The following is a 144179-nucleotide window of genomic DNA, read 5'->3' as shown; positions in this document are numbered from 1 at the left end:
TTATACCGAATTTTCAAATATCTTGTCCAAGCCTTAAAAAAAATCGGGTTGGGTTCGGGTTGCTCGGATTGAGCCCGCCCAAGTGGCACCCTTAGTGTGGGTTGGGTTTTTACTTTTTAAATTTTTGACTATTAGTTTGGGACTAAAAAGTCTCGTTTGGGATATGTTTTTTGACTTTTTTAACTTTTGTGAGAGAAAAAATGAAATAATTATGAGTTAGATATGATATTTTAACTTGTTTGATTAAAATAATCTATTTATCTTATATGACTATTTTAACCTAAATAAACATCCCAAACGGGACTTAAGTCTAAGTCGAACACTCATGTAAATGTATGATAAAAATTTTGATAAAAGTTTGACTTCACTAACATCACCGAATCACATGGACTAATAGTCTCTCTCCAACATTCACATCATCTCTCTCTTTCTCTCTCCAAACAGGAAAATTATTTAATAATTCTTGAATCTCAAGTCTATCATCAATTACTTGGTTCTCTTATCCCAATATAAATCATGAGTCCCTACCCCTCTCTATCAATCCAAACCTTATAGAGCACCGCGTGTCCATACTCCGAAAATATTGAATAATCACCCCTCCAAACTGTATGTATCTATATATATATGCATGTGTAAGGTAAGGATAAAAAAGATAGCAGGGAGCAATACGTTTCTGGCTGTCCCACATTGCTCCATTTTCTCTCTCTTTAAATGGCTTTGTGGGTTAGTAGCAGTTTTGAACAACTAGCAATTGTGATGATTGTTCTTGTTCTTGTTCATCATCATCTAGCAAATGGAAATGCAAATGAACATATAGAGAACAGGGTAAGTAGGTGTGACTTGTTACAGGGGAGTTGGGTGAAAGACATATCGAACCCTCCTCAATACAACGCAACCACATGTCCTTTCATCGAGAAAGAGTTCAACTGCCAGAACAATGGCCGCCTTGATCACAACTACCTCTATTATAGCTGGCACCCCATTTCCTTTACCAAGGTACCCATCCCCATCCATCCTCATTTCTTCTATCATCCTTTTTTCTTAGTGGGACTTACGTGTAGGTCCTAATAGGTGAATTTATTGTGCAATAAGTCTAATGATAATTAATGATATTTTTCATCAAACACTATTAAAATGCATCACTAATTATTAATTGTTAGTGACAGTTTGAAAATTGTCACAAAAATATCATTAATTATAGATTTTAGCGATAGTTTAAAAAAATAGTCACAAAAACATGTCACTGATTTTTAACTTTCAACGATAGTTTGAAAAATTCGTCACAGAAAAACGTCACTAATTGTAAGTTTTAGAGACAATTTATAAAACCGTGACAAAAAAAGTCACTAATTATTAATTTTTAGCAACATGCAAAAAATCGTCACAAAAAATTTATTAAGATTTATTTTCAATAGGACTTAATAAGAATTAAGTCTAACTATTATGAGCTATTGATAGTTTACCCTTTTTCTTCTTTACACATTATTATTATTATTATTTAAATATATATATATATATATATATATATATTAGCTATGGATACAATTGTTGTATGTTCATAATTTTACATTTAAATTTTTTGATAGTTTGATGAAGGAGAAATATTAGTTTAAGGATTTATTGGATGTGAAAGCTATTTTTAAAATAATGAAATGTGACACCATTCGCATCAAATAAAATATACGATTTATGTAATATTATTGGCTTTTTGGCTTTCGAAGGTTACTATAGTAATTGTGAGCGTGCCAGCAAGGATCAATCAGTCCTTACAGAAAATTAATTGCCAACCAATTATCAGACGATTGTGTTTTAGTTCTTTCAGCCACAATGAAGAGGACTTTTACTGGTGGCTTTGTTTAGGAGAATTAAGCAAATAACGATCAAATGAAGAACAATTGTAGCATTTCATTAAGTAAAAATGAAAGACTTACAATGATCCAATTCAGCCTCGTAGAGGTTTACAGCAACAAGCTACTTGAAAACTATTCCTATGAATGAAATGCAGTGCAGAAATTTGAAGTACAGAAATGTAAAGAACAAGAAATTGTAAAAACTAGAAGGAAAATAAAGTAGAATAAAACTGATTTTTTGGATTTGAGTCTGGGGGTCCTTTCTGGGGCCTTCTCTGCTATTTATACTTCTCAATGGCAACCGTCGAAATACATTTCTAACCATCGAACCATCCCTCCATGATCGCTGATCATGTTGCCTTATAGTTAGCTCCACTATGCCTTATCTGCAGTTAGGCTTCCCTCCTGATTTTGAATTTAAATATGAGTAACCGTTGAAGCCACGTCATTTTGCATCTCTTTGCTGATCCAATGTTACGCCGATCCACAATAACCAATACTAACTGCCACGTGTGTGATTACGATTGAAGATTTGAATTGTCTTCCCGTATTGCCCTCATCTTGCCACGTGTCGAACTGTGATTGGCTTATACAAAATATGTAGCCAACATTACCCCCCGCACTAATATACCTAATACTTGGTGATATTAGTGGATCAAGGTATTTTACCCACGTCTTAGAACGTGCATGGGCTTTGCATTTTTCAAAAATGCAACCGTCATTCATCAATGAAACATTTGCATTAAATTCTCTTCTAACCCTTGAACATTCCCACTAACTCAGTGTTTGAAAAGACCAATACATCTTTTATGGCCAAGCCAATCTTTTCTTACATTGATCAAGCATACGAAGAGTTATTTGATGATGTTGTTCGTCCTCGAAAGAACCTCATGCATTGATTAGCCGCCTTTATCCACCTTCATTTATACAAGTAATGGAAGCTTTCGCAAATCACCGACCTTCGAACCAAGAACCTATTGCTTACGATTCTTTGGAACACAAATTTACAATCATGGATATCGGAAGCTCTTCTTCTGCAACATAGCCTTCCGCATGGGATGAAGCTGCCGCTTCTTCTTCTTCTACGACCTTTGGTTGGGAAACTTGGCCTACCTCTGTTCAACCTAAGATGAGGGAACGCATTTATCACCGATTCCCAGAATTCGATGACCCTCTTGAAATCCCTCATACCAAACGCAGTTCTGTAGTATACCCATATGTTCCCATTGACTGTATACGCAGTCTTGAGGACAATCTGCTTTTAGCATGGTATACTTTTATCCTACCATCTCTGATGGTTCGAAGCGTTCAACGTCCTGCTGAAGCTTTAGGGATCAGTCCTGCACTTTTAGCCAAAAAAGCAAAACTTTATACCTCTGATTGGCTAGAATGTGTGGCCAGACCTAAATTCCGAGATTCGATTAGGGAACCTTCGACTACTCCTCTACTGTCTTCCAATCCAAATTGGATTGATGAATTGAAGCTTACTCTCTCTGAGGGCCAACACTTCACTCTTTATCAGGCCCCAGTGCCTCCAACTCCTTATCAGCAGTTTAGGGCTCATACCTTGCTTGCTGCCTTTTCCTATTTATCCTTTGAAGTCCTTCGAGATGATATTTCCCATAAAAACTTTATATGGGCTTGTGACATCATGTCTCGAAGTCATCTTCTCAACCCCGTGGCCCAAATAGAGCTTTATACCCTTTTAGACAACTCTCTCTCCTGCTCAACTGGCACTTCCAAGCTTCTATAACTAGTGAAGTTCTGGATGAAGCCTTCTCTGCTCGAATTCAGGTTCAGTATGTGGCAGAGAACCTCCTTGATGAATATGAGGCGTTCAGAAGCCAGGATTCTAATCATGGCGAGGATGTTGCAATGCATGAAGAAGAGGAGATGGACCCCACAGATAAAGCTCTAAAACAAATAGAATTCGAAATGAAAGCCCAACAACTCACTTCTCAATTAAGGGCTTATCAATTAGATAAACCAAACTTAGACAAGATAGAAGATAGAGTAAGAAAATAGTATTTATTTATTGAATTTTGTTGGACTAAATTTCATGACCTTGTAACTCTGTCCATTCCATATTTCTACGAAATCGAGAATGTAATCAAATGAATCCCAGTGTAAATAAAACTGAGCTTTTCGAATTTCATTTGTTAGATTTTGATTTACCAGTCCAATTGTAAACTGTATGATTGATGTGTTTCAACTCCATCCCAACTCAAATTCTTCCAAAATGTGAAATCTTCTCTTTTGAGAATGCAATTTTTGCCTTACATACCGACTCTAGGACTAACATAATTCTTCATCCATCAGCTTCGAATTAACCAACTTTACCCTTCGAAACTTGATTCGATCATATTCAGTTCCCCAACATATGGTTAAGTAATTTCAAATCAACTAATTTTGTTTCAAACAAATAGTCTATATTTTCCAAAATATGGAAACCTCTTTTAAGGATTGTACTGTTTTATTCTAAAAATGTGATTTCTTCTGTATACTACCAAACCAGCTATTGGTTTGAAACTTAGAACAAACAATTTCCAACCGTAAAGTATTTCAAATTTTGCTTCAAAGTACTTTACTCTCATTAAGAAACCTAAAACAGGTCTTTAATCCTTTTGAAGTAAACAAATACCTAAGCATTTTTGCACCGTTAGGCATGGAATGTGCTTCGAAGCCGGCTTCCTGCTTTCAAAGCCGTTTCGCATTTGATTTTGGCGCCAAATATTTTATTTCGAAGTTGACATCAATATTTGAGATGTGTTTCCCTCCATAACTATCAATACTAAGGGAAACTTTTCGCATTTAGTACTTTTTATGAATTCCGCCTACATAAAACAATTGGATATATTTTTCAGGCACAACGGTTTTAAAACCCTTTTTATTTTATGCTCTGAATCTAATCGTTTGTCTAACACACAAACCTTTCATTTCTACTGACCCTCTCTTTCTTGCTGCTCGTTACTGTAGACGCGCCCTTGGGCTTCATTGCTACAGTTTGGACTCAAATGTCACGGTTCTTAATCTGATCTCACAATGTGCAATATGAGATTGATAAATCACCAAAGAGTCCAAATCTGGCAAATCGTTTTGGAAAACTGATTTTTGTAAAGAAGTGCCAAACATGGACTGCTTTGCAAGATACAGAGTCGCCACCTAAATATTTTATTTTGAAAAATTTAGGAAACCATGACTCGTTCCTAAGGCCACGTGTCCGTCATCACCAAAGTTGCCTCGGCTCGGGAACTTGGGTACGATTGGAGAAGGTCATCTATGAGCACCCCCGCTCGCTCGATCAAAGATCGGCCTGTACTAAGCATGATATCTTGTTTTGAAAACACATGCGTTCTTATTCCGGTTAATTAGCTAGAATTACTATGTGATGCGCACAACACACAAGTATAGACTAGGTCGCCTAATTTTGAACAAAGCATTGCATATCCGTTTGTTTGGAAATGGTTTGAAGTTTGCTACTCGCAAATAGGTTAAAACATGGATTTCAATGAATTATTCCAATTCAAGCAATCCAACATCTACCCACTGGCACTCAGGCAGTTATATCACACAAGCAATTAGCCTCGTGGCAAGCATGCTGACATGGCAACATTAACATACATGCAATATGCTAAAGCATAAACACTCACAATGTACTCCGAGCCAAAATAGAGAACTAGTTAGAAATCAATGCATGACCCTAGTTCATGTTAAGATGGCTAATGCAACACATGCAAAATGCAACTAGAAATAGGCTCGGCTATTCTAAGATGGCATATGAGATGCGACAATTCAATACATGTATTCAACTTGGAATTGAAATACAATGCAGTTAGTATGATGCGCCGAGCCTGGTGCATGCAATACAGATGAATGATGCAAACATGGATAGCATAAGGATGCTAATTGAAATATGACCTAGAACTAACCATCAAAAGCAGGTAAGTAAAAGGGAGAAAGACGTGGGGTTAGAAGACATTCACACACGCACGCACACTTATTACACAATTGTGCCCTCTCGATGGAGGGTCCGAAAGAATAATACAAATCATCTAATTAATTAACTAACAAGCTAATTAATTATTACACAACCCTTAACTAACTAAACAAATTAATTAAGCTATGAAAACAGTAAAATAGCCTCGGGAAGAGGGACGAATGCATGCTCGGTCGGCTTCGCTCGGAAATCCATCGCCATGCTTTATACAGCCTCTATTTGCACTGCTCTGTTCCTCTGAAGACTGCACAAGTCTCTGTGATGCTCCAGAACCATTTCATAGTCATGCTGAGAGGCCATCGGCCAAAAGATAGGACCATCGGCCATGGGAAATTGGTCATCGACCAAATAAAAGGCTCTCGACCTAATGTTTGTTGCCGATTGGCACTGAATGTGGTCGATCGACCATCTCTTCCTGTGAAAAGCTCCTGTTGCTGCAGTAGAGGACAAACAGAGCATGGCAATACATTTACAAGACAATGTCTACACAACTACACCCCTTATCATGTTTAAGAGTCAAAGGTGTGCAGTTCTCGACCCTTGGACCACCAATCATGCATTTCAATGCATGATGGCCAAAGAAGCCAAGTGTGCAATTCAATATCAAATGAAATGTACAAAACACATAAGGGGCCCCAACCTCTATCATGCTTGATCAAGAGGCAAGGGAATGCACACACAATGCAATGCAACCTAAGCATGCAAACAAGAATGCAAGCAACTCAAGCATGATACAAATCTAATGCAACATGAGCATGCAAGCATACAATACGCAATAGGCATACAACCTAAGTATGCAAACATGCATAGCATGCAACAATATGCAAAATGAAACAAGCATGCAACAACCTGGTAAGATGGACTTAAACCAAAATGGGCTGCTCTCAAACATGCCCAAATCAGTGGCCAAAGTGCTAAGAAATGATGGACAAAAACACATACAAATATGTACATGTGATGGCTTATCACTTAGACATAAGAGGGCAAATTTTAAGAGCACTTAAAAGTGGACAAATATGGACATGTAACATATATTTTAAGCTCTAAAATCATGCATGGAAAGATGCCAAACCAGCCAAACAAAACAAGCAAATCATGCAAGAAGGCTCAAGGCTTAAGGCTAGCCAAGGGGTTCAAACCAAGGCTATGTGAAACAAGCCCCAAAGGGCCAAGGGGACCTAAAACAGTCCTAAAGCATGCCAAAGTAAGCCTAAAACATGCAAGGAATGAGGCCAAAACATGCTAGGACAAAGGGCGAAAAGCATGAGGCATGCAAGGCTACAAAAGAGGTGCTGCACTACACCTGTCAAAACTAAACATGGCATGACTTAAGCAATGAAAAAAGAGTTATGGCATGTTAAAATGAGCCCAAAAACCCACTTAGATGGCATCCCAAAGACCTAAGCATGGGAGCATACACAATGATCCATTCAAGAGGCATGAAACATCAACTCTTTAAAGCATTAAAGGAGTCATAAGTGCAAGTATATGAGCATACTATATGGACTGAAATAACATAACAAGTGATTCCAAATCACTGAAATGGCCCAAGTAAAGCGTGCTAGTAACTTGGACACTCAAAGCTAACAAGCTAGATTGCATGGTAGCTATACAAAGCATGGCATATATGACCAAAACAACTCAAATTAGAGCTTAAGAATGTCACAACAGGGCTAAAAGCTTCATGGAGTCGAGCCAAAATCATGCTAGAAACATGGCTTAAAGCATGAAGCATGTTGAGGCAATTTCATGGAAATGCACTACAAGTGCATGAGGCATGCAAAGTCTAACCAAACCAAACCTAAACAGAGGTATGACATGGTAAAACAAGACCAAAAACATGCTGAAATGGACACAACATAGGCTAGAAAGACATGCTCAAACATGAAGCATATAAAGCTAGTGTGTGTGTAGACGCGTCCGTGGGCCTCATGCTACAGTTCGGACTCGATTTGTGTCATGGTTCTTAATCTGAACCAAAGAGTCCAAATCTGGTAAATCGTTTTGAGAAAACAGATTTTTAGAAAAAGAAGTGCCAAACATGGACTGCTTTGCCAAATACAGAGTCGCCACCTAAATATTTTATTTTGGGAAATTTAGGAAACCCTGACTCGTTGCCTTAGGCCACGTGTCCGTCATCACCAAAGTTGCCTCGGCTTGGGAACTTGGGTACGATTGGGGAAGGTCACTTCGTGAGCACCCCCGCTCGCCCGATCAAAGATCGGCCTCTACTAACCATGATATCTATTTTTGAAGACATTGTGTGTTCTTATTCTGGCTATTAGCCTAGATTTACTATGTGATGCGCACAGCATACAAGTATAGACTATGTGATGGCAGCACTCACACGCATGCAAGGATGCTAAAGCATAAAGCTTACCGAGTACTCCAAGCCAAAACAGATATTACATTAGAAATTATGCATGATCCTAGGTATACAGAAATGCCTAATGCAACACATGCAAAATGCAACTATAGCAGGCTCGGCTATTCTACGATGGCATATGAAATGCTACAACTATCATGTATTCAATTTGGAATTGAAATACAAATGCAGTTAGTAGGATGAGCCGAGCCCGGTGCATGCAAAACAGATGAATGAATGCAAACATGCTGTCATACTGTATGCTAATTGAAACATGCCCTAATCTAACCATCATAAGCGGGTAAATAAAAGGGAGAAAGACGTGGGGTTGGAAGACATACAACACACTCACGCACACTTATTACAGTTGTGCCCTCGCACAGAGGGTCCGAATAAATATACAGTCCCAAATAAATAATTACAGTCCCGAATAAAAGAATAGTACAGTCCAAATATTACAGTCCAAATAATATACAAATTCCTAATTAATTAATGAATTAACTAAGAAAGCTGTAAAACTGGCGTGCAAGCCAGGGACTGCCTTGCTTCTGACGAATGATGTATGTTAGGCTGCTTTGCGCGGAAATCCACCGGGATGCCCCAATTAGCCTCTGTTTAGCAGTTATTCTTGGAAAGCGTGTCGAGCTCCGAAAAGTTGCTGATTCTTCATTTTGCTGCAACAGAGAGCAGGAAAGGGGCATAACAATGTATTTTCATAAATATATGCATGCCTCGATCCTCGTGCCACCAATCACGCATATCGAGGCGTGATGGCTGAGGAGTCGAATTGCACAATTCAATATAGGATGAATGCACATGAAAACACAACAAGACCTAACTCCATCATGGATGATCCAGAGTGTCGGTGACTGGGGAATTGAGACACGTTCCGTCACTCGGGGTACGAAATGTGCCTCGTTTCCTGTGCCCGGGCTAACTCCTATCCCGAACACGATGCAGTATGCATGACATGTATGAAATGCAACTAAGATACAATCCTAACATGCACAATGCTACGGAATGACATACACGCTACACGAGGTAATACACAACCGAGCATGCACAATGCTATGGATGAAATGGCATCCGCAATGCAATAATGGGCTTACACCAACATGAGAGAGCCTCAGCCACACTCACATAGGAGGCCATCAGATGAAAACAAGACACCTCGAAATGCGTGCACGCGTGCACGCAAACCGAGAACCGACCCTCAGGCACCAAAATGCCACTCTAATGAGACATGGCAAAGACGTGGAATATGACATGCAAATATGCAAAAATCAGTAGCAAAATTAGGGGGAAAACAGCCCCGAAACAAGGCGAAATGACACCCGATGCATGGAATTTCTCCCGAAATGCGAAATTAGATACATGAAATGGCTTACAGCTATACAAAGCATGCATAATTAGCACATGGAATGAAAAGACAGAAGCAAGGCAGCCCCAAAATAAGCACTTTTACAGTTCAAAGCATGGCCAAACAGCAAACAGAGATAGGGCAAAACTAGCATGTAAAAATGGCCCTAAATGCGAGATAAAGAAGCAACTCACAGTTGTTGTCTCAAACAGATTAGGGCCCTTCAACAAAGTTGAAGAGGGGCCGAAAACATGATCTTTTTCAGTTCTAAAAATAGCCCAAAAACAAACACAGGTATGGCTGCACTCTTATGCAAGAAATGGGCCAAAAGATGGCCAAAGAAGGAAGTGGTAGATGAAAAGCCCAAACAGAAAAAGACACTTCTACAATACTGAAGAGGGACCAAAAATAATGCACTTTACAGTTGATGGCCGGACCCAAAACAGTATACAAATATGTCTAAAATGCTATTCAAAAATAGGGGCCAAAAGAGAGACATAACATGAAGTGTATAAAAGATGCTTCAAACCATGAAAGGCCCTTAATGAAACATGAATAATGGGCCAAAATAAGACTATTTCCAGTTCTGTAAATCGTCCAAAAACAGAAGCACAATGGGCTGCCAAAGAATGCAAAAATGGGGACCAAAAGAGAGATATAACACAAGGTGTATAAAATATGCCTGAAAACATGAAAGACCCTCAATGAAACATGAAGAGGAGGAAAAAATAAGACTCTTTTCAGTTCTGAAAATCGTCCAAAAATGGAAGCACAATGGGCTAATGAATCATGCAAAAATGGGGATTAAAGGAGAGATATAACACAAAGTATATAAAATATGCCTCAAACCATGAAAGACCCTCAATTAAATATGAATAGAAGGCCAAAATAAGACTATTCTCAGTTATGAAAATCGTCCAAAAATGGAAGAACAATAGGCTAATGAATCATGCAAAAATGGGGACCAAAGATGGATATAAAGACAAGTGGTACATGGAGGTCCCAAACAGTGATGAGCCCTTCTTAAATGTTGAAGAGGGGCTCAAAATAATCCTACTTACAGTTTACATCATACTCCAAAACAGATCACACACAAGCTAAAAATATCATGCAAGAAAATGACATTCTAGAGGGATAATGAAGCAAGTGCAAGATGGGGGGCTCAAACAGTGTTGAGCCCTTAAACAAAAGTGAAAAAGAGCTCAAAAGAAGGCCACTTTCAGTTAGGGCCGGAGCTCAAAACAGCAAGCATGTATGGCTTACAAATGATACAAGGAATGGACCAAAAAAAAGGAAATGAAACTCACCCTTGAAGACAAGTCTTTAGCAACTCTTGGCTTGGGTTTGTAGCACCCTTAGGCCTTGGAGAACACCTTCAAACTTCTGGAATGGAGGATGGAAGGGTGGGGGTTGGTGGTGTAGAAGAAATGGTGGTAGAACTTAGGAAGTTTTTTGCTTGAAAGAGATAGATGGAGGGAGATTTTTGTATGCAAGCTTGAAGATAATTTTTTCTAACCCCTAAGACCAATGCTGCCTGCTGGTTATATGGACCAAAGAGAGGGAGAAAAGGTGGGGAAAAGGTGGGGGAAAAGGAGGCAAGTTTTCCCCCAAAAAATATCCCCCGGATACAGATGTTTTTGGGGGAAAACAACTATACAGCTGTAAAGTGCACAGTGTAAGGATTATGGCCGGCCACTTTTTGGAGTTACAGGTGGCCGGCCGGCCACCCTCCCTAGCCGGCCGGCTAGGGGTCAAAAAGGTCAAGTTGATTTTCTGGCCGGCCACCACAGATTGCTGTCCTCCTAGGTGTCCTCAACACAACCCTGTGGTTCAAAATTGGCAACTACAAAATAGGAGAGAGAATGAGCCATTTTTAGGAGGGGGTCAAAAGGGTCAGGTGGAATTACTGGCCGGCCACCAACTTTTAGGGTCCTCCCATGTGTGTACATCACAAATATGTGGTTAAAAGTTCAAGAAAGTGGCCCAAGGGTGTTCAACATTGGCTCGGAAGTAAAGAAAATCGGGCGTCGGAGGGCGCCGGAGGAATAAAAATGGTTACTGCAACAATTGCTGGCCTCCCACCCTTCTACGGCCTTCTTGGTGATGAAACAGAGGTACCTGCCAAAAATGAACGAAAACTGATGCAAAACGAATGCTCGGGGGCCAGAACACGCAGTTCGAGGCCCCGAAAACTGCCTGTTAAACACCGAAAGTGGCATTCGGCCACGAAGTGGGTCTCTGAGACCTCAGTGTCACTCAAAAGGGAGTAAATAAGAAGTATGCCAAAAATCAGAGCAAACGGAGATGGTTAGGCGGTCCCGAACCGAGGCACACGGCCAACAGTCCCGAAAAACCGGAAACCGGGCTCCGAAATGGGCAAAATGGCCTACAGCCACAAAATGTAGCCTACGACCACTGAGAGATGGTCTACAGGACCTCTCCCTCCCCTCAGGAAAAGAAACAGAGAAAATCGAGTCTAGTTCACAAACCGAGGCAAGGCACCGAAGAGGGTTCGGAAGTCCGGAGGCAGGGCGCACGGCCGCGACTCTGAGACTTCTGAATGAGCACATTATGCAACATCACCAAGTGCTCAATCGGTGACATCTGAGTCTTAAGGTCGGTCAAAAATGGGGTGTCTACAGTTGCCCCTCTTTGACAGAACTCGGAAGTCATAAGTGACGGGAGTGAATGTCAAAGCCCAGAGACAACCCATTTTTGACAAGGCCGAAGACTTAGACAAACGTACAAGATAAACAGAGATGTGCCCGCAGGCATGCCCGCAGGCAAGGGGGCAAAATGCAAAGCGATATGCACAGAGCCGGAAGTAACTCAATGATCATGCAAATGCAGCAAGCTGTAATGAAGCAAGTATTCGCAAATAGATGCAATAGTTTTAAGCAAGAATGCAAAGCAACAACTACAGTTCATGCAGTTAAGAATGCGGAGGATTATTCAATCCCCGCCACGTCTCACGCGGAGAAGATACGATACCTGTGCGATTCATCTGGTCGCGCCAGCCTCAAATGAACCGTACATACAATATCGTGCCTGCAAAAGAGAGAAATTCAACAAGCATAATATGCTACCAACATATATTCAATGTGATTCCGAAAGTTTGACACACGCAGTGTCGGCGAGTGAATGCATCGCGATACGAGAAAGAAACGTGCGTGACAACGCATGCTCAAGCATAGAGGTATGGCAATATCAAGAAATGTGCATAATAATGCAAGTATGCTCATGAGAATGCAAGTTATGTGCATGGTAGTGCAAAACGAGCATAAAGCAAGGTGCCCGTTTGTTACAAAATGACGAGCAAGGAAACGCGTGTTTCGGCGAAGGTGACTCGATCACGGCCTCCAATCCACTTCCTGGAAAGGCTACAACACATTCAAAAAGGATACATCTTGATTTTGATGAATGATGATGAGACACATGTCAAAACTTGAAGCTGAAGTTCCGGCGGAGCAATTTTGCGACAGAAAATGCGCTTTCCTTGAACTTTTTCAGGTCCCGGGAACTCCAATCTTCCTCAAATTTTGCAGAGAGCTAGGTGAACATGTGAGGAACATGGCCAGCTAGTTTGATGGAGGGTAGGAGGTGGCCGGCCAGTTTTCCAAAAAGAGAATGGCTGGCCGGCCGGCCACTTGCCCAAATCCGAGGACAATTTGGTCTTTTCACCTCCTTTTCTTCATGCTCTCTCACCTAAACACTTTGAGCCTATAAATGCAGCCACGAGATCTTCTCTTGCTTCCTACACCATTTTCTCCCCCAGATCTGAGCTCCATACGCGTTTTCCAACGCCCTACGCAAGTTGTTTTCGCGAAAATATTCAGTTTCAAGCACTTTGAAGCGATTAAATTTCGGTTTCGGGGCTTCTTTTCTCATTTTCGCCACTTGAGGTGAGTTTGTCTCAACATTTGGAAGATTTTCTCGGGAGTTGACTTTTGTTGACTTTTTCCAATTTTGGCTCATTTTCGCTCATTTTTGCTCCTTTTGCAGATTTTCTGAAAATGGCGGGTAATTCTCCTCATGGTGGAGGTTTTCCGGGTGCCGGGGACGATTTTGATCCCATGACTTTGCCCCCGAGGGTTCGACCTTTTATTCCCGGGAGGTACGCTCCGCCAGCACATGTCCTTCCCCGTGCCGTTTTTCGTTATTTCACTGATTTTGATGAGCGAGCACCTGGGGATCTACTTCTCCGAGAGCCAGAGCATCACCTCTCCTACGAGGCGCGAGAGGTATTTACTTCATTTTCTGCATTTTTCGTGCATTTCGTGCCTTTGCCATGCTTGAACATACAGTTTAGCCTATGACATAGTACTTTGTTTGCATCCTGAACATGTAGCTTAAACACTTGAATTTCTGAACACTCGGCTCATTAATTGATTGTGAACGCACGGTGTACATTAGTCAAAAAGTGGACACATGGCTCAAACACTGATTTGTCGAACACACAACCCGAAATTGAAGGTGAACACACAGCACACACTGATTGAAAGTTGAACACGCAGCCCAAACTTTAATTTTTCTGAAATCTGAACACGCAGCCCAAATTTTATTTGTGAACACGCAGCCCACATTGATTAAGAGTAGAACACGCAGCCCAAACTCTGATTTTCTGAACACGCAGCCCAGATTTGATTGTGAACACGCAACCCACATTGATTAAGAGTAGAACACACAGCCCAAACTCTGATTTTCTGAACACGCAGCCCAGATTAAATTGTGAACACGCAGCCCACATTGATTGAAAGTTGAACACGCAGCCCAAACTTTAATTTTCTGAAATCTGAACACGCAGCCCAAATTTTAGGTGAACACTCAGCCCACATTGATTGAAAGTTGAACACGCAGCCCAAACTTTAATTTTCTGAAATCTGAACACGCAGCCCAAATTTTAGGTGAACACGCAGCCCACATTGATTGAAAGTTGAACACGCAGCCCAAACTTTAATTTTCTGAAATCTGAACACGCAACCCAAATTTTAGGTGAACACGCAGCCCACATTGATGGAAAGTTAAACACGCAGCCCAAACTTTAATTTTCTGAAATCTGAACAGGCAGCCCAAATTTTAGGTGAACACGCAGCCCACATTGATTGAAAGTTGAACACGCAGCCCAAACTTTAATTTTCTGAACACACAACCCAGATTAAATTGTGAATACGCAGCCCGTTAATTTCATCGGCACACAGCTCATTCATTTCATTGGGCACGCAGCTCATTCATTTTATTGGCACACAGCTCATTCATTTCATTGGCACACAGCTCATTCATTTCATTGGCACACAGCCCATTCATTTCATACTGACACATGTATTCATTCTGAATGCAGGTTGGTTCTCGCGGTGTACGGGGATACGGCTCCACCGCCGCGAGGGATTGGTATGTTGAGCTCCCGGAGGGTGTCCGTGGTTTAGTAGACTTGGCAGGGTTTGGGGCCTTCTGCATTGGATTATCACGTTGTCCTGCCAGGAGGACACTGATGGCGGCATTGGTGGAGAGATGGTGGGACACCACCAACTCCTTTCATTTCTCTGCCACTGGGGACATGACTATGACCCCTTTGGATTTTGCTGTGTTGACCGGCCTGGACATAGGAGGTTGGTCCATTCCCTATGACGAGGACATGGGCGAGTGGGAGGCCGCTTGGATATATCTACTGGGGGCTCGCCCGCCTGTTGACAGGGCTTCTGGGAGAGTCCGATACACTTGGTTCTCTTCCCACTTCCGGCGGGCGGAGATGGAGCCCGAGACTCTTGAGGAGACAGAGCAGTATGCCCGTGGTTTCCTTATGTTCCTCTTCGGGACTACTCTTTTTGCCGATAGAGGGAATACGGTTGGGCTATATCTGTTGAGCGCTCTGGTTGACCTATCACAGGTCAGTCGATACGACTGGAGTGGCACCGGCCTGGCTACCCTTTACTGTTATATGAGCACGACCTCCCGCAGGCAGGGAGATTTACTCGGCGGTTATTGGAGAGCCTGGGAGGTACTTTCTGTCCTCTTGATTTACATTTCTGCTCCTCATTACTTGTACATTGCACACACAGCGCACTTTATAGTCTCTATTTTGCCCTCAGCACTTTGTATTTACATTCTGCACTGCTTTTCTCAGTTATGGATCTACGCATATTTTCCGATGTTTGCCCCAGAGTTGGAGGTGGCAGGGCCCCTCATGACTCCATATTCACTGGTATTCGAGGGCCCGCACCGGCTGAGACCCCGAGAGACTCTCATTTATCTGCGACAGTATTCTGACACTGTGCGACCGTCAGAGGTATTTCAAAACTCTCAGTCCCTTCTATTTTCATCTTTGATTTGCTCCACATATTCCCGATTTCTGATTGACTTATGCATTTGTTATCCGCAGATTACATGGCAGCCTTGGGCGCCCTTGGGTGGTGGTCTCCAATTTCAGTATGCCGGAGGATCGGGCACCTCCCAGTACAGGGTCCTGCTCGAAGGACCGGTTGGCAGGGCATGGTTTCTGGGGGAGCGCTTTCTGTGTCAGGTATGGGGGTACGATTCCCAGGATCCTCCCGCAGTGCCCCCAGTCAGTATGCGGACCGCTGATAGGCTCTCTTCCCAGGAGGTAGTCGGTGCGATGCTGGGTAGTGATGCTTTACTACATCTCGAGGAGGGGGACTATGCCACTTACCGTCATACATATCTGATGCCTCCATTGACAGGAGTTCACACACCGATGACGAGGTCTGTTGGTACGTCATCCTCGAGGCAGGCCCGGGCTCGGGCTGCAGGCGCCCCTTCCACTAGTAGGGCTGGTACATCGCGAGGTGGGGGTAGATCGGTTCCCCCGATTCCTCCGACTTATCCTCATACTGGATGGCCGGATATGCCGACTGAGCTGATGGGGTGGCAGTATGGGGCTATCTCTCCGACTCCGATCCCGCTAGAGCCCCCGATGCCCGGTGATCGATACGCCATTGATCCTGACTCACCACTGGTATGCCCCATTGTTTTTCATCTGTCATTCAAACATTTAGACATTCCTCTATTCACTGATGATTATGAGCTCATATTTGCAGCCACCCCGAGAGTATGTGGAGGAGGTGGTCGGATTGGTGGCCTCACTTGAGGGCATGGTCCTGCGGAGGGAGGCCCAGTTTTCTATCGCGGGCATCCAGGTACCCTTCAGTTTTTCGGCATTTATCATACTTCTGATGACATGCTGATTTCTACTGCATTGATAGGCTACTTGTGTAGAGCACATCTGACACACACCCCACTTGTACACTGTGTTTACATGCACCCACTTCATGTAGTCTTTGCTTGTATCTGCATCTGATGTACATATTTGGACTGATGTATTTGAATTGAACTCTTTATTTTCAGATGCCTCCGATGTACGCTCAGCCGCCGGCCAGGCCACCTGGGCCTTCTTGGGGAGCTGGGCCATCTGGGCCCTTCCACGGAGCTGGGCCATCCAGGCCTTTTCAGGGAGCTGGGCCATCCAGGCCTTTCCGAGGAGCTCGAGGAGGGTCCATCCACAGACGCAGGGCTCATGTTATAGAGGCGGAGCCTGATGAGGAGGAGGAGGAGGAGAAGGCTACAGACCGTCAGTCAGAGACATCCGCTGAGGAGGGGGACTCTAGTCTGGGCTCCGGGAGTGGAGACGAGGCTGGGGGGGATCCTGAGGACGACAGCTCCAACTCGGATGATGATGGCGATGGCGATGGTGGCGGAGAGTCCATTCCGCAGAAGAGGACGAAGAGGGCCTCTTATTACTGCTCTTGAGAGCACAGATGTGGCTTGTTTCCTGTTTTATTTATCTTTTTGCTAGTAGTCATAGCACATTTGTACATTATCAGGCAGTTTATTTTCTGTAAAACTTTTGCCTTAGTCTGTAAAACGTTGTAACAAATGAGGCATGATGGAATGAAATGGCTTTTGCAAAAAGTATTGTATTTTAAACACTTAGCATCATATCGCATCATTTTTGCACCAAAATGAGATTGAATGGAAGCGTGTATCATGCATTCTGCCCAGTCAGGTAGTGAACCGACGCAACAACCTAACTTTCTAAGATATAACGAAAATCTTAGCAAGTTTACAACTCGATAAACGAAATACAATAATGTTGATAACGCAAATAAACAAGACTTAAATAAAGATTGCTTAAACAGAGAGCAATGACTCAAAACACGAAACACGACAGCTCGACAAACAACTCGATAAGCAAAACAACAACTCGATAATCAAAACAACAACTCGATAAATAAAACTCAACAACACAAAGTGTATTCCGGACAATCTGGGCAACGGAACGCATCCGAAACAGAGGGAAATGAAGGCCTTTGACATATCCTGTTGCATGGAAATGCTCAAAACTTTCCCTCGGAGGGTAAAACAGGGCCAAGGAGATACACTGGAGCATGGCCGGCCACCTTTGGGAGTCGGTCGGCCAGTTTTATGGAGAGGGAGAGGTGGCCGGCTGATTTTCAAAAAGTAAATGGCCGGCCAGCCAGAAAAGATGGCCGACCGGCCACTTATTCCTGCAGCCACCCAGTTTCTGACACGTGTCCTCCTGAATAGTGTTTCTCCCTCTTTAAAAGCCCCAGCTCCATGATTCATTCAATCATCTCAGTTTTGCATCAGAAATGGAAGCGTTTCTTGTTGAAAACCTCACGGCTTGGATCGCTTCTCTAGATGGCTCCGAAAAGTTAAACTTCCGGGGTTTCGGCTTGAATGCACTGTTCACGCTGAGTCACACTCCGTTGCACCTTCCTTTCCTCCATGCCGCGGCGAGGTTTTGGAACCCGGTGACGTATGTCTTCAGCTTTGGCGGGCAAGAGGTATGTCCGACTTTTGAAGATTTTCAAGTTTTGATGGAATCTGAAAGCCAAGAAGAGATCTTGCCCCAGTTTCGCTTCGGTCACGCCCAGGTCTTGGGGCGGATGTGCGGACTCACCGCTCATGATGCTCGATCTCTGATCTGTAATGGGGAACTGGATGTCCTTGGTTTGATTCATCGCTTTTCTGACGCCGATGACCGCAGCAACCATTATTGGCAAGGCTTCCGACAACACGCCCTTTGTTTGTGCTTGTTGTTTCACTTTCTACTTTCCTCGGGCTTCGGCGGAGCTAGCATTCGTCTGATCGAAGTTACCCAAGGCTTGAGGGAAGGGAAGAGTTGCATCGCCATGACCCTGGCCGAGACTCTGATGGGCTTGGATGCTTTTCATCGCCGGGAGACGACTAGATTTGCTGAGAGTCCACTACTGCTGCAGGTAATGTTTCCCACCCCGTCTTACATATGTATTTGCTCACATCACTCGGCCCTCAGGCTCGATTTTTCTCACAAAACCCTTTGTCTTACTTTTCTCTCATCGTACATCTCTTTGTTCTTTATTCTCTCATTTTTCATCCCTCCCCAGGTATGGTTAATGGACAAATTACAGGTCGTGGACTCTTGCCCGGCCTACTCAGCGCGAGGCTATTTCTTTCGACAGCACCTAGTCAATGCCCTTGATGAAAGGTGGTGGTTTGACTGGATGTGCAATTTGTCTGCAGATCGCATTGCTTGGCGTTGTCCTTGGCTCAATCTCCCGGCAATGAGCTATAGCATGTCCCGGCTGATCGGGATCCAGTTGGTTGGCCTAACCCACTGTGTATTTTACTTCCCGTTCCGGTTCCTGCGCCAGTTCGGTCATGATCAGATTTGCCCACCAGAGGGGATGGAGTACCCCGCTGCTTTCCTGGTCCGAGGTGCACAACTTGCGCGATATGCCGCAGCATGGAGGACTAGAGAACTTCTGGCTCCTGCTCCCACTTTCAGTTGCGCTTTGTCGGATGAGTGCTTGGATTGGCTCAATGAGGAGGCACAAGTTGGGCCTAGCTTGGCGTCAGAGGCTTCGACCAGCTTTGGGAGGGGGCGCAGGGATACTTGACTCGACTATGCCCCAGATTTATTGCTTTAATAGTACTTTCAAGTTTTCTTTATGAATGTAATAAAAAAGCAGCTTCGATTGTATGCAAGAGCAGGAGAACTCTGTTTTGAAATCAATGAAATTAAAGGTTGTGATACTGAAAATTTTCCACTTTAGTCCAAAAATGGTCAAAGTTGTAAAGAGATTAATTTGAACAAAGTCAACTTTTACTAAAACTTTTCAAAACCATTTTCGATATGGATCAAAACTGGACACGCCTAAAATCTGTCACTGAGATGCACAACCCCAGATCCCTGCAACGGAAAGTTGCCCCTAGTCTGAATAGCACCGTACCGGAGATTGCGATAAATACTGATGGATAAAGATGACTGAGATGGTCAAAATGGACAAAGTTGATCGAGGAAGAGTTTATGGCTGAACTTCAGGATGAAGTTGCCTACGTATCCCAAAGATGGGAATCAAGCCTTACGTAGTTCAGGCTTAGGTTCACTCGGGTATTTTGCGCTCTAACTTTTGCCAAGGCCGCCCTTTGCGGGTTTTCAACCTTGCGAGCTTAGTTTTTATATTTTCAAATTTTTTGTGCTCTAACTTTTGCCTAGGTCGCCCTTTCGGGTTTTCGGCCTAGCGAGCCTCTCAAGGGTAATATTTCTTCAACTTGTCCATGTTGATCGGTTGTGAAAACTCCAAGCCATCTAGATCCATCAGAACCACAGCTCCACCTGACCAGATAGCTTTGATGATGTAGGGACCAGTCCAATTAGGTCTGAACTTGCCCCTTGGGTCGTGGATGGGAGCTTGGTTGTCCTTGAGCACCAGATCTCCTTCATTTAGATTCCTGGACTTAACTTTCTTGTTGAAAGCCCGGGCAATTCTGCGCTGATAACCCTGAACATGGTACAGTGCTTTCAGTCTCCTTTCATCAAAGAGCATGAGTTCCTCAAATCTGCTCTGCTGCCAATCTGCTTCGGCTATTTGACATTCAGCCAATACTCGTAACGACGGAACCTCAATCTCAATAGGTAGAACGGCCTCCATCCCATAAACCAATAAATACGGAGTCGCCCCAGTAGAAGGTCTGATTGACGTCCTGTAGCCCCACAAAGCAAATGGCAGCTTATCTGGCCAATCCCGGTAGGTTTCCACCATCTTCTGCAGTATGTGTTTGATATTCTTGTTGGCGGCTTCGACCGCTCCGTTGGTCTGCGGCCGGTATGTAGATGACTTATGAAAAGCCACGTTGTATTTTTCCAACAAGTCTATCACTTCCTTCTTGAAGTGGGAACCATTATCTGAAATTATCTCGTTTGGGACCTCATAGCGACAAATGATGTTGTTTCTGATAAACTTTGTGAAGTGTGACGCCTTCAACACCGCATATGATTGGGCTTCGACCCACTTCGTGAAATAATCTATCGCAACCAGGATGAACTCGTGCCCATTTGACCCCTTCGGGCTGACAACCCCGATCACATCGATTCCCCAAACTGAAAATGGCCATGGCGAAGTCATGTTGTACAGCTTTGACGGCGGGATGTTCATGCGGTTTGCATGAATCTGACACTTGTGGCATCGCCGAACAAAACTAATACAATCCTCCTCCATGGTGGACCAGTAGTAACCCTGTCTGAGGATCTTCCGTGCCAGCATTACCCCATTCATGTGTGCACCACATTCTCCTCCATGGATGGCCTCCATCAGGCGCTTTGATTCTTCAGCTTCTACACACAGCTTGTGCATTCCCAGATGGCCTCTCTTATACAGTTTACCCCCATAGATGATGAACTGGACGGCCATTCTCCTAATTGCCCTTTTATCCTTGGCATTTACCCCTGGCGGGTATACTTCCTTTTCCAAGAAATTCCAAATGTCATAATACCAGGGGTTTTCGTCCTGAACCTCATCTATAGCGGCGATCGACTCATAGGCTGGTGCAAATTTCTAGTCAATGACGACTGGATGCATCCGGATTCCAAACGGGATGTCTATTATGGAAGATAGAGTTGCTAGAGAATCGGCGAACCTGTTGTTCTCTCTTGGAAGATGAGCGAAGTTTAGCTTCTCAAACCGAGGGATTAGCAAATCCAAGGTCTGGTGGTACATCATCATCTTTTCTTCCTTGACTTTCCAGTCTCCGTTTGCTTGAGATACAACTAGGTTTGAATCCCCAATGACGTCCAACCGTCTTGCCCCTAGTTCCAGGGCTGCTTCTAGACCGGCAATACATGCCTCATATTCAGCTTCGTTGTTCGAGACTTTAAACCGGAGTTTGAAGGCTAGAGGGATACGGGAATTGTCGGGTGCTATCAGCAACACTCCTATCCCATACCCGTATTGATTTGACGCTCCGTCAAAGTACATCGTCCAATATTCGTCGTTGATGTGCAAAATGGCTTCATCTGGGAATGAGTACTCAACTGCTTCCCCTCCTTCCACTGGATGGTCGGCCAAGAACTCTGCCACTGCTCTTCCTTTAACCGACTTGCGTGTTATATACTTCAGATCGAATTCGGAGAGCAACAGCAGCCAACGAGCTAACCTACCCGTAAGTGCTGGTTTCTCGAAAAGGTATTTGATGGGATCTAGTCGTGAAACCAACATTACGGAGTGAGCTAACAGGTAGTGCCGCAGCTTCCTGGTAGCCCATACCAAAGCTAAGCAAGCCTTTTCAAGTGGAGTGTAGCGGGTCTCATAATCTAGCATTTTCTTGCTCAGATAGTAAATTGCCCTTTCCACCTTATCCTCCGATTCTTGTGCGAGCATGCAGCCCATTGTGGTCTCAGTCACTGAGAGGTACAATATCAACGGTTTCCCCGGCTCTGGCGGCGACAACACGGGCGGATTCTGCAAGTATTCCTTGATTTGTTCAAAAGCAGCTTGGCATCGGCCGTCCCATTGGAACTTCTTTCCTTTCTTCAGGAGACCAAAAAGTGGTTCACAAGTCAAGGTTAATTTTGAGATAAACCGTCTTATGAATTGCACTTTATCCAGAAAGCCTCGCACCTCCTTTTCAGTCCTTGGTGGTGGCATTTCTAAGATAGCCTTAATCTTTGAAGGGTCGACCTCGATGCCCCTATGTGTAATCAGAAATCCCAACATTTTCCCCGCTGTGACACCAAAAGTACATTTCTGAGGATTTAGCCGCAACTGAAATTCTCTGATCCTTTGGAAGAACTTTTGCAAGGCAGTGTAGTGGCCTTCTCTTTCTTTGGACTTGACAATCATGTCGTCCACGTACACCTCAACCTCTTTGTGGATCATGTCGTGCAATATCGTGGTCGCGGCCCGTTGATAAGTAGCTCTGGCGTTCTTCAACCCAAACGGCATTACCCGGTAGCAGTATGTTCCCCACGAGGTGGTGAATGCAGTCTTTTCTCTGTCTTCTGGTGCCATAACTAGCTTATTGTACCCTGAGAAGCCATCCATGAATGAGAGAAAAGCATGCCCTGCCGTAAAATCCACTAACTCATCAATATGCGGTAAGGGAAAGTCGTCCTTCGGACTAGCTCTGTTCAAATCCCTGAAATCCACGCATACTCAGATCCTGCCATCCTTCTTCGGCACTGGAACGATATTGGCCAACCAAGTCGGGTATTCGAATACCTGCAGGAAGCCTGCGTCGATCTGCTTGGTGACCTCTTCCTTAATCTTGAGAGCCCAGTCAGGGCGGATCCTTCTGAGTTTTTGCTTGACAGGTCGGGCTTCGGGGTCAAGGGGGATCCGGTGCTGTACAATCTCAGGATCGATCCCAGGCATGTCTTCGTAGGACCACGTGAAAACATCTTTGAAATCTTTTAGTAAAGCGACTAAGCACTCGCGTTCCTCCGAAGACAACGTGGACCCGATCTGGACCAGCCGCGGGTCCTCCTTAGTACCAATGTTCACGGTAATGATTTCATCAGTTAATGGTTTAACAAACCTCTCCTGCTCCTGCTTAATTAAGCGTTGCAAAACCGGAGGAATTTCTTCCTCGTCGTTTTTATCAAAGTTTTGAAAGTCTGAATTTAAGCAATAAATTAAGGGCACAGAGAAGTACTCAGAAACCACAGTCAATTGATTCTCATTAAGCTCATCCAAATCGTCCGAAATCTCGGTTACATTAGACTCAAATGAAAAAGAGAAAGACGACCTAGACATAACTGTGGTATTCGAGTTATCACCCCCAGGATTACCAGACTCAGACTCAGTTGAGCTGGAACCTGATTCCGACTCACAGGACTCGGTGGAATCAGATTCCGGCTCAATACCTGACCCGGTGCTGTTGGACAAGAATCCCTCTTCGTATTGCCAAGTGAGAGAGGGTGCGATAGATGCATCCAAAATAGTCGCTGGAAGGCCCGCAGTCATTTCGTCCCCAATCATGGAAACCGAGGAGTTATCCCCCAAGCACATTTGGTCGATCGAAGGATCTGAGAGTAGACTCGCCAGCGCTACCCCCATCTCAAGTTCGGTGCCCTCAGGATCCACTGCCTTGCTCTGTTCATCCTCAGCTGATGGGTCTGTCTGCGCTTCGGCAACGTCATCCCCGGGTAATTGCAAGTCGAAGAAGATCTCGAAACCAGGCACGCGCTTCCTCTCCGCGTTCAGCCATGGTTCTGGGAAGCCGCAAAATGGAAAGTCTTCCCCCTCTCGGACGAAACGTCCGTTCAGGGTACCCCAGATGGGCCTATGCATTAATTCGAAAGGCTTCCCAGCCTGCTTAGCTCTGGCTCTTCTGGCCATTTCTTTTCCTTTCCTCACCCAGTCCTCTTTGGTGGGCAGATAACCCAATCCAAAGGTGTGAGGGTTGTGTGGCACTTCGGCCAACGCTGAGACGCCCTTCCGGCCGCTCCTTCCCAATCCCATTCCGGGGATGTGCTGTAGCTTGTTCATGAGGTAGACGGATTGAGCACTGACGTACATTCCCTCATTCACAGCCATAATATTTTGTACCACTCGAGCCTCAGCCAAAGTGAACCCGGATAAGAACACATCCTCAGTGCCGTGCTCGATTTCTAATACTGGTTTGGACACTTCCGGTGGTGGATGGATTGATGAGTTCCCAAAAACTATTGCTACCCCCTTCCCATGAGGGTACTTCAGCATCTGGTGCAAAGTGGAAGAGACTGCCTTGACCTGGTGCAACCACGGTCGCCCCAAGAGTAGGTTAAAGGTTGCGGGAACGTCCAAGACATGAAATTCGATGTTGTGTTGTCCTGGACCAACCTGGGTCTGGATCTTGATAGTCTCCATCACATCCCTGCTGGTGTTGTCGTACGCTCTGATTACCTGCGTAGTTGGCACAAAGTCTGCGGGTTTCAACCCGATTGCGTATGCTGTTCTGGCTGGGCAGACATTAATAGCAGACCCGGTATCAACAAGTACCACCGGTATCCACTTGTCTCTACATTCCACGGAAATGTAGAGGGGTTTGTTGTGATTTATGCCCTCAGGCGGTAGTTCCTTGTCTGAAAAGGTCAATGCCGGGGAACCTCCTCCCGAGAAGACCAGCCCAACCAGCTGCTCTGGTGTAGTATCGATGGAGAGTTTGGACTTGTCCATAGCAGATAGGACAGCTTGCCTATGTACCCGCGAAGCCATAAGCAGTCCCCAGATGGAGATGTCTGCTTGTATCTTCTTTAACTGTCTCAGCACAGCTTCCTCCTCAATCTGTTTCTCCTTTTACCTTTCGGCTTCTCTATCCTTCCCGGATGCCTCGGGTTGGTCTAGATGTGGGGGCTTGAAGTACCGCCCACTTCTCGTCATGTGATCCACCTCATCAAGATACCAAGTGTCATCCGGTTGGCTACTTCCCCAGTCTTCGTCGGTGTGGGCAAGACATAAGTCGTCGTCTTCCCACCACATTCCGCTGGCAGCCAACAGACACCTGTCTGGCTCCGGTCCACTCGTACTCGCAGTGCTCTCTGTCCACATGCTCGCAGCATTCTCTATCTTCGTGCACACAGCACTCTCAGTCCCCTCAGGGCCCTTAGCTTTCCTAATTCTCTCGGCATCCTCAAATCTTTCTTGTTCCAGCTGCGTCAGTACAGCTGGTCGTTCAACAATTCCCGTATCCATAATGCCCAAGTCTCGAGTAGAATTCTTAGCACCGGCGCTCTCCGGCGATGTATCTTGACTTCTGGCCACAGCTGATACTCTTGCCCCTGCCGGGTCTTGTTCTGGTTGGGATTCCTCCACTACATCTGTTTGATCATCGAGCCACCCAGTGGCCTCTGCTGATTCCTCATAGTCGAACCAGTTGATTGCCGCATCTCCTGGTTCCTGGTCATCAAAAAATTGCAGGTCGGCAAAGTCCTCCTCTATAGCTGTCAAATCATCTGCCCCTTGCCTGAATCCATCTCCCTGGATGACACACAGCTCTTCCTCCTCTGGCAATTCTATACCCAGCCCAATCTGGCTTGTTGATAAGATGTACTCGCTTGGATCATAGCTTCCCCCAACAAAACCCTGTTCAATCCCAGATTCAACAACCCCATTCTCTTCTGAGGTCTGCCCTGCCCCATCTTCGATGGTCACCACCGTTGGCTCTGGCTGGGTTGTGGAGATGTCCAACATGCATAAAGAGTCGGTGCAGTCGGGGAGGAACACCTCCGGCTTGGGTAGGTGGGATGGGGTGATATAGATACTAGGATCGTAAGATGCGACCCCAGTTTGGATAAAGTTGATTCTATTGGGAGGGGGGGTTTGGTTATGTGGTGGAAGAGGATTGGTCGTGACATTGGGTTTGTCGGGAGGCGCGATCACCTGTTTGTCAATAAGATCCTGGATCTCGTGACGCAATCTGTAACAACGGTCGGTGTCGTGACCGTGTTGTTGGTGATACGCGCAGTATTTTGCTGGGTCATGAGAGGGAGGGAGTGGATTCGGTAGTGGCTTCGGCTCCAGGGGTTTCAAATGCTTTTTCCTGATTAATACCCCCAGAGCTTTAGTCAGGGGCATGTATAAGGGTGTGAAGGTTCTTTGGCCTCGAGGTTGGAATCTGGTGGGTTGTGTGTTGCTTCCGGACGCGCCGGAGAAAGGTGTGGCCGCCATGGGCCTTGGAAGGGGAGGGGGAATAGTGGTGACCACGCTCACCTCTGAAGCTCTTGCAGTCGCAGGGCCACTCGGGCCCGCATTGTTGTTCTGGTTGAATGTTCTCCGGGGTTGCTCCCGGTCTTGGTCAATCAGACATTGTTTCATGGCGTCCTCAATTTGCACCCCCATCTCGTGTAAATCTGAGAAGGTGGGAAAGGGGATTACAATCATTCTCTGCATCAGCTTTGGTTGGAGATTGCGCACAATCATCTGGATTTGATCTTTATCGGTGGGTCTCAAGGTCATCATCGACGCCTTTGCCCTCCACCGGGTTACAAAATCAGAAAAGGTTTCCTTGGGCTCCTGCCTTGTCGTCTCGAGATCACGAGTTGTGATCTTAATCTGAGTGTTGTACGAATATTGTGCGACAAAGGCCTCAGCCATTTCATCCCAGTTCCTCTTTACTTCATCTTCTAGCTTTGCATACCAGGCGGCCGCCACACCCGACAGAGTCTGGCCAAATAGTGAGAGTTTCTGAGGTCTAGTTAGGCCCATTGGCCGGAGGATGTCTGAGAATAGCCGAAGATGGACCATGGGGTCGCCAGACCTGTCAAAGCGGTCAATTTGCGGCATTTTGAACCTATCGGGCAATGTCACGGCTACATCGGTATATCCATCCTCGATGTCCGGAATAGCTTTCACCCCTTGCGATTTCTTGAAGAGCTTCTCGAGTTTGCTCAATTTCAGAGCTGTGTGGTCAACCTCAAACTCAAAGAGAGAGTCCTGGTAATTGGGTGCATGGATCTTGGACAGTTGTGGCGGAAGCCGGGGCGGAGCTGGCCCCGTTGGGAGGTTCGTGTCCTCTTGCAAGTTTTGGATATTCGGCAGGGTATTCTGGGCATTTGGTGGGGCGTTCTGAACAGTAGGTGTCTGCTCAGGTAATGGAGCCCCTGCCGGAGGAGGAACTTGATGCGAAGCAGATGCCGCATTCTGCTGTTGCAGTCTGGTAATTAGCTCAGCCTGCTGGGCCATGATCTCGGCCTGTTGCTTGGCGAACTCATCTCGGCGAATGGTATCCTGTTGCATGGCCCGCATGGTCTCTTGCATTTGGCGTATCATCTCATCAACCCCTGTTGGTGCCGCCATACTGTTTTGATCTATCTGAACTGTTGGCAGATCTATCTCTATAGCAACAATGGGGATCTCAATCCGACTGTCCGCTGATGGGGGAAACCACTGTTCTGGTGATCTCTGTTCAGATACACTGCGCTTTCTCTGCCTTCTTCTGATAACAGGGGGTAGAGAATGGAACACTGGCTGTCCGTCAATTAGATCCTCAGATCGATTGAGTCGGCGACCTCGTGTCCAAAGTGCTTGGAGGGTATCTGCTGGGTTTGAAGCAATTGTGCTAGAACTGCCCTAGACAAAAGATAAATAAAGCAATAAGGAAATAAATAAACAGATAAACGGACAGCATAATAGCGTAAAGTAAATGCATGACACATAGCCGGGCATAACAACACACAGTTGATAAGTTGAATACACATTGTCCTCAAACACTGATTATTATCCCTGTATCACTGTCCCCAAAGGCTGAATCCGATACCCGCAGATAACTGATTCTCACATACTGACTGATGCCCGCAGGCCTAATACCCATAATACTAAACTGATGCCCGTAGGCCTGATGCCCAAACTCATATACTGATATATGCATTCCTGTAGAGACGCACTCTAAAGCACATAACAGATAAGTGAGAGCCAAAACACCCCTATGTTGGGGTAGGGTTTCCCTGTCCTATTTTGTCAGGAGCTAGGGTTTCACTATGCACGCAGCGGTTTCAAGCAACCTATAAACGGGTAAGCAACCTGTCCTAGTTTGGAATGGTCACTATGGATCCGAATGTGCACTAGGTCGAATGGTCAAAGAGGGTGCCCCGGTAAAACCGGGGTTTGTGTTCCCATACTGGCAGAGCCCACAACCGGTCAGCCTTATGGTCATGCCTTGACAAGACAAGCCTCCGGCAAACTGTTCAGGAATAGCAGATGGCAAACACGGTGTCCTAGGCGCACCAATGCAAATGCAATGCAAAGAGACACACAAGTGTAGTAAAAAACAGATATCATGAGTTCGAGTCAAGTTCTCTAAATCCCCAGCAGAGTCGCCAGAAACTGTAGACGCGCCCGTGGGCCTCATGCTACAGTTCGGACTCGATTTGTGTCATGGTTCTTAATCTGAACCAAAGAGTCCAAATCTGGCAAATCGTTTTGAGAAAACAGATTTTTAGAAAAAGAAGTGCCAAACATGGACTGCTTTGCCAGATACAGAGTCGCCACCTAAATATTTTATTTTGGGAAATTTAGGAAACCCTGACTCGTTGCCTAAGGCCACGTGTCCGTCATCACCAAAGTTGCCTCGGCTCGGGAACTTGGGTACGATTGGGGAAGGTCACTTCGTGAGCACCCCCGCTCGCCCGATCAAAGATCGGCCTCTACTAACCATGATATCTATTTTTGAAGACATTGTGTGTTCTTATTCTGGTTATTAGCCTAGATTTACTATGTGATGCGCACAACATACAAGTATAGACTGGGTCGCCCGAATTGGAACAAAAACATTTCATGTTTGTTTATTTGAAAAAAAGGTTTGATGGTGCTACTCGCAAGTAGGCTAAGACGTGGATTTGCCACCCTCGGGTGGGCTTAGAAAACATGATTTTGCCACTATCTAGTGGGCTTAAAACACACATTTGATGAATTGTTCCAATTTAAATAACCCAACCTTCACCCACAGGCATTCAGGCAGTTATATCACATAAGCAATTAGCCTCATGGTAATCATGCTATCATGGCAGCACTCACACGCATGCAAGGATGCTAAAGCATAAAGCTTACCGAGTACTCTAAGCCAAAACAGAGATTACATTAGAAATTATGCATGATCCTAGGTATACAGAAATGCCTAATGCAACACATGCAAAATGCAACTATAGCAGGCTCGGCTATTCTAAGATGGCATATGAAATGCTACAACTATCATGTATTCAATTTGGAATTGAAATACAAATGCAGTTAGTATGATGCGCCGAGCCCGGTGCATGCAAAACAGATGAATGAATGCAAACATGCTGTCATACTGTATGCTAATTGAAACATGCCCTAATCTAACCATCATAAGCGGGTAAATAAAAGGGAGAAAGACGTGGGGTTGGAAGACATACAACACACTCACGCACACTTATTACAGTTGTGCCCTCGCGCAGAGGGTCCGAATAAATGTACAGTCCCAAATAAATAATTACAGTCCCGAATAAAAGAATAGTACAATCCAAATATTACAGTCCAAATAATATACAAATTCCTAATTAATTAATGAATTAACTAAGAAAGCTGTAAAACTGGCGTGCAAGCCAGGGACTGCCTTGCTTCTGACGAATGATGTATGTTAGGCTGCTTTGCGCGGAAATCCACCGGGATGCCCCAATTAGCCTCTGTTTAGCAGTTATTCTTGGAAAGCGTGCCGAGCTCCGAAAAGTTGCTGATTCTTCATTTTGCTGCAACAGAGAGCAGGAAAGGGACATAGCAATGTATTTTCACAAATATATGCATGCCTCGATCCTCGTGCCACCAATCACGCATATCGAGACGTGATGGCTGAGGAGTCGAATTGCACAATTCAATATAGGATGAATGTACATGAAAACACAACAAGACCTAACTCCGTCATGGATGATCCGGAGTGTCGGTGACTGGGGAATTGAGACACGTTCCGTTACTCGGGGTACGAAATGCGCCTCGTTTCCCGTGCCCGGGCTAACTCCTATCCCGAACACGATGCAGTATGCATGACATGCATAAAATGCAACTAAGATACAATCCTAACATGCACAATGCTATGGAATGACATACACGCTACACGAGGTAATACACAACCGAGCATGCACAATGCTATGGATGAAATGGCATACGCAATGCAATAATGGGCTTACACCAATATGAGAGAGCCTCAGCCACACTCACATAGGAGGCCATCAGATGAAAACAAGACACCTCAAAATGCGTGCACGCGTGCACGCAAACCGAGAACAGACCCTCAGGCACCGAAATGCCACTCTAATGAGACATGGCAAAGACGTGGAATATGACTTGCAAATATGCAAAAATCAGTAGCAAAATGAGGGGGAAAAACAGCCCCGAAACAAGGCGAAATGACACCCGATGCATGGAATTTCTCCCGAAATGCGAAATTAGATACATGAAATGGCTTACAGCTATACAAAGCATGCATAATTGGCACATAGAATGAAAATACAGAAGCAAGGAAGCCCCAAAATAAGCACTTTTACAGTTCAAAGCATGGCCAAACAGCAAACAGAGATAGGGAAAAACTAGCATGTAAAAATGGCCTTAAATGCGAGATAAAGAAGCAACTCACAGTTGTTGTCCTCAAACAGATTAGGGCCCTACAACAAAGTTTAAGAGGGGCCCAAAAAATGATCTTTTTCAGTTCTGAAAATAGCCCAAAAACAAACACAAGTATGGCTGCACTCTTATGCAAGAAATGGGCCAAAAGATGGCCAAAGAAGGAAGTGGTAGATGCAAAGCCCAAACAGAAAAATACTCTTCTACAATACTGAAGAGGAACCAAAAATAATGCACTTTACAGTTGATGGCCGGACCCAAAACAGTATACAAATATGTCTAAAATGCTATGCAAAAATGGGGGCCAAAAGAGAGACATAACATGAAGTGTATAAAAGATGCTTCAAACCATGAAATGCCCTTAATGAAACATGAATAATGGGCCAAAATAAGACTATTTCCAGTTCTGTAAATCGTCCAAAAACAGAAGCACAATGGGCTGCCAAAGCATGCAAAAATGGGGACCAAAAGAGAGATATAACACAAGGTGTATAAAATTTGCCTCAAACCATGAAAGACCCTAATGAAACATGAAGAGGAGGAAAAAATAAGACTCTTTTCAGTTTTGAAAATCGTCCAAAAATGGAAGAACAATAGGCTAATGAATCATGCAAAAATGGGGATTAAAGGAGAGATATAACACAAAGTATATAAAATATGCCTCAAACCATGAAAGATCCTCAATGAAACATGAATAGAAGGCCAAAATAAGACTATTCTCAGTTCTGAAAATCATCCAAAAATGGAAGCCCAATAGGCTAATGAATCATGCAAAAATGGGGACCAAAGATGGATATAAAGACAAGTGGTACATGGAGGTCCCAAAAAGTGATGAGCCCTTCTTCAATGTTGAAGATGGGCTCAAAATAAGCCTACTTACAGTTTACATCATGCTCCAAAACAGATCACACACAAGCTAAAAATATCATGCAAGAAAATGACATTCTAGAGGGATAATGAAGCAAGTGCAATATGGGGGGCTCAAACAGTGTTGAGCCCTTAAACAAAAGTGAAAAAGAGATCAAAATAAGGCCACTTTCAGTTAGGGCCGGAGCTCAAAACAGCAAGCATGTATGGCTTACAAATGATACAAGGAATGGACCAAAAAAAAGGAAATGAAACTCACCCTTGAAGACAAGTCTTTAGCAATTCTTGGCTTGAGTTTGTAGCACCCTTAGGCCTTGGAGAACACCTTCAAACTTCTGGAATGGAGGATGGAAGGGTGGGGGTTGGTGGTGTAGAAGAAATGGTGGTAGAACTTAGGAAGTTTTTTGCTTGAAAGAGATAGATGGAGGGAGATTTTTGTATGCAAGCTTGAAGATAATTTTTTCTAACCCCTAAGACCAATGCTGCCTGCTGGTTATATGGACCAAAGAGAGGGAGAAAAGGTGGGGAAAGGTTGGGGGAAAAGGAGGCAAGTTTTCCCCCAAAAAATATCCCCCGGATACAGATGTTTTTGGGGGAAAACAACTATACAGCTGTAAAGTGCACAGTGTAAGGATTATGGCCGGCCACTTTTTGGAGTTATAAGTGGCCGGCCGGCCACCCTTCCTAGCCGGCCGGCTAGGGGTCAAAAAGGTCAAGTTGATTTTCTGGCCGACCACCACAGATTGCTGTCCTCCTAGGTGTCCTCAACACAACCCTGTGGTTCAAAATTGGCAACTACAAAATAGGAGAGAGAATGAGCCATTTTTAGGAGGGGGTCAAAAGGGTCAGGTGGAATTACTGGCCGGCCACCAACTTTTAGGGTCCTCCCATGTGTGTACATCACAAATATGTGGTTAAAAGTTCAAGAAAGTGGCCCAAGGGTGTTCAACATTGCCTCGGAAGTGAAGAGAATCGGGCGTCGGAGGGCGCCGGAGGAATAAAACTGGTTGCTGCAACAATTGCTGGCCTCCCACCCTTCTACGGCCTTCCTGGTGATGAAACAGAGGTACCTTCCAAAAATGAACGAAAACTGCTGCAAAACGAATGCTTGGGGGCCAGAACACGCAGTTCGAGGCCCCAAAAACTGTCTGTTAAACACCGAAAGTGGCATTCGGCCACGAAGTGGGTCTCTCAAACCTCAGTGTCCCTCAAAAGGGAGGAAATAAGAAGTATGCCAAAAATCAGAGCAAACGGAGATGGTTAGGCGGTCCCGAACCGAGGCACACGGCCAACAGTCCCGAAAAACCGAAAACCGGGCTCCGAAATGGGCAAAATGGCCTACAGCCACAAAATGTAGCCTACGGCCACTGAGAGATGGTCTACAGGACCTCTCCCTCCCCTCAGGAAAAGAAACAGAGAAAACCGAGTCTGGTTCGCAAACCGAGGCAAGGCACAGAAGAGGGTTCGGAAGTCCGGAGGCAGGGCGCACGGCCGTGACTCTGAGACTTCTGAACGAGCACATTATGCAACATCACCAAGCGCTCAATCGGTGACGTCTGAGTCTTAAGGTCGGTCAAAAATGGGGTGTCTACAGTGTGTGATTTACACTACAAGTGTATGGTACATGCAAAATGGCACTAAACCAACCTTAGACAGAGGTAAAGCATGGCAAAGTAACACCAAATACTTGCTGAAATGAAGCTAAAACAAGCTTAACAAACATGCTACCAACATAAGTCATTTATGCAAGCATACAAGACAACAAGGAGAGGGGATGACCCTCTCCTATTTAGGACTCCAAAACCACCTTTCAGTGGTAGAAATGTCATGCAAAGGCAAGAGCAAAGGCCAAAAGAGATGGCTCTAAACAAGGCCAAACAAGGCCTAAGAGGGGGGAAACAACCCCAAACCAAAAAGTGACCTTAAACAAAGGTCTAAAGCAAGTAAAAATAGAACTTTTACCAGTTAAGAGCTAAGCTTAAAACAATAAGCAAGAAGGGCTAAAAGCTTAAGCAAGAATGGGGTATTAAAAGCAAGTTTGCTCACCCTTGAAGAACCTCTTCAAGAACACCACCCCAGCAACTTTCTCTGATCAAAATCACCTCAAGAACCCTAACACCAACTCCCTAGCACCTTAGCAACCAATGATGGTGTATTGCTAGGTGTTTGTGTGCAATTGTGAGAACAAAACACCCTTTAGAGCACAAAAACACACACAAAGATATAAAAAGAGAGAAATATAGAGATAGATAGATACAAATTCTCTAACCCTATTTTTCAGAACCTCTGAGAAGGGAGGAGGAGCTCCTTCCTTATAGAATTCCAAATTTTAAAGCTTCCTAAGCAAGCTAATCAAGGGGCAAATCCCTTCATACACGTGTGTGGGAGGGGAATTGTGGATGCCAGCTGTAAAATATCTGTATAAAGCAGATGAACAGGGTCAGGCCAGAAAACATGGCCGATCGACCAACATAAGGGTCGACTGACCAAAAAGAGTGCCGATCGGCTAACATTTTTGGCCGATGGCAAGAAAACAAGGCCGATGGCATCATTCCTTGGTCGATGGGTTGAGGGGATGGCCAACAAGCCACCATCTTCCCTAAGAAGCAAAAACACAAGTGCTTGGTCCACAACCAAGCACAAAACAGTCAAGTTGAGAGATCTTGAGGCAAGGCGCGCTGCCGAGACCTCTGAGAACTCAAAACGAACACGAACATGGATGATCATCGAGTGTTCAAACGATGACGTCTAAGTCTTAAGGACGGTCAAAAATGGGGTGTCTACAGTTATCAATGGAGTCTTCTTCTCTGAAAGTACCAACTAGTGAACGTATAAGCCCAACAATGGCTTTGAAAAGATGTATTAATGAAGAAATTGATAACTTTAAAGCTGGTAGATCGAGTTCCATAGACGGACGCCTCATTGTTCCTCGTCACAGCAAAAAACAAGAATATGTCCTAGGTCCTATCTTTGGAGAGGCTCCCGCCCAACTTCCAGCTTTGTACTCTCATTTGGAGGACCACTTTCTTCTCTATAAAGAGGGGCTCAACTGGGGAAATTGGAGAGTGACCTGACCTCATTGTTACTGGCCAACATTGAGGGTTGAGTGGGAAGAGTGGTATGACAGAGTCGTGCCTGCAAGAGAATGGGACCTACAAGAGCTCTGCATTCTTGATGCCCTTTGTTTTTCCAGGTTTATCATTCCTGAAGACCCTTTTTTTATTCCTGCAGCTCTTTGTTTCTGGAATATGGCCTTTAACTTTTTTCAGTTTCGTTGTGGTATGATGGCTCCCACCGTTCTTGATATCTGCCATCTCTTAGAGCTTTCACCACTTGGTTCCCCCTTTACACCCAGCTATCCAGACCTCTCTGTTAAATTTTCTCTCCCGCCTCTGAATTCTTCCTTCAGTGACTTCGTAAAGGCTGAGAACAAAAAGGTGGGCCCTGTGAGTGATCGAGAACTCTTCTCCTTTATTTTGTACTGGTTGTGTAAATTCGCCTTTTGTACATCATCTCAATGGATCATGCCTGAGTTTGCCCCACTTGCAAAGGCCTTCGTTTTGAAGAAGCGAATAGCCTCGGCCCCTTATCTTTTAGGCCATGTTTATAGAGCCTGCTCCCAATTCTCTGAGAAACCTCTTGATGTCAACCAAGGAGGTCCCCTCTGGGTACTTCAGCTCTGGCTCTTTGCTTACTTTACTGATTTACACCCCAAGTGCCTGAAATTCTTAGTTCAAGACCCTAGCACTTATGGAGAGAAATATGCTAGAATTGCCCTTTATCCCGCTTCTTTTGCCTATTATCTTACTTTTTTCCACCAGCTCACTGTTTCCCCAACTGCCACCTTCTTTTCCCCCTTCGATGCCAATAAAGGACCAATTTGGCTAAGGACATTCTTAGCTGATAGACAGTGTTCCGTCCCATCGTACAAAGACATGCGGGCTTCTATTTTGTTGCGAAGGGAACTTTTTATTGGTACTTTAAACCCTCAAGCTTATAAGTGCATATTTGAGGTATACTGCTCTTTCTAGTTTGCCAGGCAATTTGGGTTCACCCAAGGAATTCCCATTCCACTCTGCAGTCTCTCGAATGTCCATCTTACTGTCAGAGACCTAAGAGTACCCAAATCTAAATTAGAGGAGGCAACATTTAAACTGTTGAAAGACTTGAGTGAGTTTAAATTTACTCCCTTCCTCCTCTCTTGCTTAGCTTTAAAAAGATTTCAAAATTGGTGGACAGCCAATATAGAAGTACATCTAGCAATACATCCTCATGATTTACTAATAGGGTTAGGTGTGCCTTCTAAGGCTAAACCAAAAGAAACTAGGACCATTCCCCCTCTTTCTGCAGTTATCAAGACTATTTCTGCAGTCTCACCCCCTCCTTCCAGAGTCACTAGAGCTACTTCGAAAAGGGGTATGTATTTTTAGGTTTCCTTTCTTTCAAAATTTTATGTTTGTTTTCTTCATATTCATACTACTTGGTGTAGGGTCTCCACAAGAAGAATCTCGCAAGAGAGCTGAAGCTCTGGCTATTCTCAAAGACAAACACCAGCAGAAAAAGAAAAGAAAACCAACACTCACTCCTAAGGAGTCTGAGTCTCAGATTGAAGAAGAAGAGTCAGAGAAGGAGCAAGAAGTACCATTGCAGAGAAAAAAGACAACTGTCTCTCCTTCTGACCTGGTCGAAGATCCTACTCATGAGGTAGCTGCCAAAACAGTGGAGAAAGAGCACTCTAAAGAAATAATTGTTTTCCACAGAGCCGAAAAAAGCCGACAGCAACAACTATTAAGGGATGAAGTTGTTGCTGCTGATACAATCTAAAGGGAAACTGCGAGAAGGCAACACACTGCTGAGCATTATTCCGTTCGTAGTTCTCCCATCATTGCCACCACTTCTGAGACCAGTAATTCCCTTTCGTGTCTCCACTTTCCTTTCTCAAATTCTTGATATTGAGACTTAGGCCTCGTTTGGGAACAGGCTAATTTAGTAACTTTTTGGTTTTTTGGCTAAAAAGGTAGGTAAAAAAAACTTGTATGTTTGGGATGACTTTTTGGCTAATTACGAAAAGATGTGTAAAAAGTAGAGAGAAAAGAGAATCTTTGACTTTTTGGTATGAGTTGTTGGCTTTTTAACTAATTTAGTAACTTTTGGCTAATTGGCTAAAATAGCCTCTTGCCAAACGAGGCCTTAACATTACTTTGTATTTCTTCTTTTGAAGCAACAACTACTCTGCCTCCTCCTACAATCAAGACTCCTTCAATCTCATTTGAAGTTGAAAGACCTCGAATTGGAAGGCCAATTCAAGTAATACTTCCACTCCCTGGTCCTATACTTTCCATACCTTCCTCGAGGACCAGTATTCCTGCATCACTTTCTTTTGGCTTAAGACCATACCTTTCTCTCCTATCTTTCAATTCTACTCAATTTGTTCTCCCTTCAAGCTTTGCTACTCCTTCCCCTCCAAAGGAAATTCCAGCTGTCACTTCATCTTCAATGATAACTGATTTCTATAGAGAAGGCACTAGTAGCTCTCTAATTCCTTATTCATTACCTCTACTTAGCTCCAGTCCCTCTTCTCTTAACCTATTGGTAACCAAAACCATAGACACTGCTAAGGATACTTCACCTTCTTCTCCTATTCCTATGCAGCCATTTCTTCCTTCTACCAGAGCTCTTTCTGCACCCTCCATGTCAACAGATGAGATAGACATCTTTGAGGCTAGGCTAGCTAGCCTTTTTGACATACCTTCCACCAGTCCAACAGCTAGCAATGAAGCTGAGCCATTAGTCCTAGATGATTCTCTACTAGAAATTTTTGAGAGCTCTTCTTCCAGTGGTAGGACTTCCTTGCCTTCGATAGACTTGGATAGTTGTTTGGAGCTGCTGACATCCTTCTCAAGGATTCCTTTCGAAGCCTTACAAAGGCCTATAATCAAGAATGACTTCCTTCAGTGCTGCAAAATTGTTGAGCAATCCAACATGACGGTGTCAAGTCATTTATCTCAGGCGGTAGCCACCATTGATTTTTACATCAACATCTGCCAAGTTGCCAAGGCAGCATAGGAGAAATTGCTGAGAAGCCAGAGTTTTGTTTCCAAAATAGATGTTGAAGTGTCAGAACTGAAAGAGCAACATTCCTCTGTCTCCCAATTTTGAGCTCAACTATTGGAGAAGAAAGCTCAGCTTGAAGAAGAGTTATCAGTAGTCAACCAAGCGTTAGATCGAACTGCCACCAAGCTGCAAATTACTAATCAAGGACTAGTTGATCGAAAGTAGGAGATGGCTACAGCCATTCAGTTGTTCACATCTCTTAAGAGTAGAAAATCTATTGTAAAGGAACAACTGAAACATTGTACTGACTTTTGGGCCAATCTATGGCTACATGTATTTAACTCATTATGAAGTAAAATTCTTATTCATCATTTAAGTGTTTTCATGTTCTTTTTATTTAGCATTTATTCTATTCCTTGTGTTTCCTATATGGTTGGAAAATATGGCTTCAAATATTTGCCATTAATCTTCTTGGGATGTACATATCCATTTAAAATTTTCAAATGATATGCTCCCGAAGGCAAGACTCTATGAATTTGATATGGTTCTTCCCAGTTAGGTGACTATTTGCCAAATTTGTGGCTTTTAATCCCTATTGAGAGTATTGTCTTCCATACCAAATCACCTTCATCAAAGCTAATGTGATTGACCTTCTTATTATAGTTTTTGGCTGTTTTCTTCTTTTGGAAAAGAATGCTATTAATGCCAAAATTCTAGCTTCATCTATATCTTCTAATTCCAAGCACATACTTTGATGGTACTGCTCAGAAATTAACTGATCCTGGCATTTCACCCTTAAGGACTTGATGTTAATTTCTATAGGCAACACTGCATCATGCCCATATACTAAGGCATAAGGAGTAGCCCCTGTACTTGATCTTGGAGAAGTCCTGTAAGCCCATAATACATCCAACAGTAAGTTATGACAATCCCTGGGATTGTTTTCCACAACTTTTTGTATTCCTTTCTTCAAGGACTTGTTGGATGATTTTGCCTGACCATTGGCTTGTGTATAATAAGGTGTAGAATTAACAAGGCTAATTCCAAACTCTGCCACAAAAGACTTTACCAACTTCCTATCAGATACAATCCCATTATCAACAGTTATAGTTTGTAGGATGCCAAATCTGTGGATCAGATCTTTAATGAATCCAATAATTTCGGTCTAATCTACAGCCTTATATGGCTTAGCTTCGACCCACTTAGTGAAGTAATCTGTGGCCACTAAGATGAAACAATGATGCTTCGAAGAGGGTGGATGTATTTTCCCTATCATATCCATAGCCCATCCTCTAAACGGCCAAGGCTTCACAACCGCATGCAGATCAGTTATGGGCACATGTCTTATTGTGCCATGCTTTTGGCATGCCTGGCAACCCCTAGCATATTCTATGCAATCTTTAAAGATGGTTGGCCAATAGTAGGAATGTCTTCGAAGCAGCCATCTCATCTTCACACCAGGCTGATGAGCACCACAAATGCCTTCATGAACTTCAGCCATGGCTGGCAATGCTTTCTTTGGGCCTAAGCATTCCAATAATAACCCATCTGCCCCCCTTTTGTAGATAGCATTACCATACATTATGTATTACATAGATTACAATTTGATTTTTCTGCTGGCTTTCAAAGATGGGCCAGCTAGATACTGCATTATTGGATGCCTCCAATCTTGTTCTTGTAAGTCATTATGATTGACTTCTAAAACCACATTCCTTTTATTTAAGGGTGGTATTACCTTTTGATATGTTGTCTGACTTATGTTCATTTGAGTATTATCCCTTCTCTTGAAATTCGAAACTTTCTGAGCCACATCATTAGCTTTATTATTCAAGAATCTTAGAACATAAGTTACATTTGCCATCTGAAATTGAGAAAGCAAATGTAATGCAACAACATCGTATGGAAACATGCTCACACTTTGACACTTGAAAATTCTTTTCACCTGGTTAACCACCAATTGAGAATCTCCAAATTTATCAACTGCATGAACTTGTAATCGAATAAGTATTTCCAGTCCCATTATTAAAGCTTCATATTCAGCTTGATTATTGGAACAAGTAATTCCATCCACTCTGAAACCATGTGTGGTTTCTACCCCTTGTGGTGACTTAATCACCACACCAATTCCAGTTAAATCGTTGGCTTTTGATCCGTCGAACCACATTTGCCATGGTTCAACATTAACCATACCAAGTTCCATTGTTTCTTGACTTTCTGTTTGACATGGATGGTCTGCCAAGAAATTAGCTAAAACTTGTCCTTTTATTGCTTTTTGGGGGACATATTCTAGATGAAATTCTGATAAAGCTAGTATCCATTTGCCAATTCTTCCTCTCAACATAGGTCTAGATAACATGTATTTAACCAAATCTGTGGTTGTAATTACCAAGACAGTTGTAGGCAAAAGATAATATCTTAATTTCATTACAGCAAAATAAAATGCAAGGCACAGCTTTTCTACAACTGAATATTTACATTCACAAGAATTTAGAAATCTATTAAGGTAATAAACTGCTTGCTCTTTGCCTTCTTCATTGTCCTGGGCTAAGAAAACTCCCAGTGAATCTTCTGCTGCAGCTATGTACAACTTCAAGGGCTTATCACCCTTTGGTGGCATCAGCACTGGAGGTTTGGCCAAATAGGCTTTGATTCCTTCGAAAGCAGTTTGATGCTTTGCTGTCCACACAAACTCCTCTTCATCTTTCAGCCTTAATAAGGAAGAAAATACTTTAGTTTTCCCTGCAGTGTTAGAAATAAATCTTCGAAGGAAATTAACCTGTCCAAGGAATTTTTGTAATTCTTTCTTACTTGATGGAGGTCTGGCTTCAATGATAGCTTTGGCTTTGTTCTGATTAATCTGTATTCCCTTCTTGTGTACTACATAGCCTAAGAAGTTTCCAGCTGATACGCCAAAAGCACACTTGAGAGGATTGAGTTTCAACTTGAACTTTCTCATTCTTTCAAAAGCTGCCTCCAAGTGAAACAAATGTTCCTCTATAGACTGGGACTTTACTACAATATCATCAATGTAACACTCTAAATATCCTCCAATGAGATCATGAAAGATAGTGTTCATAGCCCTTTGTTATATAGCCCCAGCATTCTTCAGGCCAAATGGCATTTTAACAAATTCGAAGGTGCCAATGTTCACAGGACATCTAAATGATGTCTTGTGGATATCCTCCTCTGCAATGCAGATTTGGTTATAACCAGAGTGCCCATCCATCATTGATAAAATCTTATGCCCTGCTGAATTATCTACCAATAAATCTATTATGGCATGGGGTACTCATCTTTTGGAGTTGCTAAATTCAGGTTTTTGAAATTGATGCATACCCTCATTTTATCATTCTTCTTAATCATAGGCACAACATTGGATAACCATTCAACATACCTGGTTGTCCTAATAAACCCTGCCTTAAGGAGCCTAAGAATTTCCTCCTTGACCTTCTGAATCACTTCAGGACTTATCCTTCTTGGTTTTTGTTTGTATGGCTTAAAATTAGGCTTCATGGGGAGCCTATGTTCTACTAATGACCTATCCAACCTTGGTAGTTTATTATAAGACCATGCAAAACAATCTTTATATTCTTTAAGACCATTAACAACTGGTCTCTGTCAAAAGCACTCAACAAAGCACTAACGTAGGTGGGTTGTTGTGTAGAATCTTCCCCTAGGTTAACTTCTTCCAAAGGGTCTTGTATCTGAGAACTTACTGATGCTTCTTTTTTGATTTCCTCTGTCTTTGAAGCAATTTCCTTACTTTGTTCTGCTCCCAGTTTCTTTGATTCAACATCTTTCCAGTCCTCCTCATAGACAAAGTGTGTCCACAAAGCTTCTTCTTTCTGTATCTCTTAGACTTTTGTTTCAATGTCCAATGCACAGTATTTATCCAAGGCCAAAACCCTGACCTGTTGCTGCTCCTGCTTACAACCAATTGCCATGGCTTCTTTTTTTTTTTGCCTTTGCACCTTCTGGACTATTGATTTTATGTCCAATACTGAGAACTTAATTAAAGCCAAAGATCTGGCTTCTTGTGTTTCATCTTTTTGCCTACAACTAGGCATCATTGTCATCCATCGCGACAAATTCTTCATCAGCACTTTCCTGGACTAAGTGCTTCAGGTGTGCCAATTCCTCATCAGCCGTCACTTCGGCTGATCCATCAAGTTTTCTCATTACACTGAGTGTGCTACTCCTTCAGTATACAATTTGGCCACTGGGACCATGTTTGGTTCCTTTATTTTTGGATGCTTTAGTAACACCTAATTATTTGGGGCCACCAAGGGAGGTTTAACCATCCTACCCTGGTCTCCAATAGTATTGCTTTGGGTAGGTATTTCCCTAGGTTTATTGTGCATGACAAACCAATCTGGGACTCCAGGTACCCATGAACCCACTAACTCAGTTGTTGAACTGTTTCTTTCTCCCTTCGAAGCCGGTTTCAAAGCTATCTGTGAGGGCCATTGCTTGGCCCTGACTCCTTGTTTTGGGCCAAATTCAGGCCTTCCATAGAGGTGGCCACTTTCCATCTTGTGTGAGGCTGGTCTAGGGGGCCAATCTCTGGCTTTGATCCCATAACTTGAGTCCAGTTCAGGTCTCCTTTCAGGATGATTACCCTCCATTCTATAATAGTTGGGTGGTCTGAACTCATATAGAGGTCTCTTACCCTTGGACTGCACTCTAGTAACTGTTGACCCAGCCATGAGTGGCTCTTGCTTAGGACTAGTTGGATATGGCCTTTTGTTATAAGCACTGGTTGGTTTAGGACGCCTCTGCACATCCTTGTAATAATGCTTCCCATCAATTGGAAGCCCTTTCAGCCACTTATAGCTCAACCTGCACCTGGGACACATTCTTTGGATGACAACTACCTCTAAAGAATCATCATCCAATACTTCCTCATCAGAGTCTTCCCTCTGGTCTGTAAAGCCCTATCCAACAACTGGTGAACTTCTAGTATCTTTCTTGACAGTAATCTAGCTGGCAACATGCATTTGCACATGACCTCTTCCAATTCCTTCAAGGATAAGTTCTGAAAGTGTGGTATAACAACATTGGATGCACTTTCTCCAACTTCTGGGAATGGATTGGTGTCGATCCCTATGGCCTTTTCTGCTTTACTTGGGAATTTTAAACTTCATTTTCGAATTTGTTCTTGGATCCTGTCTTGAAAAACAATACAGTTTTTAGTCGAGTGAGATCAAGAATTATGCCATTTACAATACACTTTTCCTGTAAGTTCCTCTGGAGACGGAATTTTGACTTCTTTTGGTAACTTCAGGAAGTTGGCCGTAAGCAAATGATCAAAAATGTCATCTGCCTTTGATAAATCGAAAGAGTATTTCCTATGAAGGTCTTTCTTTTTAAACTGCTGGTCAATTGTTGTGTCTTTATGAATTAATGCCTCACAGATCACAGGTTCTTTTCCTACAATCTCTGCTACATCAATCTCATAATTAGGATCTCTATAATACATCTTGTATGATGCATTACTTCGATCTTGTTCTTTCTCTAGTAATGCTTCATACCTAGACACCTTATAGGTTAGTTCCACTAAATCTCTAAACTCAGTTGAGTACCTAAACTCTAAACCATTTTGAGCCAATCTCACGAATTTTTGGCTCTGGTAGGATGACCCTACATTTGTTTCGTGCTCTTTTGAATCTAGCAATAAATTGAGCAACCTTTTTATCAGGCCTTTGGCTCAACCTTGCCAAGTCTGCCATGGAAACTTCTGGCTCCGTTTGGAAGAATTGGGCATGAAATGCCTCCTCCATTTGTTGCTAAGTCTGAATGGAGCCAGGTGTAAGGTTAATATACCATACGAAGGCTGCTCCAGTTAGAGAATTTGGGAACAGTCTTAACTTCATGTAATCATTATTGGTAAATTCACCACATTGAGCAATGAACCTAGCAATATGCTCCACCGTTGACTGGTTTCCATTCCCATAAAAAAGGGCAAAGCTTGGTATCATAAACCCTCTTGGGTATTCATGTACCCTATCAACCCATTCTGGATATGGTTTCCTGTACACAGGAGTTTGAACCCCCCGAGCCATCGGTCCATACATAATTTGGTTACTAGGGACCATATTTTGTGCTTGTTGAACCACTACTGGAGGAACAAACACAGAATTTGGTGGACAACCTTGTGTCTGAGGTCCTCTTGGTCCATAGGGCGATATATTTGGGACTGGTTGTCTCTGTGGTACTGGCTGCTGCTGAGGGTATGGGTGACCCCTCTGAACCTGTCCCTCGAAAGGACGTGCGAAAGGTGCTGGAACAGGTGTTGTGTCTCTTCTAGTTGCAGGAAACTGTAACAACCCTCATTTTGACTTAGTCATACTTGCATACATTTATGGATGATCTTGTTTTAATATGTGCATTTGTAAATCTTGTCATGTTCTGCTTGAATGATTGCTTGCATGCTTTGTTCTCGTCTGGTGCGTTGCCGAGGTCATCTTAAGCCTAGACACCTTCGAGACCTTTGTCATTTAGAACTATCTTGGAACCCCGTTGGTTGACCTCCATCGTCACCCTGGCATATTGGCCGAGATGTCACCATCTAGGCCGAGGTGCGCGTCGCCTAGGCCGAGATGTGTATCATCTGGGCCGAGATGTTAATATCTAGGCGTTCTAGATCCTTGATCCTTGCATGAGTGATTTTGTTCCTGGAATGGTATGACCTAGACCGAGGTGTGGCACATCTAGGCCAAGGTGTGGCACAGTTTAGTCAAGTGTTGTCCTTCCAAGCCGATGTCCTTGCCCCTTGATTGCCGGAGTCTTGTTGTTAGCCGATGTCATTACTTGTCGGCGTGTTCTTGCCGCTTAGCTTGTTGAGTACACTTTGTCTTTGTCTTGTCTTGTCATGTCAGTCACCTTCTTGGTTAAAGCCAATCAGCCGATGCCACGTGTCCCGGCAGTGGGATTAAGTCAGTGATTGTCGTGAGGAGCATATCTTTTTGTATGAATCTTGCCTTTTAGAGAGAGAAACTCTAGGAAGAAGAATGAGAAGTTTGAGCTAGAGAGAGTGAACTTCCAAGCTTGATCGTTGGAACTTAAGCCGTTAGATTCGAGTTTTGAGGTTAGAATCTTAACCTATTCGTGCTGTTCTTATTGATCATCTAGCTGCATTGCATGATCGAACCTATTCTACACGCCATTCATCGATTTAAAGTTGGTTTTAGAAAGAGAAAACGATTTTCATGTGTTTTTGAAGAAAAACCTCGTTTGATCTGAAAGTTTGCATTAAGGCTCATGCTTTTGTGTTTGTTTTGATAAGATCCTTGAGTGTGGGTACCCAGGTCCATGTTTTTGAAACTATAGCATGAAATCTCAGCTTTTGTAATAGCAACTTTTGATATTTGCGTTCATCTTCTTCATACTTATGTTCTTCATGTTTATCAAGAGGGAAACCCAGATTTTCCCGACTTCGCTTTTGAATGTGGCCATCGAGGCTATACCTCGGCAAGAAGGTGTGGGACCTCGGCCTAGACCTGGTAGTTGCCCAGCGTGTTTTTCCAAAAATAAGAAACTATGTTTTGATTTGATTTGACTTAGTTTTTTGAAGAATGCCGAGGTCATTTGCATGTATGCTAGACTTGTTTTGAGTAGTGCATTCAATAGACCTTGCCATGTGTTTGTAGGACTTGGACTTGCCTTGACCCCGACGTTTGAAGAACCAAGTGAGTGGTATTTTTAATAAAGCTATGTTATCAATGTTTTGATGAGTTTTGCTTTGCTTTGTTTTGAAAGATATTTGTTAAGCATGAATGATTGTCCTTAGTTTTGTATCTCGTATTATACTTACTTGAATGACCATCTCGGAAAGTCCCTTGTGCTGGAGGACTCTAAACTTTCGCAGCACATCTTGTTTGAAAAGTCCCCTGTGCTGGAGGACTCTAAACTTTCGCAGCACAGCTCGTTCGAAAGTCCCTTATGCTGGAGGACTCTAAACTTTCGCAGCACATCTCGTTTTGCTAAACTTTCGCAGCACATCTCGTTTTAGAAGTCCCTTGTGCTGGAGGACTCTAAACTTTCGCAGCACATCTCGCCTTGAAAGTCCCTTGTGCTGGAGGACTCTAAACTTTCGCAGCACATCTTGCCTTGAAAGTCCCTTGTGCTGGAGGACTCTAAACTTTCGCAGCACATCTGGCCTTGAAAGTACCTTGTGCTGGAGGACTCTAAACTTTCGCTACACTCTAGTGTTAAAAGGCTACGAGCCTTTGTAACATAGGTCCCTTGTGCTAGAGGATTCTAAACTTTTGTAGCACCCTTGTTTGAGATGCCTCTTGCTTTGTCTTGTTTTGCCACGGACGGTTTACCGCGTGGATACGTTTGCCGGAATGTTATTATTTGTAATATGTGATGCTAGTAAGTATCCCTTGAAGCTTTGAAGATCTGTTAGATGGAAGAGGTCCATTCCTTGTTATATATATAAAGTTTTGTCTTGTATTGTTTTGAAAGGACTTCGGCTATTATTCATGCAAACCCCTTTATTATTTATACCATTCACTGAGTATCCAAGCTCACCCTCTCTATATATATGTAGGTGATGAACAAGAAGGCGGTGACGCCTAGATGTGATTCTGGAGCTTAATTTGGGTTTTTGATTATGTCGGCTTAACCTGTATTTACGTCGGCAGTCTTGAAAATTATGCTTCTCGACTCGTACTACTTGTATGTTGCATATGTCGGCTTGAGAAGCCTTTTGATCAAGATGTGTGTTTTGTATACTTGTTATGTCGACAGTGAGGATGTCGGCAATCCTGAAGATTTTGCTTCTAGCTGTGTTTCATGTATTTTGTTCATGTCGGCTTGTGAAGCCCTTTTGTTAATATGTAAGATGTAATTTGAACTTTGCTTTGTTTGTAATCAAGTTATAACCCATATGTAAATGGTTGCTATCTCATTTGACTGATGCACAGCTCTTATGGACTAATCTGGTTGTATAAATCGCTTTCGTACTTGTGAGCCCCATATATTTATACTTTGTTATGTGTGGATTTTGTAAGTTAGCCTTCGGTAATCCCGGATTACTGGCCATCACGGCACCAAACTACTAGGGGCGGTTTGGGGTCGTGACAGAAACCCTTCCAACCCCCCGGGTATAAATTCCAACAAAGGATTAGTGAACCCCCTAGTGCCAGGTATGGCTTCGAACATGGGATTCGGAAGCATCCTTATGTTATTTTCTTGTATTGCCCCGGATCCACCAATTTGCATGGTTTCATTATTAAGTAATGTGGCATTTTGATTTGTCATAGGCCTCAAAAGAGGCTCATACTAAGACTGAGGTGATGGTCTCTCACAGTTTTGGTTATTAGTCTGACCATTAGTATGTCCATTACTCTGTATAGGCTGTTTATCTCTAGTCAATCTTTGCTGAGGGACATTTGAAGTTTCCTCTATGTGCCTTGTGTTAGTTGGTTGATGAGTATTCATTTGATCCAAAAAGGATGTTGCCTATCTTTCCATTGTGTTCATTAACTGCTGTCCCATGGCATCTACTAGACCACCCCATGGATTCATTGGCTGAGTAAATGGAACAGTGGATGGTCCAATTCCTTGGCCTCGTCCAATCTTTTGAACATGTGGTACTTGCTCCGAAGTGCTGGTTTGTTCGACCATAGGTTCTGATAGAACAGGTACTTTTACATGATGTGTTATCACATTATCCTCTGGATTAGGTATTTCTACCTCTCCTTCCAAGCCTTCTTCTAAGTGTTCATTTTCTCCTTGTCTCCTACGTCTAGCCATTTCAATTAGTCCCACCGGGCATGCCAAAAATATATGTTGGCTTATTGGCTTTCGAAGGTTATTATAGTAATTGTGAGCATGCCAGCAAGGATCAATCAGTCCTTACAGAAAATTAATTGCCAACCAATTATCAGACGATTGTGTTTTAGTTCTTTCAGCCTCAATGAATAGGACTTTTACTGGTGGCTTTGTTTAAGAAAATTAAGCAAACAACGATCAAATGAAGAACAATTGTAGCATTTCATTAAGTAAAAATGAAAGACTTACAATGATCCAATTCAGCCTCGTAGAGGTTTACAACAACAAGCTACTTGAAAACTACTCCTATGAACGAAATGCAGTGCAGAAATTTGAAGTACAGAAATGTAAAGAACAAGAAATTATAAAAATTGGAAGGAAAATAAAGTAGAATAAAACTGGTTTTTGAATCTGAGTCTAGGGGTCCTTTCTGGGGCCTTCTCTGCTATTTATACTTCTCAATGGCAACCGTCGAAATGCATTTCTAACCGTCGAACTATCCCTCCATGATCGCTGATCATGTTACCTTACAGTTAGCTCCACTATGCCTTATCTGCAGTTAGGGTTCCCTCATGATTTTGAATTTAAATATGAGTAACTGTTGAAACCACGCCATTTTGCATCTCTTTATTGATCCAGTGTTATGCAGATCCACAATAACCAAAACTAACTACCACGTGTGTGATTACGATTGAAGATTTAAATTGTCTTCTCGTATTGCCCTCATCTTGCCACGTGTCAAACTGTGATTGGCTTATACAAAATATGTAGCCAACAAATATAATGGACGTTAATCTATAAAATATGAGTTTTGTTTCATTTTTATTTTTGATATTTCGATTATATGTTAAATTTGTATTTAAATTGTTTCAACATGGCTTTTGTTCAATTTTTTATTTTTTTGTTCAAAATTTAGGGAGAGTTTGGGAATTGGAATTTTTAGTGTTTTTTTTTTAAAAAGTATTTTAGCCACTCTCCAAACACCAGCTTAGACAAAACAATGCTTATAAGTAACCATTTAAACACAAATTAAATAATTTAAAAATCAAATTTACACAATTAAAAATGCTTATAAGTACCATTTAAACACAAATTAAATAATTTAAAAATCAAATTTACACAATTAAAATATAAAGAATCAAAATGAAAAGGACACAAAATTTGAGGCTAACAATGTGTTTACTAGTACATATTGTAAATTTTTTTTTTACTCCACAGATGCATCATACAAGTGGGTGAGAAGTATCTATTATTTTAGATTTACTTTTATGTATTTTTATTTTTATAGTGTTTACAATGATGGTGCTTACTACTACTAGTTTCAAGATATATAAAAATACTGGCTTTTAGTAAAAGGAACCATCACTATGCAGCTATGCTCGACGGTCAAGCATTGTTGAGTGCTGGTGATAGTTTGGTTGTAGTTGACTTTTATTCCCCTGTTTGTAGAGGTTGCAAAGCTTTGCATCCTAGGGTACTATTCCAACAATCATATATATACATTAGTTTATGCAGATATCATCTCAATTTCGAGCTTATCTTCATAGATTTTGCATTTGAAATTCAATTATTTTGGGCTAATTTCCTAATAACTTAATCTGCCTAATCGTTTGAGAAAATTGGTGATATTTGATGTATCTTAGTTATGATTCAAGAGGTATTGGGCTCTATATTGTTTATTTTATTGCTTTTGCATTTCAAATTCAATTGTTTTCAATTCTTAGCTTGATATACATTATTGGGCTAATTATTTAATAACTTCATACACATTCTTTAGCTCATTTACTAATATTTTCAGCTTTTTACATAACTGGTGATTGATATGTTGATAGTCTCTCTCCTATTAGATCTGTCAACCGGTTGAATCGAACCCGAATGCTATTTTTTTCAAAGTTAACTGTGAGGCGGGGGCTGCTAGATTCAAGTTATGTCTGGATTCAGTAAACTTGCTGGATGTGGATTTTGGAAAAATGAAACTATCTTTTCAGCTATGAAAATTTCATAACTTGAGAATTATTCGGCATGTTTGTTTTTAGAAAACACTTTTTAGAAAATTTTACTTTCTTGTTTGTCGTATTTTTTTTTTGTTTTTGCTGAATTTTTAAAATATTTTAAGCAATTTTTTTAATTTTTTTTAGACACGCCAAACATAAATACACTTAGAAAGTATAATTTTTGTGAAAAAAAATCTTTACAAAATTCACTAAATATCAAAAATACAAAAAAATGAAAATTCAGTATATTTTTCATATTTTTGTGTATTTATTAATTTTTAAAAATATTTTATTTTTTAGATACATCTAAGTAAGGTGTATCTAAAAAAGTTTTAAAAAAAAAATGTTTGCAATTTTAAAAATATTCACTAAAAACAAAAAAATACGAAAAATAAAAAAACTCAATTTAAAAAAAAATGAATTTGGAAAATTGAAACCAAACACACTTTATCTTTGTTTTAGTGAGGTTAGAAATTGGATGTGTATGGGTTTAATATACTTTTCAAAACCCAGCTCAAGTTAGAACCCAAATTTTTTTTTTTTCTCTCTCAAACAAATACAAACAAATATATGGCTTGGTGTTGCTCAAATTGAAACAGATAAATAATAAGTCTTATATAAGTAGCTCTTACAATGCAACGATTTCACAAATATCTTGATACAATCAAAACTAACACATCTATTAACCAAAACAAAAAAGAAAGCAGAAAAAGCATAGAGCCATCAGAAAGTGAAATTCTGATGAATTTCACATTTGAGCATATAATTGAACACGTGATGGACAAAAATTTCACAAGGAGGAAGAAAACAAGGAGGAACATACACTAGAACAAGAATGAAAAAAAACATACGTGTTGTTTCAGAAGGTAGAACATACACAGATGCAATATATATGTGCATATATTTATTGAGATTGCAAGATTACTGTTGGCTGTATAATTTGTATAAGCCAATTGCAAATTGGCGCGTGGCATGAAAAGGGCAATTTAGGGAGGTAATATAAGTTGCCAACCATAGTTAGAAATGTGTCAACCCATACTGGTAATAATGGGTCTGCGTAGCACTGGAATAATCAAAGGATATAAGGTGATGTGGCCTAACGGTTATTCACAAGGTTCAAATTCAAAATTAGGAGGGAAACTTAACTGCAAACATGGCGTAATGGGGCTGACTGTGAGAAAGCATGATCAGCGATCATGGATGGACATTTCGACGGTTAGAAGTCCACTTTGACGGTTATCATTGAAAAGCATAAATCGCAGAGAAGGCCTCAGAAAGGAGGATCCAGACACAGATCAAAAAACTAGTTTTATCTACTTTATTTTCCTTCTAGTTTTTATAGTCCTTTACATTTCTGTACTTCAAATTTCTGTATTGCACTTCATTCATAGGAGTAGTTTCAAATAGTTTGTTGTTGTAAACCTCTACGAGGCTGGGTCAGATCATTGTAAGTTTTTCATTTTTACTTAATGAAATACTACAATTATTCTTCACTTAATTGTTGTTTACTAAATTCTCCTAAACAAGCCACCAGTAAAAGTCATTTTTATTGAGGCTGAAAGAACTAAAACACAATCGTCTGATAATTAGTTAGCAATTAATCTTCTGTAAGGACTCATTGATCATTATTGGTACACTTAAAATTATAATACTAACTTTCGAAAACCAAAAAGCCAACAATTACACCTGAATCTTCTACAAACATCAGACACCGCCATCACCGTTCTACCCATCAAATTCTTGGAACTCCCCCAAGTCAACCAACACATCTATCTGAAAAGCTTTCACTGCTTGAGTTGTAGATTTTTCTCTTCTCCACAGCTGGTGGAACTATATAGCTCATTTACTGTTGGGAAATTTTCAAAATTCACTACAAGAAATTGCATTTTTCACAACGCAACAAACTATGTTGCTAAAAGGGAAAATTCGTTGGCAAAGAGTTTTGCCGACACACAAAGCTACGTTGGCAACCCGTAGGCAAAAGTGAGTCGGCAAAAGTTTTTGCTGACAAAATTATCATTACGTTGGTAAAAGTAATGCCTTTAGCGACGAATATAGTCGTCGATAAAAGCCTTCATCCATCGTCGGCAATTTACCTTGCATTGGTAAAAGTCATTCAAATATGATGATTGTGTGGCACTTTTCGCGACACAAATTTGCATGGGCAAAAAATATACTTTTAGCAATAACATATGCGTTGGCAAAAGTAAACTTTTGGCAACACATTTACGTCGGTAAATGTTGCCATTTGGCTACGATTTGTTTGTCGATAAAGCTTTACTTTTGGCAACGACAAATTAGCATAGACAAAAAATACACTTTTAGCAACACAATATGAGTAGGCAAAAGTAAACTTTTAGCAACACATTTACGTTTGTAAATATTGCCATTTGCCGACGATTTGTTTGTCGATAAAGGTTTACTTTTGGCAACGACAAGTTGGCATTGGCAAAAAATACACTTCTAGCAACACAATATGAGTAGACAAAAATAAACTTTTGGCAACACATTTACCAACAAAAATAATTGAAAATAATTTATATATTTTTATAAGATTTACAGATTTACAAGAGGCATCCCTCAGGCACCACTATTACAAACTAATAACATTGATATGAAATCACCTAAAGTTGATGTGCAAGCAAAAAAAACATTGTTGATACTGCTTTTAGATGCAGTGTGTAAAACCTAAAAGGGTAAACTCACTAAAATACCCAAATACATCCAAATTGTGAACCCACATTAGAAACAATAGATAACAAAATGAAAACATGAAACTAACAAAGACAGGCAAAACGGCACGAAAATCACTTACAAACTTATCTAGCAGACCAACATCTAGTAGCAGCCGCCTCACAGCAACATTGTTGCAGCAACAGCCCAGCAAGCATCAGCCATGAGGGCGGCAGCAGCAACAAACCAACAGCAGCAGACCAGCAGCTGCAGCAGACCAACAAACAACAGCCATTAGCCACCAGCAAAAAGGAGGATCTGGAAGCAGTCTGTATTGATCAATGACAAGTTTAAAACAAAGTCCATTTGCCTTTTTTCCCTCTAAATTACATTCATCAGTTTCCTTCAGCCGGTCACGGGTAGATCCGATCTTAGGGTTATTATGATGAAATCTGTTTGAGTATTTGAGATGGTATGGAAATGTAAAACATAAATAGTTAATGCATCTATAAGGAGGAGTGATTTAATCCACGTTGATGTTGCTAAAAAAAAATATAGGCAATGAGGTTATGAGATGAAGATATGATTAATCTAAACTTAACTCAGATGAAATGACTTCAAACAGAACCAAGTTAATTAACTGAAGGAAATTGATCCACATGGTCAAACTCAAGTAATAGGGATAAATTCTTGTTGAGTTGGTTTTATTATTTATTTATTTTTCTGAAATAGTATCATTCTTTGCTTCTTTCAATTACAACTTTGAGTTTTTTGCTCCTATAGATAACCCTTGATCGGTTTTCAGTTATGTGACGATCTGGTGAGAGAACCAATCACCTGATACTGTAAGCAATCACTTTCAAAGGGAAGGCACTTAGTTTTAAAGTTTACATTGACAACATTATTTAATGAATTACTCATACAGCAACAGTGGGACATAATGACAAGGTTGAGATATAAAGACCCAAAACTCTTTAATAACTCAATATACCATAACCAAACAAACATAAGAAAGAAAAAAACAGGATATAAATTCCCCTTTCCTTTTCACTTCTTTTCAACCAAAAACGTAGGTCATAGGAAATCCTTTAAGCAATTTCAGAATTCAATCTTGATTCAAACGTGACATATGTTTGACAATCAATAGGACCCAAAAGTCTAAAGATTTAGTCCTTAACAATGATTTATCCAAAATACTAAGCAAAATATATATTATTGCAAGGAGGGAGGCCAAGGTCAATCCACTTGGTTGGCAAACTAACCATCCATGAGAAGGACAAGTCCTAGCTTCTGTTAGCGTCACATTTATAGCTTTAATCAATCTCTATGTTCTGCAATCCATCAAAGATGAAGATGGATACCCTTGTCCCATTCACAAGTTTCATAATTCATAAATAAAAACTCAAAGCTACACTAGGCCATTAGAATACATGCAATAACTAAAGTTGCTTCGAAAGTCACTCTCAATTTTCCCTTGTCGACATGATGATTGACTGAAACACCATTCTATAGCTGAATTCTGAAGATGTTAGATGTTTAGATCCTAATCTTTAATTAATTTCTTTGCCCTTGTGTGGAACAAGAAAACTTCCCAAGTAAAACCATTTGAAGTTTAGAGTTTTCTTTTGTGTTAGGCAAGATTGATATTAGTTTCTCTAGTTTTTTTTTTTTTAACCTCAATGGCATGGGCCATCATAACGACAGCAAATTCAGTGATCAGATCAAAGGCCCACACTGGGCTTGAGGTCAGTCCTAATTGAGAGCCATTGATTGGCAGATTACATGCTCATGCAGATAAACAAGGGTAACATGCATTAAAATCAAGTACTTACTAATACCCCGAGGAGCAAATACTTTAAATGACACCTTAACCGCTTCTTTGTAGTTGTCTTCATCCATTGCTCTCATCCTGGCTCTCACTAGTTCCTAAGATGTTCAACGTCCCAATCAAGCCACCGTAGTATACAACAATAGAACAAAAATGATAAGATGAAATGAGGGACTAAATGTGCAAACCTTGAACTCCTTTTTCTCTTCCCTGGTTGATGGAAGGCTTCCACCATGAGTTTTGGGCCACTCATCTGCCACCTTCAAAAGAATGATAACATATGGTGTGTGTTTATGGACAACGGAATTAGCCACATTCAAGTCAATTGTTTCTGCAAAGCTATCATTGATAAACATGCAATTAGCTTCTCACTTAAGATGTAAGCTGCTTAGGTACATGGTGAAAAATAAAATCCATTAGCTTTTACAGTTCAGTAACTGATGTGCCAAAATAAAACACAAACAGAAAAGCCAAACCCAGAGAGAGAGAGAGGGGGGGAGTTAAGACCCATACCTTCTCAGCTCAGGCCATGAGCTATTTAGCCGGAGATCATCTAGAAAATGATTAGGCTTTGACTCGATCACTGTATGCTCCTGCCTTACAGAAGCAAAGTAATATCAGCACCTCCATTCTAGAGAAATTACAAATATGATAATTGAGTTTTTGGACACTCCGGAAAAAAATGTTTGAATTGTGACAATCAAGCTGGATAAGTCACCATGTATTTCTCCAAATGAAGGTCCAAATATTCAAAAATGATATACTTCGTTTTTGATATTGCTTAATACATCCAGCAACCTGTTAACCTAGCTTCTGTTAAGAAAGTATATAATCAAATATATAAAGTAAAAAACAAAGACATTGATTAGATTTTTAATGGGTTTTTTTTTAATCAGAACTCCAAAGAAATAACTTACTTGACAATGTTTATGTGATCCATCTCTGTTAGCATAACGATTCCTAGGATTGTTGTATATGGGACACCATTTTTGCAGTAAAAAAAAAGTATGAAGTCTCTTTATTGCTGCAATTTGATTAGTCTCAAGATTAAGACCTTTGTGAACAATAACCTTACTCAGCTTATATTGCCAATTCAACAGCTTCAGTTTATTGACAACACACAACATATATAAATTGATTCATTATGATTATGATATTCAACTACACAAGCACAACACAGATCCTCTACCTTTTCCATTTGATTGGCTCAAAGCTATTGAAGGATAATCCAATGCAACTCAAAGATTAATGTAAAACATATATTTCCAACAAAAACTTATTATGTTCCAATAGTAGATCAGAAGTTGTAGTTTCCAACTGTTTTTTCACATTATTATCATTAAGGGTGCACAAAATACCTAGAAAACCTGAGAACCAAAGGGTCTGGTCAGGTTAGCTTGGTTTTTCCAATAGATTGCTTGGAAGATCCCATGGTAGAGACAGAGATAACACACCCCTTTCAGATTGGCAGAAAATACTACATTGATAAAAGTTTATTTTACAGTAAGAGTTCCATCATCATTTTTATTTTTTGGTGTTTAGCTAAAAATTAAAAGGTAAAATAAAAATAACAAAAGTTTTCTATTGACACATTTTATCGAACATTTGACATGCAAGGAAAATGGCACAATAAGAATCACAATATTAACAAGCTATTCCAACAAAAAAAATCCATAAAAAAATTTATGCCAGCAGGATAAAAATCAATCAACGAACTACTCATCAGGAAATACTACCCTCAACTACAAATCGGTCATCATCAATATGCATAGGAGAGCACCAACGAACTAGTCACCAGAACCAATTTTAGAAACTGTTTTGACATTTTCTATAAGGAAAATGTGATAGAGTGACAAAGATAATGAGATTCAATCAAAAACCAGAGACAAAGGTCCAAATCTCATAGAGCAATGAAGAGAATACGTGAAATTCGATCGGAGAGATTGAGAGAGCAGATTTGATATTACCATAATAGCAGATCGGAGAGACAGAGAGAGCAGATCTGATCGGATAGAGAACATATCTGAGAATAAGATCTACATCTCTACATCGTTGAGCTTGCTTCTACTCACTGTTGCTAACGATCTAGATCCAACGCTGCTTGCTTATCCTGTACTTGATCAGAGATATTAACACGACACTCAAAACCCTAGATAAATCGATTTGGAAATAGAAAATACAAAACAGAAGAAAAGAAACTAGAAATCAACTGTAAATCGTTAGTTTAAGCCATGAAAGTTTACAGATCTTATGTGAATGTAGCAAATCCATATTAGAAAACTCTAACCTTGAGCCCTAGATCAACTTAGATAAGAGGGATTCAAACGATATTACAGAGATACACTCAAATCAAGTACAGAACAAGAATTTCCAGATCATACAACGAAAGAATAGATGGGGATCTAAGAACCAAGGCCCTGATTTCTTTCTTTGCCCCTCTCTCTCTTTCTCTCTCTCTCACAAAAGTCACGCCTCTGTTCTCTTCTTTTGATTAGAAACCTGCCTTTTCAATCACAAATAAATGTTATTTCACAGTTTTCTAATAACGGCGTACAAAATGAGATAAAATTAATTAAATTGGCTGAGAAGGTGAAAAATCATAAAAAATTTCATAACGTTTTTAAAAAACGCCAAGAAAAAAAATGTGGTAATATCCTATTTTTCTTGTAGTGATAATGAAACACTAAGATAACCATAACAGTCAACGAGATATGAAACCTTCAACCCCTCTCACAATTACTGCCACTGCAATTCTACATGGCATAAAGATACTATTTTGGAACCAAGTTTTATACTTTTACAGGAATTGTAACTACGTTTTATACCATATGATAGGTTCCAATGAAATCCAAAAATTATATGAGATAAGGAGCATCAAGAACAAAGAGTTTAACTCCATTTGCATGCTAAAAATGACCAAGAGCAACTACCATTCCCAAAGTACAGATGGCACATTGAATTCCATGAGAGTAAGTAAGAGAGAACACACATAATCAACCATCATTACTTCAACCTAATGGGAAAGCTCAAAAATCCACAATCAGAGTGCTGTGTAACATTTTTCAGATATGTTTATTTTTTCTCAACCAACACAGATCACAAAACAAAACAAAATTCAGTGTCGCCATTTAGAATTGAATTCAAATTCATTCAAGTTCACAGCAACAAGAAAAAAAAATTAACGACAATACATTTGTAACGAAATGAAAATGTAATACAAGAATAGCTTTCGCCTTAATTCAACCAAAATAATTGCATTATCATGATAGGATGAAGACTGAAAAAAATTTCAAATTTTGGTTTTTTGTTTCTGTTACTATTTTCATCAGAAACAAACAGAGGCGTGAATGAATTAAATCAATCACGAGTTTTCACAATGAAAATATAGTTCCAAAATACTTTTGTTTAAATTGCTAACAATTTAATGCATTTTTACAAACATCATCAAAATTCAAAGAACATAATAAGATCTATAAATCTAATGCCAAAACAATATGACATTTTTTACACCCTAGAAGCAAAAGTATGGCTCCAAAACATAATTAGATCTATAAATCTGATGCCAAAACAATATGACATTTTTTACACCCTAGAAGCAAAAGTATGGCTCCAAAATTCTGCACTAATCAATGTAAAAAGCCCAATGCCTGAGAATATTCGTCGATTATTTCATTACTTGTCAACTGAAATATATAAAAAAACAAAATAAAATTTTTTTTAGCAAGCCTCATTTCAAAGGTAAAAATACCAAATCTGTAAGAGCCAAGAAAGATTGGAATCAGAATTCTGAGAGAACCCTACATAGAGAAAAGAGGGAAAAAATCAGAGAGAAGAAGATTTTACAGGAAGGACGATTTCAGAGAGAGAAAATAGGGTTTCAGGAGAGGGAGGGTTTCAAAAATAATCAATTGAGAGAGGAATACCTTCAAATTTTCTGATTGTTCTTCAAATTCTTTTCTCTTTCTTTGTTGGATTAGGGTTTTAGGTAGAGTGAAATTACCCACAGCCGCTCCAATCACATCGCCAACTACACCGAATACGAGAGCGAGAGAGAGCCGAAACAAGGGTTTTAGGAACAAGGAAGAGAAGAGAGATGAGATGAGTGCCTTGCCATGGAATTAGTCTTGCCACCGAAAAGATAAGTGTACTATTTGCCTCTCACAGCAAGATCCTCTCTCTGTTTTGTGTAGGTCGACACAACGTATGGCTTTGAAGAACCTCCAAAGGGCTTCGGGACTACCGTGTTTGCCTCTCAATCTCCACCGATTCAATTGATAGTAGAACTTTGAAGAACAAGGGTTTGAAGAACTCTTACCCCTTCCAACCAATTCACTGTCTTTCTTCTCCCTCTGTTTCTTCTATGTTACTTATGATTAGAACCCACTATCAGTGTCTTGTAGGTCATCGATGTGATTTCGTAAAAAATCAAATTTATTGTGGTGTATGACCTAAAAGATAAAATTATATAAAAATAATAAGTATATTTTTATCTTTTCACCCAAATTTTTTTATTTTTTATTTTTTATAGTTTTTTAGGAAAAAAAAATTAAACTAGTTTATGAAAATAAAACCAAACACAAAACCACAATGAAAAGAATCTGAAAGTAAAATCAAACATATTGAAATTGATAATCTAACCACATTCTTTAGAAAAGTTTAAATTAACTCAAATTAGCCATATCAACTTAAGAGTATGTTTGACCTTGATGGGTTCATTTTGTGATCTAATTCAATGATCACTTTGATTTTACAATTCAATAACTAGAATATTTAAAACTCTTTTAAGAGTTACAATAAAAACAAAAATCAATAAATCACATATTTCACTAGTAAAACTTTTACCGATGAATAGTGTTGTCGTCGCTAAATGTTTAACTCTTTGCCCACGCCAACTTGTCGTTGCCAAAAGTAAGCACACTAATAGCAACGCTCATTGTGTTGGTAAAAAATAAGCCTCGTAGCTAAAACTTTTGAAAGTTTGGCGCCAACAAATAATTTTGGCGCTTAAATAATGTTATGCTTTTTTAGTGACGATACTAAATTGCGTCGGTAAAGGTCCACTTTTACTAACGAAATTCATCACTGTGTCGCCAAAAATATACTTTTGGCTATGAAAAATTGACGTCGTCGCCAAAAGTAGTTGCCAAAAGTGCAATTTCTTGTAGTGATTTATTGTTTAGTTTTTGGATGTTTTCAAAACCTTCCTTATTTTTATTTGGAAAGCTTGAAATAAGCTTGGGACTTTGACTCACATCGGAAAGAGAGAAAAGACTCAAATACCACCAACTGAAAAATTCAAGATGAATTGTTCCAACATTTACAACAGTAGTGGAACTATAGCTTCCTTTCAACTAGGGACGGAACTAGGAGGAGATTATTGGGGCCATGGCCCCATGTTTTTGTGAAAATTATTATTTCCCATAAAACTTAAATATATATATATATATCAAAAATTATATATATATATATATATATATCATTCTTCTTCCATCTTAAATTCTCTTTCTATTTTACACCAAAAAAATTTCTTCATCTTAATAGAAATTAATTCTATAGTATTTAAATTATATATATATATATATATATAATTTAATTAATAGAAATTAATTCTATATATATATATATATATATATATAATTTATATATTGACATGGGTAAACCCATAAAGATTAGAGCCCATCATTTAAGGCCCAACACATATCTCAAATGCTGAAGCCCAGCACTGCCGAAACCCCATGTAGCAATTAGAATCAATGACATCAAGACACATGGCAAGAAAAGGACAAGCCATATCAGCAGACAAAGATATACAAAGTTATTGCCACTGCACATCGCCATTAATGAGGCAGGCCCTCTTACAGCATTTATTGCGATAACCCCTCTCTGTCGGGACAACACGCCCTCACCCTGAACAAGGTAAGCTATAGCATAGACGTTTGGCCAAGGTAACAGGTCGGAAGAGACAACCTAATGATTACCAAAGGATATAAGCAGACGTCGAAGACATGTAGAAGGCTAAGCTTTTTCTATCTCTATTCCATCTCTACACTTCACTTCTCTCTCTAACTTACTCGTTGGAGGGTTCGCTGGGGGACTCCCCGTTCCCCGTTGAACTCTTGTGCAGGTCTTCAAGTGGACTTGGTCATTCGGACATAGGCTTAAGGAGCGTGGATCAGTCCAACCCGTTCTACCATCACAAACTGTATCATCATATATCATATTATATATACATGCGTATTTTGTGTATATGGTAAAAAAAAATTATTTTTCTTTTGACCCCTCCGATAATAAAATCCTATTTCTGTCCCGACTTTCAACTCCATGGACAAGTCAGGCAATAAACAGACAGACCATGGGCAAGGAAGAAACTTTAGTGTTAGATTCACCTAAGGTTTCACCATTGGCTGTTTGTTTTTGTTTTAGTTGAGGCTTATTTGGAAGATGTGTTTCAAAAAATTCTACTTGGCATTTTTCTTTTTTGTTTTTACTGATTTTTTTTAATATTTTAAGCCATTTTGTTTTTAATTTTTAGACACACCTATCATAAATACACTTAAAAATATAATTTTTGTAAATTTTTTTTTAAAAAAAATTCACTAAATACCAAAACTACAAAAAAAAAAAAACGAAAATTCAATATATTTTTTGTATTTTTGTGCATTTAATTTTTTAAAATATTTTTTCACAAATATTTTACTTTTTAGATCCATCTAAATAAGATGCATCTAAAAAAAGCAAAAAAATGCTTAAAATTTTAAAAATATTCACTAAAAATAAAAAATACGAAAAACAAAATACTCAATTTTCAAAAAATTGAATTTAGAAAACTAAAACCAAACACATTGATTGTATCATTTTTGTTTTTAAACATGAAAAACATTTATTTTAATAAACAATCTACACAAACAATACCCCAAAAGGTACCTTTATCCATAAAAAAAAAAAAAAAACGAAAAAAATAGCTACGGTTCAGACTGTATCATCTTTATGCTTATTGAAGTTCTTTTCTAAGCAAATGGCAATAATAGTAATCATGAAGTGCGTCTAATTTGCAAAAAATATAAATCTTCAATATGTGTTGAAAAACAGAAATCACATTCTGCTCCTTGTTTTTCACCGAGTATATTTTTAAAAATAAATTATTCATTTCTTTTAGAGACAAACCCAATAATATGAAAAAAAAAAATATTATGATTATCAAACATATTTAATTTTTTTTTATAAGTGATATGCTTGAAGAGCCTTATAAAATGAATAGTTCGGATTATCAAAACATAACTGGTGATGGGTCTCATTGGCTCCTCAAGTTCTCTCAAATTCATATTTGAAACTTAAGAGAAATTCAACCTTTAGTATAGTAACTCTACCCATCTCTACATATATCCCACTTAAACAATCCCATTCTTCACTCTCGGGATGCATTTTTATGTATAGTAAATCTAACTATCCTACCTAAACCATTCCATTCTTCACTCTCGGGATGCTGTGCTGGTACTGCTATATATCTTTTCTTTTCTTTTTTTACGGTTTTATATCATTAAGTACATGAGACAATATCATTTGTTATTATTATTTTTTTATTAATTATTTCTAAACAAAAACCAAACATAAATATTGACTCAAGTAATCATACAAAAATGATGATTTTATGAGGCCAAGGCTCACTGAGGTAACAAACTTAGCATATCATTATCCCTTTAAATAGAGGTATGCCTTTTTTTTCTTTTCTTTTTTTTGTGCATTGGAGTTCATAATCCGCAAAAGAGGAAGACTGACCGGCATGTGGCAAGACTTTTTAATCCTTGAACTCTATAGCGATCCCGGATTTACCCTTGTTGTATAGTGATCCGGACATGTGTCCGTAGATGTTGGTAGTTGATTATTATCTTGTTTACATCCTTTTTACTTCGTATTTGAGTTATAGGATGTGTTGAGCAGGTTTGTTACAAGTTGGTTGAGTTTAGAAACCAAAACTAGTTGCCCAGATTTTGACCTGTCCGCTCGAGCGGGGGTTTTGGCGCTCGAGCGGGAATTGCACCCATCCAGTATTTCCTGTGCAGCGTTGGACGCTCGAGCGTGGGATTTGGCCGCTCGAGCGGGGTTGTGTGAGTGTCGCTCGAGCGGGTAGTTGGAAGCTCGAGCGGAGACCTGGTTCTGTAAAAGTTCTGGGAGTGTGCATCCGCCGCTCGAGCGGGATGGTTGACGCTCGAGCGGCAGTCTGTGAGTGACGCTCGAGCGGGGTGTTTGACGCTCGAGCGGTGCGACTGGGTTTAAGTTCCGAGTTTTGACTTTTCAAATCACTTTTTCACTTTCTCTTCTCTCTCCTACTTTTCCAAAAACACCATTGTTGAGCCTCTCACTCTAGAACTCTACCTTCTCTCTAGGTTTTGATCTAGTAGGAGTGATTTGCTCATCTTTGGCCTTTACAAAAAAGTTGTTGATCGTCGAGGGCTACATTTTAATCTGAAAATTTCGGGTTTTGGAGTACTTTGGGTTTTGTCATCTTCTCTCTTGGGACTCCGGATTTGAGGTAGGGATATCCTACTCCTCTCTATGGATTTTGTCTTTAAATTTTGACGTTTTGAGATGTTGGGGTTGGTTTGGTAATTTTGTGAAAGTTTGGGGCTTTTGTGTTATTTTACAAAAGTTGGGGTTTTATTTATAATAAACCTAGATGCATGTTTGGCATAGAGAAATGGAATAAATGTTGAATCATTGATGAAAATGGGACCTTAAGGGTTGTAATGTTAATTATGGGAAATGCCCTAATTACATTATGTGATTAATTGGGTTACTTAATCGTGAGAAATGAGGTTATGAAATGAAATTGTTGAGATTGGGAATGTATGGGGTTAAAGGGTGTAGTTGAATTAATTATCACTCACCGAAATGAAATGTTGCTTGAATATCCATTGTGCATTTATTTTCTGTTTAGAGATAACTGCTTTGGGCTATCGGTGGAGGATAGTCGTGATTGTTGTAGACAATGCATGATGATTAGGCAAACGAAAACTAATCAATAGAATGTGTCATGGAATTTGACGGTTGATAGAATACATTAACTGTATGTATTGGGTGATTGTATATAGAACCAATGTGTTTGTATACGTTATGTGTAGAGGAGGAGATGGGGGATGTACTCCGCGGTTTAGGGGAAGATGGGGGATGTCCCTCTAAACCGGATAGCGTTGGGAGGAGATAGGGGATGAACTCCGTGGATACAGCTCATATGCTTGTCTAGAGAAGTGAAGATAGAGCTCATATGCTTATCTTTGTGAAGTGTAGATACAGCTTATATGCTTGTCTGTGAATGTGGGATATAGTTGTTATATATATCTGTTGTGAAGTGTAGATACAGCCTATATGCTTGTCTGTGAATGTGGGATATAGTTGTTATATATATCTGTTGAGAATGTGGATATAGCTTATATGCTTATCTGTGAATGTGGGATATAGTTTTTATACATATCTGTTGAGATGATGATAGAGCTAATATGCTTATCTGTTGAAAAAGGGAAAATGAAAAGTAACTTTGACTCATTAGTCGTATGACATAAAGTGTGATTTATGTGGATGTATCAATGTTGGCCATCTATCAATTGCTAATCTTTTAGTCATTGTTCATGGTTGGTTTAGTGTATTTCTACTGGGCTGTGGCTCACCCTATATGGGAACATCATTTTTAGGTACAGGTAGCATGCCACCTCCAAGGACATAGCTTGGAAGGCTAGATGCGAGCTGATTTTTGCTGTTTAGTTTCTTTTGATGTATTACATGTACATTCAAGCCAAGGGCTTAATGTGTAGATGAGTTAGCATCCTTTTGTTGTAACCAAGTGTTAACTTGGAAAGCTGTAAGCCCGTAGGGCATTTTGCTTTTGTTGTTAACATGTAATACTATTGTAATGAAACTCTGATTAATAGAAGAATGTGGATATTTTGCATGTCAAGGAATGTCTCAATTGAGGGTTTAATGTTATTATTTTGAGGGCGTTACAAACTCGAAGTGAGGCACAAGAGTTTGAATTTGAAGTGAGGCATAGGAGTTAAAATAAGCATTTGGTTTGGTTGGATCAAGTGCTTGGTAAAAAAAATAAAGAATATTTAAACAGGTTATATTGTTTAAATGTGCGCGGGGAATGATGTCTCACTACAGAAAATTACACTTTTGGTGATCAAATTTGGCGATTAAAAAAAATTTAGTTATCAAAAATTGTGGAATTGGTGACCAAAAATTATATTAGTCGGAAAAAGTACAAGATTTAGCTACTTAATTTTTTTAATCGGGGTATATTGATTATTGTCAACTAAAAAAAATATATTCGTTAAAAATGTCACAGTTGGCGACTAAAAAAATTTTTAGTTGCTAAATATGTCACAATTGGCGACAAAAAGAATTTTTAGTCGCTGTATAGTTAGTTTTGGCTACTAAAATTATTTAATTGCCGAATGAAAAATAAAAATTTAATTTTTCTCTTTGGCAGCCAAAAGTTTGGTCGCCAAAAATGTATTTTTAGTGACTAAAAAAATTTTTAGTTGCTGTATAGTTAGTTTTGGCTACTAAAATTATTTAGTTGCCGAATGAAAAACAAAAATTTAATTTTTATTGTGGTCGCCAAAAATGTATTTTCAGCAACTAAAATATTTTTTAGTCACTATATAATTAGTTTTGGCTACTAAAATTATTTAATCGCCGAATGAAAAGCAAAAATTTAATTTTTATCTTGGTGACCAAAAGTTGGTCGCCAAATATTTATTTTCAGCGACTAAAAATATTTTTAGTCGCTAAAAAATTAAAATATTTGGAGGGAGACATTTAAAATTTTAAAGAGATTTATAAAATTAATTAGCGTCTAAAATGTTTAGTCGCGAATTGGAGGGATTTATATATTTTGTTTCCAAACCAAACCCTAAACAAACCAGAGCCTCTCTATCTCTTATCAGCGTCTCTCTCCCTTTCTCTCTCCACTACTCCTCTCCCCTCCCTCTCTCATCACTACTTCACCGGCCACGAAACAGCTCTCCTCTGCCGCTCCTCTTCGAGTTCGCTGACAACTGGAGCACCAATTCACTGTGACTTACTGCCTCTCCCTCTCTCTCATGCCTCAGCCCCTAGGGCATTTGCTTTGTTGTTAACATGTATTACTTCTGTAAGAATTAATCTGATTAATAGAAAGATATTTATTTCTCGTGCATCATTGCATGTTTAAAATGATGGGTTTTATGTAAAATTTTGAGGGCGTTACAACTTGGTATCAGAGCGTACCGGGTTCGAATACTTTGGGTACGTGGGAAGTGATTAGTATCACAATGGGTTTGTCTCGCTTGATAGAGACTTAGATGTAGTGTTATATACTATGTGCTTAATCGATAACATGCTTATGTGACTATGTGGGTATGGGATGTAGTTTCTAGGATGTTGATGGAATCCTTGGGTTTCTGGGAGTCTTGTTGGAAAAGCACTTGATCAATGCTGTTTCTAACCAGAACTCTAGTAACACCTCGGGACTGTCATTATCCGGAAATGAAATTCGTAATTGCTTAGGTGTTTATGTGCTTACTTGGAATGAATTACAGCTGTCCATCGTGTTAGGACGCTAGTATTATAGTTTCGGCACCCTTGTTATTGTGCTAATACCTTTGTTACTTTTACTAGGATGACTAGACGAGAAAGTTGTGATTTCCCTCCTTCTGCACGGGGAGAGTTGCGGAAACAGTTTGTGGAATTACGCCAAGGTACTACACCTTTGGTACAGTTTGAAAGATGGTTTGCTAACCTGTCGAGGTTTGCTCCAGAATTGGTGGAGACGGAGGAATTGGGTTATTCAGAGTTTGAGAGTAGACTGTGCGATAGTATCCGGGAAAGGATTGCTAGGTCTTGGCATAGGAGCTATAGTGTGCTTGTCGGGGCTGCAGCCCATGTGGAGGCAGCAGTGCCAGCTATGGGCCAGAATAGGGAAGAGGACATGGATGGGAGTGATGGTTGGATTAGGGAGGAGGCCATCTCGGCAACTCCTATGGCTTATAGGTACTCTAGACCCAGTAAGAGGTGGAGGCGAAAGTGTGTTCAGTCCCAGGTTATGTCCTTTTCTTCGTATGGGGTTTCAAACTCTTCTGTTGGGGGGTCCAGAAAGGTTCGGGTTTCAGGCAGCCTCAGAGTAGGGGATCTGCTAGCTGTTTCATATGTGGTCAGTTAGGCCACAAGTCTTCGGTGTGTCCCTAGAAGAAGAGAGCAGGGGTGGCAGTTCTACCAGTAGTTGCGCCACCGGGATCATCTAGCCAGTTAGGTTTTGAGTCGATTGAATGTTTAGTAGGGAAACAGTTGTTGGAGCCTTTATCAGCTCAGACTTTGAACCAGTCTCGTGCTTGGGAGTCGTTTACTTGTTGGGTGTGTAATCAGCCAGGGCATATCAGGCGTTTCTGTACTCAGCCAGGAGCCTCTTTGGGAGTCTCGCAACCTAGTCGGGTCCAGCCTTATTTGACTGGACAGGAGCAATACCGTTTTGGGGAACAGTCATACCAGAGCTCGAGGGCCTTTGGTGAGTCAAGTTCCCAGGTCCCAGTTGGGGAAAATTGCAGTTGTCCCAGGTGTGGCCAGTTGGGGCACACCAGTAGTTCTTGTCTGTGGCTTGTAAACTCGTAGGTTATCTCATGTTTGGGGGTGACCAACTTTAGCGGTCCAGCGAGGGACGGTAGTGGTGGTAATACCGAGGGGATGGTTTTGTTTTGACTAATCCATTTTGTAATCGGCGAATTATCGTTTTGTAGTCATTGGATTCTGTTGTGTAACCAATGTGTTTTGGGGAATGTTGAAACATCTAAACTGTTTGCTTGTTTATATATATATATATATATATATGCTTCGTTTGTTAACTTCCTTGGATTGGGTGGGTTAGAGCATGTAGTAGCTCTAAAGTCTTATTAATGCAATAAGTTGTTGTAAGACCATAAAATTGTTGGTAATAATGCATTTATATGCATGTGATTTGGTTTGGAGAAAAATTGAGGGATGCGTATCCTAATCAGGACTATTGTGGGGCGATTGTAGGGCTTGAATAGTTGTACTCGCCGGGTATACGGAACTTCATGGGTGTTACCCAGTTGACCTTAAGTTTATGGTAGAAATTTCGGTCTCTTGTCGGGAGAACTCCTCGAGAGAATGTGAAGTGCATGATTAATACAAGGTATAGTATATATATTTAACATGATGCTTTGCGGAATCATAGTGCATAATTTCGTTAGGACTAGACCTATCCCTTCACGATAGGTAATGTCACCAAATTTGTACCGACTGGTAGTTTGATTAGAGAGAGTGTGAGACCCTATATAAGATAGTGGTTATTGACATCGGGAGTGGTGTGTGGTGAGCAGCTGGCGTTATATCCCGAGTGGTGGAGTAATGGGTGTTTCTTAAATCCCCAGACTCCCTTTTGATGGTAGAATGGGATAGGTTTGTACCTTAATACCGGGTAGGTCAAGTGATGCTAATGACAGGATTGGTTGAGTGTATAACCCATGGTTTGGGTGTGAACCGTGAATAGAGTCACTGTGGTTTGGTCTTTGCGAAGAAAGGTTTGGGATGGTAATGAGAAGGTTGAGGACTTTTACCCCTCCAGAAATTTAGAATGGTGAATCTGTGAAAGCCTTGTCGGTGGCGGGCGACGATATCAGAGTTTGGTTCATGGTGGTAGTCTAGTAGTAGCATTGGCTGGTGGTTTGGCACGGAGGCTAGGCCTCTTGATGGTACTCTCGGGATGAGCGACAACTAAGATGCGGGGTAAAGAGTGGACCCTATGGGTCATGGAGGGACTCGATATAGGAGTAAGATAGCTTGCAAAATAAGGAGGCTCTGCATAGTACAGTAAGCGTTAGTGTGTGGTTTGTAGGTTGTTATTAGATGATGTGTAGAAGGGGATCAGTCCTAGAAAATCCCAGGTGAATACCTTGATAAGGCAATGGTGTGGTTTTTTATTGAGGTCGAGAGGTTGGATGTTTGGTTAAGTCAGGTCACTTCGACATAAGTGTCTGTCATCCAGTTTAGATAATGGTAACACAAGTGAGGTGGTAAGGTTGTGAAGAGTGAGTGAGGCACTCTGCTAGAATCATTTTTATTTGTTAGGGCCTTGTTCATGTGTTGAAAGGCACGAGGGTGTGCAATGTTATCTTTTAGGTCGTTGCGTTGTTGGGAACTTCAAATGTTTAGGAATCCCTTCTTGAAAGTTCTGTTTTTTTTTTTTTTTTGGGTATTGCGTCATCACTGTGAGTATGGCAGGTTTTGTGGGATGGCTGTGTTGGGATTCACTCAGGGGTCATTGAGTACTCTTCGTAAACTAAAATGATTTTGAATCGAAACGTGAGTTATGCTACTCTTTTTGGGAAAATAATTTGAGAGAAATCTTTGAGTTCGGCTGTGACCAGTTGTAAATGACGTGTTTAGTGGTAGCCTTACGAACCTGAATATTTTACGGGAAGTTAGACCCGACCTAGCCTGAGTTGCTGGTTATATGCTGTGTGATTTTAGCGAGACCTTGAAGTAGTAGGGTAGTATTGTGCCGTAATGTTGTTCCCTACCTGTGCTTCGTCTTACATACGTGTTTTGTGAGAGTTGACTGGAAGCCTTTTGTACAAACGTTCCCGTGTTTCCTTTGTTGGGATATTAAGTACCAAGTATTGGTTTGAGTGTTGTGAGTAGTCGAGACGTGGTGGATGTCTCAGAACACTATAGTGATTGAATGTGTCTTACTATTATCATTGTTATCGAGTCTGGCTAGGCCGGACTTTTCCATTCGTAAGGTATTATGAAAACGTAATGGGGGTTGAGGAAACCGCTTGGGTGAGTGAATTTCAAATCCGCGAAAATCCGGAACTATCTATGGATGTTGAGCATATACCATATCTCTGTTGTGTTGTTAAAATCTAAGAGCATTGGACATGTCTTAAGTTGAAAAGCATTGCATATGTTTTGGTTTACGGAAGTATTTTGAAACTTGCCTTGAAATGAAAGTTTAATGTAATATTGCCTGTGTTGAACGTATTGTAGAACTAGAGTCATATCATAAACTTTGACTATGATATGAAATTGCGAATCATGTGTATTGGAAGTTTTTAGACTTGAAAGGAATGCATGTTGTAGCATATATTGTAAATGGCCCCTTGAATAGGGACGAGGTGACCAGTAATGGGTCAGGTTGTTAAATATTAAATTGTAATATTGTTGAGAAATTGATTTAACTTAAACGTTATGAAACATTTCAATGAGAGGTATTTGGCAGGTGAATTGTGGATGGTCATGTGTTATGTGTGACGCCATGTTTATGAAAAATGTTTACAAAACTTTTAAGTTTCGCATGGAAAATGCAAAGTTTGTTTTGGAATGCTAACGTTGAAAATTTGAGTTTTCTTGGAGAAGTACCTCATGAACAAGAAAATAAATTCCCTTATAATTGTACAAAAGATTTGCATTGGTTGTTTAAATTTGAAATTTTGATTGTTGAGTAGTGACTTAGCTGGGAACACTAGTCGGGTGTTTTGGTGATCCATCTCGGGAAGAGTTTGGTTTTGTTGAGATCTTTTGTGCCTGGGTGTTGTTTGTGGAACGTGTTTCCTTAGTTAGTCCTTTCTTTTGTGAGAGTTAACTACAAATTTGTTAAGAGAATAGTTTCTTCCCTAAATGCTCGGGGGTTGAGTGCTTTGTGGTCGGTTGACCTTTTAATTGTGTTGCTTTCTTAATTTCGAGGACGAAATTCTTTAAGGGGGGGAGGTTATAGCGATCCCGGGTTTGTCCCCTTTATGTACAATGTTCCGGTCTCAGGTTCCGTGGAGTTGGTAGTTGTATGTCCTGTTATCATCCTTTAAATTCTGTATGTCTGAGTTCTAGGATATGTTGGGCGTGTTTCGAACAGGTTGGTTGAGCCTTAGTCCCTTTCCTTGTTGCCCAGAGTTTTGGTGGTACGCTCGAGCGGGTCATTATGCGCTTGAGCGGAGTTTGGTTTTTTTCTGGTTGTCCGCTCGAGCGGGTCTTTTTGCGCTCGAGCGGGGTTTACACACTTCCAGTATTTCGTGGCCCTGCAAAACTTCTGCAGGTGTGTTTTCTACGCTCGAGCGAGTTTATTGCGCTCGAGCGGGTCGAGCTCGAGCGGGATTGTTGGCGCTTGAGCGGGTAGTTCTTTTCTTGAAAGGTTCTGGGAGATGAAAATCTGCGCTCGAGCGGACTGGTTTTCGCGCTCGAGCGGATGTACTTTATTCTTGTGTCTTGGCGCTCGAGCGTGCCTTCTTGCGCTTAAGCGTACCTAGTTTTTTGTTCTTGACGCTCGAGCGTTGTGTTCTCCGCTCGAGCGGGAATGTCGTATATCAGTTGGCAACTGGGTTTTTTTTTTAAAAAAATCACTTTTTGTATTCTTTCTCTCTCTTACTTTCTAAAAATCCATTTGAGAGCTCCTCTCTCGAAAACCATAACTTCTTTCTAAGTATTGATCTAGCTAGGGTGTTTTCCTCACCTCTGGTCTTTACAAAAGTTGGGTTGATCGTCGAGGGCTTTCCTTTGATCCGAAAATTTCGAGTTTTGGAGCACATTGAGTTCCGTCATCCTCTCTCTTTGAGCTCCGAATTTGAGGTAGGGATTCCTACTCACTATTATGGTCTTCGACATAGAATATTGGTAGTTTTGATAAAGTGTTGAAGTTGGTTGGTTTTGGGACTTAGGGTTTCAAAATGGTATAAACGAGGGTTCGATATTTTGATTCTTAAACATGTATTTTGGGTCTCAAAATGATGATTTGGGTGTTGGTTGTTGATATTTGAACCTATGGTTAATATTGAGACTTGGGGAAGAAAGCCCTAATTTGTGTATTGATTAATTGATATACTTACATTTGGGAAAGTTATGAATTTGTGAAATTGAAGTGAATATAATGAAATTGGCTCATTATTAGATGGACTAGTGGAGTTGGATTTATTTATCGCTCACTATTGAAAATGTTGATAATTTTATCTGTTAGAGCTTTTATTATCTGTTTAGAAATAATTGCTTGGGCTACCGGTGGAGGGTGGTTTCGATTGTTGTAGACAATGCATGAGAATTAGGCAAACTAAAACTAATCGAATGGACGTGTCATAGAGTATGACCGTTGAATGAATACATTAACTTTATGTATTGATTGATTATGTATACTACCAATGTGTATATATGTGTGTTGTTTTGTGTAAATGGTTTATTGGAAGAAAGGATCTGGACCTCTAAACCAAACAGTTTATTGGAAGAAAGGGGTTGGACCTCTAAACCGAACGGCTTATTGGAAGAAAGGGGCTGGACCTCTAAACCAGAAATTGATATAGCTCATATGCTTATCTATTGAAGTGTTGATACAGCTCATATGCTTATCTATTGAAGTATTGATATAGCTCATATGCTTATCTGTTGAATTGTTGATATAGCTCATATGCTTATCTATTGAAGTATTGATATAGCTCATATGCTTATCTGTTGAATTGTTGATATAGCTCATATGCCTATCTGTTGATTTGTTGGTATAGTTCTTATGCAGATCTAATGGGAAATGGAAAATGTTTAACATGAGTTACTGTCTCATCTAGGTTGTTGGCTAGGTTTTAAGCCGTAGTTGAATTGTGAGTTGGATAAGAAATGGAAAATGAAATGAAACATGAATGCAGTGGTCATGTAACGAAAGTAGTGTATGAATTGGTTGATCTGAGTTAAAAATTTATCAATTGCTAAAGTCTTAGTTGTTGCTCATATTGTGTTTAGCATATCTCTATTGGGCGTTGGCTCACCCTTTATGGGACACCATTTTCAGGTACAGGTAGCATGTCACCTCCATGGACATAGCTTGGATGGAGATGAGAGTTGAAGATTCCTTTTGATTCTTTTGTTTGTATTAAACATGTATACCAAGCCTTGGGCTTTTCTTGTATAGAGTTAGTACTCTTCTTCCTGTGTCCAAGTGCTGACTTGGAAAGCTGTAAGCCCCTAGGGCATTTGCTTTGTTGTTAACACGTATTACTTCTGTAAGAATTAATCTAATTAATAGAAAGATATTTATTTCTCGTACATCATTGCATGTTTAAAATGATGGGTTTTATGTAAAATTTTGAGGGCGTTACTGTTAATATGTTTGAATGTGTGTTGGAAAGTAAAAGACAGAACCCATTTAAAAAAAAAAATTCCAAAAGTCAGGGGGGGCACGTGACCCCCCTGAGCCCAAGCTGCCTCCGCCCCTGCTGGTGAGTCGTGGCTTGGGGTGCCCAGGAGAGCAAGGAGAAGCCCAGTTGGGGCCAAAGAACCCCACTCAAGCAAAACAGAAGAAAGAAGAGAAACCAAAGCCCTGAGACATCTACATTGGCAACTCCTTCTGCCTGTTTGTTGACGGAAGTTCAAACCGTCAAGAAGCAGGGGCAAGAGTAATGTTAGTATCGCCAGATGAGTGAATGTTAGAGCAGTCTATTCGTCAAGGCCTCAAACAATGAAGCAGAGTATGAGGCACTGATCGCAGGGTTGAAGTTAGCAACAACAATAGAAGCCAATAAGGCGGTAGTCTTCTGTGACTCCCAACTTATTGTGAATAAGGTGACATGAAAGTATGCAGCCTGAGATGAGGGAATGATAGCCTATGTCAAAGAAGTTGTTAAACTGCTAGCATTGTTCCAGGATTGCCGGCTACAACAGGTTAGCCGAGATGATAACAGTCGTACCGATGCCTTGGCTAACCTGGCTAGTGCAATGAAATCAGGGGAGGCAAGGACAATAATGGTTGATTATTTGTCAGGCCTAAGTGTGGAACCATTGATCACAGAGTACGAAGCAAATGTGTGTGGAAATGGGTCCAAGTTGGATGTATGCAATAGAGATGTTCCTTAGTGATGACAAGCTACCAGACGACCGAAAAGAGGCACATAAGACCAGATTAAAGTCGGCCAGGTTCAGCCTAATAATAGATGGCCATCTCTACAGGAGATCCTTCACTGGTCCCTTTTTGAGATGTGTGCATCCCTCTCAGGCTCAAGACTTCTTGTATGAAATACACAAAAGGGTATGTGAAAGCCATGTTGAGGGCAGATCACTTGCTCATAGGGCCATTATTCAGGGGTACTGGTGGCCCTACATGCAGGAGGATGCTCAAGCATGCTGAAGCCTACGTCAGAAAGTGCGAGAAGTGTCAAAGGTTTGCACCTTTGATACATCAACCAACAGCAGATTTGAACCCAGTATCCAGCGCTTGGCCATTTGCCCAGTGGGCCATGGATCTTGTTGGATAACTGCCCCAAGCAACTGGGCAAAGGAAGTTTCTGCTAGTAATAACTGATTACTTCACGAAGTGGGTAGATGCTAAACCCCTTGCGAAAATTTGAGATATTGATGTGAGGAACTTCATATGGAAGAACATCATCACCAGGTTTGGGATCCCAAGGGCAATAGTAGTAGATAATGGTACACAATTTGACAGTAAGCTAATCAAAAGCTTTTGTGCAAAGTACAAGATCAAGAACTACTTCTCCACTCCAACTTTCCTTCAGAGCAATGGTCAAGCGGAAGTATCCAATAAGACTATTTTGGATTGGATTAAGAAGAGGCTGGAAGCAGCAAAACGAAAGTGGATGGAAGAGTTGTCCAATGTGTTTTGGGCATATTAGACTACGCTGAGAAGATCGACTGGGGAGTCTCCTTTTGCCATGGCTTATGGCACTAAAGCAGTTATCCCACTAGAAGCCAGTATCCCTGGGATCAGAACCCAGGGAGTAGAGAATGGGACTAATGAGGCATTCCTGACCCGAGACCTGGACCTACTGGAGGAGAAAAGAGAGAGAGCAGCAATTCGGCTAGGGGCATACCAATAACAACTTACTAGGGCTTACAACAAGAAGGTCAACCCAAGAGAGTTCAAGGTTGGGGACCTCATCTTGAGAAAAGTCGTCGGCAACAAGAAAGATTCCAGGAAGGGGAAACTTGGCCCAAACTGGGAAGGGCCTTATAGAATCATCTCGGTTGCCGGTAATAGGGCATATCGGCTTGAAGACACTGATGACAAAGAGTTGCCAAGACCCTGGAACACTTACGACTTGAAGTTTTTTTATTAAAGTTTATGTCATACTTTCATTAGCTGAAGTAATAATAAAACTCTACTCTAATTTCTATGAATTCGAAATTTGTGTGATAGGACTGACCAGTCTTATGGTGATGTTTCCGAATGAAACATGACGAATAACTTAGACTTATTATATGGCAGAGTTGAATTATACTTGCATATAATAGAGTTAAACTAAGTTAGTGATGTTTCCGATTGAAACATGACAAATAACTTAGACTTATTATATGGCAGAGTTAAATTATACTTGCATATAATAGAGTTGAACTAAGTTAGCGATGTTTCCGATTGAAATATGACGAATAACCTAGACTTATTATATAGCAAAGTTGAATTATACTTGCATATAATAGAGTTGAACTAAGTTAGTGATGTTTTCGATTGAAACTTGACGAATAACTTAGACTTATTATATAACAGAGTTGAATTATACTTGCATATAATAGAGTTCAACTAATTTCGCGATGTTTCCGAATAAAACATAATGAATAACTTAGACTTGTTATATGATAGAGTTGAATTATACTTGCATATAATAGAGTTGAACTACGTTGAATTAACCTTGACTTGCCATGGAGCCAAGCTCGCTTTAGTTAGATTAATAAAGAAACCATGGTTGAACACCTCGGCTAGTCTTTGTTTGAATTTGACCTTGGTGAAAGACCTTAAACGGATAATGTGAACCTAAGTGGAAATCAGGCTCACATTAGGGGGTAGGGAGCAAGAATGATAAATAGACTTGAGAGCTTGGGACTTGTTCAATGAGCTTGGGACTTGTTGAAATTTTTAGGATTAGAAAATTTTACAAGTAAGAATGGACTTGACACTTATTGAGATTTCAGAACAATTTACAAGTTAAAGTTATCCGAGATATGCCAATTATTGGCCGAGACAAGCAGTCAAGGTTTATATCCGAGGTACCTTACCCCGAAGTGATTGCACAAGTTAAGGTGTACTTTGAAGAAATGCAAAAAATATTCTAAGTATGAAAGCATGAAAGGCATAGAAGGAAAACAGTAAGCATACATAAAGCAAAACATTTAACACTTAGGAAAGAAGAAAGAAGGCAAGCATGCATTCAAGAAAAACTTGTTCAGAAACAAAAAGGCATTTCGGCTTGGCAAAAGAGATTACTTGTCCAAAAGTTACAAAAAATTACAAACTGTTCAAAAAGTAAAGTTCAAAGTAAAAATTCCTAAGTGTTGGAATTGTGGGCATCGGTTCCAGATTGCTCAACCTCGGCTGTTGGCGTTGTGTCTGCCTCGGTTGACAATATGGCTTCCTTCTCCGCTGCTATCTCGGCGCCAATTTTCAAAAGGGTTTGGTCTAAGCTTTTCTCGACTAAACGGACCTCGGCCTCAGAAGTTGTTTGTTTGGGAGAGGCACCCTTGGAAACCAAATCTTCTTCCTCATCATGAGTCAAGTCCAGGACTTAATCATTCAATGTCGGGGACTTGGCCCCCTTAGCAACCTCCTCCTCTTCTTCAGCGTCGTCGGACTCAACCTCTGCTTCATCGGCCTCGTCGCCCGATCCTTTGGAAGGCAGAGGGAAAGGCACTTGGAGTTTGCTGATATCTCAGAGGTCAAAGTCCATAGGGATAGATGATTTGTTGAGAGCAGTAGTCCAACCGAGGTAGAAGCCTCAGTTACAGGCTTGGTTGACTAGTTCTTTGTACGCGTCACAGACGGCAGCCTACCCCTCTAAGAATGCTTTCTCATCGGTCGCCTTGATCTCGACCTCCTTTGTAGCCAGTGCTTCTTGGAAATCTTCCTTGACTTCAGCAGTTTTGGCCTTGGCGTCCTTGATCTCAGATTTTAGTACTTCAGCTACAGCCTCGGCCGCCTCAGCTTTTTCCTCGGCCTGGTCTTGGGCTCGTTTGGCTGCCTTGGCCTGATCTAACAGAACTTTAATCTTGGCCTCGGTGTTGTTTAGAGAGGAGAAGAAGCCAGCAGCTTCCTTGGTTTTGTGCACTAACTCTTCTTTGAAAGCCTCGGCTTTCGTGGCGAAAGAATGGGCATACTAGATGTCCTAGAAACAAGTTAGTATGAAGAACTTAAAATATAAGCCAAAAAGTACCAAGTGTTGGGAACTTACCAAGACGAAATGCTGCATCATCAGAGCAAAATTTTCATATTCATTGATCTCGGCCATACGATTGAGATCAGTTGGAAGGAGCACGGCCGTGGAGAGAGCGGCGCCGACCTCGATACTGTTGATAGCGCTGTCATCGACCTTCATTAGCTTATCACCAATCATAATTGCAGGGGCCCAAGGCTCATCGGCTTTTAAAGCACTTGGGCTTGCGGTGGTTTTTGACCTCGACTTCTTTGACCGAGTGGCATCGGATGGTTCGGCCTCGGCAGGCCTTTTCTGGGCGTTGGAGGCACTTTTCTCAACCTCTGCCAATCTTGAGATCGGCAAGGTGTCTTCGGTGTCAATTTGAGTCACAGTAGTTTTGCCTTAGCACGCTTCACGCTTTTTTCCTTAGGCTTGGGCTGGGACTCTGATGGAGAAGAGGTGACAGTAACCACTCCTGGCAAATCGGCCAGAAGGTCTTCCACAACAACTTTTTCGGCCCATATCGTCAGCGGTTACAGCAAGGGTAATTTGGTACCGAAGTGAATTGTTGGAAGTGCGATGAGTGGGTTTGCTAGATTATAAACCGACGCCTCAGAGTCTTGACGTTTGCGGCTACAAGTTCTGCCTGTCACGACCCGCTCCCCGTACCCAAGGGTTAAGTATCGTGATGGCCAGTAACTGAAGTTACCTCTGGCCAATTCTTGAATAAATTAATAAACGCAAGCGGAAATAAAATTTAAGGGAGGGTACCAAAATAATCATCGGAGTTTCTATTTTTATTACAAAATTTATTGATCAAAAAGGCCGATATTTATATAGAAAAATATCATAAAAGTGTTGTGTGTGTCTATTCCTCAGCCTCGCATCTATGACTTTCCAAAAGCTATTTCTAAATTGCAGTGTTTCCTGAAAATTGGCAAACAGCTATAAGCACAGGATAGAGTAAGAAATATTATACTACCACACCCATTATTTTTTTATTTTTTTATTATTTCGTTATTTATTTTTATTTTTAATAATATATTATCATATACAACCATAATACTAGTATAAAATTTAAGGGACAACTTAAATTTTCGGGTTGTTACAATCTTCCTTCCTTTAAAAATTTCGTCCTCGAAATTTGTCATATGTGTAAACTATCCGCTGTGCACTCTAATAAATATATATTAGATGATTAATCTGATAGAAAATATTACCTCAAAAAAAACTTTACCAAAAACAACTCTTTGTCTAGTTGTCAAAAAATTGTTTTGGGCCAAAATGAGAAACAATCAGTAACTTTAAAAACTTTTCATTAGTTTTATTTTCGAAAAAAATAAATAAATAAATAAAATGAGAACACAATCAAACAAGCGATTAGAAGTGAAATGACAGAATCATATGCAGTAGTTGAAGGAATTTGAGATGAACTCCCATGTCTTTTATCCGTGAACTTTCCATTGATGGAAAATAGTTTCAAAATTAGTATTTTTAAAATTTGAACTCACTTTTAAAAAGTCGAAATGATTTATTTATTTTTTTTTGAATACTGAACTGGAAATTATATGTATTTAATTATATTATAATTTTGGTAGGTGCTTGAGCTCGACATCCTTTGTTTCTTTTCCTTCTTTTATTATAACAAATATAAATTATATCTAATATCCTTCACAAATTAGGCACACCAAAAAAAAAATAATAATAATATATATATATATATATATATAAAATCATATAAAATTATAATATAATTAAATCAATTAACAAAATATAATATTTAGGTACTAATTACTCGCTATCCTACTTCTTAAATGTGCGTGTGTTACCAATGATGATTTGTTATTTATTTATTTATTTTTTTTATAAACCATTGCTCTGATACCATTTGTCACGACCCACTCCCCATACCCAAGGGTTAAGCATCGTGATGGCCAGTAACTGAAGTTATCTCCGGCCAATTCTTGAACAAATTAATAAACGCAAGCGGAAATAATATTTAAGTGAGGGTACCAAAATAATCATCAAAGCTTCTATTTTTATTAAAAAATTTATTGATAAAAAAGGCCAATATTTACATATAAAAAATATCATAAAAGTTTTATGTGTGTCTATTCCGCAATCTCACATCTAAGACTTTCCAAACACTATTTTTGAATTGCATTGTTTCCTGAAAATTGGTAAGCAGTTATAAGCACATGGCAGAGTGAGAAATATTATACTACCACACCTATTATTTTATTATTATTATTATTTTGTTATTTATTTTTATTTTTAATAATATATTATTACATACAACCATAATACTAGTATAAAATTTAAGGAACAACTTAAATTTTCGGGTTGTTACACTGCCTGTTGGTATGTTTACTGGGGCACAACGACGACGTCAGCTCTGGGATATTGGTATAAGTTGGGAGGCAGAGGTTGATGGCAACTCAACTGGATCAGAAGAGGAAGCTTAATCAGCTCTTAGTGAAAAAGTGACTGGAGGGGTTAAGGCAGACGGTGGAGTTTGACTTCTCCGAGGGACGTCGGGCAAAGCCGATTTGTATGTTGGTCTGTAATTCAACAGAAGAGGGGCCTTGCGTCTCTACACAGGGAGATCCAAGAGCTTCTTTAGACCTCGGTTGGGGATGTATGATTACCGAAATCCCTTTGCTGGCTGAGGAAGAACTGCAAAAAACAAAGAGCTAACATTAGTAAAGATGAATGAGTTGGCAAGCCTTAACCAAAATGGAATTACAGTAGGATGACTAAGTCTTACCATCACCCTCTTTAAAAATTGCTCGGCGCAGAGGATGGAGATGAAGATCGTCATCAGGAGCAAACTCCCAGTTGCCCGAGACGATGAAATAATCATCTCCAGCACCCTTGTTGGAGTCTGGGAGGTCGGCTATTAGTTTGAAGGCGGTGGATTTGGGCTTAAAGTAGTATATTTAGCCTTTTTCAGACTTAAGGCCACACATGGTATAGCAGAATTAGATATAAGCTAATGTGATCTTAGCCTTTTCTTGGTGTGCTAGTTCGATTATGCCATTGATAACCCTATATAAGTTTATGGCATGTTGCATGGGGTTGAGTTTGTAATAGTGAAGGATTTCTTGGAAGAGAGTATCTAGGGGAAACCGAAGTCCACATTCAATGAATGCAATAATAGGGAAGGGCATAGAGTTTTCACCAGGCATGATAGAGTCCTTCTCCCCAGCTAACCTCAAATGGACGTCGGCTGGAATAGAGAACTCCCACCTACAAAACTCTAGTTTTTCTGGGCTGTCTACCCTCCACCTAAACATACCCATTATCTCGGCAAGAAGGGGTTTGGCAACAGAATGATTGATATAGGTTTAAAGACCTCGGCTAACACCTAAACAGGCACTAGTGTCAAGGTTTTTGAAGATCTAAGGGGAATTCGTTTTGATTTTCCTAAAGAATAAGGTTCTAAAGAAAATCCCAAACCTAGAAACTACAGAAACAGGAATTGAATGCAAAAATCTGGAAATACAACAAGACAAACAGAAAAAAGAGCATGATTCAGAAATCAAGAACGCAACCGAGATTCAAGAATTAAGAAAATCATAAATTCGCAGAACAATGAGTGAGTCTGTACAAGGCAGTGTGCAAAAACCAGAAGCAATACGCACACTCTTGAATTCAGGAATAAATTGTGATACAGACTCAAGAAACAAGAAATTGTGACCAAAGCATGAAACAGAGTGCAATTACAAATATAGAGACAAATTCCACAAAAACATATAGCAAAATTCTAATGGAAGTTGCATGGGAGAGCATAGACAAGAATAGTAAAAAACTGTGGAGAATCGAAGTTAAAATAAAAATAAGAGGATTTACCGATTGAAGCCGGAGTGAGATGTGTCGGAGTCAAACGAGTTGAATGGTCAGAGTCGAATGATGAATGGTAAGCCGGCGGTGACGGAAAAGGTAGTTGCAGAGCTTGAGAGCTTGAAAAATGGCAGTTTGGAAGGGAAATGTTAGAGAGAGAAAGTTAGAGAAATAAGGGAAAATTGTGAATTGCAAAAGTGAAAAGACGAAGAGAGAATGAAGAGTTTTGTCAAAAACGCAAAAAGGCAGAAAATCATAATGAAATGCTTTGGACGACGTGTTTGTCAGGCGACGTGTGCAGAAACAACACAACCTGATAGCGCGTGTTAGGTATGAACCAATGAGAAAGGGACGCGTGGTGGAAATGGTTGAGAAAACCGTGCGTGACAGCTCATGCGCAGATAAAACTCTTGGAGTTCTTGATGTAATGAATCGAAAACCTCGGCTAGGGAAACGATCTCGATTAAGGAACTCAAGGAACTTGGTTCTTGGTTATTGATAGAGATGGACAGTTGAGTCTTGAGTACTTGAAACCGACGAGTCATGATCTCGATCGAAGGAAAGAATGAAATTTAGTCGACGTTCTATAGGAAGAAACGATGTAGGTTCCATCACCTCAAGTTACCAAGGTAATAGAACCTAGGGGGCAGTTGTGGGGACATATTTCATGAATGACAGCACGTGGCCAAGGTGACGTCGGAGTGTCAGCCGAGGTGTCACATGGCCAGGTCCTGATGCCGAGGTGATAGCGGCTAGGCCGAGGTTATCTGCGGAGATACCGAAATTCCAGATGAGTGGATAAGGGACAAAAGTCCTAGAACAATGCAGGATCTCAGTCTGGATAAAGATAAAACTCTTAGGGAGTTTATCCCTATTTAGCTGAGAATCCAGGATGAGCATTGAGCCAAAGTCTACTAAAGTGAGACTTCTACAAGGATCAGATCAGAGCTGGCTATAAAAGAAGTGTACCCTTGTGGATTTGAGGTATGTGTGATATATGGTAAGCAATAAGCCATTTCTTGTGAGTTAAACACGATTTGCTATCTCTGAGAGATACTTGATTACTGACTTGATCGTCGGAGTGTTCTTGGGTGGACGAACCACCACCGGATTTTTATCTTTCTGTGACAGGTTGTTCGGGCTTAATCTATTCTGCCGGTACTCTCCAGTTGAGTTCCCTTTCTGGTTGTGTGGTCGGAAATCAACACCCACAGTTGCTAAAAAGGAGTGCCACGTTTTTAGCGATTAAATATTTTAGTTGCTAAAACAAAAAGCACGTTTATTGAAAACTTTGGGTGACTAAACTTTAGCGACTAAATATTTAGTTGCCAATTGCCGACTTTCGGCGACTAAAAAAAGCACCTTTCCTTTTGTCGACTAATTGTTTAGTCACCAATTTAGGACTTTCGGCAACAAAATATTTTTTAGTCGCCAATACCTTCCCCGAAAATCTTTCGGCGATCAAACTATTTAGTCGGGAAAACTTTTCGACGACTAAAATCTGACTTTTGGCGACTAAAAATTTGGTCGCCAAAAGTGCAATCTCTTGTAGTGTCTTAAAAAAAAAAAATTATGACATAAGGTAAGGGGCAAATTAGGTTGGCGATACTTACATTTTATTTTAACTCTTAAATTTAATTAGCTCAATTTTAACTTTTAAATTTAAATTTTGTATCAATTTAGTCCAATTGATAATATCATTAGTATTTTATATAAAAAAAATTATTACTAAATTGGTTGTGGTTAACTCATTGAATTTAGTAAGTTTATAATTTTACTTTTAAAAATATGACACATAACACTTATATACATATTTTTCATAAAAAAATGCTAAAACTTATAATCAATTAAATTAAATTAAAATAAAGTTATAAATTCATAATTAAAATCAAAATAATTAAAATTGCCCAAGAGATCATAATATGGCCTAAAACAAGTGACATACCTTTTCTCAAAAATAGATGTTGTAGGCCTCAATGCATGGACCATGTCAATGTAAAAAATAATCAAACAGGGCAATACTTTTCTTTTTTTTGGATACATCAGAAAAGAACAGGGCAATACTTCTCACGTCTCATTAATATGGACTGAAAAAGTCAAGAGTTATGATATAGACCCCTCACAACCCTCACGATTCCACGCACCTATGAGAAAAAGAGAAAAAAAAAATATACTCCTTCTCCACATCAGTTGGGAGCTTATACATTGATTTTTGATTAATGCTTAGTCCCACAAAAGGTCTCAAGCCTTAATCAAAAATTAATGTAAAGAATAATAAACACGGCAATACTTTTCATGGCTCATCAATATGGACTAAAAATTTCTCATTATTAATCAAAAAGTTAAAAAATCAAACTAATAACTTCTTCCCAAACGAATCTTAGGAGACAAACCCAAGTTATAGAATTACAAATGTAAAAATTATTAACATACAAATTTTTTATATATTAAAAAAAATCATAATATGACAATAACATTATACAATTATGGTTCATAGTAGTGGTTTTTTTATTTTATTTTATTTTATTATAGTGAATGGTTATAAATGAGTTATATCATTTTGTATAAAAAAAAATTAGGTTAAATTATATAAATGGTGCTATACTTTAGTTGTTCTATAATTTTAATCCCTATAATTTTAATTAGTTGAATTTTAACATTAAATTTAGAATTTTATCTTAATTTAATTAAATTAATTACATTTATTAACATTTTTTTTTATGAAAAATGAGCGCGCGTAATCAACAAATGTCATTCATACTTTTAAGGTATAAAAATTGTAAACTTAGTTAATTTAATAAGTTAATTTTAATCAAATCAGTGATCATTTTTCATCAATAACCTTAATAGGTATTGTCAATTGGACTAAATTAATACAAAAATTAAAAATAAAAATAAAAATAAAAATGGTAGAAAAGCTTGAAAATTATTATTTCATAATCTCTCTTTTTCCATAACCTTCAAGTACATAACTCACATCTTTATATATACGAATGGGAGTCTAACTAACTACTCTAACCATCTAACAAACTGATAACTACCTAACCACCTAACCGATTTGAGAAATATTCTCATATGACATCAGCACAGGTGAGGTGCAATGAGGCCGCGACTCAGCTCCTTGAACTCCTTGACTTGTAGTTTTTTGAACTAGAACTGGTCTGTGATAACAATAAAAATCAAGTCAATTAAAAATATAAAGACCAAAATACACAAGAATCAAATTACAGAAAATAACCATGTAATTTGCCTAACTTTTTAAATGTTTATATGTAGAGTAATACTATATGCAAGTTATGCCATTTATGAATTTGATTATCGTAAATAGCATAACTCAATATTATGGAAGCTATAACTTAAAAAAAAAAAAAAATTATAACCAAAAATCACGTAAGATATAACAAAGAACTTTTACATCAAAATTAAAATAATTTTATAATCAATATCACAATAAATCATAACTAATAATATAATAAGTTATATAATTAAATACCGCAACTAAAAATATATATAGTGCATTTGCTGGTTATATAACATTGCCCTTACTAATAAGTTGTGTGTTCTCTCAAGCACTTAAAAAAATGTCGTCTCGACTTCTTGCTTCACTCACTGTAATCATTTTGTTGGCTGCTTTTGCCTCCGAAGCCACTCGTCTTCCCTTGTCTGAAGGTATGTATGTGTATATATATATATATATATATATAATATTAGTAACGTGCTGTTTTTTTTTAGAATGTTAGTAACGTGTTGTTAAATTTATAAAATTTAAAATTTAAAATTTAATTACATGAAGGAGATATATATTTGGTAAAGAGTCTCTGATTCTTTATATATAAGTATAAAAATATTAATATGTGCTTTTCTCTTTTTGCAGTGGAAGCTCTAAAGGAAATAGGAAAGTCGTTGGGAAAGAATGATTGGAATTTCAGTGTAGATCCATGTAGTGGAGAATTGGGTTGGGCCAAACACCCTGATCTTGACTCGTCTCAGAATGCTGTCAAATGTGGTAACTGCACCTCCGATAACACCACATGCCATGTTGTCACCATGTAACACTTTCTCTCTCTCTTCCCCCCTCTCTTTCTCTCTAGGATATTTACATGAAAGAAAAATATTATTTATTTATTAATCAGTTAAATTAGCACAAACGGATTTCTAAACATGAGAATACATATGGTTTCAAGATTAAATTTTCATTTGAAAATTAAAACCAATTTCTATTCAGTCCTTAGGATTGCGAGAGATTCAAAAATCTCTTGAAAGAGCTGATAGTGTCAATTTTATAAATAAAAATTATTTTCATGAGTGCTTTATTTTAAATTAAAAATCGTCAATATTCTTTTTCAAAACTCATTTATATAGTAAGTTCTCGTTTCAGATGAGCTAATTTAACCTGATATTTTGACTTTTTAGCCATTTTAATCTGGCTAAAAAAATTATGTTTGAGATAAATTTTCACTTTTTTTGTAGTTAATTTGATGGTTGTGAAATAAAGAATGAAATTATTATGGTTTGAGATATATTAGATCAATCTTTTAATCATTGTTTATTTTATATTTTAATTCAATGAGAAATTTATTAGAAAATCTTTTATTGAGTACTTGTATCCCAATTAGTTCATAAAATATTTTTGTATTCCAATAAGTACTATTATTTTAGACATTTGATCCATCAAATCTTTATCATATTTAAGGTATTTTATAAACAATTTTATCCTTATAAATATTTTTTGAACTCTTAACAACTTGGTGATGTGAACATTCACATTAAATAAATTTGACAATGAATGTTCACATCATGGAACATTCATATTATCAATCTGAACATTAACGTTTCACCCTATATTATTATTAGAAGTATTTTGGTAACTATGTCTCCATAGGATTTATTGAAACATAAAAAAATAATTTCGACTAAGTAGAATATAAGTAGGTGAAGAGAGATTTATAAATCAATGTCCCAAATAATTCTTGATTATATTATATATTTTAGATCAAATATTTTATTTTTATTAACATCTTAATCTAATTTTAAATTTGGAGAAGATGAGATAAAATTATCTTTTCGTCGTGTTAATTTCACTTAAGTTTTTAAAAAAATTAAATTCACTCTAAAATATAGCATATGTATACCCTTTCCATTAATTTGAATGAAAAAAATTAATAGTGATATTTCAGTTTAAAATTACATAGAAATTATCTGATTATATTTAAATCATAATAAATAAAGTGACCACAAATCACAAAGAATAAAATACATTTTATGTTTTATTTTAATATTTTTAGCTGAGACATACAAATCATTTTATAAATTTAGAAAACCCAACATAATCAAATAATATAATTGATTACAAATGATTAGGTGAACAAATGTGTATATTGAATGGTTCAAATTAATCTACTATATCTAATGGTTAGAAATTTTTTTCATGTATGGTGGTACCCAAAACCCACTTTTGGTACCACAGTCGTACCCCAATTGGGCATAGGATGATGGTCGGTTTGTTGGCCATTAATTTTGTCACGGAGAAAGTTCATTTTCTTAGTAAAAAGTTGGATTTCTCTCATATTCTGGGATCATTTAAGTATCTTGTAAGATTTATTATAGATTTTGTTTTGATGATTTAAACTATTTATTTTGTAGATTTCTTAATATGTATTATTCATGAAAAAATTTAGACCGATTCGATAATTAACCCTTTCATTTTACCTCATTTGTCTCTAAAAAAATGAATGGTCAATTTCAAAAATATATTTGCCGTCTATTTTTTTGGAGACAAAAGTGATAAAATAAAAATAAAAAAACTATGATTATTGGATTGAACTAAATTTTTTCATGAATATTTTACATTGATAGCCTTACAAAATGAACAGTTTAGATTATCGAAATCAAACCCAAGGTGAGCCTTATAGGTCCCTCAAGTTCTCTCATGTTGAAATCTTAGTAAAATTAGATTTTGTTTATTCTGACAAAAACATAAAATGCTTTTATTTTTTTAAAGATGCTCTTTATATGTTTTGATGTTGTGTCACACAAAAAAAAGTTCATTAAAATGAAAAATGTTTTGCACTTAAGAAGAAAAAATCATTGTTGAAAAAAGTTATCGTTACATTACCATCATCACCATTGTCTTCATCACCACTCCATAACCACTATCAACACCAAAATCATTGCTATCGCCACCATCACCTCAACAAAATATCTCGCCTACCACCACTATCAACACTAAGATCATTGCTATTGCCGCCTGTGAAATAATGGTTTCTGTATATATTATTCCTCAACAGTAAGACAATATATATGGATACAAGTTATATCCTGTAAATAAGGAAACAAACCTATTCTAAAGGAAACTAAATAAATTAGTCCTATTCTAAAGGAATCTAAACATATCTAGAATCAATTAATCTAAATCTTATATACAGCTCATCCAACACTCCTCCTCAAGTTAAAGCGTAGATATCTATCATGCCCAACTTGTTGATTATACCATGGAACATCTTTCCTGAAATTGCTTTTGCGAGTACATCAGCTAACTGACTTTCAGACCGGACAAATGGAAATTGTATAATCTTTTGATCAAGGTTCTCCTTGATGAAATGACGATCAACTTCAACATGTTTGGTACGATCATGTTGTACAGGATTATGTGCAATTTCAATGGCTGCTCTATTATCACAATGGAGATTCATAGGGCATGTATATTCAATCCTTAAATCTTTTAGTACACTTCTTATCCATAACAATTCACGTACACCATGAGCCATGCCGCGGAATTCAGCTTCGGCACTTTATCTTGCCACGACCTTCTGTTTCTTACTTCTCCATGTGACAAGGTTACCTTCCACGAAAGTAAAATAACTAGACGTGAACCTTTTGTTGGTTTGATCACCCGCCCAATCATAATCCGTGTATCCTTCAATATTAGAAACACCATTGTTTGAAAACAACACCCCTTTTCCTGGAGCATTCTTCAAGTACCTTAAGATTCGATATACCGCATTCATATGCTCTTTACCTGGTATATGCACGAACTGACTTACAACGCTCACTGCATAAGCTATATTTGGCCTTGTGTAGGACAAATAGATTAATCTCCCAACCAACCGCTGATAGCGACCTTTGTCTGTTAGAACTTGATTGGGAACAACTTCAAGCTTATGATTCAATTCTATGGGCGTGTCTACTGGTTTGCAAGCAAGCATTCCAGTTTCGGTTAAAAGATCTAACACGTACTTCCGTTGTGAAAGAAAAATCCCGCGGTTTGATCTCGCCACCTCAATCCCCAAGAAATATTTAAGTTGCCCGAGGTCCTTCATTTCAAAATTAGCAGCCAAATATTCTTGTAATGATTTCATTTCGCATGGGTCGTCTCCTGTCAATACCATATCATCGACATACACAATTAAAGCCGTTACCTTCCCTTCCTTGTGCTTTATAAACAAGGTATGGTCGGAATTACTCTGCTTATAACCGAATGCCTTCATTGTCAAGGAGAACGTCCCAAACCATGCTCTAGGTGACTGTTTCAGACCGTACAATGACTTTTTCAGTTTACACACTTCACCTCTATATGAAGAACTGCGTTTAGTTTCGGGTGGCAACTCCATGTAGACCTCTTCCTCTAAATCTCCATTGAGGAACACATTTTTAACATCAAATTGTTGCATAGGCCAATCCCTATTAGCTACTATAGATATGAGAATACGAATTGTATTGAGATTGGCTACTGGCGCAAACGTCTCTTGATAATCCACCCCATACCTTTGCATATACCCCTTTGCAACTAACCTTGTTTTATATCTATCAATGCTGCCATCTGCCTTAAGGTTCATTGTGAACACCCATCTGCAACCAATGGTCTTCTTTCCTTTGGGTAATGGAACGATTTCCCAAGTGGCATTCTTTTGTAATGCCTCCATCTCTTCATTTATCGCCTTTGTCCATTTCGGATCCATCAATGTGTCCTGCACATTACTAGGAATAGATATAGTGGATAATTGATTAACAGTAAATGCACATGAGTCAGACAACCTATGGGACGACACATGGTTGCTAATTAGGTATTTAGTCTTAGCTTTAGGATCAGGTTCATATTGTTTCTTCGGGACTCCCTTATTTGATCTTTGCGGATATGTAGACATTGGCAATTCTGGATATATATGTGTTACATTAGATTCATCTGATACGGGGTTCGAGATTACCTAAGGAATGACATTTTGGGTTGATCCTTTCTTTAATGGTGTAGACATGGGCAACTCTGAAGATATTGGTGATTCTGACATGTGAGGAGTACCTGAAGTAGAGTTTGGGAGAACTACCACCTCACGTTCAGTTTCAGAAAAATTCTCACAGCTTTGTTGATCATAATTATGTTGAACACTTTTCCCGCTGTTCCCAAGCTGTTCATGCATGTCTTCTAAATCCATAAATACATCTCCTCCACCACCTCCTTGTAACGCATTCTCTTCACTAGAACTCTCCCCCTGAAGAGAAGGACTGGAGACCCCTGTAGTGCAATACGGTTCAGATTCATGAAAAGAAATATCCAAAGTGACATGGACTTTTTTGGTATGAGGGTCATAGCATCTATATCCTTTTTGAAACTCAGAATAGCCAACAAAAACACACTGGCGTGCACAAGGATCAAGTTTAGTGCGCAAACTTTTAGGAATGTGAACATATACAGTACAACCAAAGACTCGAGGTTCAAGATTTGGGAGGTGAGGAATAGAAAGTAAGGACTGCAGTTTGTTTTGAGGGGTTTGAAAATCTATCACACGAGAAGGTGTACGATTAATGAGGTAAGCCGCGGATTTCACTGCCTCGCCCCAGTAAAACCGAGGCATGTTCATTCCAAAGAGAGATGCACGAACCACTTCCAATAGTTGTCTATTCTTCCTCTCTGCCAAACCATTTTGTTGTGGAGTATAGGTGTTAGAAGTTTGATGGCAAATTCCAAGGTGGCTCAAAAAAGTGCCGAATGATGTATCTGTAAACTCAGTACAATGTCAGACTGTAAAACACGAATCGTTGTTTGATACTGAGTGCTCACCATGGCATGAAATGCCTTAAAAGCTGTACATACTTCATTTTTTTTCCGAAGCAATGACACCCAAGTCATTCGAGTGCATTCATCAATAAATGTAACAAAGTAACGAGCTTTAGACAAAGAAGAGATCTTTGCAGGACCCCAAACATCAGAATGAATGACTACAAAAGGTTCGAAACTTTTATTTAAACTTGGTAAATAAGAGATACGGTGGCTCTTAGCCAATTCACAAATGTCACAACGGAAATCCAAAGTATTCAAAACTGAGAGTAAATGTGGTCGCAATTTGCGAAGATAACCAAAGGAAAGATGTCCGAGTCTTCGGTGCCATAACCAGATAAGGGCTCTAGCTTTGTCTTGGCTGCTAGTGTGATTGGCCTGACTTATTTTTGGTCCTCTATTTTCCAATTCCAAGTAGTAGAGTTTGCCCTGTCTAACACCATAACCAAGAATCTTCCGCGTTAGAATGTCCTGAAAAACACAAAATGAGGGCCAAAAAGTGACAGTGCAAGCAAGAATAGAGGTAATTTGGCTAACAGACAAAAGATTATATTTAAGGGATGGAACAACAAGGACAGTATCTAAAGTGAGAGTTTTAGATAGAGTGACAGAGCCCTCTCCAGTAATGGGAGATGTACTACCATTAGCCGTGGAGATAACAGATTGAGGAGAAGGGAAAATAGATTGTAATTGACTGGAGTCCCTAGTCATATGATCGGATGCACCTGTATCAATAATCTAAGTATTATTCTTAGAAATTGCAGAGAACAAAGAGGCCTTACCATTAATACCTGAGTGGGCAATGTTTGTTGTAGGCTGCAATGGCTCTGCCTCTGTAGATGTCACCATTGCCTTCCCACCGAGCTTTTTGCGCGGTTTCTTGGTGAAATCCCACCTCTCCGGATAGCCAATAAGTTCATAGCATCGTTGTTTCGAATGACCGATTTCACCACAATGAGTACACATCAGGCCGCCAGACTTTCTAGTGGACTGATTGCTTCGATTTCTTGACGAGCCAAAAGATGGTCCTGGGCGAGTATGGTTGGTCAGCAGTGCTGAGTTCTCAGAGATTTGACGAGAACCGTTCATGGTCTGTCTCTGTTGGTATTCTCTCTGAACACATGCATACGTGCTCTCTAAATCAAGTTTCGGGTCTTTTCGTAATGTTTCGCCACGAACCTGGTCAAATTCGGAATCGAGTCCACTCAAAAAAATATGGACCCGAAGCCTAGCCATCGCAGAATGCAACTGGACCACCCCTTCAACTGTTCCTTCCTGAGAGATAGTCCTATGATCAATTTCTTGGAAAATAGCAAGGAGTTCATTGTAGTATGTTGATAAGGGTCGACCATTTTGCGAGGTGGAGAATGATCTCCGATTCAATTAAAAAATACAAGTTTCGTCTGATCCATCATAGAAGGTTTTCGATATAGCCTCCCATATTGCCTGGGCAGTAGGAAGACGAATAAATCGATGCATCAGCGACGGGCTCATTGAGTCAATAAGCCAACTTTTTGTTTTGTGATTTTCGGTAATCCATGTTCCCAGATTGGGATCGCGGGGCGTCGGTTTTCTTGCTTCGCCAGTGAGATATCCAGCCTTGTTACGTGCGCCAATACGCATCTCCATGAGTTGAGACCATAAGGAATAATTTGTCTCATCAAGTGTGATGCTGGTAGGAAACGCAAAATTGTCTTGGTGGACAATGATTTGCGATGTTGAGGCTAGTTCGGCCGTTGGGGTTGATACGCCTGGAGTGACATCCATTTGGACTCACACCAGATTAATAGTGGTGTGGAAGAAAACTTAGCAGATGGTTGATTACAAAGTGCTGTAGGATCGACGATGCTTTGATACCATGTGAAATAATGGTTTCTGTATATATTATTCCTCAACAGTAAGACAATATATATGGATACAAGTTATATCCTGTAAATAAGGAAACAAACCTATTCTAAAGGAAACTAAATAAATCAGTCCTATTCTAAAGGAATCTAAACATATCTAGAATCAATTAATCTAAATCTTATATACAGCTCATGCACAACTCACGCCAACACCGCCATCACCGTAACACTACTGTCACCCTACTATCTCATCTTTACCCCTATCACCATAACTAATATTACTTGTACATAAGCCCCTAAGCCCTAATGCTCAAAGTAAAGATGATTGATTATATACCTATTTGACTATTTTATGAGATGAAAAACAAAATAATGTTTGGAATGATTTGTGATTTTTTTTTTTTAGTTAAATAGATAGTTGTGAGAAAAAAAAAATGATTTATTGATGTGTAGGATATATAACATTTTATCTTATTAGTTATTTTAGTCTTTTTTTTTTCTTTTTTCTTTTTTTTTAAAACTATTTTAACCAAAAAAAATTCTTCCCAAACATGGCCTAAATATAATTTACCTAATCTAAAACTTTTCTCATCTTTTTTATTATTTATTTATTTTTTCATCAAAATTGTAAGATATTAATTTGTTAATATAATTATATTATAACTAAAGAGATTGTTGCTGATCCATCAATTTAAATTTCTGACTTTTCCCTCGCCACACTTTAAAATGTGACTACAAAATCACTCAACTAAACTCAATATCTAAAAACTTTACTCATCTTTAACACCCAAATATCATATCGATAGCCACTTGAGCACTTGCTCGGCGTCCACGACAACCATAATGAGCACCGACAAATTGAGTTGGTGGTTTTGTCGTAGTATTGCACTGACCTAACGGTCACCGATTCTGACTATCCAGGGGAAAAAATAATACTAATAATTCAGTTAAGAGAGATTTTGTGAGAAAAAAATTTTAAAAATTTATTTAGTTGAAAATTTTTAGAAAAAAAAAATTCAAAATCACTTTTATCTCTCCTCTCCTTTTTCATTCTCTCACATCTTATACATTAATCAATTATTTTTTCTTTTACACCCATTTATTCAACTAAAAAAAAATTAAATCATTTCAAACTCTAAAATTTCAAAACTATTTTCAAAAAATACAATCAAACAAATTTTTTAATTTTATAAACTTTTTTCAGAAAATTATTTTTCAAAATTATTTCATAAAATACAAATAAAACATTAAAATACCAATTTTTACTCATCAACAGTGAAAGAAACAGGAAAAGTGTTTAGGTGTGCAAGGTGCGTACCATATGCACTTGTGTAAGTTTTCACAAATATACATAAGTTATCTCACAAAATCGTATAAATTCTCACAAATATACATAAGTCCGGTAACGTTTATATTTACTATTTAGGAAATTCTACTATACACACCCTCGCCATATGCACTCTTAAGTTTTGTCATTTTCTTTTTTAGTTATGACTAATTTTTTTTTTAATTATGATTCATGAGATTTTTAATTATGTCTTATATATTGTTTGGTTATAATTATTATTTTTTAGTTATAATTTAAAAAGTATGAAATTATGTCATTTTTTAAAAAATTATGAAATGCATACAGTGCACACCCTTGTGTAAAAATTTTAAATTATAAACAAAAAATATTTGGATCTATTTTTGCTTTTATAAAATTTCTTAAAGTCTTATAACATAATATAATTTTTTTTTTAAAAATAACTTTTTATTTATTCTTTATTTTTTCATCCCCACCAACCATCACTCATCACTTGTCACCACCACTGTCGTCTACCACATCTAGCCACTGTCACCAACAACCTTCTCTCACAACAATCAACTATTACCATTAAGAATTACCTTCAGCCATCAACAATTAAATTTGGCCACCACTACCACCACCAAATGTTAGAATTACCTTTAATTAGGAGTGTTTGCGGTTTGGTTACAGCCCGGCGAGCCTCCAATCTACCATCCGTCCGTTGGATTGGCTGATGGAAAAAATTAATCCGCGTTCGTCCGCCGGATTGGTGGATGCGGATTAAGCAGATTAACGAATTGACGGATGGATGTGAATCAGTTTAGCGGTTTAAACTTTTATAAAATTTGAACATAATACAACAATTTATTAACTTTTTTTTTGAATAACAATCTAACTCAACATAATCAAAAGATTATTAAGTAAATTGTTAAATACTAATAATAAATATATATAAGAAAACAATACATTATTACAACTATTTCATTACTCTTTTTTTATTCAAAAACTATTTAATTTGATTTTTTTTTAAAAATGACAAATTAAGCCTTGTATTTTTCACACAAAAATATCAAATATCAACACTTGTCATTTGATAAAAGGATTTTCAAATTAAAACAAATTGAAAACACAATTACTATCTAAATTATTTTTCAATTGAAAATATAAAATCTTACAAAATTAGTGGTTGTTCACTGCCTTCAACGGCTGACAATACAACTACCTTTGATTACTCCTCTCACTTATTTTAATCAATTCTAATTTATCTTTAAAAATGATCAGAGCATTATATCTCATGAGTGATTACTTGTGCTTTTCTGGGTAACTCACAGTGACTAAGGTAAATTTTACGAAATTTAAACTCATTTTAATTTTAATTTAATAATTTATTTTTTAATTATTATAATATGTTTTCTAGCAGAGAGATCGTTTCAAATATTATAGAACAAGGTATGATAGAGTGGTTTCCAAAGTATATATACTATTTTAGGGGTGGACATCCGTTGAGTCAGGCAGGATTTGGGCCGGATCCACATTATATAATAAGAGATTTTGTATCAGCTCAAGCTTGGCCAAGCCCTACCATCGGATCTTTATATCTACCCATGTCCATCCCAAAAAATAATTATAAATTTCAAACCCACCAATCGAGCTTTATGTTAAAAAAATTAAAATATTTTCACAATTAAATTCAATCATACATTATATTTCTTAAATAAATATACTGATATCATTATAAATCGAAAGATTTTGTGTACAAATTGAAATATTTTTTTAAAATAAATTCAATCACGTATCACAACAAATATATGAGTTTCAAATTAACAAAAATAAAATCTAAATTCTAACAAAGATACATATATTTTAATATATTAGAATTAACTAATTAATTTAATAGGTCTGGCCGAGTTGAGTCGAAAGTATAAATCCCAAATCCTATATCGGGTTGAAAATATTGTTTTAGCCAGGCCCTATGGGCTAAAACAACATGTCTAAATCCTAAAAAATAGAGTCGAGCTGAGTGGGTTGGGTAGGCCAACGGGTCAATGCCCATCCCTATATTATTCCAATATGCGTTTTAAAAGTTCTATAGAAAATTAATGGGATTTTTATTGATAAATCCCATTTAGAGGTATTTTAATCTAAGAAGTCCATGAAGGAATTTTTTAACCCATTTAGTCCCATATATGTATAGTTTTATTCCATAAAATCTTTTTTCTTGATTTACACTTTTTTCTTGGACACTTATGCCTTTATATTTAATTTTGATACCCTTATAAATATTTTTTGAACGGTCAGTAATTTTATGATGTGAACATTCATATTTTAAAATTCACATTGGTAGAAATGTAAAATTGGCCCGTGGCCGGCCCGAAACCGGCCCGCGAGCCGGGGCGGGCCCAGCTCGTTAACAATGTGAATATTCACATTGACATGTTAACATTCACATTAATAGTAGTGTAAAATTGGCCCGCGTCCCGTGGCGGCATGAAACCCGCCCGCGGTCCATGGGAGGCCCGGGGCGGGCCCGGTCCGACCCGTTGACAATGTGAATATTCACATTGACATGTTAACATTCACATTGATAAGAGTATAAAATTGGCCCGCGGCCCATGGGCGGCCAAAAGCCCGCCGGCAGCCCGGGGCGGGCCCAGCCAGGCCCGTTGACAATGTGAATATTCACATTGACATGCTAATATTCACATTGATAGGAATGTAAAATTAGCCCGCGCCTCGTGGCAGCCCGAAACCCGCCCATGGGCGGCAAAGGGCGAGTCCGACCTGGCCCGTTGACAATGTGAATATTCACATTAACATGTTAACATTCACATTGATAGGAGTGTAAAATTAGTCCGCGCCTCATGGCAGCCCGAAACCCACCCACGGCCCATGGGCGACCCGGGGCGGGGCCGGCCCGGCCTGTTGACAATGTGAATATGCACATTGACATGTTAACATTCACATTGATAAGAGTATAAAATTGGCCCACGGCCCGTGGCGCAGCCAAAAGCCCGCCCGCTGCCCGGGGCGGCCCGGCCCATTGACAATGTGAATATTCACATTGACATGTTAACATTCACATTGATAAGAGTGTAAAATTGGCCCGCAGCCCGTGGGCGGCCCGAAGCCCGACCCATGATAATGTGAATATTCACATTGACATGTTAACATTAATATTGATAGAGTGTAAAATTTGCCCGCTGCCCGGGGTAGGTCCGGCCCGGTCCGTTGACAATGTGAATATTCACATTGATATGTTGAAATGCACATTGATAGGAATGTAGAATTGGCCCGCAGTCTGTGGGCTGCCTGAAGCCCGCCCACGGCCCGGGGCAGGCTCATTTCGGTCCGGGTCCGAGCATATTCAAGGCCCTAGGTTAGGGCCTAGGTCATCACTTTGAAGCCCGGCCCGGCCCATCAGCCCGCTTAAGGCCCATTCAAGGCTCGGTCCGAGGCCCAGCCCGCGCCGAGGCGCAATGTATTTTTTTGTGGAAAATAATAAAATTTTGGTAAAAAAAATTAAAAAGAATTAAAAAAAAATGGCCAGGCCCGCCCAAGCCCGACCTAAGCTCGAGGCTAGGCCCAGGCCCACCGACCCGGCCCGAGGCTCGATCCATCGGCCCATCCAAAGCCCGAATACCCTTGTGCCAGGGCTAGGGCCTGGGCCTAATTTTTTGGCCCGTAGGTGGCCCAACCCGGCCCGAGAAAGGCTCATTTGGGCCCAGGCTCGAGCCAAGTCCGAGACCCTAGGCTAGGGCCTAGGCCATCACTTTGAAGTCTGGCCCAGCCCATCGGCCCGGTTAAGGCCCATTCAAGGCTCGGTCCGAGGCCCAGCCCGCGCCAAGGCCTAGTGTCTTTTTTTGTGGAAAATAATAAAATTTTGGTAGAAAAAATTAAAAAGAATTAAAAAAAAATGGCCAGGCCCGCCCCAGGATGCCCACGAGCCGTGGGCGGGTTTCGGGCAGCCACGAGGCACAGGTTAATTTTACACTCCTATCAATATGAATGTTAACATGTCAATGTGAATATTCACATAGTCAACGGGCCGGGCAGGGCCCACCCTGGGCCGCTAGCCAATTTTATACTCTTATCAATGTGAATGTTAACATGTCAATGTGAATATTCACATTGTCAACAGGTCGGGCCGGGCCCGCCTCGGGCCCCCCACGGGCCATGGGCAGTTTCGGGCAGCCACGAGGCGCGGGCTAATTTTACACTCCTATCAATGTAAATGTTAATATGTTAATGTGAATATTCACATTGTCAACGGGTCGAGCCGGGCCCTTCCCAGGCCGTGGGCGGGCTTTTGGCCGCCCATGGGCCACGGGCCAATTTTATACTCTTATCAATGTGAATGTTAATATGTCAATGTGAATATTCACATTGTCAATGGGCCGGACCGGGTCCGCCCCTGGCCGCCCATGGGCCGCGGGCGGGTTTCGCGCCGCCACGGGACGCGGGCCAATTTTACATTCCTATTAATGTGAATGTTAACATGTCAATGTGAATATTCACATTGTCAATGGGTCGGGCCCGCCCCGGCCCGACTCGAATTTTTCCGGGCACCCACGAGGGTCGACATGGGCCGGGCCCCTACACATTGACGATATGAACATTCACATTGACGGTGTGAACATTCACATTAGGGGTATTTTGGTAATTATGTCACCCATAGGACTTATTGAAACATAATAAAATAATGTGAACTAAATGGAACATAAGTAGATGAAAATGGTATTTTGGTCTTCTTATTTCAAATAGGACCTAATGGAATAGTCAAAAAGAATATGGGTTGGATGGAATAAAGTTCTTAGAAAGTGAATTTATCAAAAAAGCTCCTAAAATTAATTATTAAATTGTATAAACTTTTAGTGGTTACAATAAAGATAAGAAATTGAAAATAATGGATAAAACAAAAATTAAAATCCGAACATAAGGTATTAAACTATTCTCATTTATATTTAAACTTTACATAGGAGATCCAATTAAGGGGACGGTAAAAGTCATAGGAAGTATGAATACTTTAGATTTTAAATTTATAAATAGATTTGTAGGAAAAAGAAAAAAGAGGGAAAAAAATATTTCATTCACTTTTACGAATCTAAAATCCAAATTCAATGAAAATTTGAAAAAAGAAAATTATTTTCTCTTTATTTCCATATGTATTTGGTATGAGTAAGCTAATTTCTTTTCTTTTTTTTGAAATGCAGAGTTCTCAAAGCACTAAATTTGACTGGCGTTCTCCCCCGAGAATTGGTCAAACTCCCTCATCTCCTAGAATTGTAAGTATTTTTCTTTTCATTATAATGTATCATAAACAATGAATAGTAACTATCTGTTAATTTTTTATGATTGTGTACGTTGATCATTTATAAAAAAAAAATAAATTAATATGATAAGTGTAAAGATTTGATTTAAACACAATTGTCTTAAAAAATAAATTGTTTGTGTTTAACAACAAATGTGATGAAATTATATAACTATAATAATCAAATTAATCTATTTTATTTTTTGTGTGAATAATTTATACAGTATAACTTAAAAAAAATAAGAGGACTGCTAAATGCTCATATCCTTCTTCTTAGGACCCCACTTATTTGAATCCCTACCATCAAATTTGTTCTCTTCCTCATTTTTCTTTAGACCTCTACCTACCATAATCCCAAATATACCCTCACCAAACAAATTTTTGGTCATTTTCTAAAAGGCAACCTCAGCCTCAACTCCAGCGACTCCTCCTATAGTCCTCATCCTCCATTGGAGACCCTCATTCAACCCTCATCCCTCATCGGCAGTCAAGCATCACCATCCCATCCCTCATCGATCCACCTCCTATGTCTTATTCTTTTTCTTCTTGTACCCTAGATCTCTCTCCCTTTATCGATCCACCACCGCAACCATCACCACCGCCGTAACCACCCCCTTCTGCACCCATCATGTCCATCAACAGTGAAGAACGACGATGACTCCCTCACTCACACCCTTCCCATCATTGACGGTGAAAAAGATTTGTGGGCTTCGACTCCCTATCTTGCAGTCAGTGAATTTGTTTGAATTGGTTTGATGGTTTGTTTGTTTGCAATGTTGGTTTGTTTGTTACAATGACTAATGAATAAACTAGGTTTTTATGTTCAGAACTAAGTAACCGAACAAATCCTTTATGTTCAACACTATGTTACCAAACCAAAAAGATTCATTCAAAACTGTGTTACCGAATATTCAGGATTTGCTCATCATTGTGTTGCCAAACCTATTATGCTATCGTCAACTCTCCATCCATTGCGAGAGCGAGAGAGCGAGAGACGTATGAAAACCTAGGGATTTTAGAAGAAGACCAAAAAAAAAAAAATGAGAAGAGGAAGACAAGGGTGACGAAGAAGGGTTGTGTTGCTACGGTTGGTGAAGAGTGCTGGGTGCTGGTTTCGAAGGCTGTTAGTGGGAGTGGAAATGATGGTGGGTTGGTTGTCGGAGGGCGGGTTGGTCGTCGGAGGGTGTTTGCAAGCGTGGAAGTAGTGGTGGGATTGGGGTTAGGGCTAAACTTGGGAGGATAGAAATGAGGACAAAATTGAAAATTTATATTAGGATAAAATTATAATAAACTAAAGTAAAAAAATGAAATGTCCAAAATAAAAAGATAGAAACATTTAGAAGTTGTTTGGGATGCGCCATATAAGTGCACTTTTTGATTTTTTGGTTAAAAACGTAGAGAAAAAAAAAAGATATATGTTTGGGGTAACTTTTTGACTTTTTACAGAAAAATATGTAATAAAATATTGTAGATGCAAAGTACACTGATCTGCAGTATTGTGCTGGGGTATGCATTTCAATTTTTTTTTTTTATAATGGGAATTGGTGGCTTGCATTGTGCCACGTGGTATGACTTGGAAAATGTAGTGCAAAATACACTAAGCTGCACTGTTGGACTGACTAATTCAAAGAGCAAAATTACGATTTTGCCCTCTAGCTTCCCCCTTACACTTCTTCTAAATAGAATAAGTTTTTTGACTTTTTAACTTTCATAGTGCATACGGAACAAGCACTTAGCAACCCCCTCAAAAATAATGAATCGAATCATCCAAAATACAACACATAGTAGGCCCACGAGCCTCAACTAGACCGGGCCCCGTCCACGTAGTGTACTTTTTGAGACAGCAATCTCTCGTCTTCTAGGAGGGAAAAGGAATAGTAGTGTAACATGGTAGAAGCAAATTAATTCTGTGGGGACATAATTTTTGAATGACAACACGTGGCCGAGGTGTCACCGAAGTGCCAGCCGAGGTGCCACGTGTCCTGGTCATGACGTCGAGATCATCTCAGCTAGGCCGAGGTTATCTGCGAAGATACCAGAATTCGGGATAAGCAGATAAGGGACAAGAGTTCTAGAATGAGAAAGGACTTCAGTTTGGGTAAAGATAAGACTCTTAGAGAGTTTATCCCAATCCTACTGGGAGTCCAAGATTAGCAATAATCCTAAATCCATTGAAGCTAGGCTTCTATTGGGACTAGATTTGTGTTGGCTATAAAAGAGAAGCACCGTCATGGGTCTAAGGTATGCTTTTTATACTCTGAATAGTGAGTTAAACACTTTTGCTATCTTTGAGAGATAACTGACTTGATCGTCGGAGTGCTCCCGGGTGGACGAACCACCGCCGGAATCTCTTTTTTTTGTGACAGGTAGTTCGAGCTTAATCTATTCTACCAGTGTTCTCCAGCTAAGTGCTTGATTAACAGTGTGGTCGGAAATTGACACACACAATTTGGCACCGTCTGTGGAAAAGAAGGGAGAATAGATAGCCAACGACAGACAGAAAGAGAATGTTGGAGACGACACCCCTACTGAGAGTGGAAAACATATTGACCTTGACGTGGAAGAAGACAAATGTAACGAAGAGACTCGTGATAAGAATCACGGAGGAAAGGACGTCGGCCAGGAGGGCGGCGTACCGAAGAAATCGGACCGGAGCGGGTATTATAACGAGGATGACCTTCAGGTATGAAAAGATAGATGCCTGCGGAGGGATGACGAGATGAAGGGAATGGCAGACATATTGGCGGACCTGCAAACGGCCGTCAATTTCATGATGCAGAACAACGTCATGTAGCCACCATTCCTGCTACAAGATACGTCGATTCCAGCGGCCAAGAAAGAGATCCAGAAAGGGGGGCAGAAAATGGTTCCTGCAGTCCCTCAGCATGGTAGGACCAAGGGACATTCTCACTGGCCTTCGCGGGAGGTCGGGCATGGAGAATCCCAGAAGACACGTCGAACAAAAGAAACCTACACCAAAGAACATTGGGATGTTTAGAGGAAGGAACTCTGTTTCGACATGACCAATGGAGAGAGGTCCAAAAGGACTCACAATGACACTGGAAGTAGTGCACCAAAGAGGCTGAAATCCGGAGATAGTCGAGCTCCTGGACAAACCAAGGAGGATATGGGGGATTGCCTCCAGAGAAAGCGACAAGATGCCGAGGTGACCTCTTCGGTCAAGCCGAGGACACCGTTCTCGATAGAGTTGGACAAATTTGAGGCCTCGAAAAGGTTCCACATGCCAAGATTCCAGATATACGACGATAAGTCGGACCCGAACTTTCACGTCGGCTTGTACCTGAACTCGATGGCATTATACACCAGGAACGAGCCGTTGCTCTGCAAGGTGTTTCCCTCGTCCTTTGGAGAAATTGCATCAGACTGGTTTCACAAGTTGTCGAAAGGAACTGTGAAAACCTGGGAGGTCCTGGCCGAGATATTTGTGACTAGGTTTGTGACGAACAAACTACAACCGTTGAGGGTGGACTCCGTGATGCCCCTGAGAATCAGTGAGGATGAAAGCGTTAGGGCTTATGCCAAGAGGTATTATGAGGTGTTCAACTGAATACCAGGATGCAACCAAGTGGTGGCGGTCGTGTCCTTTAAGAACGGCCTGAAAGATGACTGTCTGCTTCAAAAATCACTGGCAAAGACACTGCCAAAGAGCATGGAGGAACTCATGGTCAGAATTGAGAAGTATGCAAGGGCCGAGGAAGACACGCGGGGGCAGAGGGCTGGAGAATGATGCTTGGGAGTTGGAATTTACAAGCTAAGATTAGTTTAACACTTGTTGAAATTTAAATTTACAAGTTGAAGTTAAACTGAGGATGTGTTTAACACTTGTTGAAATTTAAATTTACAAGTTGAAGTTAAATCGAGGTCATGTTTAACACTTGTTGAAATTTTAAGAAAAAATTACAAGCTGAAGTTAAACCGGGGTCATGATTAAAGGAAGGAATGATATAGGTTCCATCACCTCAGAATGCCGAGGTAATAGAACCTAGGGAGCAGTTGTGGGGACATAATTTTTTAATGACAACACGTGGCTAAGGTGTCACCGAAGTGTCAGCCGAGATGCCACGTGTCCTGGTCATGACGTCGAGATCATCTTGGCTAAGCCGAGGTTATCTGCGAAGATACCGGAATCCGGGATAAGCGGATAAGGGATAAGAATCCTAGAATGAGAGAGGACTTCAGTTTGGGTAAAGATAAGACTCTTAGAGAGTTTATCCCAATCCTACTAGGAGTCCAAGATTAGCACTAATCCTAAGTCCATTGAAGCTAGGCTTCTATTGGGATGATGTTTGTGTTGGCTATAAAAGAGAGGCACCGTCATGGGTCTAAGGTATGCTTTTTATGCTTTGAATAGTGAGTTAAGCACTTTTGCTATCTTTGAGAGATAACTGACTTGATCGTCGGAGTGCCCCCGAGTGGATGAACCACCGCCGGAATCTGTTCTTTTTGTGACAGGTCGTTCGGCCTTAATCTATTCTATCAGTATTCTCTAACTAAGTGCTTGATTAACAGTTTGATCGAAAATTGACACACATAAATTCTTAAAACAAAAATTCTTTATTATATGTCCCTTGTTTTCTTCGAGCTTTTGTATCATAACTCGTGACAATATATGATTTTCTTTTTTTCTTTATAAATTTTGCTTGTAATTATAAGCATACATTAAATAGTGAGAATAAAAAACGAGATTGAGACACAAAACAATAAAAAAACTAAACATCAAATTTTCCCTGTCCTTAACATTTTGTAATGTTATTCTCCCTCCCTTATTGTACAGACAATTTTTTTTTATTTTTTTTTTATATTTAAAATTTCTATTGTGTTAAAATTACAACAAATTTTTTGTAAAATTATATTAAAGTATTTTAAATTAAAAAGGTTTATTGTAACTTTAGGACAAAAATGAAATGTATTGATATATAAGTGTCCTACACTACTATCCAAACGGAACACGTGTGCTGATGCTATGACAAAATTTGGAAATGATCGACTTAAAGATCTTCTAGTAGTTAACGTCATCGAAAAAAAATTTATGTACCCAAAAAAAAAAAAAGAAAACTCACCAAATTAATAAATCATCAATTATAATTAGGTTGAGTTTGGAAAATTGTTAAATAAATAATTTATTTATTTGTTACAAATTATTACATTACATTTTTATTTTTTTACAAATATTTGTAAATAGTCAAAAATTATTAAATAAGCAAATTTCAAACGACTAGGTACTGATTACTCCCTCATTTGTACAGTGACATCTCCAAGAATTATGTTAATGGTACTATCCCTCCAGAATGGGGTTCCATGCCACAAATAATGCACATGTATGTCCCCAAGCACATATCCTTACTAGTAGTATATCATTTTGTATTGTTTTTTACTTTCAAATTTATGATCTGATTTTTTTTTTTTTTTTTTTCTTTGGGGGGGGGGGGGTTGGGGAATTCTCACCGTAAATCCATTCAAAAATCTAAGTTCGGAACATAACATTCTAAATTTTTTATGTTTATGTTTTTAATACAAAAACAGTGTTATTGCAGATCCCTCTTGGGAAATCGAATAACAGGTTCAATTCCAAAAGAATTAGGAAACATCACCACACTTGAAAGCATGTAAACTTCTTATTATTAATCATATGTATTTTTTATTTTTATTTTTATTTTTTATGCTTAAGAAGAATTTACATCACTTTGTTGTCAAAATTGTAATTTTTGATGCTTATATCATAAAGTCCTCGAGTTCAATCAGCTGTATGGACCACTTCCTCAGGAGCTTGGTAACCTTACCCGCCTTGAGAAACTGTAATGCTCTTTTACTTTCTCCAATTTTTTTATTTTTTAAATTATACGTGCTCTCCTCTTTATCCTTTCGTTTGGATGAAATGATTTAGTAAGAAATAATGGAAAAAATTAGAATCATGAAAATGTATAACAATTTAATTATTAATTTGTAATTTTTTTTTCTAAGCCTTCGTTGTGCGATTATTTCCCCTGTTTGGTTTATAAATTATGTAAGAAATGATAAGATAAGAAACTCTATTATTAAGTATATTTTATTTCTCATCAAAAATAATAAAAATTTGTGAGAAACAGATTAATTAATTACAAAATATTTATAAAATCAAAATTATATCTTAAAAAGCATAGAAAGAAAACTAAAGGGTAAATTACACTCAGCTCTCCTGAAGTTTCTGACAAATATAAAGACCCCCTGTAGTTTCAATAATTACAGTAACCTCTCCTATTTTACTTGACATTCTCCAGCTTCCCCATTCCGTCAAATTGGAACAAATGGTGTTACTTGCATAGAATAAATAACCTTATTACCCTTACTTTTGAGCACAAAAAGACGATACTACCCTTGTCATTATTCCTCTGTTCACTTTATTTCTCTGTTGACCTATAAAATGACCTTTTTTGAATTTATTTTTTTTTAAATATTAAAAAACGTTAAAGAAAATTTTATTTTAAATATATAATTTTATTTAATTTTTTTATTTTAAATACTTTATTTTATTCTGTAAATATTTTAATTTTTAAAATTTTAATATTTTAAAATCAAAACACAACTCCATACTCAAATCGTACCCAAATATATAACTCAAAACTCAATTCAAAAATTATTTTCAAACCTTATAACCAAACACATGACTCGAAACTCTACACTACTTTTAAAACTCTACATTCAAATCGTAACCAAATAAATAACAAAAAAGTAAAAATATTTAAAAATATATTTATAAAATAAATAAATAAATAAATATTTAAAATAAAAACCATATATTTAAAACAACAATTTTTTTTTAAAATTTTTAATATTTAAAAAATATAATTAAGATATTTAAAAAAATACAGCACATAAATGTATGAAACATAGTGTACATTAAAATAAATAAAAAAATATTTAAAATATAAAATATTTACCTTAAAAAAATAAATCCAAATAATTTCAAAATACAACTCAAAACTCTTTTCGAAACTTATAACCAAATAAATTTTATCTTTTCAAAACTAAATTCATAACTCATAACTCAAAATACGATTCCACACTCAAATCATGATTTTAAAAATAATTTTAAAAAATAAAATAAAAAAACATTTTTAAATATTTTTTCTTTTAAAATAGTTTTAAGAAAAGTTTTGTTTTGAGTTTTGAAAAAAGTTTTGAATTGAGTTTTAAGTTATGTGTTTGGTTATAAGCTTTGAAAAAATAATTTTTGAATTGAGTTTTGAATAGTACATTTGGTTATGAGTTTTGAGTAGTTTTGAGTTGTTTATTTTAAATATTTTATTTTATTTTATTTTATAAATACATTTAAAAACATTTTAATTTTTTATTACGTGTTTGATTACGATTTGAGTGTAGAGTTTTGAAAGCAATATGGAGTTTCGAGTTATGTGTTTGGTTATGAGGTTTGAAAATAATTTTTGAATTGAGTTTTGAGTTATGTGTTTGGTTACGATTTAAGTGTGAAGTTGTGTTTTGAGTTTAAAATATTAAAATTAAAAAAAAGGGAATTGACCAGTAAATCCCATTTTGTGGACTTGTAATCCATAAAGTTCTAAATGTTTTCTTGGTGACTGGATGGTCCCTTAATTTGTTTGTTGACTGTTTTGCCACTGCTAGTATTATTGGTTGATTGGTGTGGGTTTGTATGGGAAAGGTGAATGGGTGTTTGTGTGTCATGTTGATCGAAAAAGTGCACTAATACCTTTTTAAATTTAATAGTTTGTAACACTCACAGAAGTAAAACGTGGATTCATACGTGACATGAACACGCGAAATAACACACACTAAAATGATTTCAGGTTTCCATTTCGAATTTCTCACAACCAGAATTTTGAAACCCACGTTGTAGATGGCGTGAGTGGGTTCACATTATAGTTCAAACCCACGTTATAGATGGAGTGAGTGAGTGGGTTCGTTTCTGTAACTTTCCTCAACATTTCTCCTCCTCAAACACACTTTTCTCTATGCAAAACCTCTCTTTATTCTCTTCAAGTCAAATATTCAACGAATCTTTTCTGTTTCTACAACCACTATTTCACGCTCTTATTCTCTGTGCCTTTCAATGCGAATCTGAGAAATCTGTAGAGATATGGATCGGAGCACAGTGAAGTACAGTGAACATCGACAGCAAACCACGACGGTGAGGAGAAAGCTGCCGAAGATGAATGCCGTCGGACCGAGAGTCGTGAGAATATCGGTAACCGACGCCAAAGCACACTTACCGGGTTCACGTCATAGTTCATTTCGGTAACCGACGCCGAAGCACACTTGCCGGGTTCACGTCATAGTTCATTGCCGGGTTCACGAAGTCGACACACACTTGCCGGGTTCACATCATAGTTCATTGCCGGGTCGTCGTAGAATGTCGGGGTCACCGTCGCGCAGGTTAACCACGTGCACACCTCCAGCGCAATCTCGCTTCTCCGAAGAAATCGATGCCTTTGCTTCGTTCACTAAGAAACCAGAACTGGGGTTAGGGTTTACGAAGGATGATAGAGCCCAAATTGTTAGAAGAGCCACCAAAGCTCCACCAACGAATAGAAGGCTGTCGGAGAGAAACAATGCCGCTTTGGTCCGAGCTCCATGCTTGGCCATGGATAGTGATGAAGATGTCTAGAACTGAGAATGCTCAGGAGGCACCATTTTAAGATCAGAAGGAGTATTCTTGTTAGTGTGTGGCCACCATATCCAATTTTGGGTTCACGCAAGTTATTCATTTGTTGGGTTCACGTTTGGGTGAAAAAAATCTTCGTCTCCCTCAATCAGTAGACTGAACCAACAACCCTATCCCCAAACTTTGAAATTTTAGTGTACTGAAATTTCACATTCCGCAAGACTTGGGATTACACATACCAAATATGACCAAAAACATCCCACAAAACATGTGAGGGTATTTTCGGCAACGAATCACCCATTCATGTTTAAAACAGGACCTACTAGTAACAAATCACGCACAAACGAGACTTCAGAATCAAACAGTTATTGTGTGGGACCAAATGGATCACATGTTCCTATGGTGGGACTTAGTGATAAATTCCCCTTAAAAAAATTCAAATATTTAAAAAATAAAATAAAATATTTAAAACAAGAAAACTTAAAAAAAATTGTATATTTAAAATAAAAAAATAAAATTTTCTTAAACATTTTTTAAAATTTTACAAAAATAAATCCAAAAACACTGTTTATTCCAAACACTGTTTCTTCCTATAGTAAGGTCATTTTCTTCCAAAGCCATCCTCCAATCCAAAAGTATTTTTTAATATTTTAAAAATAAGGGCAATAAGGTCATTTACTATAGGAAAGTAACACTGTTTGTTTCAATTTGACAGCATAAGGGAATCTGGAGAATGTCAGGTAAAATATGAGAGGTTACTGTAATTATTGAAATAACAGGGGAGGTTCATGTATTTGTCAGAAACTTCAGGGGAGGTCAATGTAATTTACCCAAAATAAATCTTACACATATCCTACTCACATAATTTGCTTTTTTTAGTTAGGCCAATTTTGGAGACTTATTATAATAAAAAAATGGATTAATTACCTAAAAATCCTAATGAGAGGAGGTGTCGTAGCTCAAGTCCCGTGTAACAGTTTTTGAACTCACAAGTCCCATTTTGAAATGCAATGTAACATTCCTGCCCTTTTGGTAGATCACATCAAAAACGTTAAATCTAGGAAAATCAGTGAATAGTACTTTCAAATGATAAACGGTTAATAAACTCAGAAGCAATATGTAATAAAATCAAACTGAATACTAAAATCGAAACTTATCAAAATTGAGAATGTTGGATTTGAGATTTGGAGATTTGGTCTGTAGGTAAAAACTGAGATGTTCTCAGTTCCAAAATCGAGAATGATTTCAGTTTACAATTATCAAAATTAAGAAATTTCTCAATTTTTTTTTATAGTATTAACTGAAAACATTATCGGTTTTGACAAATTTATCAAAATTTTTCAGTGTTAAAATTGAAAATATTATCAGTTTACTCTCTCTCTCTCTTTCTCTCTCACTCACCTTCTTATTCTCATTCTACACTATTCAAGATATGGAAATCTCCAGATCTAGTTTGAGATTTGCATGACTGGGCCGCGATAGCAATGGCGAGCAGAGGGCGATTACGACAACTAGAAATAATGAGCGAGCATGGGGCAACAACATGACTGGGTTACGATGTAGCAGGGGTGATGCATGAGGGAGGGAAGAGAAGGCGGCAAGGGGCGATTAAGAGAGGTCGCCATTGGAGGGAAGAGGTTGGGAAGGGGAATCACCGTTAGGGTTCAGCACCAGAGGTGGCTCGTCGAGATAAGAAGAGGGTCGCAGATGACAATTCAGTAGTGGTGACTGAAGAAGGCAAAAGAGAGGGTAACGAGAGGGCAATTGTAAATTTCTTTAAAAAAAAATAGTATAAATTATCACATCATTCTCTATATTTTACATTTTTTTTATAAAAAATTTAAAAAAATTAAAATAACCAATTCGCAAATACACCTCGATTGACAACTTTTCCTGCCTACAAACCAAACGGAGCGTTACTTCGACTCCCCACTACCACACTAGATACCCACTAGACACCATTGCCTTCACTGGAAAAGGAGGCTACGAAGTACACGTGCGGTGGCCGAGATAAACAGTGCTGGTTATCCCCGTTGATCTCCTTTCCCCATTCTTTCACCTCTAAGCTCAACAGTACCCACAAAGCAGAAAACATGAGAGAGAGAGAGAGAGAGAGAGAGAGAGAGAGATACGGTTTACAAGGTTCCCCGCCACCCCTCCACCGACCACCCGCACTGTTTCCCCACCTTCCGTAGCCACTCCCTCACGCCTAACCCAATACCCAATCTAAGCAGAGGAGGTGGTTGATAGAATGTGGAATGCTATGATTGGTGTTTATGTTACAAACGGGGTTCCTTTTGGAGCACTTGAATTGTATATAATAATCATGGTCTAACAATTAGATTGGGCTTTGCTTGTGACATGTTTGTTGTCAATTCACTCGTGGGTATGCAATGCTTTCAATATGGCGATCCTGTTGTCTGACACAAAATGTGTGAAAGCGAAGATGCTATGCCAGGGAACTCAATAATTTTAGCTTATTCTGCCAAATGGATAGTCCATGGAAGCATTATTGAGGACTTTTACGCTGTGTTGGTCGGAAGATTTGTGAAGGAATTTGAAAAAGAAAAGGAAAAAAGCGTGTAAAATTATGTGAAATATAGGTATATTTTATTCAATTTTCACCTATCTTTTCCCTTTTTCTTTTTAAGTTCCTTCCCAAATCCTCCAACCAAACACAGTGTTAGAGAAATGCAGAAAAATGCTCTCAGCCCAAACACATATACTTCAATTTCTGCACTTTAAGCCACTTGGTGGACATGGAGTGCTATTATCGATGCGTTTGTAGATGTTTGTATTTGTTGCATTTTGTATGGGGGCTTGTGAGAGCAGTGGTGGTGGTGAAAGTCACCTCATGGAGAGGAAGAGAAATACGAGTAAAAATTCAATATGATATCACTCATTAATGACACGTGTATTATCAGCCAATGATAAACTTAAACATGGAAAAGTGAATCCAGAAATGAAATGTAGCTACCTACTCCAAATAAGTACTTATGTAACTGCCATCATAGTTGGTAGCTTATTATTGGATACCACGTGTTGGTGAAGATGTGGTATCATAGTTGTGTTTTTTTTTTTTTTTTTTTTTTTTTTTAATCCATTTCTTTCTTTGTGTGTGATGGAGAGATGGGTCATTCACTTGTTAAATAAATTTACTAGTTCTAATTAACACTGTTGAAATATATTGTTATAACTTATGTCCCACTCTAATAAATGCTTGTAGAGTATCAATTTGTTGGCAACTGAAGTTAAGATCCTTTCGATATATCTATATATCTATACTATTATAAACCCAAGATTTTTTATGGTGTTGACACAATGTGACATTTTCATTTTCAAAAATGCCCTTATAGTCTATTTAAAACACGAAATTATATAGGGAGGCCAAGACTTTTGGTCTAAGAAACAACATTTTTACCACTTGAGCCGCATACGACATCAAAACCAAACTTTATATTTTACAGATTTAATAGCACACCCATCGGGTGGGCACAAACCCTCTAGTATATATCTATATGATTCACTCAGGAGTGTGTTCAAGGCTTCACCCAACTAATTCTCGATCCCTGGTACATGTAATCTTCTGTCAAAATATATGTACTTTGTAATTGTTGGGCATAACCCTGGTTGGACTCAAAAGGGAGTGGGAAATGAACTTTAGCATTCATCCTTGACGATTGAATCCATTACATTATATATGAGAGTCATAGGTCCTCTTAACTGGAGCAATCCAATTGGTTAATTGAACTCTATTTTGTTTTTGTTTTTTTAAAGGAGTTTAACGTCGAATTATTTTTCTGGGGAGTTGCCGGGAACACTAGCAAAGTTGACCACTTTGAAGGATTTGTGAGTTTCTATAAGTTCTGTTTGTTCTTTTTTGTGGGAGTTTAATGTTTATATTTTGAAATCTGTTGTTCAATTATTGTTTATCACAATGCAGTCGGATCGGGGACAACCTCTTTACAGGAAGCATACCCAATTTCGTCCAAAACTGGATACATCTTCGAAATTTGTGAGGCCTTAATGTGTTTTGATGTCACTTGTTTTTCATTCAGCAACTTGTTTAAACAAACACATGGTAATGGCAGATATATCCAGGCTAGTGGTTTGGATGGTCCAATTCCTTCTGGCATTGCTGTTTTGACAAATATGACTGAATTGTCAGTGAGAAATCTTTTACGCCCTTAACTTTTATCCATATTGTGTGCATTGGTGTTTGATTAGTAATTTTCTTGGTAGCCAATGTTTGATTATATTGTTTTTGGTTGAATTACAATATGCAGAAGAATTAGTGACTTGAATGGAACTAAAGTATCTACTTTTCCACCCCTTAGTAACATGAGATACCTGCGGACACTGTAAGTTGGATGCTTCTATATCACTGCCTTAAAAAGAATTTTCAAATGTCCTCCTGGTGACTTGAAATCATGTATGCTTGATCGCATTGCAGGATGTTGACAAGTTGCAACATTATTGGAAGCTTACCAGAGTATCTTGGGACAATGATCAATTTAACAATTTTGTTAGTATATTTTTATACCTTCTCCTCCTCCCCATATTGGCATGTGTAGTAGTAGTAGTTGTAAGTTCTCTTGAAAGAGTTTTTTGGGCCGTTACTGGTTTGATCTGAAATAATTTAATATCATTAAATGTCTAATGAATTACCTATTTTGTGTTCATATGTAATTTATTAAACTTTATATAGCAGTGAAACAACAAAAGTTTTTTACTCTGTAGATTAGATATCTAATGATTCGAGGAACCTCAATTAGCATGTGTTTATGTGCAACTACTAGTGTTAATGTGATGATAAATTCAAATGATTAACCATTTTATAAAATTTAGAATTATGACAAACCAGATAATGTAGAAAAGAAACCTGTATAGACAATGGTTCATAGTACCATGGACAAATGTTTTATAAATCAATTCAAAGATAAAGGCATGCCATTGATCAATTGAGAATGTGTTGTTCTGCCAAAAGACTCTATTATGTTGCAAAGATCTTCAATTAATCTTGTTGGGTTGAAAATTTCAATTCATTGTAGTGATTTTCTGTTTCAGAGCTTCCATTTTACTGAAATAAAATTCTTTTCAAAAGTCATTCAATATCTTTTTCTTTATGATCTCTTGCAGAGACCTCAGCTTTAACAAACTAAGTGGAGTAATTCCAAACAATTTCGTTAATCCAAGCGCTTCAATTTCCATGTATGGACTCTTAATTCTTGTTTTTGGTTTCCTTGTGCCAGTTTTGGATGCTAATTCTCTGAAGCCACCAAATTAAATTCATTAACCGATGACCCTGAACAGATTGGCTTGAAATTTGTCAACTTGAATCTTCTTGCATGTCAGATTAACTCTCTAGTCTTGGACTACATGAGACTAAAATTAGGCTTTGTTCGATCTTATTTTTTTATGGAAAATGAGGATAGTTCCTTCACATGAGTTATGTAAGTTGAGGATTACGTTCTTCCTTTGGAAATTAGACCTAAAAATGTCAAATTAAAAGGAGTTAGCTGATAACCATAGACCTTTCTTTACTCTATTTTCATTAATTGAATGTCTTCCTCTCTCGAAGACAAGAATACGAGTAATGGTTTGATTTCTATGAGCCAATAAGTAGGGTTTGATTGTTTGAGAGAAGAACAAACTTAGGAAATGATGTGACAATCATCCCCTTTTATATTAATAACATGTAGCTTACAATGGAAGTCTTAAGGCACAAATAAGGAAAGTCCATAATAAGGAAATTATAACTAAATCAAATCAAATCATAACGTAATATTCTAACACTTCCTCTCAAGCTAGTGCGTAGATGTCTCTCATTCCCAGTTTGCTTAGAATATCATGAAATATTTTACTCCCCACCCCTTTGGTGAGGATGTCTGCAAGTTGTTCGTTGGACTTCACAAAAGAAGTACATATCATGTCGCTAGTGAGTTTCTCCGATGAAGTAGCGATCAATCTTAGCATGCTTTCTCTTGTCATGTTAAATAGGATTGTGAGCTATGTTGATAGCAACCTTATTATCATTGATGGGTTGTTTCACACACCAAAATTAAACACTAAACTATGCCAAATTCCTTAGAATAATGGCAAGTCCACGTATCAATCCACAGGGACAATTGTGAAATTAAACTAATTTAATTGTTAAATTCCTAAATTAATTTTGATTGAAGATGATTGGTTCATAATCTAATGAGAACTAAATTAAGCAAAGAAATTAAACAATTAATTAAAAGTAAGGCTGAAGTACTGATTTTGGAAAAAATCTAGGATAATGAATCCACCACTAGTTACGTAAATAAGGTTTTAATTTGAAAGTCAATTATGTTCTGGTTCGAACGAAATAATATTGCACAACTACAAGTTCAAAGCATTGATCAAGAAAATTATCACGTTCAATGTCTAGGCATGAACCATCTCAAATGGTACGAATCGTTCACGAACCATCTCAAGCGGTACGAATCGTTCGCTCTAAACTACAGTAGCAAAACGGTTCGTCTCTCGTAGTATGGCTCGTCTCATACCTTGAATATGAAAATAGAGAAAACTATTATATGAAAAGCATTCAACAATCACAGAAAGTAGAATACTTGAAGAGAATACTGAAAAAATATATTTCAAACTTCTTAAGGACCATACAATTGTTCAGACCATTACACAAGAGAAAACCAAAAAGAAATCCCTATTTACTTGGTCAGGATTTCATCAAAACTCTAGAAATATAAACCTAGCCACTCATAGAGGAATGGGAAGAGGTAGATGGAGTAGAAGCCACAATGGGAGACATCCTTCACACTTCAAATTTCTTTCTCTTCAAAACCCAAGCCTCAATTTTCCTTGGAAAAATATCAACCCAACCTAAGTTTTGTCTTTTTATATCTCCTCTTCTTTTCAACAGGTTTAAAACATCGAGCATGTTTTTCAAGGTACGGCTGCACGTGCGGAAAATGTCACCGCACGTACGGCGGGGGTTCCGTACATGTGGGAAAGCTGGGGACCTGTTTGGCTGCGAGGTAAAGACTGCACGTGCGAGAAGCAATTTTCTTTGCATTTTTGCTCATTTTATGCTCCCACTGTGTACAAACTTGATTAACATTAAACAGGCATAAAATGTATAGTTTGAAAAGCAAGTAAAGTTAAGAGATCATAATTAACGGCCTCAGTGTTTTACAATTCAGTCTTAATCAATCATAATATAGCTGTATGGGGTTTGTCTGGCCAATCCCCAGATCCCTCAATAACAATTTGATCCACAAGAGCTCACACACACCTTGTGCAATAGCTTTAAACTTAGCCTCTGCACCTAACCTAGTCACCACATTCTGTTTCTTACTTCTCTAAGTAATAAGATTGCCTCCCACAAAGATATAGTACTCTGATGTAGATCTCCTATTAGTTATTGACCCTACCTAATCAGCATTTGTATAGGCTTCTACACGGAGGTGATCATGTTTGGAAAAATAAAGACATTTTTCCAGGTGAAGATTTCAAGTACCTCAGAATTCTCATAACAGTCGCTAAGTGAATTTCATGAGGAGCATGCATAAACTGGATAACCACACTGACAACAATAACAATATAAAGATGAGAGTGAGATAAGTAAATGAGCTTACCCACTAGTCTGTGATAACTCCCGTATCCATAGCTGCTCCCCCTTTATCATCACTAAGTTTCTGATTAGGTTCTAGTGGAGTATCACAGGCCTTACATCCAAGCATCCCTGTTTCCTTCAAAAGGTCAAGTACATATTTTATTTGTGAGATGAAAATTCCATCCTTGGTTCCCCAAGTCTTTGATTTCAAGCACACTTGCCAAATACCTTTTCAACAGAGAAATTTCCTCTTCATCATCTCCAGTTAGCACTATGTCATCCACATATATAATAAGAGCAATGGTCTTATCATGTGAGGAATGCTTAACAAACAGAGTATGATCAGCCTGACTCTGTTTGAAGTCATATTTCAGCATTGCTTGAATAAACTTTTCAAACCAGACCCTAGGAGACTGTTTAAGACCGTATAAGGATTTTCGTAGTCGACACAAGCAGAATATCCATATACATCTCTTCTTCCAGGTCACCATGAAGAAAACCATTCTTCACATCAAATTGGTGAAGTAGCCAATTTAGATTAGTTGCAAGAGAAAGAAGCACTCTGACTAAATTCATTTTTGCAACTGGAGCAAATGTCTCTTGGTAGTTCACCCCATAAGTCTGAGTAAAGCCCTTTGCCACAAGTCGAGCCTTATACTGTTTAATTGAACCATCCGCCTTGTGTTTCACTGTGTATATCCATTTGCATCCCACTATTCATTTGCCCCTAGGTAACTCAGTTAAATCCCAAGTGCCATTCTTATGAAGTGCTTTTATTTCCTCCACCATGGTCAATTTCTACTCAGGAATAGCAAGAGCATCGTGAAAATGATTAGGTGTACTAACAGAGGAAATTTTTGACACAAAGGCTTTATATGAAGAGGACAAATGAGAATAAGACACAACGTTAGAAATAGGATGATGAGTACAAGATCTCACACCTTTTCTCTTGGCAATGGGTTTATCAAGATCAATAGACTCAGACTTAGAGGTAGCAATATCAAGAGTTTCAAGGTTACTTGGACCTTCATCAAAAGGAGGAGACGACAGTGATTGATCAGAAATGGTCTCTTGTATCCAAGTAACTTTCTGTCTTTCTTTATCCCTGACATAGACTTGCCATTCTCTATTCTTGGCAACATCGAATTCTGTATTGCTATTAATAGGTACCACTAGTGACTGTACTGGGCCAGGAACAATAGGAGCAACAAGACTCTTTTCACTCCAAGACTCCCCTAAAAAGATGACTGGGACACGGAACAGGACAAGAAGTAGGATTGAGACTCAAAGAAGGTGACATCCATAGACACAAACCATTTACGAGAAGGAAGATGATAACATTTGTACCCCTTTTAAGTAGGAGAGTAACCCAAGAACACACACTTAAGAGAAAGGGGATTCAACTTACCCTGAGAAGAAGAATGATTGTGAACAAAACATACACAGCTAAAAGTTTTTGAAGGAATGGAAAACAGAGACGCAGAACCTAAGAGAATTTGAAGATGTGCCCTTTTTTGTAGCCCTTGTATAGGAAGATGGTTAATGAGATAGGCAGTAGTGAGAACCGCCTCGCCCCTAATAGGCCCGAGGTACACCCATACAAAAACACATACAATGGGCCATATCAAGGAGATGACGATTATTGCGCTCGGCAACCCCATTCGGTTGAGGGATGTCAGTGCAAAATGTTTGATGGATAATGCCATAAGTGGAAAAATATTTTGCCAATCCAGAATCAATGTACTCACCCCCATTATCAGAATGTAACACCTTGACAACCGCCCCAAATTGGGTACTAATCATGTTATGGAAGTTTTGAAACACAAAGAAAACCTCACTTTTTTCTTTCATGAGGTACACCTAAGTAGTACGAGAGCAGTCATCTATAAAGGTAACAAATCATTGATGACACTTCATTGACATCACACGAAAGGGACCCCAAACATCCAAATGAATTAAAGAAAAAAGAACTGAACTTTTATTATTACTAAGAGCAAAAGAAGCTCGGTGTTGTTTGTCAAGTTGGCATAACTCACAATGAAACTCAGAAACTTTATTTTTGATAAAAACAGAAGGAAATAAATGCCTAAGTAATAAAAAAGATAGATGTCTTAGACGTCGATGCCCCAGCATAAATCTTCCTTGGTAGATGGAGACTAGATGGAATGATGAGTCAGCTTGTCAGTCTGATCTAGGATATAGAGACCATTTTCTGTTCTACCACTGCCAATTGTCTTCTTCGTGATAAGGTCCTAAAAAAGACAAGAATCTGGAAAAAAAGTTACACTACAATGCAGATCCCGAGTAAGACGACTCAATGACAATAGGTTAAGAGAAAAATTAGGAACATGTAAAACAGAAGAAAAAGGTAGAGAAGGGGTGACACAGATTAAACCTTTCCTAGAGATAGAAGAAATAATATCATCAGCAATCCTAGCTTTATCCTAACCAGAGGCTGGTGTATAGTCTGAGAAGAGATCAAAAGACCCAAATATATGATCTGAGGCACTAGAATCAATAATCCATGGCAAGGCCTTATCAGATAGAAAAACACTGGAAGATGAGGCTAAGTTACCTAAATGGGCAAACTAAGAAGAAAGAGAAGATGCACTTGAAAGAACAGGAGACCGGCAATCAAGCAAATTGCGCAGAGCATCCTCAAACTTAGAAGAGGAGATACTAGAGCCTCGATCAGAAGTTTGTGTATAACTGGAGCTAAACCATGTGTCTCTACAGTATTGGACTGATGAGCACGAGAGTGAGACCCACGGCCACCTCTATGACTAAAGCGATCCTCTTAAACCCCTGATGGAGTAACTTGAAGCTTCTAACAAGTCTCACAGGTATGCCTTGGTTGGCAGCAGTAATCACAGAACAGATTATCCTTTCTTGAAGGATGAGAAGAAGGAAGTGACAAACCAGCTCCATTCCGAGAGAAAGCAAAAAGTAATGTTGAACAGTCTGTAGAAGCCAGTGGTAACATAGTAGAACAACGACTTTCCTCATTCTGGACATAAGCAAAGGCCTCCTGAAGTGATGGAAGAACATTTATGCCAGGAACACGATTCCGGACCAGATCAAACTCCACATTAAGGCCTTCTAGGAATTTGAAGACCCTCTCATGTGCAAGAAACTTCCGGTAAGTAACTGAGTTAACTGTCCATACAAACTTATAATCTAGGAGATGATCTAGGCTTTTCTAACCATTAGTTAGAAATGTAAAATACTAAAAAACTGTCTACTCCCCCTGCATTGAGCGCTCAATAGACCAACGCAACTTAAATGACTGAGAAAAATTCCCCTTCTGAGAATATGTACCAATTACTGCCTCCTAAACATCTTGGGTAGTTTCTATGAATAAGTAACCTTTACTAATCTTAGGGACCATGGAATGAATGAGCCACCTCATGATCAAAGAGTTGGTAATCTCTCATTGATCATAGCCAGGATCAGTAATATTTGGTGCTTGAACTCTCCCATCAACATATCCCATCTTTTCCATACTCTTTAGAAAAAGTGTCAGACACTGTGACCAAGCAAGATAATTTTGGCCATTAAACAGAAAGGTGTTGATTTTAAGGCTAGGATTGAGGTTCTCGAAAGTAGTGGTTATAATAGGACTCTCCCCTTTAGGTGACTAGGAACTAATGGTGGATTCACTAGTATTTTCAGCCATCTCAATTTACTACTATCCAAACAACCTGCAATAATCACTATTAGTGGAAGAGGAAAAAAATGGAGTCACAACACAAATAATCAACCACAAACCATAGAGGAAGCAATACAATCAGTTAAAGCTGAGTAATAGGGCCATAAAGTGATCCAAAAATAACAAAAGTTTGGGAGAATTAAAACTTAAATCAAAACAGAAGGCTACGAGTCCTAATCAAAAGAAAAAAACTGTAGCAATGAAGTGAATGAAGTCCTGAGGGTTCAATCAGTGCATGGCTGGACTCAATGCACTTATCTGGTTAACAGAGAGTCTCAAACAGAAGCAGCGGGCTGGTCGGTGGCTGGACCAAGCCTAGAAGTAGCTGACAGAGCCTATAAAGGCTATCGGGCAAGACTCAGGCCTGGAATGGCCTATGCGATGGCTGGGTGATAGCCTATAAGTGCCAACAGGACTGCTGGATGAAAAAAAAGGGACTGCCGATAGTGTTGCTGGATAGGTGGGTGATGCCGACAGAAGAGAAGTATAAGAAAGGAGGGGTGGCCTAGAGTTTTGGCTCTCATACCATGTTTGTTTGAGAGAAGAACAAACTTAGGAAATGATGTGACAATCATCCCCTTTTATATTAATAACATGTAACTTACAATGAAAGTCTTAAGGCACAAATAAGAAAAGTCCATAATAAGGAAATTATAGCTAAATCAAATCAAATCATAAGGTAATATTCTAACATAATATTCTAACAGGTTTCCACTTCAAAATGTCAAATTTGGGTTTAAATTCAATTTTGTGTTGTTTTAGGGATTTAAATTCAGTTTTGTAATGTTTGAGGGTGCAAATGTCGTGTGATCACTTTTGAAAACCTCAGAATTTGTGCCATCCCAAAACTTTGTGAGATTCATGGCTGTTGTCACAATACTGATGCTCTTGTTACTGAAATCTACATGACCAGACTAATTAATGATATCGCATTTGTTTAGTTATTTAACTGGTAACTTGCTGAATGGACCTGTGCCTGACTGGATGCTGCGTGGGCTGAACCTCAAAGTGTAAGTTTCTCTTCCAAAGCGCTTAATAAAAGTGTTAGTGTTATGTAAAGTTGTCTAATCTGCTCATGCAGTAAATCATTAATCCACCTTACTTTTGGTCATTGCTTGTTGCCCTTGTGGGCTTTATTTCAATCCATACCTCACACTGTGGTTCAATGCAGTTATTACTAAGTAACTGTAATTGTGGTCATTCATTAATACTATGCATTCTTGGAATTGATAATCTGATGACACTACCGTGAAGAAAAAAAAGGAAAAAGAGTGCAGATATTATGCGAGTGCCCCATTTAACAAGTTGACTTCCAACGCCCCTTAACTTAGAATTTGATCATCCATTAACAATTTGACTTCCCAGGTCGGCCATCTCAATTTTAAAAGGGCAGTTTTCTTGCTACAGTTCATTTCTTAATCCTTGGGCAAACAACAGTTTTCTATTTTGCCTAAAAACCTACTTCCAACTTCCAATAGCATATTGGACCAAATAAATGATTATTTATCCCCCCCAAAAAAGGCACATATATGTTGAAATGCATAGATGGTTAATATATTCTTTTAAGTTGGGGGTGTTATGCTAATTTATATGTTTAAATTAAAGCAGCAACAATGTGAAAAACTTATGTGCTTCATTGTAATGTCCAATGCGTAACAAGTTCAGAGCCCTTAACAGATCTCCTTATCTAGAATTTGATGATCTGATCATGTTAGCATAGTACAGGTCTGGCCAAAAAGAATAATAGGATTCAAAGAACAAGACTTTTCATTCAAGTTTATCTTTTCAATCTTCAAAATGCAAGTAAATTTTTTGAGTTAACACCTTCCAGCTATGAAGCACGGATACTCCGAAATAGGCCACGTACGCGTATCGGATACGGATACACGCCCGATACGCGAGGATACGTATCAAATACGGGAAATGAAGTATCCAATTTTTTTTTTTAATTTTTGAATTTCGGATACGTCTCGGATACGCGAGGATACGGTCAGGATATGGTGGGGGCAAAAAAATAATTTAAAAAACTTAAAATGGGGTGAAATTGTAAAATATGAAAAAAAAAGATGAAATAAAACACAAAAAAAAAAAAATAATAAACCAAACTCTCTCTTACCTAGGTATTCGACGCAGCCGCGAAGGAGGAGGAGAAGCAGCTCGCCGATCGTCTCGAACAGCAGCTCGCCGATCGTCGATTAGGTTCGTGATCAGGTTCGTCCCGCTCTCTCTCCCTTTCGCTCCCTCTGTCTGCCTCTCACGAACTCTGTCTCTCTCCCTCTCCCTCTCGATCTCGCTCGATCTGTCTGTGTGGTTCGAGATGTCGATCTCATCTCCCCTCCTCTTCGTCGATCCGTCTCTCCCCCTCCCTTACCTATGTCTGTTTGCATATTTATTTGTATTATTTTAATTTTTTTTATTTTTTATATGTAGACTCTGCAAATCACGTAAGATATTAAAAAAAAAGAAAAAACTTATATATTCGGTTTATTGAATCTGATAAAATAAACAAATAAATAAACTTATTAATAAATAAATAAATAAAATAAGGTAAAAAAAACTTATTAATAAATAAATAAATAAATAAAATTATTAAAAATAAAATTTGTCAACTTATAAAATTATAAACTTTGTACACTTATTAATAAATCAGATAAGGTAAAAAAAAATTATTAATAAATAAATAAATAAACTTATTGATAAATAAATGAACTTTGTAAATTTTTTTCCCTTAATTTGGGATTGAATTGCATTATGGATGTTATGGGTGATCCTATATTGTTAAAATTGTTGAAATTTAATTGAATTGATGAATTTTTTGTTATGGGTGATGCATGATGGTTGTTATGGGTGATGCTACATTATATTGTCTTTTGTTTCAAGTTTTATTTTTATGTATGCTACATTACTAAAAATTGTTGAAGTTTTATTTTATGTATGTTACATTACTAAAAATTGTTGAAGTTTTATTTTTGTGTATGTTACATTACTAAAAATTATGAAAAAATATTTTTTATGAACGTATCCCCGCCGTATCCGTATCCTACTTTTTCGAATTTTGACATATCGCCGTATCCGTATCGTATCGTACCCGTATCCCGTATCCGTATCCGTGCTTCCTAGCCTTCCAGCATGGGGTGAAAAATAATTCTGCTTTCCATTTTCTATTGCACAATTACCTAAAACAAAAAATTGAAAAATAAAAATAAAATTGGCCATTTCAATGTTTGTAGGCATGGATGTGTCATAGAATTTTTCTTGATTGGAGTTGTAGATGTAGAAATTATGCAACGAGCAGATTAACAAATTAACTTCTAGATGCATGTCTTAAGACTCTTTAACAACTAGTTGAAACAAAAGTCCTATTGTTGGATTGTCAGACAGTTACGGCTTACCCACAAAAAAAGGCTAAGATAAGTAATTTTTTTTATTGAACTTCACTTCCAAATAGCATGCATGAAACCTAGTTTTTACTTCCTGATGGGTCGTTTTACACACCAAAAATAAATACTAAATTGTACCAATTCCTTACAATAATGGAAAGTCCAGGTATTGATCCACAGTGACAAATGTGAAATTAAACTAATTTAATTGTTAAATTCCTAAATTAATTTTGATAAAAAGATGATTGTTTATAGAGTACTAATAATTAAAAGAAACTAAGAGATTAAGCTAGCAATTAAAATTGAAGTTGGAGATACTGATTTTTTGGAAAAGCCTAGGGTAATAAATTCACCACTAGCTACATAAATAAGGTCTTAATTTGGAAATCAATTATGTTATGGTTCGAATCAAATAATATTTCACAACTACAAGTTCGAAACATTGATCAAGAGAATGATCACGTTCAATGTATAGGCACGAATCATTTCAAGTAGCACGAGTCATTCGCTCTAAACTATGGTAGCAACACGACTCGTCCCTCGTAGTATGGCTCACCTCATACCTTGAATATGAGAGAAAAGAAAACCATTGCATGGAAAGCATTCAACAATCACAAAATGTAGAATACTTAAAGAAAATATTGGAAAATATATTTACAAATTTCTTGAACACTATACAACTTGTTCAAATCATTACATAATCAAAAACCAAAAGGAAAACCTATTTACTTGGCTAGGGTTTTATCAAAATCCTAGAAATAGAAGAATTAGCCACTCATGGAGGAGTGGGAAGAGGTAGAGGAAGAGAAAACCACCATCGAAGATTCTTCTTGAAGTTTGAAACCCTTCTCTTCAAAACCCTAACTCCTTTTATCTTTTGGAAATTTTTAGAACCCTATTCCAGCCTCCTTTTTCCTCTTTTATTCCCAATTAGACGAAGTCAAAATTTCACGCATGTGTCCCTAGGTTGGCCGCTCGAGCGCCCATATTTTCTGCTCGAGCAGTTATCGGCCGCATGTGCAATTAGGTCATGCCGCATGTGTGGCAAGATGGCAGGTCGAGAAATTTCATTTCTTGCGCGGAGAATCTACTTTTGTTCCACTTTTTGTCTAAATTTGCGTGTTGCTTGTCAAATCTGCACAATTACACAAAACACATCATCTTTGCCAAATAATCATAATTCAAAGACTATAAATATAACTTAAGTGGCCTCAATGTGGTACCTTTCGGCCTACATCACTTCCATATTGCATTCAAGATAAGATGAATCTCAATGTGCATTCTATGTGCAGTGATCTTTCATATAACAACTTTAGCTCAACAAGGAATTCAATTTGCCAAGAAAATGTGTAAGAATCTCTTATCTTATTTAATAACTATTATAATCTCTCTAAAATCTTGTGTGCACCATCTTAACTTTTCACTTCCTCTATTTTCTACAGGAACTTGTTTGAAAGCTCTTCAGAGGACAATGCTTCGTAAATTTCTGTAACTTCTGAAGAAATTCATCCATAATATTTTTTGTTGCTTTCGTAATATGTTTAGGCAGTGTTTCAGTTCATTTCATTCTTATCTGACCTATATTCTAATATGATATGATGCTGATTGGTTCATGATCTCATGTTGTTCTGTCAGTGGAATTCTTTCTTGCGATCATGGCTCTCGCTGTCCACGAAGTAAGTAGAAATATTATTTATTTCATTTTATTGATAATTTGACTTGTTAACTCTGGGTCATATTCTTCTTCTTCTTCTCCTTTTTTTTGTTACCACCGACTTATCATCCCCCTTCTAAAGCATTTACCTATTTTTAAGGCTTACAGACTTAGGCATTGGAAACTGAAAATATGGTGTTGTGATTCAATTGGACTTGTTACAAGGTGTAGCAAAAATGATGGCTTAAAGAAGCTGTAGATTGCATGTACTTAGATTTTTAAAAACGTGATGAGTGTCTTTAGATTAAAATGTAAAAGGAATTCTTTCCTAGATTTCTTTATTTCTGATCTTTCTATTTATTTCACTTTGTTGAAAGGTATCTGGTTACGTTTTTATGTCAGATTGGTCCTCCTTCCATATAAATTGTGGTGGAAGTGAAGTAGTTATTGATGGAAAAACATATGAAGAAGATACAAATTCAGCAGGGCCTTCAAGGCTTTTCATAAGCAAAACTAATTGGGCATTTAGTAGCACTGGTGACTTTCTATTTGATCATCGCCCTTTAAAGGCATACATTTGGACAAATACTTCGAGGCTCTCTATGAAGAATTCCGAGTTGTACATAAATGCACGGCTTTCTCCCCTATCCCTGACTTACTATGGTTTCTGCCTACAAAATGGATACTATACTGTAAGCCTTCACTTTGCAGAGATCATGTTTACTGATGATAAAACATATGCCAGCCTTGGAAGACGCATATTTGATGTTTACATTCAGGTAACATTAGATTTTCACACCCATAAAATTGACGTAGAAAGGTTTCTTTTTCTCGTATTATATTTTTGTTAACTGATTTTGAAGTGGTACTCTTAAAGGAGATGATGCCCGTCTTAATCGCCAAGTATTTTAGCATTCGATTTTTCATCGATTACTCTAAGAAATGATTTTTTTTTTTTTGGCAAGATTAACATAGCAGAGCCCTGCCAAAGTAAATTTAAACAGTTACCTTCAGCATATGGTGTTCTTTTGTGATTGGATTAAGTTGCTGCAGGGAAAGCGGGTGCTGAAGGATTTTAATATTGAACATGAAGCAGGTGGGGTTGATATGGAAACCATAAAAAAATTTACAGCAAATGTGACTAAAAACACATTAGATATACGATTCTATTGGGCAGGAAGAGGCACAACCTCGATCCCTTACAAAGGAGTATACGGTCCTCTTATTTCAGCCATTTCTGTGAATCCTAGTAAGTTGTACAACTTCTACTACCTTCTTTTTTCTTGTGTTAATGATTCGAGATTGACCTCATCTAGCCATTACCAACTTAACAAATTTCATATTTATCTGCGTCATGCATCGATTGTACTAAACCATGACTATATTCTCAATGTGGAAATTAAATTGTGTTTACACTTATTTAAATGAAATGGTTAGAGTTTGTTATAACAAACTCTAATTGCTTTCCTAACTACTTTACAGTTGTATTGCCATCTCTCTTATATTTATACAGCTCTTTCTCTCTCTTTTGTTACTTCAGAACTCGCAGCTTTAGTTGTTAGAACATATTTTCTACTGTGGCTTAGGTAACTTATCATCTCCCCTCAAAGTAATGGGATTAGGCAGAACCATTAGTTTGTCTATGAGATAATGAAACCTGGAAGAGGTTAAGGGCTTGGTGAATATATCAGCCAGTTGATCAGCAGTAGGGATGTAAGATAAAGTAATTTGCTTAGAAACAACTTATTCCCTAATAAAATGGCAATCCATTTCAATGTGTTTTTCATGGAGAAAGCAGTGTGCATGTGAGTGATGAGAGAATGAATGACCAAAGGATCGCTACCAGTTAGTAAAATATCAACATAGATGAGTAAAATGGTAATATGAGCAGAAGTGTGTCTGACAAACAAAGAAAAGTTACAGGAACTAAGCTTGAAGCCTTGACCAAGGAAAAATGAAGAAAATGTGAAATACCAAGCGCGAGGGGCCTGTTTAAGACCATATAGAGCTTTTTGAAGCTTGCAAACATGATGAGGAAATGCTGAATCAATAAAACCTTGTGGCTGAACCATGTAGACCTCTTCCTCAAGTGTACCATGCAAAAAAGCATTAGATATATCAAGTTGTTTATGTGGCCATTGATGCAGAAGAACTAGATAGAGGAGAACGCGAATTGTGTGTTGTTTGGCAACCAGGCTGAAGGTATCTTGAAAATCCACACCCTTTTGTTGCAGATAGCTTTTAGCCACTAACCGAGCCTTGTATCTGCCAATGGTTCCATCAGAATTTTTCTTCATACGAAATACCCACTTACAACCAATGGCAGTTTTGTGAGAGGGAAGATAGACTAACTTCCAAGTGCCTTGTTTGTGAAGAGCAAGAAACTCCTCAGTCATAGGAGCAGTCCAAAGAGGAGATTGCAAAGCCTGAGTAGCATTAGTGGGCTCAGTAAGAGTAAGGTCAAGAGAAGGAGCATGAGTAAGATGATAGGCTTTAGACTAAGGTAGCAGAAGAAAAGGGAGCTGCAAGTATAGAGGAAATAGGTAAATGAATTTGAATAGAAGAAATGGGAATAGGAAAGGAAGTAGACAGAGGTGGCTGAAAAGAAAGAGAAGTAGGTGGAGAGGCAGTAGGGTAAGGAGAGGCATCAATGTAAATGGCAGCAACAGGCTGAGCTACAGTAGCAGACTGAAGTACAACAACAGGCTGAGCAGAGGCAGCAACAGGTTGAGCAGAGGCAGTAGACTGAACTACAGGCTTAGACAGAAAAGAAGGAGGCTGAGGAACAGATGAGGAAGGTCTAGAAATAGGAGATAGAACAGAATTAGACAAGAAAAGGGACTGAATAGCAGGCAAAGAGGAAGAATCAGTCCACTGAAGGGAAAAAGGGAAACATGTCTCATTGAAAAGGACATGTCAAGAAAGATAAACATTCCCTGAAATAGGATCCAAACATCTGTATCCTTTGGTAGTAGGATGATAACCCAAAAACACAAAAGGAGTAGACCTGGGTTCTAGCTTGTGAGACACCTAAGGCCTAAGCCGAGGAAATCATTGGCATCCAAATACTTTGAGAAAATGATAATTAGGAATGGTATGAAATAAAAGTTGAAAAAGAGATTTGTGGCCAAGAGAAAGACTAGGCATCCTATTAATAAGAAAGACAGCAGTAGCCATAGCCTCAAACCAATATTTAAGGGGAATGGAGGACTCATGAAATAAGGTAATAGTAGTCTCAGTGGTGTGCTGATGCTTCCTCTTAGCTATGTCATTTTGTTCTGGTGTATATGGACAAGTGAGGTGATGAACAATACCATGAGTGGTAAAGTAGTCCTGCATTTTAGTATTAACAAATTCAGTCTCATTATCAGTCCTCAAGATTTTTAAAGAAGTAGAGAACTGATTCTCAGCATAAGCCTTAAACACCATAAAAGTAGAAAACACATCACTCTTAGCATAAAGGGGATAGATCCAAGAAAGTCTGGTGAAATCATCAACAAACAACAAGTAGTACTTATAACCAGAGACAGAAATAGTAAATGGTCCCCAAACATCACTATGAACAAGAGAAAATGGTTGTTTAGCAGTGGAGCTAGATAGTTTGAAAGGAAGCCTATGAATTTAGCAACACTACATGGTGTACAAGCAAATTCAATACAATCTTTATTCTTAAAACTAGGGGATATATGCTGAGTAATATGATGAAATTTCAGAGGTGAAGGATGTCCAAGCCTTTGATGCTAAATATGGAAGGAAGTCGGTGAGGAACTATGAGCAATATGAGCTGGATGAGATTGTGGAGAAGATGAGGCAAGGTGGTAAAGACCATGCACATTAGGACCTCTGTGCAGAACCTGTTTGGTAAGATTGACCTGAACAACAAAGGAATTAGAATGAAAAGTAACTGTACAATTATTGTCCTTAGCTAACTGATGAACATATAAGAGTTTGGAAGAAATGTGAGGAACATGGATAAGATTATTATGTTGAAAAGAATATTGAGTAGGCAACAATCCCTTCCTAATGTGTTGAATGGAACATTTTGGCCATTTCTAACTGTCACTTGATCATGTCCTTGGTATGGATGATAGAGATGAAAATTTCCAAGGTCATTGGTGATATGATTTGTGGCAGCAGAATCAATATGCCAAGGTGTAGCAGAGGAATCTATAGGAAAGAAGTTTGATTCTGATTGGATGAATTTGGATTGGTTGTGCCTGAATAAGCCTTAGATAGAGGTATGGAAGGAATAGAGGATGAAGAAGATTGAGATGGCTAATAGTTGGGATCCATACGAAACCAACAATCTAAAGCAATATGATTGAAGCCTCCACATATCTGGCAACCAGAAGGATTAGAAGAACTAGGACTAGTTCCTCCAAATCTTACTCTGTAAGATCAATTTGGTCGACCTCCTTTATATCGTCCACCTCGAAAGCCACGAGAAGGAATTCTGCCTCTATAACTAGACTGTGCAGAGGAATGAGTCCTTGAATACTGAGAATAAGGTTGGGAATTCTCAGAATTTTTGGTTGTAGAATAAGCAACTGTAGACTCATTTTGCAGAACAAGTTTGGCTTTGTTCTCAGTATGTATGGCTTCAGAACATAGGAGAGAGCACAGATCCTTCATTGAAATAGATTCTATTCGAGCTCGGATTGCAGTCTTGAGAGCATCATACTCATCAGGTAATCCATTTAGAGTAAGAAGTACAAGATCTTCATCATCAACCATTGAAGAAGCAAGTCGAAGCTGATTGGAAATCTCCTTGATCTTAGTAAAATATTCCTCCATTGTAGCACCTCTTTTTGTGGTTATTGTAACTGATTTTTCAGATGATGAATATGAGAACGAGATAATGAAGTGTATTTCTTTTCGAGAGCACTCCAGATTTGAAAGCAGTGTTGGTGATGAAGTATGAAGAAAATACAGAACGTGAGAGTGTTGCAGTGATGAAACTCAGAAGATGAGCATCCATTGTCTTCTATTTTAGAAATTCAGGATTTGACATAGTTGTTCCAGAGGAATCAAGAATGTCAGATACAGGACAAGGTACCAAACCAGTAATGAAATCAAGAAGAGCAGTTGCTCGAAGAACATTCTGAAGCTGACTTCTCCAAATCAAAAAATTTGAAGAATCAAGCTTAACAGTGACTAATGAATTGAAATTTGTAAGAAGAAGACTTAGATTTGATGGTATAGATTGAGAATTTGAAGAAGAAGATGAAATCACCATTGTTAGACCTTGCTCGTAGGGGCTTGTAAATGCTCTGATACCATAACAGAAGTTGAAACTATATTTTCAATGTGGAAATTAAATTGTGTTTACACTCATTTATATGAAATGGTTAGAGTTTGTTACAACAAACTCTAACTGCTTTCCTAACTACTTTACAATTGTATTGCCATCTCTCTTATATCTATATATCTCTTTCTCTCTCTCTCTTGTTGCTTCAGAGCTCGTGGCTTCAATTGTATAAGAGAACATATTTTCTGTTGTGGCTTAGGTAGGAATTACCTATTTATTATAATGAGTCTTCCCTTTTCACTAAATGTCCGGTAAACAAATTACCTCAATTTATAGTATCAACCATAGTTACTAGGAGATCTCTTTGATGTATGAAACTTGTTCTATGAAAACTTGATTCTGGAAAGGAGACAAACCCAACATGAATTTTAAAGAACTTGTCATAAGCTCTTAGGAAATGTTGAAAAAACTTTCTAGAAACACTTTTATCACAACTTTTTCTATTTTTCATGCGTGCAAAGCTTATTTTTTAACAACAATATGTAACTGTTCTTGCAAGTTTCTTCATATATTGTTTAGCATTAGTATTTTAATCAAGTATGAAAGTAGTCAAAGGCTTTATATTGTTATTTCAAGGCTTCTAAAATATTTGCTTTTACATATTCTACTCGATCGTATATGACCTATCATTTCTAGTTTCCTATAATATTTTTTTTCACCATTTTTGACGTTTCTGTTTCCCATATCTATTTCCCATAATAACAATTATGATTTCAACTATTAGCATTAGATGATTACTTCTTTACCTTTATATGTCTGATGATTCACAAAATTGGATGCATTCATATAAATGTTGTTTCTGGAGAGCCTTCTAAAATAGTTAGGCAAACCATAATACTAATAAATGGATTTTGATGATGTTGAACCGTGAAAGGTTGAAAAAGAGGACAGTTCAATTGCTTTCATTACTTCTTTATGTTTGTTTCGATTACATTGCCAATGGAACAAATTTTCTTGTAGGCAGCAAGATATCATTCTTCTATAAATAGAAATTGACATCTCAATGGTTTTATTCATGCCAAAATGTGGTCATTTTTTGTCAGCCTTCTTATCTTTGCCGGGGTTATTGTTGGGATAGTTCCACATTCCAACTAAGCAAAATGATTTTACATTTATGTTCATTTACAATTGTTAGTTAATAAAAGTGATTTAAATTGTGGAAGTCCTTCTGAGTTTTGACTTTTGAACATGAGGAACCATGTGAGTACATGGTAATGGAATTATTTTAGTTGTATCTAAGCCTTTACTGCAATGTCAGGCAAACCAGGAAGCTAATAAATGTAGACATGAGGTTTTTCTGTATATTTAAAATGTGAAGTTTAAACAGAGAGAAGGGATAATAAATTATTGTCCTTTTTCCTTTTTGATTGTTTTTTGTTCGCTTGGATCCCATTCATTAATCACCTTAACAATTTCATCTCGTTGGTGTATCTGTTTTTGGTTCATGCAGATTTTGATCCATCAGAGAATGGGAGTAATGCATCTATATCTGCAGGCAGTATAGTTGGAATTGTGGCTGGAGTAGTATTTGCTATCTTCCTAATGCTGGGTATTCTTTGGTGGAAAGGATGTCTACAAAACAATAATACGATGGAACATGGTATTAAAATCAACTAGACAAACTCTGGATAATTATGATAGTAATAATTATCATACTCACCATCAATGGTGTTTTTTTTTAAAAAAAAAAAAATTCAATGTTTGTTATGTTATTTACCCGAATAAATTATGTAAACATGTCATGGTTCAATAGTTTTTATTGTCCATAATTTTTTTTAGAATACAAACGAGTATTTGGTTCACTGGAATAAAGGTTTGAATGGAATTGTCATTCGATCAAAATATTCATTCCCATGTTTGGTTCATTAAAAAGGAAAGAAATGTACATTCCAAATAGACTCGCCATTCACCAATTTAGGAGAATGGTCCTTCCATTGCGAGGCCCATGAATTAGGATTAATGCAAACACTACCTTAGGAATTAGGATTAATGCAATACAAGTGTGATTTGCTCATTGTGGGAGTGCTTTATTTTGACATATCCAGGTCAAGTGGCACTTTTTGATTTCTTTGAGCATAGAAGATGAGGGTGAATTTTTTTTTTTAATGCAAATTATTAGGAATGAGCCTCTTGACTTTATTGAATGTGCTTACTTATCTAGTTGAGCTTCTTCCACAGATCTGAAGGCTCTAGACCTGCATACTGGTTCATTTACCTTAAGGCAAATTATAGCTGCCACAAAGAATTTTGATGTTGCTAATAAGATTGGAGAGGGTGGTTTTGGTTCGGTGTACAAGGTATCTTGTGGTAGATTTTCTTTTTCCTGGTGTTAATAGTAATTCAACAATTTGTAATTGACATTGTTTTGAAATGAAGGGCCTTTTATTGGATGGCACTGTGATTGCTGTGAAGCAGCTTTCTTCCAAATCAAATCAAGGAAATCGCGAGTTTGTGAATGAGATAGGCATGATTTCTGCCTTACAACACCCTAATTTGGTAAAGCTCTATGGATGTTGTATTGAAGAAAATCAACTGTTGCTAGTATATGAGTACATGGAAAATAACAGCCTTGCTCGTGCTTTGTTTGGTAAATTTCAACCTCATGCTTCACTCTATTGCATGCTTTTGGTATCAGAAAATAAACACATATTTTAGCATATTAATATTTTTGAGTTTTTAATCATTTGGTGATCTGAAGGCCCTGAAGAACACCGGTTAACACTAGACTGGCCAACTAGGAACAGGATCTGTATTGGTATTGCAAAAGGTTTGGCTTATCTACATGAAGAATCAAGACTGAAGATTGTCCACAGAGACATCAAGGCCACTAATGTGTTGCTTGATAAAAATCTTAATCCTAAGATATCCGACTTTGGTCTTGCAAAGCTTGACGAAGAGGAGAATACCCACATAAGCACTCGGATTGTGGGAACTTTGTAAGCTGTCATTCTTATTTTTGTTAAGGAATTATTTATATTATATTTTTGGTTGATAATGTTCTTGGTATTATCATTATTATGATTATTGTTGTTGCAACCGATGAATTCACTGCCTAAAGTTCCCCAAAAAAAAAAATAATAAATTTAGTATCATAATTTGTTTCCCCCAGAAATCCTCAAAGGCAATGACCTAATTTTAGAAATGCCCTTGTGGAAATAAAGCAGTGCATATTATTGGCTACATTGATAGAGGTATATATATACATGACAGCATGTCACAAAAACAATGGTGATGTTTTATTTTGTATCTTGCAGTGGATATATGGCACCTGAATACGCAATGTGGGGTCACTTAACTGACAAGGCTGATGTTTATAGTTTCGGAGTTGTGGCCTTAGAAATTGTAAGTGGGAGGAGTGCCACTAGTAGTTACAGGAGAAAGGAGGATTCCTTTAATCTTCTTGAGTTGGTAACTTATAAATCTTACTTTCTTACGTATATTGTTTCTTGCTTTAATTATTTGCATTGGTAGAAGTATATCAAGGAAATTTTTCTTTGAAAAGCTTGTGTTTGCATATAAAAAGGAGGTCAATCCTCTACCAATAAGAAATATATTAATTCTTAAAGATGGGGAAAATCGACTTATTTGGTTAATTAATTCTTATTTGGATGTCCTTTGTATTTGAGTGGTCCTGTTCATAATTATAGAACATCTTAATATAGTAATTAGCTTTCATAAATAATCTCCTTTAGTATAAAACGTGAGACTTCCTCATCTTTCATGTGTGGAAATGTTTAGGTTTTCTTGAAATAATAAAATAGAATGTTTTAGACTTCAATTTCGATAAAGGGCTATTCTCCTGATTGCGATTTAGATATTGAATTTCTATATCAAAAGCTTGCAATTTTTCATTTTTCATTAAAATAAGCTGTCCTCTGTGTGTGTAGGCTCTGGACTTAAAGGAGAAAGAGAATTTGATGGAGCTAGTGGATCCTAGGTTGGAATCAGATTTCAACAAAGAGCAAGTGATGGTGATTCTTAATGTAGCTCTGCTATGCACTAATGCCACAGCAGCAATCAGGCCTAAAATGTCTTCAGTGGTAAGCATGCTGAAAGGCAAAGTCGAGGTTCAAAGTTTTTCAATTGATGGTATAGAGCCCGAGAAGACAGATAACCGGTTCCAATACAGCCCTGAAATGAGCACGAGTGACAGACATAGCCACGGTATCTCAACTGACAGGCCATGGACTGACTCCACATCTGCTTCTGATCTTTACCCACTCAATTTGAGTTTCAATGGGAAAAGAGAGATTGAAGTGTTGGAGTAGCAAAAGGCTTCTCTTTTCATCAAATTTAAATTTGATGCAACAAAAGGTGGAGCATTGGAGATGTCTTAAAGTCTTTGTTTTTGGTCCGATGATCTATTAGTATATGTTGTGTCCTTTCTTTTTTTTTTGCGCACGCGCGTGCATGTGCGTATGCGTATGCGTATGCGTGTGTGTGGGGTAGGCTGTTTGTTTTTGTTTGGAAGATGGTTGATGAATCTTGATCTGTATGGTTATATCGTCAAAAACTATTGTATCATCTTTATGGTTATTGAAGTTATTTTCTTAGCAAATGGCAATAATAATAGTAATAATGAAGTGCATGTAATTTGCAAAAAATAAAAATTTAAACAATCTTCAATATTTGTTGAAAAACACAAATCACATGTTGCTCCATGTTTTTCAACAGCTATATTTTTAAAAATGAATTATTTATTTATTTTAGAGACAAACATAATTTTTAAAACAATGTTATGATTATTGGACTGATTTAATTTTTTTCATGAATGATATACATAGAGGGTCTTATAAATAAACAATTCAGATCATCGAATTATGACTCATGGTTGGTCTTACAGGCTTCTCAAAGTTCCCTCAAATTCATATTTGAACTTGAGAGAAATTTAACCTTGAGGCAATATGACTTTATTTGGTTATGATTGATTTTTTGAAAATTAAGTATTTTATTTTTTTATGTATTTTATTTTTTTTGTTTTTAGTAATTTTTTTAATATTTTAAATAAATTTTTTATTTTTTAGATGCAGCTAACTTAGATGTGCTTAAAAAGTAAAATATTTGTTAAAAAATATTTTAAAAAAGCAATAAATACACAAGAATATGAAAATATATTATTTTTTGATTTTTTTTATATTTTTGATATTTAGTGAATTCTTAAAAAAATTCATAAACACATTTTAAGTGTTTTTTATATTATGTGTATCTAAATTTTTTTTTTTTTACATATTAAAAAAATTCATGAAAACAAAATAAAATATGAAAAATAAAAAAATTCAATTTTCAAAAAAGAAGAATAAACCAAACAAGGTGAAATATGTTTTGAAATGATTTTTTTTTAAATTTTTTTATGAAAAGATATATATAAAAATAAAATAAATAGGAAAAAATTTTTGAATTTTTTAATGAGTTTTAATTTTTTAACTAAAATGTAAACAAAGGAGGCCCCAAATCCATCTTTTAGTGCCATAGGTGTCGTGCAAAGCATGCTAGACCATATCCCTTCTTTCGAGGAAAAGGGATTTTTTTTTTCTTTTTAAATTTTATTATGATCACATAAATCAATGGAAATGTGGGGACATATTTTTGGGTAGTCTACGTGGCCGAAGTTGTTAGCTGAGGTGCCACATGGACGGACCATGGTGCCGAGATACGATACGATAATACCGAAATTCGAGATATTTGGATAAAGGACTAGAGTCCTAGATGACATCAAACTACCTATTTGGATAGAGATGGGACTCTTGAGAAAGTTCATCTTAATCTGAATAGTGTGAGTTGTGATAGATGTTATCCTTGTAAAGGATAGAGTCCCATGAAGTAAGACTTCAAGGGGAAGTTGGACACTGACCACTATAAAAGTGAGGCACCCCCATGGGTCTAAGGTATTCTTTTTATGTTCAGTCTAGTGAGTTAAGCACTATTTGTTATCTTTGAGAGATATTGATTATTGACTTGATCGTTGGAGTGCCCCTGGGTGGACGAACCACTGCCGGATTCTTATCTTTCTGTGACAGGTTGTTCAGGCTTAATATATTTTGCCAGTGCTCTCTAGCTGAGTTCCCCCTTTGGTTGTGTGGTCAGATATCAACACCTACAATTTGGCGCCATCTGTGGGAACTTAGTAAGGATAGATGGCCAATAACGAACAGGAAGTGAGGATTGTGGATGACATCCACAGTAAGGAGGAGAAGCATGTAGATCCTAACACTGAAGAAATGGAGCATAACGGAAAAGTGCAAGAAGTGAATCCTAAGGCGAATAATGTCGCCAAAGGTCGAGAAGGAAACAAAAAGAGTAGCTGAGATGAGTACTACTGAGAAAGGGACCTTCAAGTATAGAGGGATAGATGCCGGACAAAAGATGAGGAAACCGAAAAACATGGAAAATATGTTGATAGATCTATAGACAGCGGTCAACCTCATAATGCAGAACAACGTTGTCACACTCCAAATCCGGGCATGACCGGCCGTGGCCCACAGGGACTTAGCCCAAGGCACACGTAAGCCTAAACATGAACCCAAAACCATAAAGAATAAATGTGATAATAGCCCAGAAATAAATAAATCAAAACTCAATCCAGTGACATACCACAAGTGAAAAACAAGTCATAACCAACTTCCTAAAAATATATACATACTAAATGGGACACAAACCGCCCACAACATAAAATAATTCTAAATAAAACTCAACCACAATGTATGCACAAAACTCGACAAGCAACCTAAAACAAATTAAATAAATGCCCTAGAGGTCCATGCAATTGAGTCCCCGCTACACCATGAGTCCACTCTAAGTCCTTCTAATACATAGAAATGGTAAACAACTAAGTCAGCTGATAACTCAGTGAGTAGCAACATGGATAGTAAATACAGTTTTGAAAACATGGCTTAATTCCAAAATAAGATATATATCACAGAAACTAGATTGGCATACAGTTTGGTAAATACAATCTGTTTCAAAAAGAAGGTTCCACAGTTCAACACTTAAAATACTTATGTCTCGCAAGAACATGATAAACGACATTTTCTACTTAAAATAGATTATAACATGAACACCAATAATTTTCTGGGTACCAATAATTTTCTGGGTACCAAGAAAAACAAATAATCTGCCACACAGTTCTCAAGGCTATAAGCCCCGTTGGATCCAATACCGAACTAAGAGTCATCCTCAGGGTGGCACCTGGGCCTTTTCTCAAAGACGATCCGATTGAAGGTCACCTAGTTGTTTTTAAAGGTCTTTTTCTTACAATCGTTGAGCACTAGAGTCATCACGGCCCAACTCGGATCTGTTCCCTAGTGGCCAGAGTCACCACACACAGTGGAATAATTTTCCTAGACTAAATACACACATGGTCTCAATAATCAATACACATCAGTTTCGCAAAACATGGTGGTTCATCATTATAAACATGAGACCAAAACAAATAATTTACAGTATGCCAAGTTCACACATGTTTCAAAAATAATTTGATTCAATTGATAATATAATAATTTATCAAAACAGTTTAGTTTTCAAACAACAATTTAATTTTTCAACAGTTTAGGGTAGGGGAACATTTATAAAAATACGTAGCATGAAACTACTCACCTGAAAACGAAATAATATAATCCTCGAATAGAGTGTAAAAGTCCAACTAGTGCCCTGAACCAAGTATAAAAAACTACACGTCACAACTAATTTGAAAATACTAAAAAATAGGAACTAAGTAACCTCAACTAAAACCCACTAACACGGCTCAACCCAACTCACCGTTACTCTTAAATATTACCTAAGGTCATGTTCTTCAAGGTTTAAAATCACCCAAGACATGGGTTCCGGTCAAAACTTAATTAATTGTGACTTAAAGATAAAATAGAATTTCAAACAAGCCTTCCCAACCTATTCACTAACTTTGAAAATTACAAAACCCACTCCAAGCTATTCAAAAAATTCCAATAACCTCCAGATATGATCTAATATATCCTAAGTTTCAAACCCAATTGGTTTCACTTGATTTGCTTATCAAAATAATTATCTACAATTTATTATATCCAAACAGGTTGTTTTCTGCAGCACTTTAAAGAAATTGACGGTTCTCTTAATATACACGAGCAATCAATGCAAGGCCAAAAACGTACGAAACTAGACTCGTAACTGGTTCTAATGACACTAATTTGATAATTTTTGGATTTATACCCAAAGAGAACAACACTCCCGAATTTACTGTTTCGGACTGGTTTCCTGGACAGATTTGAATACCTCAATTTATATAGATTTTGACTCCCAAAAATTATGAAAAAATTCAGATATGCAATTAAATATGTAATTGATCTACTGTAAAAATTTCAATTCAAAATTCATCCGTTTGATATGGTTTCTTGATTTTTAAAGTTTGCGATTCTGTGCAGAATTTTTGAACTAAGAATTACACCCATTCTTTACACATAAATTTAGCTCCTCAGATTTCTTAATAGTGTATACATATATATACAAAATACATAAACCTACAACCTCTCCATGAATGAATAAAATAATTATAGAATAAGGATGAAGAACAAAGAAAGAAGAGAAGAAAACCTAGGAGGGCTAACCTTTGATGATCACACACAACACAACACACCAAAAAGTTCTTTGATTGCAACATCTTCTTCTTCTTTTTCCTTCTCTCTAACCCTCTCCCGTGGCTGATGTGTTGTTGCCCTATGTGGTGAACAAATAATAGAGTAGGGTTTGTGTTTATTTTATTTTATACTAGTGGTGGGCACACATAGGTCAAATAAATAGATAAATATACAAAACATATGCATAAGTTATATGCAACTCAAATGGTAAGAGTCTTATATATTAACCTTGTGGTCTAGAGTTCAAGTCACACCCTCCTCTCTCTCTATTTAATTTTTTTTTTCTAATAAACCTTGCCTCTAAATTAAAGACTTTCACCATAAATTTAATTTCGGTTTAAAAATTAATTAAAAGATCCTCTAATAATATTTAATTTGCACCTTAGAATTCACCACCAAAATATTTAAGATTGTAATATTATTATTTAATTATTTACTTAATTTTTATATTCGGGTTCTCACAAACGTGATGTAACCAAACATCCCCATTACAGGACATGTCGGCACCAACAACCAAAACTGGTGCCCAAAAGACAATATCTCGGCCTAGATGATTAGGTCCGAGGAGACAAGAGCTCAGTCGAAGTGAGCGGATCCCGGATCCCAGATCCTAGAAGACAAGATCTCAGCCTAGATGATTAGGTCTGAGAAAACAAGAGCTCAGATCCCAGATTCCAAATCTCGGATCCCAAATCCTAGAAGACAAGATCTCGGCTTAGATGATTAGGTCCGAGAAGACAAAAGCTTAGTCGAAGTGAGCAGATCTCGGATTCCAGATCCCGGATCCCAGATCCTAGAAGACAAGATCTCGGCCTAAATGATTAGGTCTGAGAAGACAAGAGCTCAGATCCCGGATTCCATATCCCGGATCCCAGATCCTAGAAAACACGATCTCAGCCTAGATGATTAGGTCTGAGAAGACAAGAGCTCAGATCTCGGATTCCAGATCCCGGATCCTAGATCCTAGAAGACATGATCTTTGCCTAGATGATTAGGTCCGAGAAAACAAGAGCTTAGCCTAAGTGAGCAGATTCCGGATTCCAGATCCCGGATCCCAAATCCTAGAAGACAAGATCTCGGCTTAGATGATTAGGTCTGAGAAGAGAAGAGCTTAGCCTGAGTAAACAGATCCAAGATTCCAGAAGACAAGATCTCAGCCTAGATGATTAGGTCCGAGAAGAGAAGAGCTCAGCCTAAAGTGAGCAGATCCCAGATTCCAGAAGACAAGATCTCGACCTAGATGATTAAGTCCAAGAAGAGAAGAGCTCAGCCCAAGTTAAAGACTTTTTTATATAAGGTCCACAAAGGAGTATGTGGAAACCATGCAGGGGGCAGATCCCTTGCCCATAAAGCAATATCGCAAGGATTCTTTTGGCCTTACATGCAAAAGGAAGCTGAAGCCTATGTAAAAAAGTGTGAAAATGTTATTGAAATCCACGTGCAACGTACGAGAGAACAACAATTCGGCTGGGGGCGTACCAGTAACAACTTGCTAGGGCTTACAACAAGAAGGTCAGCCCAAGAGAGTTCAAGGTTAGGGACCTCATACTGAGAAAGGTTGTCGGCAATAAGAAGGATCATAGGGAGGCCAAACTTGGCCCAAACAGAATCATCCCGGTTGCCGGCAATGGGGCATATCGGCTAAAGTAATAATAAAGTGCTAATTTGATTTTTGTGAATTTGAAATCTATGCGATAGGACCGACCAGTCCTATGATGATGTTTTTGAATGAAACATGACGAATAACTTTGACTTATTATATGGCAGAGTTGAATCATACTTGCATATAATAGAGTTGAACTAAGTTGGCGATGTTTCTAAATGAAACATGACGAGTAACTTAGACTTATTATATGACAGAGTTGAATTATAATTATATATAATAGAGTTGAACTAAGTTGGCGATGTTTCTGAATGAAACATGACAAGTAACTTAGACTTATTATATGGCGGAGTTGAATTATACTTGCATATAATAGAGTTGAACTAAGTTGGCGATGTTTCTGAATGAAACATGACGAATAACTTACACTTATTATATGGCAGAGTTGAACTATACTTGCATATAATAGAGTTGAACTAAGTTGGCGATGTTTCTGAATAAAACATGACGAGAAACTTAGACTTATTATATGGCAGAGTTGAATTTTACTTGCATATAATAGAGTTGAACTAAATTGGCGATGTTTGTGAATTATACATAACGAGAAAACTTAGACTTATTATATGACAGAGTTGAATTATACTTGCATATAATGGAGTTGAACTAAGTTGGCGATGTTTCTGAATGAAACATGATGAGTAACTTAGACTTATTATATGACAGAGTTGAATTATACTTGCATATAATAGAGTTGAACTAAGTTGGCGATATTTCTGAATGAAACATGACGAGTAACTTAGACTTTTTATATGGCAGTTGAATTATACTTGCATATAATAGAGTTGAACTAAGTTGAATTCACCTAGACTTACCATGTTGGCAGAGTTAAACTCAGAATGGAACTAAGTTTGGTTTAGAGAAACCAAGGTTAAACACCTCATGTAGTCTTTGTTTGAATCAGACTTCGGCGAAATTGAAGATGCGTGCTTAACGTGAACATAAGTGACACTTGGATTCACATTAGGGGGCAGGAAGCAGGAATAAGGAATAGGCTTAACACTTCTTGAAAAAAAAGTTTACAAGTTGGAGTCAGCCGAGGTATCCAGATGAGGGGACACTAGAGTTGTTGGTTACCCGAGATCACCAACCAATTCGTCAAACTGGGAAATATTAGAAGGCAGTAAGTACAAGTAAGGAAACAATACTTGTTGAATGTCGTTTAAAGAATTTTTATAAAATGCCCGTTGGCCGAGATCACAATAAAAGATGAACTCCGAGGTAAGTTGGTCTGAGGTGGCCAACTAAGGGTATACCCGAAATGAAGTGGATCCGGGGTAGTACGTGTCAGATGTGCTCTAACCCGAAGTGATTACATAGTTAAAGTATACTTGGGAGAAGTACAAAAATATTCTAAGTATGGAATCATACAAGACAGTAAAGACAGAGACAAGCATGGAACACTTAGTCAAAAAAAGGACTTGCATTCAAAAAGACAACTTGTTTAGATACAAAAGAAGGCACATCGGCCCAAAGCAAAACAAGATATCAAGATGGAATCTGACTCCACTCTCAAATGATAAATATTACAGGGAAAGGCATAAATGTCTCTCCAGGCATCATAGAATCCTCCTCCCCAGCCAACCTTAGATGAACGTCGGCTGGAATGAAGAATTCCTGACGAAAGTATTCTGGTTTCTTGGAGAAGTTTACCCTCCATTTGAACATCCTTATGACCTCAGCTAGGGTGAATTTGGAAAGGAAAGTTGGACTATGTCAGTTAAAGACCTCGGCGAAACCCTAAGGACTGCTGGGTTATCAGTTTTAGGGTTCTGAGGAAGGTTTGGGGACAAAATTTGTTTTAGTTTTCCAGAGTGTGGATTCTGGCAAATCCCAAACCTACGTCTATGCAAATGTACAGGATTCAGAGGCAGTAATCTACTAACAAGCCAGAACAAACAGAAGAAACAGGTCTCAAAAACATGAAACAGTGATCAAAGACTCAAGAACACAAAAAAAAAATAGAGCATTGATAGATTCAGTGAATGAACAAAATTGATAGAATTCGATGACAGTGTGCTAGAAGATATGTGTCAAATACAGAAAAAATGTGAAGATGGGCTCAAGAACATGAAGGACAAAATATGAGTCAAAGCAAGCGAAGTCATGTAGAACAATGGGATTCGAATATGAAATGGCAATATAGATGCAGATACAGATACTGTGTGTGATGTGTAACAATCCCTAGAAAGAATATACTTGAAAACAGTAGAGAACTGAAGTTAAAATAAACGAAATCAAGGGCTTACAAAGTGATGCCAATGAATTAAATGCCGAAAAGGGATTCGCCAGAGTCAAACAACGTTATGATTGGAACAGAACCGTTGAGTGCACGCCAGAAGTGGTGACCAGAGTTGTAATAGGAATGAATGCTTCAAGAATAGCGATAATGGTTTGCAGAGGTCAAGAGAAAGAGAGCCTAAAAGCACAAGTAGATACGAAATGAGAAAATGAAAAGGTTTTGCTAGAATTGGAAAAATATGGCAAAAAGTTATGATTTTGATTCCCGACGTGCCCACGCTGACATCAAGCGGTGGGGGGCAAAATTGACGCAATACAATGAGGACGTGATTGGTATGCTCCAATCTGATGATGATCTTGATTGAGAAATGCGATCTTAGTTGAGATATTGATTTCGATTAAGATGTTGAAATTGGATGGGTGCAGAGCTTGTTTATTTTTGGATCTTGATGTTCTTGAACTAGCAAGTCATGACCTCTGCTAATAATGTGATCTTTGTTGAGATGTTGGACCTAGATGAGATAGAACATGATGGTTCTTGATTCTTGATTCTTGACAAGTAGACATATGAGTCCTTATTTCTTGGTGCCGACAAGTCACGATCTCGGTCGGAGGAGTACATGAATAGGTTTCATCACCTCAGTTTGCCGAGGTAATAGAACCTAGGGGGCAGTTGCGGGGACATACTTTTGGGTAGTCCACGTGGCCGAGGTTGTTAGCCGAGGTGCCACGTGGAAGGACCATGGTGCCGAGATATGGTGCGATAATACCGGAATTCGAGATATTTGGATAGAAGACTAGAGTCCTAGATGACATCAAACTACCTATTTGGATAGAGATGAGACTCTTGAGAAAGTTCATCTTAATCTGAATGGTGTGAGTTGTGATAGATGTTATCCTTGTAAAGGATAAAGTCCCATGAAGTAAGACTTCTAGGGGAAGTTGGACGCTGACCACTATAAAAGTGAGGCACCCCCATGGGTCTAAGGTATTCTTTTTATGTTCTGTCTAGTGAGTTAAGCACTATTTGTTATCTTTGAGAGATATTGATTACCGACTTGATCATCGGAGTGCCCCCGGGTGGACGAACCACCACCGAATTCTTATCTTTCTGTGACAGGTTGTTCGGGCTTACTCTATTCTGTCGGTGCTCTCTAGCTGAGTTCCTCCTTTGGTTATGTGGTCAGAAATCAATACCCACAGGAAATATATATATATATATATATATATATATATATATATATATATATATAATATGAGAGAAAATTAATCTAAGATCTCTCTCACATTTTTAATACTAAAAGAGATCCATAATATTATTTTTTAATATTTAAGATCCCTAAACATACACTCGTATATCAGATCAGAGAAAAATCTGACCCAAACACCAAACAATGAATTGTGATCGATCTGTAACTTCGATTCCTCGATATCTCAGCTCGATTCGTCAGAATTTAGTCATTGTACCATTCACAGCATCCATTTTTCAGTTATCGTCTTAGTTTCCCACATAGTATTACCTCACTTTTCCAACCAAACTTGCCAAGAAATAAGATAAGAGGGCCTAATATGGGGCATTTGTCATCCATGTTCAATGGACTTGCAAGGTCGCTGGTGACAAAAAAAGGTGGAAATTTCGAAAATTGTGGCGGAAGAGAGGCTGCTGATGCTATGGCGAGGGAAGCGAAGAAGAATGAATTGATTTTTTAGTCTTGAGGCATTGTTAATGTTGATGGATTGAACAATTTTGCATCGTTTTTCTCCAAAAGAAGCAAGAAATGAGTGAACCAAGATTGCTCTATTGTGTGGGAGGAATTTGGATGCCAAAAAGACATGAAATTTTGTGGGGTTTTTGACAGGCATGGTCCATGGGGACATTTTGTGGCGAAGAGGGTTAGAGAAACGATGCCCCTGACTTTACTGTGCAATTGGCAAGAGACCCTAGTTGAGGCTTCAGTTGACTGTGAATTTGATTTGGAATCTGATAAAAAACTTCATAGTTTAATATATGGAAGCAATATTCTTACTTAAAGACTTATGCCACAGTTGACCTGGATCTGGGGTAGCACCACAAAGTGGGTGTTTGAGAAGTGGATTTTTTTAGCTGTAGGACATTATTGAAGAAAAAAAAAAATTGTTTGGGAAGATAGTTGGATTTTTTTGTGGTTGGATGTGATGTTTGTGAGAAAAAAAGTGAAATGATTATGGGGTTTGATGTGATATTTTGTTTGGATTTATTTTTTCGGTTCTGTAAAATGTTTGTCTTGTAGTGAAAAAAATCAAAAAAAAAACCTAAAAACTAAGTTGCCAAACACCGCCAAAATCGATTTGTTCTATAGTGGAACCACTGCTTCAAGAAGCAGAGCACTATCCAGAGAAATTTGAAATTTTTTACGTGATGTGTCCAAAGAAATTTGAATTTTTTTCTATAATTTTTTATGTGATATGTTCAGAAAAATTTAAAATTTTCTCTATGATGTGTTTAGAGAAATTTAAAATTTTCTCTAGAATTTTTTATGTGATATGTCCAGAGAAATTTGGAATTTTCTCTGTGATATGTTCAGAGAAATTTGAAATTTTCTCTGTAATGTGTCCAGAGAAATTCTCTTGATCGAATTTTCTCTGGATCGATATTGAGGGACTTTAGACATTATAAAAATATTGAGTGTCCTTTATGCTATAAAATCTTAATACCAAGACTTTAAAAAAAAATCCCCCATATATAATTGGTTATACTAATCAATCTCTTAAAATTTTATTCATTTGAAAAATATTATATTTTTTATCATTAGATACAAAAGAAATGAATTACACATTTTTATTAATGATAAATTATATTGACCTCCCATAAGGTTTAAAAAAAAATTGCGATGTGATTAGAGTAATGATAGGATAATCGAGATATAATATATATTTAAATGTAAATAAATGACAATATTATTTTTTAAATTCATTTGACTAATAAATTATTAATGAAAATTGAGCTATAAGTGTTATGTGAATTAAAGTCTAACAAGAGGATAATATAATTATATAAAAAATTTGAAATTTATTGCATTTTTTAAGCATCAAGGGAGGCTAGTGTAATTTACCCATTTATTAATGTTGACCTCACTATTAGGGGTGTGTGGGATGCGATTCGGGCAGTTTGAAAGTAAAATTATAAACCAAATGACGGATTAACGGATTGGTAAATTACGATTTTGAGCAGTTTTGGACAGATTGGCGAATTGAAGAATATTCTAACCAACTGTCAAACTTTTGCATAATATATAACGCCAACTTAAATAATATTTTTCATATATATAACTACTAATTTGTAATAAATTTCACATATTAAATCTCTCTTACACTCATTTTTACTTTGATATATCATTATAAATTTATATATATATATATATATATATATATATGTATTAACTATAGCGGAGTAGAGTGGTTTTGAAGACGAATTATAAATTTTAAAGTTTAAACAGCGGTTAGCAGATAACTAGGTGCATTTTGATACGGATCGGTGCGATTTTAGCGGATTGGGCGATATTTTGATGAAAAGTATAATCATTTAGCATAATACCCATGTTATGCATAGACGCCACATGTATTTTTTAGTTTTTAAATATAAAATTTTAATTAATATCTTTAAATAAATATTTTTTGAAATTTTAAATTATATAAGATTACAATTATAGTTGGATTTGTTTTTTAAAAAAATTAAATTTCAAATTAGATACAGATTAAATATGAGTTAAATGTGGTTAGATTTTTTTTTTCTT

General features: G+C 38.4%; 3 protein-coding genes and 1 pseudogene across 7 annotated transcripts; 3 read left to right on the top strand and 1 right to left on the bottom strand.

Annotated features, from left to right (window-relative positions):
- Positions 1–52132: 52132 nt before the first annotated feature.
- Positions 52133–58511, bottom strand: LOC114320369 (NEDD8-activating enzyme E1 regulatory subunit AXR1-like). Of its 4 annotated transcripts, none has more exons than XM_082884149.1 (8): positions 58039–58511; positions 57864–57912; positions 56083–56230; positions 55855–55943; positions 54629–54710; positions 54304–54454; positions 54120–54213; positions 52133–52554 (listed from the first exon to the last, which is right to left on the bottom strand). In XM_082884149.1, exons 4-8 carry the CDS (start codon positions 55883–55885, stop codon positions 52505–52507), a joined length of 408 nt encoding a protein of 135 aa, XP_082740275.1. In that variant the 5' UTR covers positions 55886–55943; positions 56083–56230; positions 57864–57912; positions 58039–58511; the 3' UTR covers positions 52133–52504. The 4 variants fall into 4 exon arrangements, with proteins under 4 accessions (XP_082740275.1, XP_082740274.1, XP_082740276.1 ...); XM_082884148.1 differs by having other exon boundaries at positions 56083–56225; XM_082884150.1 differs by lacking the exon at positions 57864–57912 and having other exon boundaries at positions 56083–56225.
- A 25022-nt stretch (positions 58512–83533) lies between these two features.
- LOC114289058 (putative leucine-rich repeat receptor-like serine/threonine-protein kinase At3g14840) lies at positions 83534–103372 on the top strand. Of its 2 annotated transcripts, none has more exons than XM_082884145.1 (5): positions 83534–83784; positions 83990–84164; positions 97513–97584; positions 102878–102949; positions 103166–103372. In XM_082884145.1, the coding sequence occupies exons 1-5, from the start codon at positions 83697–83699 to the stop codon at positions 103239–103241; spliced, it is 483 nt and encodes a 160-aa protein (XP_082740271.1). In that variant the 5' UTR covers positions 83534–83696; the 3' UTR covers positions 103242–103372. The 2 variants fall into 2 exon arrangements, with proteins under 2 accessions (XP_082740271.1, XP_082740272.1); XM_082884146.1 differs by having other exon boundaries at positions 83535–83784; positions 103155–103372.
- Positions 103353–132463, top strand: LOC114277845 (putative leucine-rich repeat receptor-like serine/threonine-protein kinase At3g14840; the record flags this gene model as incomplete). The annotated part of the gene is made up of 19 exons (XM_082885819.1): positions 103353–103426; positions 110026–110097; positions 110192–110263; positions 110340–110411; positions 110535–110609; positions 110702–110773; positions 111388–111459; positions 118499–118567; positions 122230–122286; positions 122380–122415; positions 122573–122613; positions 122994–123370; positions 123645–123840; positions 129350–129499; positions 130078–130196; positions 130276–130486; positions 130598–130835; positions 131154–131307; positions 131787–132463. Coding segments are annotated over 19 exons (2538 nt in total), but the record flags the coding sequence as incomplete, so codon positions are not given.
- A 9512-nt stretch (positions 132464–141975) lies between these two features.
- On the top strand, positions 141976–142493 carry LOC114289072 (putative protein phosphatase 2C 73 pseudogene; annotated as a pseudogene).
- The last annotated feature ends 1686 nt before the right edge of the window (positions 142494–144179 follow it).

This window comes from Camellia sinensis, chromosome 8 (assembly GCF_055761805.1).
Source record: "Camellia sinensis isolate YWXY chromosome 8, ASM5576180v1, whole genome shotgun sequence".
NCBI classification, from domain to species: domain Eukaryota; kingdom Viridiplantae; phylum Streptophyta; class Magnoliopsida; order Ericales; family Theaceae; genus Camellia; species Camellia sinensis.
The sequence above is the reverse complement of the archived record's forward strand: the minus strand, read 5'-3'. Positions and strand labels throughout refer to the sequence as shown.

Coding starts and splice junctions, on each gene's coding strand:
- LOC114320369 (XM_082884149.1), bottom strand. CDS start 55,885: ATGCATATTGATGATGACCGATTTGTAGTTG. Junction 54,711..55,854: donor TGATGACCGATTTGTAGTTG/AGGGTAGTATTT, acceptor CTTCTGTAAGGC/AGGAGCATACAGTGATCGAG. Junction 54,214..54,303: donor AAGAGAAAAAGGAGTTCAAG/GTTTGCACATTT, acceptor TGAACATCTTAG/GAACTAGTGAGAGCCAGGAT.
- LOC114289058 (XM_082884145.1), top strand. CDS start 83,697: ATGTCGTCTCGACTTCTTGCTTCACTCACTGTAATCATTTTGTTGGCT. Junction 83,785..83,989: donor TCGTCTTCCCTTGTCTGAAG/GTATGTATGTGT, acceptor CTCTTTTTGCAG/TGGAAGCTCTAAAGGAAATA. Junction 102,950..103,165: donor ATGCCACAAATAATGCACAT/GTATGTCCCCAA, acceptor GTGTTATTGCAG/ATCCCTCTTGGGAAATCGAA.